The sequence below is a fragment of the Bufo gargarizans genome, chromosome 1 (genome assembly GCF_014858855.1).
Source record: "Bufo gargarizans isolate SCDJY-AF-19 chromosome 1, ASM1485885v1, whole genome shotgun sequence".
Classification (NCBI taxonomy): Eukaryota; Metazoa; Chordata; class Amphibia; order Anura; family Bufonidae; genus Bufo; species Bufo gargarizans.
The window spans coordinates 368,157,916-368,264,499 of NC_058080.1; the positions used below are offsets into that span (position 1 = coordinate 368,157,916).

Genomic DNA, 106,584 nt, shown 5'->3' on the forward strand with positions numbered 1-106,584 from the left:
GCTGCTGCTCGCCTGTCTGCGCTACAGCGTAACTTCGGCCTTCCCGCTCACCGCCTCATATGCGACGTGCCCACCAGGTGGAACTCCACCTTGCACATGCTGGACAGACTGTGCGAGCAGCAGCAGGCCATAGTGGAGTTTCAGCTGCAGCACGCACGGGTCAGTCGCACTACAGAACAGCACCACTTCACCACCAATGACTGGGCCTCCATGCGAGACCTGTGTGCCCTGTTGCGCTGTTTCGAGTACTCCACCAACATGGCCAGTGGCGATGACACCGTTATCAGCGTTACAATACCACTTCTATGTCTCCTTGAGAAAACACTTAGGGCGATGATGGAAGAGGAGGTGGCCCAGGAGGAGGAGGAGGAGGAGGAAGAGGGGTCATTTTTAGCACTTTCAGGCCAGTCTCTTCGAAGTGACTCAGAGGGAGGTTTTTGGCAACAGCAGAGGCCAGGTACAAATGTGGCCAGCCAGGGCCCACTACTGGAGGACGAGGAGGACGAGGATGAGGAGGAGGTGGAGGAGGATGAGGATGAAGCATGGTCACAGCGGGGTGGCACCCAACGCAGCTCGGGTCCATCACTGGTGCGTGGCTGGGGGGAAAGGCAGGACGATGACGATACGCCTCCCACAGAGGACAGCTTGTCCTTACCCCTGGGCAGCCTGGCACACATGAGCGACTACATGCTGCAGTGCCTGCGCAACGACAGCAGAGTTGCCCACATTTTAACCTGTGCGGACTACTGGGTTGCCACCCTGCTGGATCCACGCTACAAAGACAATGTGCCCACCTTACTTCCTGCACTGGAGCGTGATAGGAAGATGCGCGAGTACAAGCGCAAGTTGGTAGACGCGCTACTGAGAGCATTCCCAAATGTCACAGGGGAACAAGTGGAAGCCCAAGGCCAAGGCAGAGGAGGAGCAAGAGGTCGCCAAGGCAGCTGTGTCACGGCCAGCTCCTCTGAGGGCAGGGTTAGCATGGCAGAGATGTGGAAAACTTTTGTCAACACGCCACAGCTAACTGCACCACCACCTGATACGCAACGTGTTAGCAGGAGGCAACATTTCACTAACATGGTGGAACAGTACGTGTGCACACCCCTCCACGTACTGACTGATGGTTCGGCCCCATTCAACTTCTGGGTCTCTAAATTGTCCACGTGGCCAGAGCTAGCCTTTTATGCCTTGGAGGTGCTGGCCTGCCCGGCAGCCAGCGTTTTGTCTGAACGTGTATTCAGCACGGCAGGGGGCGTCATTACAGACAAACGCAGCCGCCTGTCTACAGCCAATGTGGACAAGCTGACGTTCATAAAAATGAACCAGGCATGGATCCCACAGGACCTGTCCGTCCCTTGTCCAGATTAGACATTAACTACCTCCCCATAACCATATATTATTGGACTCCAGGGCACTTCCTCATTCAATCCTATTTTTATTTTCATTTTACCATTATATTGCGAGGCTACCCAAAGTTGAATGAACCTCTCCTCTGCCTGTGTGCTAGGCCTAAATATATGCCAATGGACTGTTGCAGTGGTGGGTGACGTGAAGCCTCATTCTCTGCTATGACATGCAGACTAATTCTCTGCTGACATGAAGACAGATTCTCTGTTACGGGACCTCCCTCCTCTGCCTGGGTGCTGGGCCTAAATATATGCCAATGGACTGTTGCAGTGGTGGGTGACGTGAAGCCTGATTCTCTGCTATGACATGCAGACTAATTCTCTGCTGACATGAAGACAGATTCTCTGTTACGGGACCTCTCTCCTCTGCCTGTGTGTGTGCTGGGCCTAAATATATGCCAATGGACTGTTGCAGTGGTGGCTGACGTGAAGCCTCATTCTCTGCTATGACATGCAGACTAATTCTCTGCTGACATGAAGCCAGATTGTCTGTTACGGGACCTCTCTCCTCTGCCTGTGTGTGTGCTGGGCCTAAATATATGCCAATGGACTGTTGCAGTGGTGGCTGACGTGAAGCCTCATTCTCTGCTATGACATGCAGACTAATTCTCTGCTGACATGAAGACAGATTCTCTGTTACGGGACCTCCCTCCTCTGCCTGGGTGCTGGGCCTAAATATATGCCAATGGACTGTTGCAGTGGTGGCTGACGTGAAGCCTCATTCTCTGCTATGACATGCAGACTAATTCTCTGCTGACATGAAGACAGATTCTCTGTTACGGGACCTCCCTCCTCTGCCTGGGTGCTGGGCCTAAATATATGCCAATGGACTGTTGCAGTGGTGGGTGACGTGAAGCCTGATTCTCTGCTATGACATGCAGACTAATTCTCTGCTGACATGAAGACAGATTCTCTGTTACGGGACCTCTCTCCTCTGCCTGTGTGTGTGCTGGGCCTAAATATATGCCAATGGACTGTTGCAGTGGTGGCTGACGTGAAGCCTCATTCTCTGCTATGACATGCAGACTAATTCTCTGCTGACATGAAGCCAGATTGTCTGTTACGGGACCTCTCTCCTCTGCCTGTGTGTGTGCTGGGCCTAAATATATGCCAATGGACTGTTGCAGTGGTGGCTGACGTGAAGCCTCATTCTCTGCTATGACATGCAGACTAATTCTCTGCTGACATGAAGCCAGATTGTCTGTTACGGGACCTCTCTCCTCTGCCTGTGTGTGTGCTGGGCCTAAATATATGCCAATGGACTGTTGCAGTGGTGGCTGACGTGAAGCCTCATTCTCTGCTATGACATGCAGACTAATTCTCTGCTGACATGAAGACAGATTCTCTGTTACGGGACCTCCCTCCTCTGCCTGGGTGCTGGGCCTAAATATATGCCAATGGACTGTTGCAGTGGTGGCTGACGTGAAGCCTCATTCTCTGCTATGACATGCAGACTAATTCTCTGCTGACATGAAGACAGATTCTCTGTTACGGGACCTCCCTCCTCTGCCTGGGTGCTGGGCCTAAATATATGCCAATGGACTGTTGCAGTGGTGGGTGACGTGAAGCCTCATTCTCTGCTATGACATGCAGACTAATTCTCTGCTGACATGAAGACAGATTCTCTGTTACGGGACCTCCCTCCTCTGCCTGGGTGCTGGGCCTAAATATATGCCAATGGACTGTTGCAGTGGTGGGTGACGTGAAGCCTGATTCTCTGCTATGACATGCAGACTAATTCTCTGCTGACATGAAGACAGATTCTCTGTTACGGGACCTCTCTCCTCTGCCTGTGTGTGTGCTGGGCCTAAATATATGCCAATGGACTGTTGCAGTGGTGGGTGACGTGAAGCCTGATTCTCTGCTATGACATGCAGACTAATTCTCTGCTGACATGAAGACAGATTCTCTGTTACGGGACCTCCCTCCTCTGCCTGGGTGCTGGGCCTAAATATATGCCAATGGACTGTTGCAGTGGTGGCTGACGTGAAGCCTCATTCTCTGCTATGACATGCAGACTAATTCTCTGCTGACATGAAGACAGATTCTCTGTTACGGGACCTCTCTCCTCTGCCTGGGTGCCGGGGCCTAAATATCTGAGAATGGACTGTTCCAGTGGTGGGTGACGGGAAGCCAGATTCTCTGCTATGGAACCTCTCTCCAATTGATTTTGGTTAATTTTTATTTATTTAATTTTTATTTTAATTCATTTCCCTATCCACATTTGTTTGCAGGGGATTTACCTACATGTTGCTGCCTTTTGCAGCCCTCTAGCTCTTTCCTGGGCTGTTTTACAGCCTTTTTAGTGCCGAAAAGTTCGGGTCCCCATTGACTTCAATGGGGTTCGGGTTCGGGACGAAGTTCGGATCGGGTTCGGATCCCGAACCCGAACATTTCCGGGATGTTCGGCCGAACTTCTCGAACCCGAACATCCAGGTGTTCGCTCAACTCTACTGGTGACAGCTTCTCTTTAGGAAGATCAGAAACTTTGGGATAATATGTCAGCCGTAATGTTTAAGACCTAGGTCTATATCTAATATATAAAGCTGAGTGTATGTGTGTGTATGTATGTATGTCCACTTAAGGAATCCGCACCGTCGCATTTACAATCACGAAATTTGGCACACGGGTACATTAGGTGTCCGGGAAGGTTTTCGACTGGGTCTCAGTTCTCTAGGATGTACAGTTTCTGAGATATTCCCAAAAAAATGCAAATATGGCTCATCACATGACCTACATTAGCCAATAGAAGCCTGCAGGTCTTTCTCTTCATATCCCAACTGCCATACACATGGTCACATGTCCCTTATCAGCCAATAGAAGGTCTTTAGTTTCCACAAACACAGTTTTACATCAGGTTTCCATAAAAACCCAGCCATTTTTCTTCACTGCTGTAGGCCAGCTTTAAAGGAAATCTGTCACCAGGATAATCACTATTGAAGTAAAGTCATAGCCTAATAGCACTTAGTACCTTCATTCCAGATGTGCCTTTGTTCCAGCAATAGTTGTTTTTTATTCTCTGAAAATCCAGTTTATTTAGTATGCAAATGAGCCAGTAAGGGGTAGATTGCTGTAGAGGCCACTGTTAAGGGGGCGGGGTGTTGTGGAAATCACTGTTAAGGAGATGGGGTACTGTGGAGGTCACTAATAAAGGGTCGGGTGCTGTGGGGCAGGGAACGTTAGAGGTCACAGTTAAGGGGACGATCCGCTATGGAGGTTAGTGTTAAAGGGCGGGGTTCTGTAGAAGCCACTGTAAAGGTGGCGGGTAATTGTGGAAATCACTGTTAAGGAGACGGGGTACTGTGGAGGTCACTAATAAAGGGGGGAGCTGTGGAGGTCACTGTTAAAGGGGTGGGCAGTGTGGAGGTCACTGTTAAGGGAGGAGAGGACTGTAGAGGCCACTATTAAAGGGGCAGCGGGGTACTGTGAGGTCACTTAAGGGAACGGGGTACAGTGGCGGTTACTGTTAAGGTACTGTGGCAGTCACTGTTAAAGGGGCAGTCGCTGTGGAGGTCTCTGTTAAGGGGGCAGGGAATGGTGGAGGTCACAGTTAAGGGGACTGTAACCTATGGTCAGTGTTAAGGGACGGATGCTGTAGATGTCACTGTTAAGGGGACGGGCCCCTGTGGAGGTCACTGTCAAGGGGGTGGGGTGCTGTGGAACTCACTGTTAAAGGGGCAGGCTGCTGTGAAGGTTAAAGTTAAGGGGGTGGGCTGCCGTGGAGGTCCCATTTTAAGGAGACAGGGCACTGTGGGGGGGGGGGGGTCAGTGTTAAGGGGTGTGGGGCTGTGGAGGTCACCGTTATAGTGAATACTGTCGAAATCTTTTAATGACACACAGTCCAGGAGAAATGGGACTACTTAAAAGTGGCACTATTGAAGGCAACAGATAATTGCATTAGGCTTGTCAGTAAGAGCAAAAAAAAGGAAGAGACCTATGTGGTACTCTGCAGAAGTGGCCAAAATCATTAAAAACAAAAAGATAGCATTTAGTAATTATAAAAAAAAAAACGAGGATGACAGGGAAATTTATAAGATTAGGCAGAGAGAGGCCAAGCAAGTTATAAGAGCTTCTAAAGCACAGGCAGAAGAGAAATTAGCTCAGTCAGTGAAAAAAGGCGATAAGACTTTCTTCAGATATATAAATAAATAAAGGAAACTTAATTACCAAATTAAAAACAAAAGAAGGAAGGTATATGGAAGAAGATAAAGAACTAGCTGACCGCCTCAATTAATACTTCTGTTCAGTTTTTACAAAGGAAAATGAAGGAAAGGGACCTCAGTTAGGAAGGAAGTCTAATGAATCTTTTGATGCATGTGTCTTTACAGAGGAAGAGGTTCTAAGTCAGCTGTCTAAAATTAATACAAATAAGTCACAGGGGCCTGGTGGGATACACCCAAAGCTATTAAAAGAGCTCAGCGGTGAACTAGCAAAACCATTAACAGATTTATTTAACCAATCACTGGTAACAGGAGTCGTCCCAAAATATTGGAAATTAGCAAATGTTGTGCCCATTCACAAGAAAGGTAGTAGGGAGGAATCAGGCAACTATAGGCCAGTAAGCCTGACATCAATAGTGGGGAAATTAAAGGAAACCATACTTAAGGAGAGGATTGTGGAACATCTAAAATCCCATGGATTGAAAAATGAAAAACAGCATGGGTTTTCTTCAGGGAGATCATGTTAAACTAATCTTACAGATTTTTTTGATTGGGTGACTAAAATAATAGATGGCAGAGGTGCAGTAAACATAGCTTATCTAGACTTTAGTAAGGATTTTGATACTGTCCCGCATAGAAGGCTTATCAATAAATTACAGTCTTTGTGCTTGGACTCCCATATTGTTGAATGGATTAGGCTACTTTCACACTAGCGTTCGCTGGTCCGCTCGTGAGCTCCGTTTGAAGGGGCTCACGAGCGGACCCGAACGCAGCCGTCCAGCCCTGATGCAGTCTGAATGGAGCGGATCCGCTCAGACTGCATCAGTCTGGCGGCGTTCAGCCTCCGCTCCGCTCGCCTCCGCACGGACAGGCGGACAGCTGAACGCTGCTTGCAGCGTTCAGGTGTCCGCCTGGCCGTGCGGAGGCGTGCGGATCCGTGCGGATCCGTCCAGACTTACAATGTAAGTCAATGGGGACGGATCCGTTTGAAGATGTCACCCTGTGGCTCAATCTTCAGGCGGATCCGTCCCCCATTGACTTTACATTGAAAGTCTGGACGGATCCGTACGAGGCTATTTTCACACTTAGCTTTTATATGCTAAAATAATGCAGACGGATCCGTTCTGAACGGAGCCTCCGTCTGCATTATTATGATCGGATCCGTTCAGAACGGATCCGATCGAACGCTAGTGTGAAAGTAGCCTTAGGCAGTGGCTGAGGGACAGACAACAGAGGGTTGTAGTCAATGGAGTATATTCAGACCATGGTCTTGTTACCAGTTGGGTACCTCAGGGATCTGTTCTGGGACCCATATTGTTTAATATCTTTATCAGTGAAATTGCAGAAGGCCTCGATAGTAAGGTGTGTCTTTTTGCTGATGACACAAAGACTTGTAACAGGGTTGATGTTCCTGGAGGGATACACCAAATGGAAAAGGATTTAGGAAAACTAGAGGAATGGTCAAAAATCTGGCAACTAAAATTTAATGTTGATAAATGAACCTGGGGCGTAAAAACCCAAGAGCAGAATATAAAATCAGTGATACAGTTCTAACCTCAGTATCTGAGGAAAGGGATTTAGGGGTCATTATTTCAGAAGACTTAAAGGTAGGCAGACAATGTCATAGAGCAGCAGGAAATGCTAGCAGACTGCTTGGGTGTATAGGGAGAGGAATTACCAGTAGAAAGAGGGAGGTGCTCATGCTGCTCTACAGAGCACTAGTGAGACCCCATTTGGAGTATTGTGCTCAGTACTGGAGATCATATCTCCAGAAGGATATTGATACTTTGGAGAGAGTTCAGAGAAGAGCTACTAAACTGGTACATGGATTGCAGGATAAAACTTACCAGGAAAGATTAAAGGACCTTATATAGCTTGGAAGAAAGACGAGACAGAGGGGATATGATAAAAACTTTTGAATACATAATGGGAATCAACAAGATAAAAGAGGAGAGAATATTTAAAAGAAGAAAAACTGCTACAATAGGACATAGTTTTAAATTAGAGGGGCAAAGGTTTAAAAGTAATATCAGGAAGTATTACTTTACTGAGAGAGTAGTGGATGCATGGAATAGGCTTCCTACAGAAGTGGTAGCTGCAAATACAGTGGAGGAGTTTAAGCATGCATGGGATAGGCATAAGGCCATCCTTCATATAAGATAGGGCCAGGGGCTATTCATAGTATTCAGTATATTGGGCAGACTAGATGGACCAAATGGTTCTTATCTGCCGACACATTCTATGTTTCTACACAGAAACATTAAATTAAACAGATGAAATATACCTGTGCAAAGCCGGATCCTTCAGCTAGTTTCACTATAAAGTCAAACCTGGTAAAGAACAGATCCAGCTAGCCCATCTAAGGTTAAGTCTTTTAGCTGATCCCAAGTAGGTTAGATTTTTGTGATCAGTCAAGATTGTAATATGATGTCTAGTCCTTGAGTCAGATGGCTAGTCATGGCTTCCTCCAAGGACATGGCCTGCAGATAGCTTACTAGTGCAGCTGGCCACAGGGGCTGTGGAAAGTATGAGCGTGCTTGTACATGTGGTAGCGCTCACTCCTGTGCTCCCTGGGCCATGCAGTGATTGGAGGGCACCCCATTTCTTCCCTAGGGACACACTTGGACTAAGAGGCCATTTGCCTAGTGGAGGTGCCCTTGATGTAAGTGGTTTTGTGTGTGCAAGGCAGGGTTCCAATGGACAGGCTGGTAACACAGTGTGTTGGTGATGCAGATGGCAGAGTAGGCAGTTTTGTAGATGGTTTACACAGGCACTAAATATTTCAAGCACAGTCTTTTTTTTTATAATTGTATTTTTATTGAGATACAACATCATAAATCAGTTTCAACTGAATGCACCATTGTACAAATCAAAGTAAACAGGCATAATGTATAAAATATTCAGAAAAGAGAGACATAATATAACATCTGGTGATATGTGGAATGTAAACCAGACAAAAGCCAATAGACTATGTGAAAATCCAAAACCTTGTCTTATTGAGTTATTTAAAAGGAAAAGAAATGAAGAAAAAGAAACAGTTAGGTGATATCCCACCATGAGAAGAACATTCCTAAGGAGGAAGCTATATAAATCTACTATCAGAAGGACCCTGCGTCTCACGGGTATATTTCATCTATTTAATTTACTGTTTGTGTGTGTTGTTAAAAGATATAGACATTATCCCCCATAACAGTGACCTCTACAGCACCCCGCTCTTCCACATTCCACAGTCCCCCACCCCTTAACACTGACCCCCCCACAGTGCCCCGCCACTTTAAAATGGGACCTCCACAGCAGCCCATCCCCTTAACTTTGACCTTCACAGCAACTTGCTGTCACCGCCACTTCTGTGAGAAGGTCTGTTAGATGTTCTTCTCTACCTGCATGAAGTTCTTTGTTTTGGTTTCACTTTGTCATCCCCTTTCCTTCTCCCAGCTGTCACCTATTTACACTAATTGTCTCCCTTTATTTTCCCTCCCATACCGCCTCACTTTGCGGTTTATACTTCTTCCTGGATTGTGTTCACTGCTGGAGGCGGCATCCTCAGATAAGTCTGTTTCCTTTATTTGTTTCCTTGCTGGCTTGATTCTAGGTGACCCTGACTCCGTCCGTATTAAGTGCAGGGAGCCGGTGGTCGTGTCCCCTCACTATTATAGGGTTTTCAGGTGTCACATAGTATGAGGTACGTGGACATGCAATCGTCTACCATAAAGATCTTTGCATGGGCATAGCAGTCAGGGAGAGCTCTAGGGGTTTTATAGGGCTCACCCATATGCTCCTTAGTTTGGGTTCAAGCCAGTCGGATGTTTATTTATAAGTGCCAGCTTTCTGCAACACCATCCGTGACACCCGCCCCTTTAACAGTGAGTTTCACAGCACCCCACTCCCTTGACAGTGACCTCCACAGTACCCTGCTGCCTTAACAGTGACCTCCAGAGCAGTTGCCCCTTTAATAGTGGGCCCCTGCTCCCTTAACAGTGACCGCCCCTTTAACAGTGACCTTCCACAGCGACCTACCTCTTTAATGTTAGGGCTACACGACGACATGTGTCGCGCAACATTTTGTCTCAACAATTTTTATAATGATAGGCTATGGTGTCGCACTGCGACGTGTGACATGCTGAGACTGCGACACGACAGTTGCAAAAAATCCATCCAAGATTGTCATGCGATACATGCAGCAGTGTAGTTGTGCCCTATGTGTCCTGCAACTTATTGTCGTCGTGTAGCCCTAGCCTAAAGCTGACCTATAGCAGTGAAGAAAAATGTCTGGGTTGTTATGAAAACCTGGAGTAAAACTGTGTGTATGTGGAGACTAAGGGCCTGCAAGCTTCTATTGGCTGATAAGGGACATGTGACGATGTGTATGGCAGTTGGGATATGAAGAGAAAGACTTGCAGGCTTGCATTGACTAATGCAGGTCATTTTTTGAGAATATCTCAGGAACGGTACGTCCTAGAGAGCTGTGACCTCCACAAGATTTATTTCCAGGTAGCAAGGGATGTGTATACCAAGTTTCATTGAAATCAATGGTTGCGTTTTTGAGTGATCGAGGAACATACATACACACATTTGTACTTCCTTCTTCATATATATATATATATATATATATATTATTAGGATGGGTATCACTATTGTAAAGAATGTAACAACAGAAAAAATAGACATTTCGACAATACAGACACATCAGGGGGAGGGGGTAACATAGTCCTCTTGGGTGCATCTCAGGGTTGTCTATTAACCCAATAATTGTTCCACACATCCCAAATGGCATGGAATAGATCCACTTTATCCTGGAAGACAGCAGTCGTGTATTCCAGGGTCCGGATCTCTGTCACCTTAGCATATATAGGTCGGGGCTTTTGGGGGGTCAGATCGTTTCCAGAAGCGGGCAATAAGGCAACGGACTGCCGTCAGTACTAGCAGTAACAGCTTAAGCGAATGTTTTCTTATATATGGGGTGTAATATTAAGTAGAAAGGCAATGGGGTCGGGAGGTATATTGTAGCCCAAAAAAAACTCAATGGAGTGCTGACTCTGGACCAAAACGTGCATATCAAGGGGCAGTCCCAAAAAATGTGGTGCAGCGTTCCCCTAGCTGTCCCACTTTCCAACAAACCCCTGCGACTGCGGGATTCAATCTATGGAGGAGATCAGAAGTATGATACCAGTAAATTAGAATCTTATACTGTTTCTCCTGACAGATAACTGACATTGTGAACTTCACAGCTCTCCTGCATACAAGGCGCCACAGTGCATCTGGTAGAGATCTCCGTAAGTATTCCTCCCATCGGACCATATAGGAGTGTCTATGAATCCATTCTGGAGAAGGGGTCGACAGAATGGAGTAGATCTCAGATATTAACCCCTTCATATGCACCCCTCTCTGTCGGGAGAGAGATATTAGGCCCTGAAGTAACGGGGGGTAAGGTTCACACCCAAGTATTGTAAGGAATGTTCCTTCCAATGAAAAGGGAAGTTTGCCTGGAGGTAGCCAAGGGTCACCTGCGGTATATTGAGAGGAAGGGCCTCAGTTTTATGGGTGTTGACCTTATACCCCGACAGTCGTCCAAACTCTTGTAATATGGAGTGGAGGTTTGAGAGGGGGATATGGAGTTTAGTGAGGGTGAGGAGAACATGATCCGCATATATTGACAGTTTGAACTCCTTATCCCTGACTGTAATACCCTTGACATCATGGCAAGCCCTAATTTTTGCTGCTAGGGGTTCAATACACATTGTTCCGATGACTATGTGTATGGGTCGAGATGTAGAGTGTGGAAGCTTGATTGTCGCCGTGTCGGAAAAGTATAAGCCTCAAATGGCCTGAACAAACGGGTCAGAAAGACCGTTTGCCTTCAAGGTCGCAAACAGAAATGGCCAGCTTAGGCGATCAAACGCTTTTTCAGCGTCCAAACTAAGAAGCCATGCCTCCTCCCCCGAGCGGCTAATCACCTCCAGCAAGTTAATGTTTCGCCGTGTTTCATCACTACCCTAACGACACGGGATCAATGAGGGGAGAAAAGCATTCAGACGAGAGGCCAGTATTTTAGTAAAAATTTTCGAGAGGGTCTTTTCAGGATTAATGTGAGATACGAGTGGGACATGGCAGTGTGCACCACATCACCTGACAGGAATCGATTAAAGAGATTTATTATATGGGGGGTGAGTTCCGTTTTAAAAGTCTTGTAATATTTATAGGAAAAGCCGTCGGGACCTGGGGACTTGGCCTCCGGTAGGTGGTCAATTACCTCCTCTATCTCCTCCACAGTTTCAGGGCCATTAAGGGCATCAAGAGGCCAAGTATACTTGCAATAAGCGCTCTCTGATCGATTCATTTTTGGGGAGGTCACTAGGCAAATTAAAGAGGGAGGAATAGTAGGTCGAGAATTGCTCCGCGATTTCCTTGGGGTCATAAGAGACCGTCCCGTCTGCTCCCTTGACTGCACAGGGACCTGTTTGTGGGGGGCGATTTCTTAGTTGCTTGGCTAACAACGTATGAGGCTTTTTCCCCCATGCATAATACCGTTGTGTATAACATTAGTTTGTTGTCCCTCAACATAGTTATCCTTTGTAAGTCGGCTCGGGCGTCAACTATTTGCTTAAACATGCGGCGGGTAGGATGAGCAGACATTGCTGCCTCCAAGATACGCAGACGACATTGCAGGGACCGTACTGTAGCTGATGAGTCTTTTTTTAGTCGACACAATGCCCTCTTATTACCGCCTTATGGGCCACCCACAAGAAATGCACATTCCTCACCGACCCTTCATTGACCTCAAAGTAAGATTTAAGATGGCTGCGCAGCTCTTCTCTTAACAATGGTTTCTTAAGGAGGGTTTCATTAAGACGCCAATGGCATTGGCAGGCATATCCCGAACCAGGATCAATTCTGACCGTTACTGGGGCATGCTCGGACCAAGTGATTTAACCCATATTGGCTCCTTGCAGCACACGTAGGGTGGAGATGGTTCCGAAAAATAAATCAATACGAGTATGGGTACTATGAGGAGCAGAGTAGAAGGAAAATAAATCTGTGGGGTGGTTTATTTACGGAAATCCCTAGTTAATCACTGCTGCGATGAGTTAAAGGGTCTGCCTGGTAGGGCCAAACTATCCATAGAGTCTGAAAAAATTATGTTAAAATCTCCTCCCAAAAGGACTAGTGGGTCCAGATGTCCAAATGCCTTATGGAACACTCTGCTAAGGAAGTGGATCTGAGATGTTTTCGGGGCATACAGGTTACAAAGTGTGATAGACTGACCTGCGAGTTTACCTTTCAGTATAATGTAGAGTCCCTGTGGATCTACTATGGAAGAGTCTTTTCTGATAGGACATTGGCTGATATGAAAATTTTAAATCCTGCCTTCCTACGAGAATGGGTGGCTGAGTATGCAGTGGGATATAAGTTAGTGGCAAAGTGAAAGGAAGAATTTTCATCAAAATGGGTTTCCTGAAGAAACACTATGTCCGCTGTGAGACAGTGACAGGTCTCACGCAAGGTAAAGGCAAGAAAGAAGTGGATAGTTCGGTCCACATCCCTATTCCACCACAGGCGAGACCAGCTGGAAGTAATCAGTCTGGCACAAAGCACCTCCCAGGGTGTCAGCAAGGGGGGAGTGTGTTGCCTGTGTACAGAGGCCTGGAGGCTCTGTGTGGTCCAAGCCAGGTGGGCTGAGAGACCACTATTCCCCATGTGTGCTGAGACACTGGACTGGAGACAGTTGGCGTACTGTGCTCTGTACAGTCAGGAGGCTATGGCACATTGGCTCAGAAAGCCGCATGTGTACACAGGGTGTGAACAGGGACTTAGGTGAGTCAGGAATATTACAGTATGTTTAGTTAGAGCCTGGACAGGCGAGTGTTTATTATTTTGTATTATTGTTTATGTTTATGCGGATGTGCCGCAATAAAGCACCGTGTTTGGATCTTAAACTTGGTGTCCTGAAGATATCTGTGAGAATGACCCCCGAATAAGAGGCGATCCCTTACACCGCCTTGAGGGACTTCAACTCCAAAAGCAAAAGTCTCCTCCTGGAGTTGAGTCCCTGATATATGAGGGCTTGAAAGGCAGGGAGAATACTGCTCACCAATATTCACATGTTGTAGGTCTGCATATTCCTCGGTCAGAAGCTGATTAGCCTCAAGCCTGGTGCATTCTTGTCCAGTACTAGGTCCATGGTTCCGAAGGGTGTTGGCCCAAGATTGTGAGGCATCTAAGAAAGAGGATGGAAACAAGAGGGAGGGGTAGACAACACAAGACAAGACAAAACGAAAAAACATATAATTAGCAGTGAGTGGCGATTCCCAGGGAAATATATCCCTGCTAGAGGCAGCAACCAGAGCCTCGTCCGAGGTCGCGGTGTCAGAGGTCAACTAACAGATGCTCCTAAGGAGCAAGTACCAACTAACAAGGACGTATAAGGTCAGCCAAAGCTCAGTTAGGCCCACACCATAAAAGTAAGAACAGGATAACAGTAGGTAAGTAACTGGCTAAATGACAAATACGAACGGCAGAGAAGAACATAAGTATGCGGGATATCCGCAACAATAGAAACATTTCTGCTCATGTGGGTAGTGCAGAGACAGAATCAGGGTCGTTATCCCCGATTGAGGTTAGAGTGATCAGTCTGGTGACCAATGTCCTGGTGACGAGGGACCCCGCGAAGATAAAGATGGGCCCATGCTCGGTCCCGCCCTTCTCTTACTTGCCACCTGCAACCAGACCCAGGGTGGAGGAGGAACGGGGGATTGAATCTCCCAGTCTGTCATTGCTGGTACAGTAAGTCCCAACATCTCACAGAAAGGTTGCAGATCTGAGAAGGAGTGAAGGGTTGCTGACTTTCCCTGTTGGCGTGCTGGCGGTCTTGGAGCAGTGTAAGGAGAGGCTGTAGGTGTCTGGGGCACCATCAAATTCAAAATTGCGTAGGGCCCAGGCCTTCCCCATAATGGCCTCTTTAAGAGAGTAATCGTGGATACAATAAATTACGTCCCTTGGGTTTGAGCGCCCTGTGAGCTCTGTCCAGTTTAATCTTGTGCAAAGACGGCTCTCCAAGAATCATATTAAAAATAGCCTCCAAGGTGACAAAGGTCCTCGTCTCAAGTGGCTTCCGATAGACCCCAAACTCTGATATTATTTCTGTGGCCCCTGTTGTCAAGATCCTCCAGCTGTCGACCCATCTCCGTGAAAGCCGCCGTTTGAGCTGTAACAGACTCGTGTAAGGCTGAGATATACTGTCTGGTGTCATGTGCATTTTCTAGAGAGTCCACATGGTCGACAATGTGTTTAATATCAGTGCGAACAGCTGCGATCTCTGCCCTGCAGGCCCCTTTAACTTCAGATATGAGCATCCGAAAGTCCTCCTTTGTAGGAAATTGTCTTAGGTATGTTTCCCAGGGATGTTGGGGTTCCAGAGCAGCAGAGGGAGATATACCAGCCAGCAGAGGAGGGCTTGGTGAGCTAGCCCAGGTATCTGTATGGAATGGGGAGCTGCTGCGTTCAGTGGCAAGGACTGATGGGATATCCTGATGGGGCAGACCAGGGGTCTCTAGAAAGGGCCACTTGTGGTCTTCTAGGGGAGCATGAGGAGGCTGGGGTCTGAATAAAGTCCTCCGTCCTCTGCTTTTCACTGCCCTTCAGGGCCGCCATTTTGTCCCCGGAGTGCTTAGGAGTGGGAGGCATGTATTCCTTTGCAGTAGGAGAGAGCTCTGAACCGGTCCTCTGGTGTTCAGGTCCCTGTTGTGTAGCACGCATTGCAGGGAGGGCCGTCCTGGGAGCCCTCGTCACGCACTCTTCCAGCGTCCTGAGGGAGATTGGGGAGGAGAAGAGGACCTGCAGGGAGAGGTTTTTTTCCCCATGTGGCCGTTAGTGCTTGTGTCGTTAGCCAAATAGCGGAAGTGCAGATGGGACCCGAGCGCTTAGGCTGTCATCTTAGGCTACTTTCACATTTGCGTTCAGAGCGGATCCGTCTGAGACGGATCCGCTCACATAATGCAGACGATGGATCCGTTCAGAACGGATCTGTCTGCATTATATTGTAAAAAAAATTCTAAGTGTGAAAGTACCCGCAAACGGATCAGTCCAGACTTTACATTGAAAGTCAATGGGGGACGGATCCGTTTGAAAATTGAGCCATATTGTGTCAAATTCAAACGGATCCGTCCCCATTGACTTACATTGTAAGTCTGGACGGATCCGTTTGCCTCCGCACGGCCAGGCGGACACCCGAACGCTGCAAGCAGCGTTCGGGTGTCCGCCTGCTGAGCGAAGCGGAGCCCAAACGCTGCCAGACTGATGCATTCTGAGCGGATCCGCATCCACTCAGAATGCATTAGGGCTGGACGGGTCCGTTCGGGGCCGCTTGTGAGAGCCTTCAAACGGAACTCACAAGCGGAGCCCCGAACGCAAATGTGAAAGTAGCCTTAGCTGGCATCCGGACACGTGGGTTAGAGGAGTTTTCAGACTTTTTTACACAGATGACATATCCAGTGATATCTCCTCAGATATACATGTTCTCTTTCCTCTCTTTAACCTCTTCAGGACACATGACGTACCGGTACGTCATGATGCCCTGGTACTTAAGGACACATGACGTACCGGTACGTCATGTGTTGTTCCGATCACTGCCGCCCAGCTGGCAGTGATCGGAACAAGGTGCCTGCACAAATCATTGAGCAGGCACCTAGGCTAAATGCGCGGGGGGGTCCCGTGACCCCCCCATGTCGGCGATCGCAACAAACCGCAGGTCAATTCAGACCTGCGGTTTGATGCGCTTTTTGCCGTTTCTGATCCCTGCGGTCCCTGACCGCGGGGATCAGAAACTTTACAATGCCCAGAATATATATGTTCTTCCTCCCCCTGCACCCCTGAATGATATTTAGTGGGCGGGTGGTGCAGGGGGAGGGTTGCGGGCGGTGCGGGAGGCGGGCGGTGCGGCAGGCGGGATCGCGATCCCCCGCCCGCCTCCCATTGCGTAATCGTTGGTGTACAGTGGGTATACCAGGGTGCCAGCACATTGCTGGCACCCTGGTATAAACGGCTGACATCGTTGATGCGATGTCAGCCGTTTAACCCTTTCCATACAGCGGTCCGTACCGCTGTATGGAAAAGGTTAACAGCGCAGGGAGCTCCCTCCCTCTCCGATCGGGGGGCTGCTGTGCCTTTGCAGCCCCCCGATGGGAGAGGGAGAGAGCCCCCAGACAGCCCCCCGACACCCCAGTCCTCACCCTTCCCCGTCTGCGAAGTTGTGGCAGACGGGGAAGGTTCCCATGGCAACAGGACGCCTGCTCAGGCGTCCTGCTGTCCATGGTGCTGAACAGATCTGTGCTGAAAGCATAGATCTGTTCAGTGTAAGTAAAATACAGTGCAGTACCCTATATAGAGTACAGTACTGTATTATGCAGACATCAGACCCACTGGATCTTCAAGAACCAAGTGGGTCTGGGTAAAAAAAATATGTGAAAAAAGTGAAAAAAAAAGTAAAAATTAAAAAACACATTTATCACTGATTAAAAATGAAAAAAATTAAATTCCCTACACATGTTTGGTATCGCCGCGTCCATAACGACCTGATCTATAAAACGGTCATGTTACTCTACCCGAACGGTGAATGCCATAAAAATAAAAAATTAAAAACTATGATGAAATAGAAATTTTGCCCACCTTACTTCCCAAAAAAAGGTAATAAAAGTGATCAAAAAAGTCGCATGTACGCCAAAATTGTAACACTCAAACCGTCATCTCATCCCGCAAAAAATGAGACCCTACTTAAGATAATCGCCCAAAAACTGAAAAAACTATGGCTCTTAGACTATGAAAACACTAAAACATCATTTTTTTTGTTTCAAAAATGAAATCATTGTGTAAAACTTACATAAATTAAAAAAAGTATACATATTAGGTATTGCCGCGTCCATATGGACCGGCTCTATAAAAATATCACATGACCTAACCCCTCAGGTGACCACCGTAAAAAAATAAAAATAAAAACGGTGTAAAAAAAGCAATTTTTTGTCATCTTACATCACAAAAAGTGCAATAGCAAGCGATCAAAAAATCATATGCACCCCAAAATAGTGCCAATCAAACCGTCATCTCATCCCGCAAAAAATGAGACCCTACTCAAGATAATCGCCCAAAAACTGAAACAACTATGGCTCTTAGACTATGGAGACACTAAAACTTTTTTTGTTTTAAAAATGAAATCATTGTGTAAAACTTACATAAATAAAAAAAATTGTATACACATTATGTATCGCCGCGTCCGTGACAACCTGCTCTATAAAATTACCACATGATCTAACCTGTCAGATGAATGTTGTAAATAACAAAAAAAAAACTGTGCCAAAAAGGTATTTCTTGTTACCTTGCCGCACAAAAAGTGTAATATAGAGCAACCAAAAATCATATGTACCCTAAACTAGTACCAACAAAACTGCCACCCTATCCCGTAGTTTCTAAAATGGGGTCACTTTTTTGGAGTTTCTACTCTAGGGGTGCATCAGGGGGCTCCAAATGGGACATGGTGTCAAAAAAAACAGTCCAGCAAAATCCAGCCTTCCAAAAACCGTATGGCATTCCTTTCCTTCTGCGCCCTGCCGTGTGCCCGTACAGCAGTTTACGACCACATATGGGGTGTTTCTGTAAACTACAGAATTAGGGCCATGAATAATGAGTTTTGTTTGGCTGTTAACCCTTTCTTTGTAACTGGAAAAAAAATATTAAAATGGGAAATCTGCCAAAAAAGTGAAATTTGGAAATTGTATCTCTATTTTCCATTAAATCTTGTGCAACACCTAAAGGGTTAAAAATGTATGTAAAATCAGTTTTGAATACCTTGAGGGGTGTAGTTTCTTAGATGGGGTCACTTTTATGGAGTTTCTACTCTAGGGGTGCATCAGGGGGCTTCAAATGGGACATGGTGTCAAAAAAACCAGTCCAGCCGTATCAGGCTTCCAAAAACCAAATGGCGCACCTTTCACTCTACGCCCCGCTGTGTGGCCGTACAGTAGTTTACAGCCACATATGGGGTGTTTCTGTAAACGGCAGAGTCAGGGCAATAAAGATACAGTCTTGTTTGGCTGTTAACCCTTGCTTTGTTAGTGGAAAAAATGGGTTAAAATGGAAAATAAGGCAAAAAAATGAAATTTTCAAATTTCATCCCCATTTGCCAATAACTCTTGTGCAACACCTAAAGGGTTAACGACGTATGTAAAATCCGTTTTGAATACCTTGAGGGGTGTAGTTTCTTAGATGGGGTCACTTTTAGGGAGTTTCTACTCTAGGGGTGCATCAGGGGGCTTCAAATGGGACATGGTGTAAATAAACCAGTCCATAAAAATCAGCCTTCCAAAAACCAAACGGCGCACCTTTCACTCTACGCCCCGCTGTGTGGCCGTACAGTAGTTTACGGCCACATATTGGGTGTTTCTGTAAACGGAAGAGTCAGGGCAATAAAGATACAGTCTTGTTTGGCTGTTAACCCTTGCTTTGTTAGTGGAAAAAATGGGTTAAAATGGAAAATTAGACAAAAAAATGAAATTCTCAAATTTCATCCCCATTTGCCAATAACTCTTGTGCAACACCTAAAGGGTTAACGACGTATGTAAAATCAGTTTTGAATACCTTGAGGGGTGTAGTTTCTTAGATGGGGTCATTTTTGGGAGGTTTCTATTATCTAAGCCTCACAATATGACTTCAAACCTGAACTGGTCCATAAAAAGTGGGATTTTGAAGATTTCTGAAAATTTTCAAAATTTGCTTCTAAACTTCTAAGCCTTGTAACATCCCCAAAAAATAAAATATCATTCCCAAAATGCTACAAACATGAAGTAGACATATGGGGAATGTAAAATCATCACAATTTTTGGGGGTATTACTATGTACTACAGAAGTAGAGAAACTGAAACTTTGAAATTTGCAAATTTTTGAAATTTTTTGGGAAATTAGGTATTATTTTGTGCAAAAAAAATTATTTTTTTTACTTCATTTTACCAGTGTCATGAAGTACAATATGTGACGAAAAAACAATCTCAGAACGGCCTGGATAAGTCAAAGCGTTTTAAAGTTATCAGCACTTAAAGTGACACTGGTCAGATTTGCAAAGAATGGCCCGGTCCTAAGGTGTAAAAAGGCTGTGTCCCTAAGGGGTTAAACTTCTCTAGAAATGTCCAATCTTTGTCCACAATAGGAGATGTTCTATTTTTTTGCAGGGCCATGGAATGGATGTGCGGATGCGTTCCGCACACAGTGTGCTGTCCGCATCTTTTGAGGCACAGAACACGAGGCACAATATAAAGGAGGAACAGATCCTGGTACTACCTAAAATGGGCACAAAATCTGGTACCATATTATGGGGACACAGAGCAAAAGGTGCTACAGGGGTCACAGACCCTGGTACTATATATAAAGGGGGCACAGAACCAGACACTATGCACAGTGTGGCACTATATATTGTAGGGATCTGCCCCAATGGTAGCCTTCAGATAAGAACACAGCAGCCGCCTTTTAGCGGTGATAGCAAAGCAACGGTTGTCTTTTATTGTTGACAAAATAAGGCAGTAAACAGCAGTGACCAGCTTGCTCCAGCCAGCGTTAAAGAAACAATAAAGTCCCGTATCGATAGAATCACATAGGTATGGTTTTGCACAGTACCGTAACAGTCTTTATGGCATGGCAACTCCATCTCAGACTCTGATCCAACACAGCACTCCACAGAGCTCCACTGTCAGAGAGTTAATCACCCCCACCTGACACTGCCGGCTGTTTTTCATAGGCCAGTCAAGACTAATCCTGGAACGTGAGGAGTAGTCACCCACCCAGCACCATAATTACTCCTAGTAAGAGCCATCCCGGATCAGCTATACTAAATAAACGAAATGTCAACCACCTACTGCCGCTGACACACCTGAACTACTGGCTCTTACTTCACCGAGGCCAGGAACCTCGGTGACACGTACCTACCAACGATGGTCCCTTGTGCCTTCCTACAACATATATATATATATATATATATATACACGCATACATGAGGCTTAGTGTGCCACCTATATAAGGGGGTACAGAGCATTAGGCATCGCATGTCAAAGTCCCCTTGTAATAAATGGCAAAAATAAGAATTACATTATTTTTTTTATTACCAAAATAAGAAAGAAAAATTTCCATAAAAAATAGAAAAGAATAAAAAATAAACTAAAAAAAACTCCTCCACATATTTGGTATCGCCTCATCTGTAACAACCTGAAATATTATCACAATTTTTATCCCATCCAGTGAACACTGTAAAAAAAACTAAAAAACAATGGCAGAATTGCTATTTTTTGTTTATACACCACACACAAAAAATAAGTAAATGATAGGCACTCCTCTCTGGATTGTATGTAAACCAACAGATATTAAGATACAATGATGTTAATACACAATAAAATAACAGTAATAAAGTGCATATAGAATCAATAAACCATGATTAATTACTGTGTAAATCAATACAGTATAATAAAAATGATAATACATGTATGTAAATCAATATTGCATAATAAAATTATATAAAATATATCACACCTATTTCATAATCCTGATAGGGATACCCTGAAGAAGCGACAGCGAAACGCTCGTCGGGGTCAGGATTTTCTGGTCTGTATTCATTGAGCAGCTATTTTTCCCACGTTTATCCCCATTTTCATGCACTTTGCACTTTATTATTACCTATTGGCTTGATACCTAGGCATGGCTTGATACCCTAACAGGGACACACTCCCAACTGGTTAACACCCCTCTATACCCTGACTGCAGACTGCTAGCATTTCATTCATAACTTCTAGTAGAAATAATAGAGGAAAGGCAACGCATAGAGCCATAAGAATAGATGCTCCAGAATTGTAATTACATGAGGAATGCATGAAGCTATTAAAACAGGCATGTAGGAGTGGTGAAAGATCCTCTTTAAAATGTGAAGCATTTACGGAAATATGCAAGCACCTCGTAGACATTATCAAGTTCCAACTGCAATACCCTGCAATGCTTGAGTGATGGTGGGAGACTGTACTCATCTCTTTGAAGATCTAGTGATAGCAAAACATAATTTCTTCGCCTACTCCTTTATGTCCCTAAATAGTGGACAGATTGTTCCTTCTTAAAGGGTTTCTACCACTTCGTTGCACATATTTAGCTGTCAGACACTAGCGATCCGCTAGTGTCTGCTCTGCCCAACCATCCTAATATAATTGCTTTTGGGGCAGCCGTTTTGCTAAAAAAAGAACTTTTATTAATAAGCTAATGAGCCTCTAGGTGCTATGGGGGCCTCATTAGCACCTAGAGGCTCCGTCTACCTTCAGAAACTGCCGCCGCCCAGCGCGTCCCTCCAGCCCGCCCATCTCCTCCTGAATGCGATCCTCCTTGTGAGCGCCTGACAGCTTCCCTGCTCAGACATCTCCACTGCGCCTGTTTTCTTTATTTTCATGACTATGAAAATTGTAGATTCACACTGAAGGCATCAAAACTATGAATTAACACATGTGGAATTATATACATAACAAAAAAGTGTGAAACAACTGAAAATATGTCATATTCTAGGTTCTTCAAAGTAGCCACCTTTTGCTTTGATTACTGCTTTGCACACTCTTGGCATTCTCTTGATGAGCTTCAAGAGGTAGTCACCTGAAATGGTTTTCACTTCACAGGTGTTCCCTGTCAGGTTTAATAAGTGGGATTTCTTGCCTTATAAATGGGGTTGGGACCATCAGTTGCGTTGTGGAGAAGTCAGGTGGATACACAGCTGATAGTTCTACTGAATAGACTGTTAGAATTTGTATTGTGGCAAGACAAAAGCAGCTAAGTAAAGAAAAACGAGTGGCCATCATTACTTTAATAAATGAAGGTCAGTCAGTCCAAAAAATTGGGAAAACTTTGAAAGTGTCCCCAAGTGCAGTCACAAAAACCATCAAGCGCTACAAAGAAACTGGCTCACATGCGGACCGCCTCAGGAAAGGAAGACCAAGAGTCACCTCTGCCTGCGGAGGATAAGTTCATCCGACTCACCAGCCTCAGAAATCGCAGGTTAACAGCAGCTCAGATTAGAGACCAGGTCAATGCCACACAGAGTTCTAGCAGCAGACACATCTCTAGAACAACTGTTAAGAGGAGACTGTGTGAATCAGGCCTTCATGGTAGAATATCTGCTAGAAAACCACTGCTAAGGACAGGCAACAAGCAGAAGAGACTTGTTTGGGCTAAAGAACACAAGCAATGGACATTAGACCAGTGGAAATCTGTGCTTTGGTCTGATGAGATCTCTGGTCCCAACCACCGTGTCTTTGTGCGACGCAGAAAAGGTGAACGGATGGACTCTACATGCCTAGTTCCCACGGTGAAGCATGGAGGAGGAGGTGTGATGGTGTGGGGGTGCTTTGCTGGTGACACTGTTGGGGATTTATTCAAAATTGAAGGCATACTGAACCAGCATGGCTACCACAGCATCTTGCAGCGGCATGCTATTCCATCCGGTTTGCGTTTAGTTCGACCATCATTTATTTTTCAACAGGACAATGACCCCAAACACACCTCCAGGCTGTGTAAGGGCTATTTTTCCATGAAGGAGAGTAATGGGGTGCTGCGCCAGATGACCTGGCCGCCACAGTCACCGGACCTGAACCCAATCGAGATGGTTTGGGGTGAGCTGGACCGCAGAGTGAAGGCAAAAGAGCCAACAAGTGCTAAGCATCTCTGGGAACTCCTTCAAGACTGTTGGAAGACCATTTCAGGTGACTACCTCTTGAAGCTCATCAAGAGAATGTCAAGAGTGTGCAAAGCAGTAATCAAAGCAAAAGGTGGCTACTTTGAAGAACCTAGAATATGACATATTTTCTGTTGTTTCACACTTTTTGTTATGTATATAATTCCACATGTGTTAATTCATAGTTTTGATGCCTTCAGTGTGAATCTACAATTTTCATAGTAATGAAAATAAAGAAAACTCTTTAAATGAGAAGGTGTGTCCAAACTTTTGGTCTGTACTGTATATGTTTTTTATTATGTTTTGTATGTAACAATAAAGATTTGGTATGTTTTACATTTGAACACAGCTGTGTTGTACATTTATTGGTGTTTATTAATGAAAACTATAAGTTGTCACAAGAAGAAAGCCCACGCACAGCTCTATCCAAAGAAAAATAAAATCGTTATGGGTCTCAAGATGCGGCGATGCAAAAACTTTCTTTTTGTTTTTATTGCACAAAAGTAGTAATAAAAAAATAAAAAAAATAGCATATGTTTGGTATCACTGTTAACATAGTAACCCAGAGAATAACGTTTTCATGTTATTTATAAGTGAATGATGTAAAATTTTAAATGTAAAAAGTCTATGTGGTAAGTGCTGTTTGTTCCAGAAAGATTGTGTACCCCAAAATGTTGTTCTTAAACTATACAGCTACATCAACTGAAATGTGAATGAAAAAAAAAATTGGGGCCCAAAACAGGCAAGTCACTAAGGGGTTGAACAGTTGTTTTTAATTACAAAAAGAGAAAAAATTAAAAGGGTCCCTAGGTGACACCATGATTAGAATACCACATTTTCCAACTTACTTCCGTGAATAAATAATTTAAGGGGTTATCTGAGACTAAAAAATTTCCCCCATATGCCCAGGCCCCTCACACTCAATATACTTACCTGGCTCCCCGCTCCCTGCTCCGGTCCCCGCACTGCCGCTGATGCTTCTCTCCATCCGTTGTCAGGGAGTACAGCTAATGGCAGGCGGGGACGAGCCTCCCTAGCGCTGAGCCTGAAGCTTGTCTGCTGCTGCTCCACCATCTTGCCGGGCACGTGCAGGAATTCCTTGGCAGTGTAGCAGTACATGCCACCAACCCAGTCTATCCGCAGCACATACCCGGCATTCCTTTGCTGCCTGTCCAGGAGATCATTGTGACAGACCCCAAATTTCCTCCCCAGTGCTCTGTGGGACCTGCCTTCATCACCTCTTCTGCAGGGCTGCTGCTCCACCGCCACATCCTTGGCTTCATAGCTGCCATTACAGACTCTAACCCTTGTACTGTCCAGTTGGGTGGGTGAGTTTATTGGGCTACGCCCGACTCCTCTGTTTTTCTTATTCAGACTATTGGATACACCCTGTGGGACATTTTGTAGAGGTAAGACCTTTCAAACCTACATTACAGTAGTGGCCACATTTGTCCAGGCCTCAACTTATTTGCTGCCCCTGCCTCATAATCCCCACAGAGGCATCGGGTGATAGCTGTCAACCCAGGTCAAATTCAAGGCAGATTGGATTTTGCTGTGGCAGCCTAATTGTTTAATTACTGGCCTCCACCTTCTGGCCCCCTGGTACACCTTCTTCCTCACCCACCCACTTCTGAGACGAACAGTCCCACTGCAACAACTTTTCATAATGTAACTGACTTTCAGAATAAGGAGACACTCCAACTGCTCGTATCATGCAACGTTACCTATTGCGCCCTTTGCTATTGAAAAATACCTTAACTCTTTGCTTGGTTTTATAGTCAAAGGAACCACCAGGACCTCAGCTACTTTCGCACTGCCTGGCTCCCCATCCCACGGGAAAATGAACAAACAATCAAAAACTGGTCTTGGACCAACATCAGCAAGCCCACCGTCTCCAGCTACAGATTCTCAGTCTCCTGTTTCTGAAACTTCACCACCCTCATCTTCTTCACCTTCTGGGCATCTCGCCTTGATCATACCACTTTGGAGCCTCAGACCACTCTCAGGCGGCTACTGTAGCACAGGAGTCCTCCTGATTCCTACTACCTTTATTTGTCAAGCGGCTTGAAGCCTTACATACTTCTATCAACAACCCCTTATCCTCAATCACATCCAACACTTGGATTACTGAGGTGGAGCAGAGAATCAGTGAATGTGAAGACACATTGATCACACTCCAGAATATGACCTCTCAGCAAGAAACACAGACCAAAGTTCTCCTAGACCACATCGATAATCTGAAAAAGTGGATGAGGGGAGTACTTTTTTTCCCCCCTAAAACAAAACATTGCATCTAGGGGAGGGGACCCTGTGGCCAATGTCACCAATGATTTTAATACTGGGGGGGGTTGAGGGAGGGGGGCGCACAGTACCACCAATGATTTTAATACTGGGGAGGAGGGCGCACTGTACCAATGATTTAATACTGGGGAGGAGGATAATTAACGTTAAATACAGGAGGCTGGGTGCGGGCAACAGAATCACATAGCCGTCACCCCTGCGGTAAACTGCCGCTGATCACAGCTTCCCTTCATAGAGGCTGGGCGACGGCTATGTGATTCTGCACCCAGCCTCCTGTATTTGTATTAAATGTTAACTTTCATTGGTGGCGCAGTGCGTTCGCCCCTCTCTCTACTCATTGGTGGCAGCAGCGGCACAGGGGGAGGGAGAGAGTGATTCCTTCTTCCCTGTGCTGCTGAGGATAACACGGAGCACACTGATAGCAGCGCGCTAAATGCTCTTTGATACTAGACTGCGTAGTAGCGCATCCTAGTATCGAAAAATTTCAAATCCCGGTATCGATGTCGATAACGGACAAAAGTATTGAATGGGTATCGAAAATTCGATACCTAAAACAACCCTAACAGGGACACACTCCCAACTGGTTAACACCCCTCTATACCCTGACTGCAGACTGCTAGCATTTCATTCATAACTTCTAGTAGAAATAATAGAGGAAAGGCAACGCATAGAGCCATAAGAATAGATGCTCCAGAATTGTAATTACATGAGGAATGCATGAAGCTATTAAAACAGGCATGTAGGAGTGGTGAAAGATCCTCTTTAAAATGTGAAGCATTTACGGAAATATGCAAGCACCTCGTAGACATTATCAAGTTCCAACTGCAATACCCTGCAATGCTTGAGTGATGGTGGGAGACTGTACTCATCTCTTTGAAGATCTAGTGATAGCAAAACATAATTTCTTCGCCTACTCCTTTATGTCCCTAAATAGTGGACAGATTGTTCCTTCTTAAAGGGTTTCTACCACTTCGTTGCACATATTTAGCTGTCAGACACTAGCGATCCGCTAGTGTCTGCTCTGCCCAACCATCCTAATATAATTGCTTTTGGGGCAGCCGTTTTGCTAAAAAAAGAACTTTTATTAATAAGCTAATGAGCCTCTAGGTGCTATGGGGGCGTCATTAGCACCTAGAGGCTCCGTCTACCTTCAGAAACTGCCGCCGCCCAGCGCGTCCCTCCAGCCCGCCCATCTCCTCCTGAATGCGATCCTCCTTGTGAGCGCCTGACAGCTTCCCTGCTCAGACATCTCCACTGCGCCTGTTCCTCGGGGCACTATGGCGTCATCGCGCAGGCGCAGTGGAGATGTCTGAGCAAAGAAGCGGGCAGACATTCACTGCGCATGCGCAGAATACATACGCTCACAAGGAGGATCGCATTCAGGAGGAGATGGGCGGGCTGGAGGGACGCGCTGGGCGGCGGCAGTTTCTGAAGGTAGACGGAGCCTCTAGGTGCTAATGACGCCCCCATAGCACCTAGAGGCTCATTAGCATATTAATAAAAGTTCTTTTTTTAGCAAAACGGCTGCCCCAAAAGCAATTATATTAGGATGGTTGGGCAGAGCAGACACTAGCGGATCGCTAGTGTCTGACAGCTAAATATGTGCAGCGAAGTGATAGAAACCCTTTAACATGCTGTTAGTGGAGCCCATAGGGCTCGTTTATTATTTTCAATTGTTTCTTTACATACCTTGATCCTTTTGTTTGTTTCCCTAGGGCAGTGATGGTGAACCTTTTAGAGACTGAGTGCCCAAACTGCTACCCAAAACCCACTTATTTATCGCAAAGTCCATGTACTTTATCATTTAGCTATAACAGTCTGCCTACATTCAGTGCGCTGCCTGTGCCGTTCATAGTGCGCCCTGCGCTGATGAATGACAGGAATAGTCTAAGGCATATTGATACACCATAGACTTTTTCCATGGTGCGGGTACTCACATAGAGGCCTCTGAGTGCCGCTTCTGGCACCCGTGCCATAGGTTTGCCACCACTGCCCTAGGGGATCTCGCAGACCCTCCTTTTTCTCTCTCTGGCCTGGGGGCAAGCTGACTGGGACGAACACCCTGAGCCTATTATCTCTGATTATATCGACTTTTCGATTGCCCAGACAGGTATAGGATGATTACACCACACCAGCCCTCTACACCCACAACCACCATAAATCTCTGAAGGTTTTTTTATCCTGGGATATTTTAGAACTCAATTGCCCCATAAAATATAAAAGAGTCCTTTCACACCTCTATAAATTCAAACCACACCTAGTCCTCTTACAGGAGACCCACTGGAAGAAAGGTGACCCCTGTGTCTCTCGGGCACCATGAATAGCAGAATGCCTTTCTGCATCATAACACACTAATTCCAGGGAGGTGGCCATCTTACTTAACAAATCTATGGATTACCACATCCATGATTCTTATAGTGACCCTGATGCCCGATTCCTCTATTTGAACATCACAGTCAACAGTCGCCACTACTCCATAATTAATGTTTACGCTCCCAACACACCCAATGTGTATTTCTTTTCTAAAATGTACCAGTTCCTATTGACCAAAACATTACACACTGTAGTTGGGGGGGGGGGGGGGGAAGGGGGCTGATTATAACATGACAATGGATCCATCTCTAGACAGTTCGACTCCCTCTTTCCATGACGTGGCCTCTTCACGGATTCAGGGACGTCTTTAACAAGAGGCAAAAGGGGCAGCTGCCCCAGGCCCAGTTGCTCCTGGGGGGCCCGAGGCAGCTGCCTCTTGAGCCCTGCTAGCCACTGCCCCGGGTGTCAGGCTGTCAGCTACACAGGGGCTGCTGCCATGCCATGCCTGCCGACACTCCAGGCAGCGTACTGTGAGAGCTGTGATTCTCTAGGACCTTAGATGACATCATCACCGTGTGACCAGTAACCTAGCAATATTACTGGTCACATGGCTATGAGGTCATCAAGGTCCTACCAGGAGTGTTGCTGTAGAAGTTTGCCTTAACTGTGGAGCTTTTTTTGTGAAGATTAAATCAGAAAAAGGTTACAGGGGCTGTTATGCTAATATACTGTAAACTACTGTATAGTGGGGTGCTGTATAGTGTGGGGGCCTGTATATTGTGGGGGGCTGTATATTGTGAAGTGCTATACTGCTGTACTGTATAGTGTGGGGTCTGTATACTGTGGGTGCTGTATATTGTGGAGTGGTATACTGCTGTACTGTATACTGTGGGGGGCTGTATACTGTATGTGCTGTATATTGTGGAGTGCTATACTGCTGTACTGTATAGTGTGGGGGCTGTATAGTATGGGGGGCTGTATCGTGTATAGTTTGGGGTGCTGTATACGGTGAGGTGCTATACTGCTCTACTGTATACTGTGAGGTGTTGTATACTGTGGGGTGCTGTATACTGTGGGCTGCTATACTGCTCTACTATATACTGTGTGGTACTGTATAGTGTGGGGTGCTATACTGCATACTGTGTGGTGCTGTATACTATAGGGTGCTGTACTGAATACTGTGGGTTGCTGTATACTATAGGGTGCTATACTGCATACTGTGGGGTGCTGGGGAGCACTGTAACACTAGGGTGAGCCGAGCCCTGGTCTCCTTCCTGCAGAGCGGTGCCCACTTCCAGCCTGAGCCCAGCTGCCCAGAGCACTGATCCTGAGCCACTGGAGTCTTCAGAACTGGAATAATTTACAGTCATTCACTGTACCAGATGTGTGGATTTTTGTGTGTGTGTTGTGGTGGAGGGCGTGATTGCCTGCTAGGGTGTGGGAAGGCGGGATCCAGGGGGCTCAAGTAAATTTTTGCCCAGGGTCCAATCAATATTAAAGACGGCCCTGCACGGATTGCCTGGATAACTACAGATAAACAACTGTGTGACCCCTGGCGTTTGTTGAATCCACCACGCGTGATTACACTTTTTATTCTAATGTTCACGATTCCTACTCCAGGATTGATAATTTCCTGATCTTCTCCACCCTGATATTGCGGCTGTCACTATACACATTACTGTTTCTACTACTTCTGTCAATTTTTTATAACAACCTGGACAAAATTATGTGAATGATAACCTTCCTCATATAGAAGATGCCAGTATTTTCTGGAGCACTTCAAAAGGCAGGTCATGAGAGGCCATATTTTATCATATGTAGCACATAAAAAACCAGATACAATGATCCAAATACAACTCTCTCTACACCACCTTAACAGATGCACCTGCCTGTCATATCTTCGCCCCTACGTCAGCCACTAAAAAAACAATACCTGGAGGCTTGGCAATGGCTAGATACCTTCCTTTTCGGCCAGGCACAATGGCCCTGTGATTTAGTTAAAAATCAATATCCCTGATAGGGCAACAAACATGGCAAACTACTAGCCTCCCTGACCAAACCCCCAAAAGCCACTCACAGAATCCTAAAACTCAAACTACCCACAAGCGGAGACTATACTACCAACCCAACTTTAATCCAGCAAGAATTTACTCACTATTATAAGACATTCTACGATGCCCCTGTTCTTAATGCCCAGAGGATGTGGGACTTCCTTGACTGTTGTGGGGGGTTAGCTCTTATCCGGGGATCATTCACACAATGATCTTCATCCACCGCAGGATTAGGGGCCAAACATTGCATTTATTTTGAAATTCTTCCCATATAGGACAGCCCAGTTTTACACCACTGGGTAAGGTGAGGTTCCCACGTACACCAAAACAAAATATATACCTGCCGCCCTGACTAAACAGAGGTATTCCCTGACTCACCTCTAAGTACATGCGGCTTTTCCTACCTTGTAGTCCTCCAGCCCCTAGGCTGTGCAAATAAAATAAAAAGTCCCTTGGGGAAGCTGGGCTCTCTAGTCTGCCCGACTAGGACCCTGCGACCCATTCCCAGGCGTCGCTCTGTGCTCCCCAAGTCCTCCAGCCCCCAGGCTGTGAAACAACACAGTTCCAGGATCTCACTCTTCTTTGACTGACAGGCTGGGCTGTGTTGTTATCCCCAGACCGATTGTACACCTGGTGGAATAGGGGTGTGGACCACACTATCCACCACTTCCTTGCCAGTCACCTCTGTGAGATCTGTCACTATCTCACACTGTCTACACATTACCAAAACATTCCCTGGAACAGCAGACCCAACTATCTCAACCTATTTCTAGTGAATGAAGTCATTTCCTATCTATTGAATCAAAAGAGAACACTACAAATTATTAAAACCACATATCTTACCCACCTTATGATGCTTATACAGTCTCATTTATGTACAAGATATCTCCATTCCACTGTTTCACAAATCCCACACCATACTTATTCGGAAACCTGGCAAAGATTTAACTGTGGTGCCAATTTTTTTGCTCAACCAAGAATACAAAATTCTCACAAAGATTTCGGCAATCGTTTGCAGGCCCTTCGCCCCTCTATACTTATAACATCCCAAATTGAATTCTTACAAAACAGTTATTCCTACAAGGCCATCAGACAAGCAATCGATGCTTTAGGGTTTGCTCAAATTATAACAAGTTTCTTTTCACTGCTCCCTAGTCTAGACACTGAAAAAGCATTTGACACGGTACCGTGGACATTCTTAAATACACCCCTTACACACTGTGGATTTGGCTCACTTTTGTTAATTTCCTCCACCATATCCAATCGCAGACACAGACTTTGATTACCATCAATGGTTTGAATTCTCCAGCTTACATCGTGGAGCCAGACAGGGTTGGCCCTTGTCCCCTCTTTTATTTAACCTTTGTGTCTTATACATTCGGATTCTCACATCCTGTATTTTCTCTCTAATCCTCGCCAGATATTATGCCTGACACTAGATCTACTAGCTAAGTACAAACCCTCACTGAGATATAAGATTGAGCTGGATAAATCTGAAGCACTGCTGCTAAGAGGTCCTATACCTCTGTCCTGGGCCGGGATATTCCCATTAAATGGTCTCATACCTTCATAAAGGTGTTACAAATCCCAAAAACCCAAACAAACTATACTCTGTCAGGTAGGGGTGGGAAGAGTGCAGCCTTGATTTCCACCTGCACCTCTGTCCCTACCTACTTGCACGGCCTGTCCTAACTGACGGCGTACAACTTAGCGGCGGTCCCTAGCTTAGATACGAGCAGGGTCCTAAAGAGTACTAGAGTAACACGTAACAGATTCAGGCAAGCAAAGGTCAAAGCCAGGAGACGCAGGTACACAAGGGAAAACACAATAGCAAGGTCAACAAAAACCGAAGTCAGAAGCCAAGAGGTCACGTCAATTACAAAGAGGTAACAAGGTCGAGGTCAGAAACAAAGCCAAGGTCCAAACACAATAGCAAGGTAACAATAGGAATGCTGGTGAAGGTAGAAAGACTAATCACAGGCATCCTGTGGCCAGCAGGCTGCCTGTTTAAATAGCCCAGACTGGTGAATCACATAACGTGGCCAGCATCACGTGACTCCCATAACACAGCCCAACATAGCTGAGCGCTGATCATCATTATTGGCGGTGAGCTCTCCTGCTGCTTGTTGTCTAGGGGACGAAGGACGCCGGCCACGCAGAGGAGGCATGCGTGGCCGGATCCTCCCGCCCCCTGGAGACGAGGATGCCGCCCGCGTCCTCACTCCATTATGTGCGCGGAATGCCAGCGGCGTTGCAAAGGGAGAGCGCGCTGCCGGCTCCCTATGACATACTCCCTCAATATTAATACTTATGTTTCTCATTTGAAGGAATTGCTTTACTCGTGGCAATCATTCCCTCTATCCTTCTCAGGTAGGACCAACCTATTGAAACTTGTTGCATTCCCTAAAATGTTGTATGTTTTCCAATCGCTTCCTTCTTACCTTAAACCCTGGGATGAATTACTACTTCAGACCATGTTTAGGACATTTATATGGAAGCGATCTTGCCCCAAAATTGCCTTGAAGGTCCTCCAACAAACTAGGTACAATGGATATTTGCCTTTACAACCTAGCAACCTATGTCAGGACCCTCATTGATTGGGTACATAATAGCTCTACTTTAACCGACACTCTTTTGAATGCCCAGTTTACTAAACTGCACTCTCTTCTATCTCTTCCACCCCCCCCCCCCCCCCTGGAAGGACTCCCAGAGGAGATTCGAATCAATCCCCTCTTGTCCAGCGCAATCAAAACTTGGCACACTATTAGACGTCAAGCTTAGCTGCCGTCCCACACATGTACATTGTTGGCGTTTTTCGGTAACCCTCAATTTCAAGATGGAAGACCAGCAAACATTTTTGGAGGCTGGGCTTATGGGAGGGTGGTGGGTGGATTTGATTTGGTAAAGGCTGACGGTCTTACCCTGCTCACTTTTGGAGAATTCTTGGAAAAGTTTAACCTCCCCTCCCAGGTTATATTACCCTTCCTACAAGATTCTAGTTATGGTGTGTAAATTATTTGTGACACCAGGATAAACACAACTCAGAACTTAAGGCAAGGGCTACATGGTGACACTGGTCAGGCGACACCTGTCGCGGCCAGGATCGCTGAGCAGTGGTGATCCCATAGAAAGGTAAAACAATTTTCTCCAATTCTCACATGGATATATCCTCTTGGACGCAAAACTTCCACTCCACTATAAGGCATATATAAGCATCTTATTGGGACATGGCAGATAAAGCGGACATCTCACCATTTAGAATTTCCTTATCGGAAGAATCCCTAATTCTTTCCTTATCGGAAGAATCCTTAATTCTTAATGCCCCGGATGAGCACAACTGGAAACGGATCTATATGATTTTTTTTATTTTTTTTTTAAACATCTCTTTATTGAAGTGGAAGGAACCATACAATACGCACTCCAGTTTCTTATCACACATGATACAAGACAATATCTGCGGATTGTACAGACAAGTAACATTGCATAGTGCCCCACTCATTTTTCACTTTTTTCCCCCAATAAAGTCATCTCACCCTCCCCCCCCCCCTCATAAAGTAGGCCGGGCAGGCACGTGACGTCAGTCAGTCACGCTGCCGGTCGTCTGCCCGGCCGGCCTGCATTATGATATAACAGTAGCCCTGTGAGTAAGATATATTGAATGTTACACTACAGAGGGGGCAGCATGAATCATTATTAATTGAATTACACATTTTATAACTGTACTGGAGCGGTGGGGCCGGAGCACAGTGAACGCACCGGCCCCCAGCTCCTCCTCCCAGTCCCTCCCCGCTGATACATCGCAGCCTGCGATGCTGGAGCATGGCAGGCTGCGATGTCAAAAGGTGGCGGAACGCCGTTCCAGGGGCGTTCCGCCAGAAAAAAAGCCCTGTGTGACAAACTCCCCTCTTTTGAGGTTGCCACGAGTGCTTGGAGAGGACTACTTGCCAGCCTCTTACCATGTGATTATGGTCCCATGTTGTATGCACCGGTTTTATGCAATAGCGGCATAGTTATATAAGTTCATGTATTTTTCTGTATTTGGAATTTTATTGTATGTTATGTGAGGGTACCCAGATAGCTAATTTTAGTGTATTCGTGTAGTCTGAGTGCCATTCACCTAATAATATGCACTCAGACTTGAGCTATCTGGGGATATGTTAAATGTCTGTGTTTACTGTAAGGGTTGTGACATTGTATGTTTAAATGGTGATTTCTGTCCTGTTGTCCCCACATGTGTATTGGCGATTTCCCTTTGTCCTGAGAGATAATTGAATTGCTCCTCGGGTGTCTCCAGGGCAGAGAGGAGGAAACCAGGATGCATTGTGGGGATGTATTGTGTCTGTGTATCCTGAATTGCTGCATATCTGTCCTGTGTCACAGTCTTCCTTCTGGTCCCCTAGGGGCGTGTCCACCATAAATACGGGCTGGTAGCCCTCAATAAAGAGTTCCTGTTTTACCCTTTACCATGTTGAGGCTGGTGTTTGGGTAACTGATCGACACTGGGGGATTGCTTTACGCTGGAGATTTGCTATACTCCCCTGGCATAACTACTAGCTCTTGTAAGAGCTGTTCCTGTTCTCTGGATGTAGGAGAGGTTCACCCACTGGAGCCTGGAGCCTTGTCGTAGGTCCAGGGTGGGTAGGAGATGGGGAGACCTCAACCACGCTTCGGCGGTTCGTGGGGTCGGCAGCGCTTACGGTGTCAAGTGGAGTGCTTGGAGCCCTCGGGAAGCACTAGGAGCATCTATCGACGGAGGTACCCAGTCGGGTGCCAGGAGTTCCGTTACACCCTGCATACAGAGATAGCTGTCACTGACAACATCTCCCTCCTGTACTGATAGTTGTTAGAAAAAGTAAACATATAAATTACAGGTTTTACTCTTTCTACAAAACTACAGGTGAAACTCGAAAAATTTGAATATTGTGCAAAGTTCATTTATTTCAGTGATGCAACTTGAAAGGTGAAACTAACATATGAGAGAGACTCTTTACAAGCAAAGCGAGATATTTTAAGCCTTTATATGTTATAACTTGGATGATTATGGCTTACAGCTTATGAAAACCCCAAAGTCACAATTTTGAGGTTCCCTTTGCTCAGGTGTTATGGATTAATTAGCTGACTAGAGTGTGACACTTTGAGTCTAGAATATTGAACCTTTTCACAAAACTCAAATTTTAAGCTGCATTAATGCAATTTCTTTTTAATTTGCATTACTGAAATAAATGGACTTTTGCACAATATTCTAATTATTCGAGTTTCACCTGTATATATCAATCTGCTCAGCTCCTCCTGCTCTATAAGATGGTTCTTTCAGATAGCATTGTATTTTGTGGTGACAGGTCTTCTTAAAATAAAGTCATGTAACTATAGTCTTAATGAACATCCTAACTTTCATGTACCTCTGTTCATTTTTCATGAATATTTCTTTCTTTCTTTGTCTACTATTGCCTGGAAACATAATATAAACATATTTTTTTTAAACGCCAGTGGTTTTTTTTTTTTTTTTTTTTTAATCTAACCTTACTCTTGTTTTTCCAACTCAGCATTTTTCAAAACATCATATTCATACTAGTGTAATCTATGCACAACTCTCAGAGACAACATACACTTCATTGTTGCATTTCTTCCAAACAGTATTTTGGCATCAAGACTTCCTGGCATCGACTCCAGACACTTCACTGGATACTCTCGACAACAACTGTCACCAATGGCATAAGAAGACAGAAGGGCAAGTCATTGAGATGCAGAGCCAATTGCTAGAAAGTCTGCATCGGCAGCCTAGATTATGCATGCTGACAAATTAACAATACTGTCTACTATACTTGCTTTTGCAAGTCTTTTGTTGTTCCTACAAGAAAGGGAAACGTCCAAAATGATTGCTGCCTTCACTGACTTATTCACAGTTCACAAGTCTGCACAACATTTTGATTCATCTTAAGAATCCCAAGCAGATGGTTCAAGCATCTTGCATGAAAAGTTTTTGTTTGTTTTTTTAGTTACACGTTTACCTACTAGAATGTTTCTTTTTTTTTTTTTTTTATACAAACCACAACAACTCCTGGTTGAGTTAAATTGGTAAGCATAGTAAAAACAAACTATTTGCCAAGAATTCAGCATCCTCGTGGGTTTTCAGTAGTTGTTAAAGAACCACCACACACTGCTTTCTTATAAAAAGCAGGCAGTCTGTATTGTTCCGATTCTGGGAATTAAAAATTGCAATGTTGAAAGCTCTTATGAGCAGGGCCGATCCTAGGGTCACAGGCGCCTGGGTGCAGAAATATTTCTGGCGCCCCCACATGGGCGTGGTTATCTTACTAACTCCTCCCCTTTACAATGTTTCTATGGCAACAACTTCAGCCCCCAACTTCAGCCCCACCAATTTGCTTTGACAATAACTTAGTCAACGGCTTTGACAAGTCAAAATAAATGTTTTATTTATTGACAAATCTGTGTCAAGTGCATGTAAATCAAATAGTGCAAATAGTACAAATAGTGTACTTGGACTATAAATATGAACTGAACAATATAACATTTTTGAACAGAAAATGAGGTAGCAGAAAATCTATAATAACAGATGCAAAATATGCAAGATAGATTGATTCTGTACTTTTTACATTTTCAATAAATACAATAACTAAAGTGCAAATAACAGATTCATGCATACAATCAAGTGCAAATATCAATTAAATAAAGTTAAATAAACTTAAAGTGGCTTGCTTCCCGGCCTCCTTCTTAGCAACCAGCTATATACAGTGTGTTTAAAGAGGAAAAAAAAACACAAAATGCATAAAAACTGCATGCAAAAAGGAGGGTTTAAAAACACAAAAAGCACTGCAAAACATGCCTGAAAAACGCATCAAGGCAGCACAGCAGCCTAGATGTAAATCTAGTCTTAGAGTGCTCTGATTAACCCCAAATAAAGTTCAGCACTTCTAGTAGGTCTTTCCTAACATTTTCTTAGTCGCATCCTAGAACAAAATCCATGGTCCGCAGAGAGCTTTCAAAGCATCAGATGGATCTCATTGTTAGAAGGTATCAGTCAGGAGAAGGGTACAAAAGAATTTCCAAGGCATTAGATACACCATGGAACACAGTGAAGACAGTCATCATCAAGTGGAGAAAATATGTCACAATAGTGACATCGCCAAGTACTGGACATCCCTCCAAAATTTATGAAAAGATGAGAAGAAACTGGTCAGGGAGGCTGCCAAGAGGCCTACAGCAACATTAAAGGAGCTGCAGGAATATATGGCAAGTGCTGGCTGTAAGGTGGTACATGTGACAACAATCTCCAGTATTCTTCAAATGCCTGGGCTATGGGGTAGAGTGGCACGCCTTTTCTTAAGAAAAACATCCAAGCCCAACTAAATATTGAAAACACACATCTGCAGTCTCCCAAAAAATGTTGGTACATTATCTTCTAGTTGTGAGACACTAGGAAAGGATGCATGCAGTGTGTACACATTGATTATTTAATCAAACAAAACGAACTCTTCGAGCCTTGGCAACAGCAAAATTTCTAATCACATCATCTATATCCAAGTCTTCGCAGAAGGATTTTTCAATGGATATAATGGATAAGTTGGTAAGTTTTGCCGGAGATAATTTTTTATCAGCTTTAGTTTGGAAAATGAACGTTCCCCAGCAGCTACACTTACAGGAAGTGTCATCAATATTCTCAGTGAAACAGAAAGGTTTGGGAATGTGTTGGTCAAGTTATTCTCCACTAGATACTGCAAGATGTTGTCATCTCCTGGGTAGAAAAGGTCGAATGGTGTCCAGTTCATCACAAAGATCTATTCCATTAATGTCAGAGTGGGATAACTGGCTGTCAGTTAATTTGTTTTGCAGATCCATGGAACACTTCAATATATCCTTTTTGTCCATCCCAAGTTTTGGGATTTCATATAAAAATGCAAATGTGTCACAGTGGCTCTGAAGTAATGTGAATCTCTCATTTATGGACTGGATGGATGTGTCCAAAACGGCAAAGAAAAAATTCACTTTAAAATATTGTGTAGGGTCTGCAAGAGACTCATCTTCATGTTCATAGTCAAAAATCTTCTTTTTCCGTCGAGGTCTAATTGTAAATGCATCAGGAAATTTTGCTTCACAATCAAGCTTTTCAGCTATTCCTTTGGCATCAGCTAGCGCATTCTCAAAGCCTTCATCAGACCTGTATTCCACCAAGTGCTTGATCAACTTCTCCAGTTCCTGTACACAGCCTGATAGGTTTGATGTTGTTTGCTGCATTATTTTGCTGATCACATTCACCTTTGATAATAATTCATACCAAATGACAATGGAACAGATGAATTTGAATGATTTTATTTTCGTTGCCAAGGATTGAGCTTGATGTTTAGTGTTAATGTCCCTGTTGTCATCATCTGAGATGTCATACAGTGCATCAAATACCTCAGGTAGGAAATATCGCAAGGGTTTAATTGCTGCAACTCTGCTTTCCCATCTGGTTTCGGAGAGTGGTTTTAAAGTTAGATTTGTAACGTGCTCCTTGAGTACTTGCCACCGTTGGGTGGATGAGGCAAAGAACACATAAAGTTCTTGAACGATGCCAAAGAAATCTATTGTCAGGAATGAAATCTTTGCAGCGTCATTCACCACCAAGTTGAGAGTATGTGCACTGCATGGCACAAAAAAGGCTCTTGGATTGATATTGAGTATTCTTTGCTGCAAACCATTATGTTTTCCTTTCATGTTTGCGCCATTGTCATAGCCTTGGCCACGCATATTCTCAATTGCAATGTGATTGTTCTTTAGGTAGGCCAGTAAAAAGGATGTCAGTCCTTCAGATGTTGTATTGTTTACTGGACAAAAATCAAGGAAGTGTTCTCGAACTTCAATTTTTTTTGCACTTTGATCTAGAACAACAAATCGGACAACAATACTAATCTGCTCAGTGTGGCTCATATCAGGAGTACAATCCAGGATAATGGAGAAATATTTGGACTCATTTAGGCTTCGTATAATTTTTTCTCTTATTTTTGTGCCAACTATGGCAATTATCTCATTCTGAATCTTGTAACCGAGATAATGTGGCATTTGTGAATGCTGTGAAATGGAGCACTGAATTCTCTGAATATGTTCAGATATGATGGGATCAAATTTCCCTATCATTTCAACCAATTTCAGGAAGTTACCATTATTGTTTTGAAACAAACGGGCATCACAGCCACGAAGCGCCAGATTTTGTCCTGCTAAATATTGGATAATGTAGATTATTCGCTGTATGACAGAATACCAGCGTTTCTCTTCTTGTTTAATGATCTTTTGATTGATATGATCAATGGTTGTTCCCTTTTCCAGAGCTCTTGAAAGATCCATCCATTTCTTATAATTTGTGATATGGATTGTGGTTTTTTCATGTCGGCTTAGGCTGCTTTCACACTAGCGTTCGGGTTTCCGTTCGTGAGCTCCGTTTGAAGGAGCTCACGAGCGGACCCGAACGCAGCCGTCCAGCCCTGATGCAGTCTGAATGGAGGCGGATCCGCTCAGACTGCATCAGTCTGGCGGCGTTCAGCCTCCGCTCCGCTCGCCTCCGCACGGACAGGCGGACAGCTGAACGCTGCTTGCAGCGTTCGGGTGTCCGCCTGGCCGTGCGGAGGCGTGCGGATCCGTCCAGACTTACAATGTAAGTCAATGGGGACGGATCCGTTTGAAGATGCCACAATGTGGCTCAATCTTCAAGCGGATCCGTCCCCCATTGACTTTGCATTGAAAGTCTGGACGGATCCGTCCCAGGCTATTTTCACACTTAGCTTTTTTTAGCTAATATAATGCAGACGGATCCGTTCTGAACGGAGCCTCCGTCTGCATTATTATGGGCGGATCCGTTCAGAACGGATCCGCCCGAACGCTAGTGTGAAAGTAGCCTTAAATGTCTTGTCAGATGCTGCCAATCATTAAAGCCTTGTTTTGAGGCCAAAGCCATATTGTCACTGTTGAATATCCGGCAAGCAAAACACTGGACCGAATTATTAGCTGTAGAAAAGATCAACCAATTTCTTGGTATCTTCTCTCCATTATCCAGTACTCTTTGGTAGTAAGAGATAGAAAAGCTCCTGTTGGTATCATCTTTTGGAAAAGTAAAAGCCTTTTCTTGAACAGGACCAATTTTTATCAAAGTTAAGGGTCCATTCACACGTCCGTTTTTTCTTTCCTGATCTGTTCCGTTTTTTCAGGAACAGATCAGGACCAGATCTGGACCCATTCATTTTCAATGGGTCCTGGAAAAAATCGGACAGCACAATGTGTGCTGTCCGTTTCCGTTGTTCCGTTCCGCATGTCCGTTTAAATATAAAACATGTCCTATTCTTGTCCTGAAAAATCGGATCCTGGTACAATACAAAGTCAATGGATCCGCAAAAAACGGATGACATTCGGATGTCATTCCGTATGTCATCCGTTTTTTGCGGATTCCGTTCCTGGAAACACATAACAAATTTTTTTTTTTTTTTTTGTTTTTCATTTTTTTTTCAAAGAAATCCAAACAACTTTATTTGATTATTGAAATGTATACATGTTTCCGTTTTTTGCGGATCCGCAAAAAACGGATGACATACGGAAGCATTTTCAGGAACAACGGATCCGCAAAAAACGGACCGTTTTTCAGGATGAAAAAAAACAGGACGTGTGAATGGACCCTTATTCTGTGTTGGTCATCTATATTTTCAGGCCAGAAAGCAGGATCACTTGAGATTCCGTGTGATGCTGTTGATGGCTCTTCAAGTTCCATTTCAGTTTCATCATCCATAAGTACAATAGACTCAGTGTCTGACTCAGAGGAAACATCAGATATATCTTCCTCTTCAATGTCAAAATGCATCTCTGCTGCTGAAACAATGTAACCTGAAGTTACATCTCCAGTTGTTATTGGCTCAGTACAACACTCGGGATCCACGGGTACCAGATCATCATCACATTCTGATTCTTCCAATTGTTTATTTTTTTCTCCTTCTCCCCTATGTGAAATGTCTATGACACTGGACCTTAACTCTTTGCTTGATGTTGATGCATCAGTGCAAAGGGAATCTTGACCACTGCTTAATGAAGACTGTGGCTGTAAGAAGCTTGTAATAGAAGAAGTAATTTTTTTCAAAGCTTCTTCCTTTCTTTTTCGGCGTTGCTTGTATTGACATTCTGATAACTTTTTTTTTTTGCTAGACATCTAAGGGGAAAAGCAAATGTATACTACACTGATCAGCCACAACATTAAAACCACTGACAGGTGAAGTGAATAGCATTGATTATATTATTACAATGACACATGTCAAGGGGTGGGATATATTAGGCAACTACAATGGGGTCTAATGGATCCTGGAGGGGGGGCTCTCTAACAGAGGCCCTCTTTGTGACCTGAATTTTGATGGGCACAGTGGCTGCATTTTGATGGGCACAGTGGCTGCGTTTGGATGGGCACAGTGGCTGCGTTTGGATGGGCACAGTGGCTGCGTTTGGACGGGCACAGTGGCTGCGTTTGGACGGGCACAGTGGCTGCTTTGACGGGCACAGTGGCTGCGTTTGACGGGCACAGTGGCTGCGTTTGACGGGCACAGTGGCTGCGTTTGACAGGCACAGTGGCTGTGTTTTTATGGTCACAGTATGTGTTTTGATGGGCACAATAGCTGCATTTTGATGGGCACAGTAGCTGCATTTTGATGGGCACAGTGGCTGCATGTTGATGGGCACAGTGGCTGCAGTTTGATGGGCACAATGGTTGCATTTAATGGCACACAGTAACAGTATTACTTACACACAGGGTGCAGCCAGGGAAGCCAGCCAGGTCAGGTGCAGTCAGCACCCACTTCGCAAGGCACTGCAGCAGCCAGCAGGCAGATGATCAGATCGATGGCACGCCACTCAGTCTGTCTAGCCAGACCAGGCAGAAGGCATTCAAGGCACTGGGCAGGCTCAATCAGCTCAGCTGAATCAGGCAGCAGCAGCTTTAAAATGCTCCGCTGTCCGCTCGCTCCAGTCCCTCCTCTGCCTCCTAGCTACCACGCTGTCTGAAGATGGCAGAGGTGGGTGGAGCCGAGCGGAGCTATACATCCCGCTCGGCTCGCAGATCTCACTGACATCCCGCTCGGCTCGCAGATTCCTCGGCGAATCGGCGGCTCGGCTGCTCGGCTTAACCCACCTCAGCCCCCAGTGCTTAAACACCCTGAAAGACCAGGCCAAGACTCCACTCCAGCCTGCCAGCGAACGATCGCCGCTGGCAGGCTGGAGATCAACTCTCTTACCTTCCGTTCCTGTGAGCGCGCGCGCCTGTGTGCGCGTGTTCACAGGAAATCTCGCGTCTCGCGAGAGGACGCGCCGGCGCATCCAGGAGGAATGAATCAACCACCTCCAGGACGCGTCTGTGCGTACAGCAACAGCGGTCCGGAGGTGGTTAAAAAAAAAAAAAGTCCCGGCGGCTCGCTCGGCGCCTTTCGGGTGACAGCGCTGGGGTGCGGGGCACCCACTGCACCCCGTGTAGGATCGGCCCTGCTTATGAGCAACCTGAAGCTCCCTGTTGCTTCATGTTCACCTGCTTACTAATTATGTTTGGGTTGTTGCTATGCAACTGTCCATGCATCTGAATCTGGGTTTGGTAATTGTTTAGCTTTACCGGTTTGATTATAGTGAAGTTGTTGATTGTTTAGCCTTTATAGATCCAGGCTTTACTCCACTCTGGTTGTCGGATGTAGTGTTTATTGAGTGCATTCCTGTATAGCAAGGTATTTAGTGGTTATTTCCCCTTTAATTCCTTGTAATGTAGTTGGTTAGTAGTACCTGGTTGATGCATTCCAGAAGTAACTATACATATATACTGCACACTGCAGAGCTTTCGGATGGACGAGGGGCCAGGAGGCTAGAAAACATCTAGATAAGTAACAAAGAGGGAAGCTCCATTGAGGACATCATCAGGGTAAGATGTGTCTTGCTACCACTACCTCTTTGTATCATATGGGTGGTTGGCCAGGTGACATATTGTGAACTGGCCGATGAGGAGCTTGCTCATTTGTTCACGGCTTTATTCTGTATGTTATCTCTGTACATCTTTTATCTTAGTTTAATAAACTTTTATGCACTTAAGTAATGTTAAAGTCTATTTTTTTTTCCAGAATCTCAGAGCAATACAATTCCCTTCCAGGTGAGTTTGTTTTACAGTCTTGTTTTCTGGAAGTATTGATACGTGTTTCATATATGTTGTTCTTGCAACTGGCCTTTGTTGTGCAATTCAGCCCTAATGCAAGTTCAGTGGGTATTTGAGTACCAATAATCAATGTTAGGACTTGGGAAAGGTGACTGCTATAGCTGAAGTCCAGTTTTGCAGTCCTGCACAAAACTGGCATCATTATATTGGCTTGGATCGAAGTATAGTTTTGTATAGAAGAATAAAAGGAAACTGATAAACTGATAAATAGCTCATATTTACCGAACACTGCTATGAAATACAATAGAAGGTATGATTTTTTTTTCTCATAGGAGAGATAAAGGGTAACTATCATATTATTTTTTTATGTAATTGGATTGTTCTAAGTTTACCTTAGTTCCCTAGTTAATACTTTTGTATAGGTATTGAATTACCTAGTAATTGCTGCATGTTCTTTCCTCCCCCAGGAATTTCAGTGGTGCGGCTAAAACAGCGTTGCTAGGTGTCCTCCGTCTCCTAACTTCTATATACAGAAGACAGAGGACGTAGTAGTGGGCAGTCCCTAACGCTGCGTGCGCGCTCCCGTCGGACCGGGAAAGAGCCGATATTTGCAAAAAAAAATCACGATTACTCAGGAGGAAGAGGGCGTGTTTAAGTCTGGAGAAAGCTGACTGGTTGGGGTGAGGCTGCGCTTTCCCGAGATGAGCCAAATTAATTCTGGGTAGTTAGGGAGGGAAGTCTTAGCCTCAGGGTAAGGGCATCGGCGGCCATCTTGAGAACATAGTCAGAAAGAAGTCTTGTGAGGAGCGGACGGAATCTTATTAAACAAGTGGTATGTGAACACAATAATTAGTGATTATGGATTATCACCACAGCAGCAAAAACATATATGAAAATTGAATTTTGAGTGAAAATATGACAGTTATCTTAAAAAAAAAAAAAATTGCCAGAGCTTGTGAAAAATAACAATGTAGTTTTACTCACCTCCACACATTCCTTGCTGCTGCCATTCTGATACTGCGCCTATGGTTTGACACACTGGACTGCTAGTGCTTCCACTCAGTAACTCACAGGCTGAGGCAGGCCACCGCTAAGGCCAGTGTCCCTGTGTCCCTAGGTCACTGCTGCAGCTGGAAGTGAAATAGTGGAGAACCAGGCAGCCTTGAAACCAAGAAGAGCAGATTTGAACATAGTGGGGGCTATTTATCAAACAGAACATTTTTGAAATGTCAGGGAGAAGGCGAGTGTGGTATGTCTGTTGAGCCAATTTAAGCCAGAATTATCAACTGCAACTTTTTAAAACCTTACTCCAGTAACAGAGTGGCTAGACTGTGGAGCCTCCTCTGATGTAGACGTTCTTTCCTCATATTCTTCATTAGGACCATACTGTACTGATGACTTCTTTCAACCACATCCTGTCTCTGCAGAGTTTGTTACACAGACATCTTAGATTCCTCACTTTCATCATTCCCACCCTGCCACCCTCAATGTGCAAACTGCATTCCCCAATGCCCCAAATACTGCCAGTAATAATAATGCCCCCTATAGTGCCTCTAGTAATGTCACCCCACTGCCCTCAGTAATGTTGCCCATGGTCAAGCAACCAAGGAAAAAAATATATATAATACTCACCGGAGTCCTGGTCCCCGCCACAGTCCACTGTGATTCAGGCCCCTTCTAGTTTACTGAGTAAAAATCTCTGCAACCTGACACAGGTGGTTGTGATGACGTCACTTCAATGTTTTGGATTGGTCACAATTACATAATTGCTCCCCGACCTCCTACACTGATTCACTACCTCATAGGTCTCAGGCCTATGAAGGTGAACAGATGGGCAGTGAATCATCACCTCCTGTCCACCGTCACAACATTCAACAGCATCACCATCCTCAGGACAGTGATACAGTTGAATACAGGAGGGGGATCTCCGGCCGCTGACCAGGTGCATAAGTACTTGGCACTCCCAGTGTTAATTAATGCTGGGAGCACCAGATCATTATGTACCTGGCCGGTGGCCATAATGAGCACTCGGGTAGGCCCTGGGCATCAGCCCACCAGAAATCTTCCTGGTAGGATCTATGGCCAGTTCAACCCTGCTGACAAGCAACCTCAAACAATAAAAAGGTGTGCACCTCCACACTTCAGTTCAGGTTTCGTGTCCTCTAGATATGAGGCCCTGTGGCAACTCCTGCTCCTTTTAAGACCCATCTTAAGAGTTCACACTTAGATGCTGGAGAAGGTCAGGATTTACTAACCGTAAGAGGACCTATCCCTTTGGGGCATAAGTCTCTTGTTGGAGCTGCCTATCATTAAAGCTTATCTATCCACTCTCTTTTCCAATTCCCTCATCTGCTCTGGTTGAAGCTATTGTGGCCATCAAAGACAGCTTTGGTCTAGTCTAGCCTTTCATAGCCTTGGCTAAGGTTGGGTCTGTGGTTTCGAGTATCCAAGATGGCCGCCGGTGGTGAAGATATCTACTGGGAATGCACACACTCACAACTGGTAACATCCATCTGTACCTTCACTGAAAACTGCTGGCACATCACAGAGTCATAGGAATAGATGCAGCAGAATTAGTATTACAAAGGAAATGTAAGTAATTGCTAAAAGAGACATGTTTGGAGAGGTTACAGGTCTTATTTAACCATTTGACAACATGTACAGCACATGTTGTCTCTTTTAAGATGGCGCCTGCATACAGGAGACACCAGAGGCTAATTTCTGTGATCAACGATAATGCCAAACGCAGACATTTAACCCCTGAAATGTGGTGGTCAATTGCAACCATGGCATCTCAGAAGGCTTTCCCTGGGGATGCTGTGCTCCCAGGACCCGGGCAGCTTTCCAAAGCAGAGATCGGGAAAGCTGTTCATTGGTATATATTTTACAGGTATATTCCTTTGGAGTTCAGATATTTAGATCTGCGCTGCCGATATCCCGAACCAGAAATACAAAGCAGCTAAAAGACCAAGTTCCTCCTCTCCACACAAGCACACAATCACTGCAAGCTGCCAGCGTTGCCTCTCTCCTGGTTTCCTCCTCCTCCTCGTATCCCTCTCAGAAAGAAACCAGAGAAGATCCAAGATGGTGAAGTACTACAACACTAGGTTTAGTCAAGGATATTTATTATACTTACAGGATATTATGGAATACCAATGAGCAATAAAACACAAAACCGGAATAAGGTTGTACAACACAAATAGAATGCAAGTGTCAAAAATGAATAGTTCCTAGATGGGACAAACCCAGGCACTCAGAATATACACAGATATACTACAAAGATGTATATCCAAAAATGTATCTTTATTAAAATCAATAAAACTAATAAATAGATGCATAAATTGGCAAAGACAAACACAATCACATGGAGAGTGCCGAAAACACGTTGTCCCATCTAGGAGCTATTACAGGATATTATATAAAACATGCATGTAATAAAGCCAGATGTCCTGGCAAGCCTGACCCAGGTTTCGCAATGCTTTTTCAAGTGCCTTCTTACAGTTTGCAGTGATTGTGTGCTCGTGTGGAGAGGAAGAACTTGGTCTTCCAGCTGCTTTGGATTTCTGGTTCGGGGTATTGGCAGCGTGGATCTAAATATCTGAACTTGTTTGTGGTGAAGGTGGTCTACTTCTATAGATCCTGCAGCGCCAAAAAACAGTGGACTGTTGACAATAAGGTTTTTTATTCTTTGATATTCCTTTGGAGGCCTGTAGGTGGCAGTGCTGCATATAAATATTGTGACTTTTACATTAATCATTTTAATAAAGCACAGTAGTGTAAGAGAAAAGCAATCTAATGATTGCTTATTTAGGTTTCCCTGGGGGGGGGGGGGGGGGGGTCTTAAAAAGGGTAATAAACAAGGTTTTTTTTAGATCAAGTTATAAGAATAAAAAGTATAACAATTCAAATTACCCCCTTTTCCCAGTTTAAAAATAAATAAATATCACTTGTATGGCTGCGTCCCATACTATTAAAATATAACCGCATTCATCCCATAGGGTGAACGCCGTAATGAAAAAAAAAAAGCCCAATTTGCTGATTTTTCCTTGCTTCACCGCCCCCAAAAAATGAATAAAATCTGATTAAAAAGTCTCCAAAATGATATCAATAAAATCGACAGATCTCCCTGCAAAAAATGAGCTCTCAGAAACCTTCATAGACGTAAATATAAAAAAGTTATGGAGTATGCAAAGAAAAAAAATCCAAAGTTTTTAATTTTTTTTAAAGGAGTTATCCTTTAAAAAAAAAAGGAGTTTTTTTAAAGGAGTTATCCAATGATTAACATAAAAAAAATGATAACTCGGACATCGTATAGTACATGACAGTCTGTAACAAAGCTAGAACCAGCCCCACATGGATTCAGAGGTCCCCAGTCACTGCTCTCCGAGATTTCCGGCGGACGAAATGAAGATTCCAGGTGCGTAGCTTGAATGAATTAGTTGACGTAGCAGAGGGGGCAGTGCCGTTAAACTAGGCTGTGGGACGATACTGCATAACGAGGAGGCGTGCTTGGGCTCTAAATAAAGGCGGTCTAGGCACTGCAGGGGGCGTTACTGGGCTCAGAGGGTGAAGAATAACGTCCCCTCTGGGCATCTTGAGGTTCATTTGCATAATACAAAAATCGCAACATTTGTCACACCATTTTTAGAATGGCAGTCTATGGTGTCGCACTGCCACATACTGCGACGCAGCAGTCGCAGAAAAGTCCATCTCAAATGGATTTTAGATTGTGACTGTCACGTCGCAGTATGACACCATAGACAATCATTATAAAAATTGTCGTCGTGTAGACCTAGCCATAGAGAAATGAAAGCATGAATATAAGAAAGAAAACCACTGCAGGAGATAAGGTATTTTATAAAACATGGCAATGGTGAGAGCTTAATATGGTCAAACCAGGTGACAGATTCCCTTTAAGTACATTCTGTGTTATGTTTTTCTTGTATTTTACTCTTTCGTTTCTAATTACTCTTATTTTTGCTCCTGTAATTAATGTGATTGCTGCTGTTATGCCAAAATTTCCCTACTGAGGGACAATAAAGGGATTTTCTTTCTTTTCTTCTTCTTTAAGGTAACGACTCAGGTTTACTCCATAGTGAACACTGTAAAAACAAAACCCATAAAACTGCGGCACAATTGCATTTTTTCCCAATTCCACCCAATTTGATTTTTTTTTTCCAGCTTCCCACTACATTGCATACAATATTAAATGGTGCCATTACAAAGTACAACTTGTCCCTCAAAAAACAAGCTCTCATACAGCTATGTGAAGGGGGAATAAAAAAATAAAAAAAAGTTATGGCTCCAGGAAAGCAGAGAGTAAAAAATAAAAATGGAAAACCCCTGCATCATGAAGGGGTTAAGTGGCATGCACCATAGAAAATATTAGGCGCCTCTTACTCCAATGTAGTTGGCGGAACCTGATGCCATATGCTCAGCCATACTTCTTATGTAACGCTATACTTTGGGTTAAGTGTATGAAATCCCCCTGTGGTATTTGAAAACATGGCTGCACAAGGTGGGTTAGGGTGCCACAGGTTACCTCCTATTGGGCAGCAGTATAACCTCTAGCCCCTCTAACCCTGCCCTTTCACTGACCCCTTTACTAGCCGGCATTTTCTAGACCACGCAGTTTGACCCTTCTTGCTCGCCGTCCAGAGGTCGCAGCGTGTTGACGTAACTGTGCGTCATCTCCAGGGCAGCGGAAAATGGCGGAGGCTCTACCTGAGGCCGGGCGGTATTTCTGTCATAGCTGTTCAGCCGAGATTAGTCCTCGTCTGCCGGTAAGAAGGGAGGCGGAGAGCGGGAAACAAGAATCTTCAGACTGTGAACGATCTTGGGGGAAGCGAGCGGAGGTGGTAATGGCTCCTGTGCGGGAGGACAGGGCAGAGGGGAGCGCTGACTCCAGCTCCTCCACCGCGCCCCGTGTCACCCCGGATCGCACACGGACGCCGTACTAGTCTGCGGCATTACCGTGAGACGGCGCTTCGTCTCCTTTCTTGCTGTTTGTAGGTCCACATGTCTGTTAGGCAGGCACAGCTGTTTCCATGACTACAGCTATGTCTATAGGTAATTACAGGGCTCGTCCTCCTGGTTAGGGGTGAACCCTATGGAGCCTGCTTGTATTACTGCTTCCCCCCAACTTTTTAAAAGCCCATGGAGGAGTGGTGCACATGGGGGCACATTATTTTTTATAATAAGGCATGCTACTAACTCCTCCCAATCCCACCTAGTCCTCTTAGTGCTGCCACACAGTAGTGATGCCCCCAGTAGTGCCCCACACAGTAGTGATGCCCCCAGTAGTGCCCCCCTCAAAAGGGTTTTCCGAGGTTTTAATCCAGGCTGAACTAGATGGACAGATGTCTTTTTCCCAGCCTTATAAACAATGTTACTATCTGATCGTTGGGTGTCTGACACCCGGACCCCCGCTGATCAGCTGTTTTGAGAAGGCACTTTCACTCCTGTGAGCGTCGCTGCCTTCTCGCAGCCTACCAAGCACAGCTTTGTATAGCGGCTGTGCTTGTTATTGCACTCGGTCTCATTCACTTCTACAGGGCTGAGCTGCTCCTAGCCCACGTGTTGGCACTGGCCTTGGGAAAGCTGAGAGAAGGCCTTGGCACTACTGCGAGCACCACTGCCTTCTCGAACAGCTGATTGGTAGGGTTCCCGGGTGTCGGACCCCCACTGTTCAGATACAGATGACCTATCCAGAGGAAATGTCATCAGTATTAAAATTCCAGAAAACCCCATTAATACCCCCACACAGTAGTAATGCCCCTGTTGTGTTAATAAAGTAAAACAGTAGTCGTCACCCAGCCCTGTCCCCCTGATGAATGAAGCACATCTGGCTTCCCTAGCTGTAGACACTATGCCAGTGTTTCCCAACCAGTGTGCCTCCAGCTGTGGCAAAACTACAACTCCCAGCATGCCTGGACAGCCTTTGGGTGTGCGGGCATGCTGGGAGTTGTAGTTTTGCAACAGCTGGAGGCACACTGGTTGGGAAACACTGCACTATGCGACGGATCCCTGCCTTACCATTGTATTCAGCTGCACACAGTAGAAAGCAGGACGTACCTGAGCCACCCGGGACTGCAGGACCGCCTCTAAAATCCAGGACTCTCCTGCTGGATCCAGGATGGTTGGGCGATACGGTATTACCTCACATCCTCGAGGTGGACGTCTGAGAGGCCCCATTATAAGTCAGCGGAGGCTGTCAGCCATCCAGTACCACCTCTTGCATAGAGTAAAGCAAATCTGTCCATAAGAGAGTGTTTAGAGCCTCGGTTATACTATTATAGTACAAAGAACCAGGAAAAGCACTGCTCGCCGTCGACATCGCAGCGGTGATCAGGTGTAACTCGTTCACTTCTATAGGAAGGCTCTGTAGTATACACTTAAATTGGAAGGAGCCGTCCCATAGAGGTGAATGGGAAGGCTGAGATGTAGGTACACCTACTCGCCACTGTGATGTCGACAGTGAGCAGGTAAACAGTGAAGGGAAGGCTGCAAACGGAGCGTTCCCTTCAACTAGCTGATTGGCGGGGTTCAGCCCCCCCACAAACAGATATTGATGATCTATCCCGAAGATAGATCCCCCTTAAAGGGAACCTGTCACCTGGATTTTGTGTATAGAGCTGAGAACATGGGTTGCTAGATGGCCGCTAGCACATCCACAATATCCAGTCCCCATAGCTCTGTGTGCTTTTATTGTGGGAAAAAAACGATTTGATACATATGCAAATTAACCTGAGATGAGTCCTGTCCCTGACTCATCTCACATACAGGACTCATCTCAGGTTAATTTGCATATGTATCAAATCGTTTTTTTAAAGCAATAAAAGCACACAGAGCTATGGGGACTAGGTATTGCGGATGTGCTAGTGGCCATCTAGCAACCTATGTCCTCAGCTCTATACACAAAATCCCGGTGACAGGTTCCCTTTAAGCGATGGCTTAACCTCAGGATAGGCCATCACTAGCTTATTGGCAGGAGTCCAACTCCCGGCATCCGCTCCAATCCGCTGTTTTGTGTAACTCTGTCAACATTGTAGTGAACAGCGCTTTTCACTGCATTGCTGCTCCACCAACGAATCTGGCAGTCTAAGGCTAGGTCTACACGACGACATTTGTCGCACCAATGTCGCGCGACAATTTTTATAATGGCAGTCTATGGTGTCGCACTGCAACATGCGACATGCTGCGACTGCGACGCGACAGTCGCAGAAAATCCATTCAAGATGGATTTTTCTGCGACTGTCGCGTCGCAGTCGCAACATGTCGCATGTTGCAGTGCGACACCATAGACTGCCATTATAAAAATTGTCGCGCGACATTGATGCAACAAAATGTCGCGCGACAACTGTTGCGCCCTATCTGTCGCGCGACTTTTTGTAGCGCGACAAATGTCGTCGTGTAGACCTAGCCTAATGGATGAATCTGGATATGGAGAATGCAAGGAGAACGTTACCTGCCCGACTGCATTGTGCCAACTAGGGCTGCACGATATGGGAATTTTGTGCGATTGCGATTAGGGTCCTAAAAATTGCGATAACGGTATGCAATATTTTAGCGGAATTGTGCTTGTGGAAGTTATGCTTAAAGGGAACCTGTCACTGGGATTTTGTGTATAGAGCTGAGGACATAGGCTGCTAGATGGCCACTAGCACATCCGCAATACCCAGTCCCCATAGCTTTGTGTGCTTTTATTGTGGAAAAAACCCGATTTGATACATATACAAATTACCCTGAGATGAGTCCTGTATGTGAGATAAGTTAGGGACAGGACTCATCTCAGGTAATTTGCATATGTATAAAAATCGTTTTTTCCCCACAATAAAAGCACACAGAGCTATGGGGACCGGGTATTGCGGATATGCTAGCGGCCATCTAGCAACCCATGTCCTCAGCTCTATACACAAAATCCAGGTGACAGGTTCCCTTTAACTCAAGAACTGAAATGCACAGTGTTTTCCAAAATAAAACATCTTTTACTAAATTAAATAACATATTTGCATTGCTGCAAAAGTACAAAATACAAAACTTGCCATTTTCTTAATAGCACTGCACAGAACAGATAAATAAAATAGAATAAATAAAAGAACATTTGTTCATTAAAATAATGACTTGCCTCCAGCCCCTCCTCCCTCCCCATACTGTAACTGATGTATCGCCGGCCGCGCTGTGCAGCATAGCGGCCGGCGATACATCCGTGTCAACCACGTAAAAAGTCAACCATCGCTTTATAAGGCGCACTGCCATTTCCCCCCACTTTTGGGGGGGAAAAAGTTTCTTACAAAGCGAAAAATATGGTAATATAATTGCAGCATTTTTGGGTCGGCCAATTGGCAATTGCGATATGGCGATTAATTGCGATTGCTTTGGCGATATATTGTGCAGGCCTAGTGCCAATTGTAAAGTTTGGTGGAGGAGGAATAATGTAATGTGGTTGTATTAGGCACCTTAATTCCCCTGAAGGTAAACTTTAATTCTTCAGCATACCAAGACATTTTGGACAATTGCCTGCTTCCAACTTTTTGGGAACAGTTTGGGGAAGACCCCCTTTCTGTTCCAGCATTACTGTGCCCCATCTCTACAAAGCAGGGTCCATAAAGGCATGGTTGGATGAGTTTGGTGTGGAACAACTTGGCTGGCCTGCACATAGTGCTGACCTCAAGCCCATCAAACATTATTGGGATGAACTAGAATGGCATTTGTGAGCCAGACCCTCTTGTCCAACTTCATCGTCTGACCTCACAAACTGTCTTCTGGATGAATGGGCAAAAATTCCCACAGTCTCCAAAAGCTTGTAGAAAGCCTTCCGAGGAGAGTTGACAATGTTTTAGCTGCAAGGGGGGACAACTCTATATTAATGGCTATGGATTTAGAATGGGATGTCAGAAAAGCTGCTGTAGGTGTCCAAATACTTTTGTCTATATAGTGTATAATGCTAACATGTCAGCAATATTCTTGCAGTGTAATTTATTTCATCCCTGCTCAGTTTGAACACTTTCATTGTGAGCAACAGATTCACAATGACCGTCTGTACTATGTGTGTGCTGTTTGCAGAATCTCCAGTGTATCCTATAAGATGTAGCTTCACACTTCTAGCTTCTGCGTGAAGAGCTGTCAAGGAGAAGCCTATCACAAGCAGGAGACGGAGTGAAGCTTCATCACATAGGATACAAGAAGACTCTGCATTGAGTTAGGGGACAGCAGTTCTAGTGAACTCCATCCTCTCTGTTGAGTCAAATATCTGATGAGAAACGATGAGCTTCATTGTGGAAATAATAGCAGAAAGAAATAAGGAACCAAGGGGGGAACAATCCGTTCAGCCACTATACACATAAGAGAAAGGTTGGCTGAACCTGTAACTTTGGAGGGACCTATTGATTATCTTAAAGAGGACCTGTTCTGATGTAACTACTTGCATTCCCATGTAACCCTTCTAGAGCATCTACTGTAGTAGCCAAAAGTTTTGAGACTAAGGCCCCTTTCACACGGGTGAGAATTCCGCGTGGGTGCAATGTGTGAGGTGAAAGCATTGCACTCAGACTGAATCCGGACCCATTCATTTCTATGGGGCTGTGCACATGAGCGGTGATTTTTACGCATCACTCGTGCTGTGCGTGAAAATCGCAGCACGCTCTATATTGTGCGTTTTTCACGCCACGCAGGCCCCATAGAAGTGAATGGGGCTGCGTGAAAATCGCAAGCATCCGCAAGCAAGTGCGGATGCGGTGCGATTTTCATGCACGGTTGGCGACGATTGGGATGGGCACCCGATCTTTATTATTTTCCCCTATAACATAGGCACTTCTTCTTCATAGCAATTAAACCTCTGTCCTTGTGGTTCTTGATGATCTGATAAATGGGTTGATTTAGATGCAATCTTATGGTGAGTTTACATGTGCAGATATTTGGGCAGAATATTGGAGAGCGAATGTTCCTGCGAAGCACCCGTTCTTCAGGTGAAACGGTTAGTTCGTGAAAGTAAATTATGTCTTCTGAGCAGCAGATTGTGTGGTCTAAACAGCGATCTGCTTCCCAGGCCAAGCGATCGCAATAGAGATTCTTCATCCTCATCCCTTAGGTGATCACTGGATGTAAATGCAGGGCTTCACCCCGTGTAAACTCACCATTACAAACGGCGTCCTTGCTTGTGAAGCCCTTTTGATGCAAAGCAATGATAATGGCATGTGTTTTCTTGGAGGTAACCATGGTTAACAGAGGAAGATGATGGGTGATTTCAAGCATTTTAAAGCCACCAGTTAGGGCTGAAACGATTACTCGGTTGAATCAAGTAATTTGACGCAAAAAATCCTTAATGCAAATTTTTTTCATGGGATGGGGCAGCTAGTGGCATTGGGGGGCTGATGAATTTTTATAGAGAGAAAAAAACATTCTTTTAATTAGTTTGTCATTAGAGTACTCGATTAATAAAATAGTGGATAGCTGCAGCCCTATTCTTATTCAGTCAGCATAACAGAGTGATATCAGCTGCCTTATTAACACTTTCTCCTGAGCTAATAAGATGATCACTGAAATGATGTTAGCAGGTCATTTTGTGGCGGGGCTAAAATGCAGTGGAATTGTTTTTTTTGTGTGATTAAGTAAATTTTAGTGGCAAGGAATGACTTTGCAATTAATTTCAATTCAACACTCTTCATAACAACCTAGGGTTGGGCGATATACCGGTATCACGATATACCGCGGTATTAAAAAAACGGCGATATGGCGATATCGCCGTTTCCTAAATACCGCGGTATTTTCTGACATCATCAAAGCGGTCAGACCTCTTCTAAACGTGCGTCCGCCCGCCCCTGCACCTTGCATAGCGCTGGGTAATTACTTCCTCTCGCTCCTGGCCTGCCTCCTTCTTGCTCCGCCTCCCTTAGTCAAGTCTCCACCCACCATCTGACGTCGTCATCCACCAGTGCCGGCTCTGTGTGTGGCGAACTGGCGATCCCCTGTGTGAGTACTGGTGTCTCTGGAGAGACTTTTTCTGCGGCTGTCTCACTAGTGTGTGCTCTGTCTGATGACGAAATTATAAACCTACTACTTCCTGCAGCGGCCGCCCTGACTCTCCCTCCTCCTCGCTCCCATAAGACCTTATTATAACGCTCCTTGTGGCCCCCCATACAGTGTAACGCCTCCTTGTGGCCCCCCATACAGTGTAACGCCTCCTTGTGGCCCCCCATACAGTGTAACGCCTCCTTGTGGCCCCCCATACAGTGTAACGCCTCCTTGTGGCCCCCCATACAGTGTAGCGCCTCCTTGTGGCCCCCCATACAGTGTAACGCCTCCTTGTGGCCCCCCATACAGTGTAACGCCTCCTTGTGGCCCCCCATACAGTGTAACGCCTCCTTGTGGCCCCCCATACAGTGTGACGCCTCCTTGTGGCCCCCCATACAGTGTACGACGTCTCCCTGTGGCTGCCCCCATACAGTGTAACGACGTCTCCCTGTGGCTGCCCCCATACAGTGTAACGACGTCTCCCTGTGGCTGCCCCCATACAGTGTAACGACGTCTCCCTGTGGCTGCCCCCATACAGTGTAACGACGTCTCCCTGTGGCTGCCCCCATACAGTATAACGTCTCCCTGTGGCTGTCCCCATACAGTATAACGCCTTGTGTTTTTTTTTCTTTTAAATGGGCATTTATCGCGATATATATCGTTATCGCGATAACTTTTTTAATATCGTTATCGTCTGAATATTTTTGATATCGTCCAACCCTATAACAACCTAGATTAATGCAGATTGCCATGATAAAACCTGAAGCAGCAAACTCTGTGAAAACCAACGTTTGTGCCAGTCTCAAAACCTTTGTCCACGACTGTATTCCTATGAGCCGTGTGGTGCCATTCCTCTATTGTTCCTTCTAGAGGTGTGTGAGTGAATTGCCACCTGGCTGTTACCAGTTGGGGTGTGCCCCTGCCCAGTTTGACACCGGCATCGCTAATTGGATAGTATCAGACTGTGCAGACCCCCCCCCCCCCCCCAAACTGGTAACACCCAGGTGGACTTTTGCTGCAGACTGCTAATAATTCATAAACTTCTAGAAAAAATAAGTGGAATGGCAGAAAAATAAAATGTAAATGTTGAGGAGCTTGCCAGTTTAGCTAGGCTTTTGACAGTCTGACTAAACTGGCATATGCACGACATGTGCCTCTTTATGTATGCCACTGTGTAGTTATAGGGTACCACAGGGTGTACTATCAAATTTTTTTTTTTTACTGTGTAGAGTAACAGTCAGCTACACTATTCTGTAGAGAAAATAAAAAAGTATAGTGACCAATGGAGACCAAACAAAGCGTTCTTTTCCTATGGATACATTGGACGTGTCCGCCGGTGGCTTTCCCGGTGCATACGCCGAATGGGCACAGCAACCTTGGCGAGAGTGCGGCGTAATACTATGACATGAAAGTAAAAGACAGCATAAATATATAATTACTTCCACTGAGAATTGTTTACTTCACTTTTTTTCTTGTTTCATGCAGGAGTATACATGCCCAAGATGTGACTCCGGGTTCATTGAAGAACTTCCTGAAATAAGGTAACTCAATGCAGACAGACTTGGGTGGGGCTGCTGTAATTTAAAAAAAGGGGATGTGACATAGCGGGGGGAGGGGCTGATGTAATTTAAAGGGAACCCGTCACCGGGATTTTGTGTATAGAGCTGAGGATATGGGTTGCTAGATGGCCGCTACCACATCCGCAATATCCAGTCCCCATAGCTCTGTGTGCTTTCATTGTGTAAAAAAAAATAATCTGATTTTTATATATATATATGTAAATGACTACTAACGTTTCCGGAGCCCAGCCACGTCCACTGCGAAGGAGCCCAGCACTGTCCCGCATCCTCCGAATCTCCTCCTTGCTCCTTCACAGTGGGCATGGCTGGGCTCCGGAAACGTTAGTACCAGCTCCTTGTGCTTCTATCAAATCTGATTTTTTACACAATAAAAGCACACAGAGCTATGGGGACTGGGTATTGCGCATGTGCTAGCGGCCATCTAGCAACCCATATCCTCAGCTCTATACACAAAATCCCGGTGACAGGTTCCCTTGAATTTATATGAGACACTGGAGTAAATGATGGCACAGCTCAGAGCCTGGATTGGTAGATTTGATTTTCTGGCACACAGACTGCCATAACGTGTGAAATTTGTTAACCCCTTAGTGACCAGTCTGTTTTGGGCTTTACTGACCAAGAGTTTTTTCATCGTCGCGTTCCAAGAGCTATAACTTTTTTATTTTTCCGTCTATATAGCTTTATGAGGGCTTGTTTTTTTGTGGGACAAGTTGTAGTTTTTAATGGCGCCACTTTGGGGTACACATAACTTTCTGATTAACTTTTATTAGCTCTTTCTGGAAGGGAGATGGGAAAAACAGCAACACTGCCACTGCGGTTTTATATTCTACATTTTACAGCGTTCTTTTTCAGTATAAAAAACATAATAGCTCTATTCTCTGGGTCAGTGCGATTACAGTGATACCAAATATATATATATAAAATTAGTTTTTTTTTTAACGTTCTACAACCTTTTTGCAATAAACCCCCCCCCCCCTTTTTTTTTTTTTCTTTTAAAGAAAAAAATGTTTTTGCATTGCCGCTTCCCAAGCCCCTTAACTTTTTATTTATCTTTCTATGGGCTTGATTTTTTTGCGGTGTGCCGATGGGAGACAGAGGGAGTCCGCTCCCTCTGTCAGCATTTTACATGCTGCGGGCGCCATTGCCCGCAGCATGTAAAGTGTTAAACAGCCTGGATCGACACTGGATCCCGGATCCGGGCTGTTAGAGCAGGGCTGCAGCTCTCACGTGAGGGCCGGGTCCCTGCTCCCCGCTGCATGGGGGACCCAAGCAGTGCTTGGACTGGGCCGACGTAAGAAAACAGCGGCCTAGCCTAAGACCCCTTAGTGACCGCCGTAAAAAGGTGTTTGAGTGGTCACTAAGGGGTTAAGGGACTGACGAATGCAATGCTTTAGTAGAGGTATTAGAGTCTCTGTCAGCATGATCAACCCTATTAAACCAGACATATTTTCTGTTAGGGTTGATCATGCTGATTAAAGCAATACCTTAGTTATCTTCTCTCCCTTGTTTTAATGCTCCACTGACCCCAATGACTGCCAGCACCCCCATGTAATCCACAGCACACACTGCCACCAGTGAGTTTCAGCACTCCCATGGAATCCACAGCACACACTGCCACCAGTGAGTTTCAGCACTCCCATGGAATCCACAGCACACACTGCCACCAGTAAGTTTCAGCACCCCCATGGAATCCACAGCACACACTGCCACCAGTGAGTTTCAGCACTCCCATGGAATCCACAGCACACACTGCCACCAGTTAGTTTCAGCACCCCCATGGAATCCACAGCACACACTGCCACCAGTGAGTGCCAGCACCCCCATGGAATCCACAGCACACACTGCCACCAGTGAGTGCCAGCACCCCCATGGAATCCACAGCACACACTGCCACCAGTGAGTGCCAGCACCCCCATGGAATCCACAGCACACACTGCCACCAGTGAGTTTCAGCACCCCCATGGAATCCACAGCACACACTGCCACCAGTGAGTTTCAGCACACCCATGGAATCCACAGCACACACTGCCACCAGTGAATGCCAGCACACCCATGGAATCCACAGCACACACTGCCACCAGTGAGTGCCAGCACACCCATGGAATCCACAGCACACACTGCCACCAGTGAGTGCCAGCACACCCATGGAATCCACATCACACAGGGGCACAACGTGTCTAGTCCTGTCAATTAAAATGGAAGAGGCGTGAACCAAGGAGATGGGCGTTAGAATGGTGGTGTTCCAAGCCTTCTGCTCACCCCTTGGTGCGCAAAAGAGCTAATGGAAGTTATAGTGTCACATCTTGTTGTTCACATGACCGCTCAGCCAGTTACTTGCCCCAGTAGTCACATGTGCATGAATGGCAGCACTGAAAAGAAGGCATCTGTGTTGGTCCCATGTTCATATGTGCCTGTACTGCTGACTGGACAAATCAGTTGTAAAGGCCCTGCTGACTGGACAAATCAGTTGTAAAGGCCCTGCTGACTGGACAAATCAGTTGTAAAGGCCCTGCTGACTGGACAAATCAGTTGTAAAGGCCCTGCTGACTGGACAAATCAGTTGTAAAGGCCCTGCTGACTGGACAAATCAGTTGTAAAGGCCCTGCTGACTGGACAAATCAGTTGTAAAGGCCCTGCTGACTGGACAAATCAGTTGTAAAGGCCCTGCTGACTGGACAAATCAGTTGTAAAGGCCCTGCTGACTGGACAAATCAGTTGTAAAGGCCCTGCTGACTGGACAAATCAGTTGTAAAGGCCCTGCTGACTGGACAAATCAGTTGTAAAGGCCCTGCTGACTGGACAAATCAGTTGTAAAGGCCCTGCTGACTGGACAAATCAGTTGTAAAGGCCCTGCTGACTGGACAAATCAGTTGTAAAGGCCCTGCTGACTGGACAAATCAGTTGTAAAGGCCCTGCTGACTGGACAAATCAGTTGTAAAGGCCCTGCTGACTGGACAAATCAGTTGTAAAGGCCCTGCTGACTGGACAAATCAGTTGTAAAGGCCCTGCTGACTGGACAAATCAGTTGTAAAGGCCCTGCTGACTGGACAAATCAGTTGTAAAGGCCCTGCTGACTGGACAAATCAGTTGTAAAGGCCCTGCTGACTGGACACATTGATTCTGTAGAATCATTTTGTTCATCACTAATAGGAACCATAGGCACTTTAGTTTCCTAAGGACCTTAGAGAACTGGAATGATTGCTACGCCTCCAGTTGGTTCCAGCAGATCTCCATGTGTTGGCCACTTCCAGGCACTGAGGGCAGTTCTTTCATATGACTGTAGAAGTAATGGCTGCCTCTGTTTTTATATCTTGCTTTTCACAAGTGTAATCGCCCTCAGTCTGGTACTGAAGTGGTTTATATTTGACACAGATGATATGCTGCCAGCCAATATGACACGACTTTCCTACATAAGTTGGTTTGTTCTTTATCATTCATCATGTCTTCTGTAGGAGCGCTGAGAATAGTAGCAACACTTCTGGGACAGATCAGAACAGACATCCGTTTCCGGTAAGCAACCTTAAGAAGTTTGTCGTTTTCTCCCATCTATTTTTTTTTAACACTTGCTCCTAATCCCTTAATTTTATTTTTTTTATTTTTCCAAAAGGGCCTTGAACCAACGCAGTTCTCCTTGCCCCCTGGCTATGGGCAAGTCACTTTTGGAATTTTCAATGAGGGCCTGGATTTCCCCATCTTCGGCACAAGCGGACCAGGCGAAGAGAATCGTGAAGGAGAAAGTAGGAGAGAGCAACAGTCACGGCATAGATATAGTGCAAGGCAACCCCGTGCCAGGCTGAGCACAAGGCGATCTACAGGGAGGCATGAGGGTGTGCCTACATTAGAAGGGTGAGGAGCATCTGAACAGAGTTAGGTATGGGGATGGGGTAGCATTTTGCATAGTAATGTATAAAATATATATGTAATACAATAAAGCAGCTTTTAGATGTGTGCTACAGTCCCCTACAGTGTATGCATGGGAGTAATATTTACACAGACTGGGTGTTACATGTCTGATTGGGCTGTCTTCTCAGGATAAGGCCACATCTGAATTTGGGATATCCAGTAGTCTGTTCCAGCAGAGGAGTAGACTACCTAAATTACCGTACCTGGCATATCGCTATAATGGGATCCGTTAGGTTTCTGGAATACTACCTGGAAAAACCTGAGGGTTCCCATTAGAGCAAACTGGGATCCTGTGATATCCGGCTATTCCAGATGATATAATTTCAGTAGTCTGCTCCTGTGTGGAACAGATAACCAGAGTTTACAAACGCAGATGTGAACCTAGGCTAAGGGTGCATTCACATGACCGTAAGTGCTTTGAGTTCCGCAATTTGTGGACTGCACATGGCCAGTGCCAAATAGAGAATACCTAAGCTTGTCCGCTTGGTTGCGGACAAGAATAGGACATTCCCTATCTTTTTTGCTCGGCCACGGAATGAAACAACGGATGCGGACAGCACATGGTGTGCTGTCTGCATCTTTTGGGGCACCATTGAAATGAATGGGTCCGCAGCCGTTCCGCAAATTTGCGGAGAGGATGCGGATTCATTTATACGGTCGTGTGAATGCACCCTAAGTAACAAATATGTAACTAGCAGCTGAAAATCTCTTCTGCTTCAGGCAAGAGAGCATGTTAAAGGGGTTTTCTGGGAGTTTTATCTCTATGACGTATCCTCTGGATAGGTCATCAGTATCTAATCAGTGGGGGTCCGACACCTGGACTCCCACAGATCAGTTGTTTGAGAAGGCAGCGTAGCTTGCAGTAGCGCCGGTGCCTTTTCTCAGCTTTCCTTAAGCCATGTGAAGTCATGTTCATTGGTAACATGGCCTAGGCTCAGCCCCCATGACAAGATTAGAGCTGAGCTGCAATACCAATTACAGGCACTATGCAACGGACGGTGCTGTACTTGGTTTGCAGACAGAAAGCCGCGGTGCTACTGTGAGCGCCGGTGCTTTCTCAGACAGCTGATCGGTGGGGATTCCAGGTGTCAGACACCCACCGATCAGTTACTGATGACCTATCTAGAGGATACGTCATCGGTATAAAACTACCAGAAAACCCCTTTAGGGCTGTTTCACACGAGCGGATGCCGTGCGTGGCATCCGCTCCGTGAAAGAGTGCCAAGACCCGATGCGGACAGCAGAAGCACGGTGCAGTAACATGATTGATAATGCTCCGTGCCTCTCTGTGATCTCTTTACTACGAAATCACAATGAGATAAAGTTGTCACCGTGATTTCGTAGTGAAGAGATCACAGAGAGGCACAGAGCATTAACAGTCATGTTACTGCTCCGTGCCTCTGCAGTCTGCATCGGGTCTTGGCACTCTTTCACGGAGCGGATGCCACGCACGGCATCCGCTCGTGTGAAACAGCCCTAATAGGAAATTTACATTTTATGATCCACATCATGCCCGGTCTATTGCAGATTTCTGCTGCAGATCTCACACTTTGCAGTGGGAGAAAGCTGCATTGTAATCCAAGGCAAATTTAATATTTAACACAGGGCTTTCTGGTTAGTTCTCTAGCGTACTTTTTCTACTGGGTGTGAAGAGTTTTTTTTTATGTTTTATAGCTATAACCCATTAACATTTTTAGTTTTTATTTATTTTATGCCTGTCTTCCAAGAGCCCTAACGTTTTTTTCCATCAACAAATTGTGTTTTTTAATGGTACCATTTATTGTTCCATAAAATGTATTGTGAAACGAAACAGGGTTCGCTATGAGGTAAAAATGGTATACCTTTATACAGCAAATCAGTATGATTACGGCGAAACACAGCACCATGGGTATGGGCAAGGTCGCAATAACGCCTGTACAAGCGTCTCACGGACATCTCTCTCGCCAGGAGCAGCACCAGACTACATTGTGGTTACAGGACCTGTGGTGATGTCACAGTCATGTGATCAGCCATGTGTGTCAGAGGAGTTAGGGGCTCCATGTAGGACTGTGCTGGTGTAGAATGCAGAGGTAAGTACCTCTGCATTCTACACCAGGTTTGTATGGAAGGTGTGTATAAAGTAGGGCTATGTCAGTGTAACCAGTCTATTGTACAGTTTTCTGTGTGTAATTTGCACACAGTAGTTCTATCTGTGTAATGTAGCAGAGCTGTGTGCGCAATGTGTATATAGTAAACTATCTGTGTAATGGGCATATGGTAGAGTTGTGTATGTAATATGTATATAGTAGTGCCAGGTGGGCGCCGTGTTTAGTGTATAACATTTTTTATTACGTTTGATTAATCCAAAATCAAACATGATTTAAACAATAGGTAATTTTCTGATGACACATTCCCTTTAGAGCATGTTCAGACTTCAGACACTGGTTGGTATGTATGTTGTGGAGAAAGTGTTCGGTATGCTGCTAGACCAAGAGTCAGCACTGGAACTCCATTGTATAACGTTGGGTTACTCTCAGAGCCGGAAGGCTGTGGAGGATCAGCTTGGGAAGTAGCCCCAGGTGAGGAGGCAGATAAGAGATCGACATGATCTGCCGGCGTCGTTAGTATTTGGATAAAAGTCAGTCAGCCGTGTAGAGGTATCCTCCTTTTTTAGGTTTCCCATGTCTCCATAGATTAAGGCCTCATGCACACGACCGTTGTTTTGGTCCGTATCCGAACCGCAGTATTTGCGGCTTGGATGCGGACCCATTCACTTCCATGAGGCCGCAAAAGATGCGGACAGCACTCCGTGTGCTTTCCGCATCGGTTGCTCCGTTCCGTGGTCTGCAAAAAAATATATAACCTGTCCTATTCTTGTCCATTTTGCGGACAAGAATAGGCAGTTATATTAATGGCTGTCCGCGCCGTTCCGCAAATTGCGGAACACCCTTGGACGACATCCGTGTTTTGCAGATCCGCAGTTTGCGGACCGCGAAACACACTGGTCGTGTGCATGAGGCCTAAGGCAGACATCAGGAAGAGTTCAGCAGGCTAAGGTCACCACAAAACTGTTGCAATTAGCAGCTGTGTAGCATAGGAGAACGGCGCTAAACAGAGAATTGTATTCCTCCAAGCTCTGCAAGCCTTCAGCAAAGCCTTTTCCTCTCAATTTCCTCAGGAAGATCTTTGCAACCTGTCTATTTAGTTTCGCCATGCCTCCAAATTCCCCTATGGTCGTTTTTTTGGAGTCAGAGTGTTTTGCTGCCAATGCTGTTGCCACTCAACGTACCATCTGCCTTAGATCTTGAGTGGCTGATGCCACTTCCAAAATGTTGCTTATTGGTCTCCCTTTCTGTTGTGACAAGCTTTTTGTTAAGCATCTTCAAGAACTCATCTTGGAAGTCACAGGAGGAAGAGTTCTTTTCTTCCCCCAGGACCAGAAGGTTCCATTCCTTTTTTGATTTTTCTTGACGCTGAGCTGACAGAATCCTTATGTCCCATGGAGTCTAGGAGACCCTCCTTCAAGCTTAAACTTTCTTAGCAGCTTCTTATCAAGGACGCCAAGCCCTTCACTGCATGAAGATCTACCCCTGCTCAAGTCTCTTCCCTGGCTTGGGTGGACGGCTACTCATGTTCAAGGAGGGTCTGGCTTGGTCTTGTAGATAACACTTGATTTTGAGAAACCGTTTTGTGAGGTTACAATATTCAGTCTTCCTTCCAGAAGGGACTCTCTGGCAACCCCTCTCATAAATACCCATCCTGCATTTCTGCTTTTTTTCAAGCCATTAGCGCCTTCTGTCACCAAGGTGTGATTGTTCAGGTTCCCACCTCAGAGCACTTCCAGGGGTTTACAACAACCTGATTACAGTTCTGTAGAAGGACAGCTTGGTCTCAAATTCTGAATGGAATTGCTGCCTCATTCACTGTATGAAAGATCCTCTGTCTCCAGGGATAGGACCCACAAATGACTCTAGGTTTCTTCCCGCAGACCCAATTCCTCCTCAGTTTTTTTTTTTTCTAGCCATTTGCAGAATGGGGCCACCAGAGGTGGAACTTCTCCCCCCCCCCCCCTCCTTCCCAGATCAGTTTGCCTGATCTGGACACCAGACTGGCCTCTGGTTGGCACGGTCATACGCATTCTGGATCTCAAATTATAAATGGAATCCCTGCGTTCAGTCGTGGAGACACTTATACCCACATTACCATTGCCCAGTCCCACCAGCGATTCCTTTGATTCTTAGGCTACTTTCACACTGGCGTTTTGGCTTTCTGTTTGTGAGATCCGTTCAGGGCTCTCACAAGCGGTCCAAAACGGATCAGTTTGGCCCTAATGCATTCTGAATGGAAAAGGATCCGCTCAGAATGCATCAGTTTGCCTCCGTTCCGTCTCCATTCCGCTTTGGAGGCGGACACAAAAACGCTGCTTGCAGTGTTTTGGTGTCCATCTGATGAAACTGAGCCAAACAGATCCGTCCTGGCACAGAATGTAAGTCAATGGGGATAGATCCGTTTTCACTGACGCAATCTGGCACAATAGAAAACTGATACGTCCTCCATTGACTTTCAATGGTGTTCAATACGAATCCGTCTTGGCTATGTTAATGATAATAGAATGATAATACAAACGGATTTGTTCTGAACGGATGCAGACGGTTGTATTATTTGAACGGATCAGTCTGTGCAGATCCATGACTGATCCGCACACAAATGCGAGTGTGAAAGTAGCCTTATTTGCAGCATTTTCAGTTTGTCATCCTCCGTTGGCCACCACTCTCAAGGTCTTGGCAACTTTCATGGTCATCCCAACTCTTGCGGTCATCCCTTTTTTATTTATTTTTTGGGACGACACCTTGGTGAAGACAGTAAAGAACAAAAAGATTACTAGTACCCAGGGCTAAAAAAACCATCCATACATATAACATGGTTCAGTTCAGGGTACTGCACCTTCTATGCATGATACATAAACTTGATATTATAGTCCTATTTGTGCTAAACCTGCTATCTGATATCTTGGTAGGGCTCTCTTTAAGGAGGACAGCCTCCAGGTCACTGCAGACACTATCTACCAATTTGTTTGGATTGCCAACCGAGAGAAATCATCCTTGGTCCCAGAAGAATGGATGGAATTCTTGGGCATCCTCCTGAATACCCAGCTTGTCCTGATTCCACAAGGCAAGAGAGGCACTATCTATGCGGAGGCTTCCCTGCTTCCTGTAGCAGTCCTCATTCCATTTGGTTTTCCGTGAGGATTCTTGGCAGGATTTTTTCTGTCTGCCTTCTTTATGGACAAGCCGGGGGCTGCTGCAATCATCTGATCAATGGGGATGCAGGACCCCACTCCAATCTAATATTGATGACCTATTGATATTTTTTTGAATCTGAAGTAACCAAAACCAGCAACTTTTGGCATTGTACTTTCTCACTATGTGGGGTATACAACATGATATTGTAATATTTGGGATGTTTTAATACATTTAGGCAGATGGGTTTGGGGTATACCACCTAACCAACCAATGCTTCACATTCAACAGTATCTGCAAAAATTAAATACATAGGGGGAGATTTAGCATCTGCCATGCACCTGAAAAGTGGCTTTAAAAAGAAAAAAAAAATCGGAAGTGGCTCTTTTTATGCCGCCCTCGCCACTTTTCCAAAAGGGGACGTGGCCATCAGCCAAGACAAATTTATCTTCTTTTACACCAGCTTTCTGGTGCAAATGAAGCTAGAAATCTACGGCAACCCTGAGCTGTTGTAGATTTCTGTTCAGGGGCACGTACTGCCGGAGGATCTGCCTCATTTATGACAAGACATGCTCCTCATCATAAATTTGGCGCATCCTCTGGCGGCACAGTACTGGTCTTGATAAATCTGCCCCCATAGTGCTGTGAGATCGCCCTGTATATACTCTACAATTGGAAGTCTTTGCACCACTGCGCTTCATACAGTGCAAAGAGTGGCCCACAAGTGGAGCTCTCCTTTAAAATCAAACAGTAAGCATTTCACTGGAGCTGTGGACTGAGGCTCCTAAGATTTAGTACTGCCCGGATATAGTACACGAAGGTGAGCAAGAAAGTACTTTCTTTCCTGCAAGGGCTTGAAAGCACAATGGTGAGGTTTTATCAAATTTTTTATGTCTTAATGGCATTGTGGGAGGGGTGGGGATTGCCAGTTTTGATAAATCCCCCTAGTATGTATTTGCTTGCTCACATTATGCCTGGAAGCTTCCATCCTGGGGAATCGCAGGCTGCCTCAGTGTCATTCCACAGCTTTCTGACATGTAAGACATGAAGGATTTGTAATAATTCTGGCGTAATATATTAATGGTATGTTTTTGTTTGTAGGATCATTCAGCAACTGGTAAATGGGATCATCGCACCTACTGCAATGCCAAACTTAGGACTGGGACCATGGTGAGTTTTGTTACCAGCGAGCACTGGCCTTTTAGGAGATTTATAGTAAAGCCAGTATAGTATAGCTGCTATTATCTGTTTATATTCAGGTTGAATCACATTAAATTTGGAAAAACCCTACCGAAAAAAGGTCAATTTTTTTTTTTTTTTTTTATTGCAGATTTTGTATTTATGTCTGAAGAAAATATAGATTGCACACAACTCAGGTGACACAAGTGCATTTTTAACCCCTTTAGTGACATAACTAATTTAACTTGAAAGGGGTTGTCTCACTTCAGGAAATGGTATTTATTATGTAGAGAAAGTTAGTACAAGGCACTTACTAATGTATTGTTACTATCCATATTGTGTCCTTCGCTGGCTGGGTTTATTTATTATCACATTATACACTGCTTGTTTCCAGGGGTTGTGACCATCCTGCAATCCAGCAGTGGTGACCATGCTTGCACAGTATAGGAAAAAGTGCCGGCCTCTCTGGTGGCTGGAACCATTGGAAAGCTCATAGGCACGCATGGGCAACACCTTCTGTCTTGGCTACCTTGTGTCTGTGCTGCTGCAGTGGTCATAACTCCTGGAAACGAGAAGTATATAATGTGATGGAAAAAATGTATCAAGCCAGCAAAGGACGGAATATGGACAATCACAATACATTAGTAAGTGCATTGTATTAACTTTATCTACATGATAAATGCCATTTGCTGAAGGGAGACATCCCTTTTTAAGAAACAGTAAGGCCCCTTTCACACGAGCGCCCCTTTCTCACGCATTGCACCCGGACTAAATCCGGACTCATTCATTTCTTTGGGGCTGTGCACATGAGCAGTGATTTTTCACGCATCACTTATGCGTTGCGTGAAAATCGCAGCATGCTCCATATTGTTCATTTTTCATGCAACGCAGGAAAATTGCAAGCAAGTGCGGATGCGGTGCGATTTTTATAACATGGTTATAAGAGAAAATAGCATTCTTAATACAGAATTCTGAGTAAATTAGGGATGGAGGGGTTAAAAATAAATAAATAAATAAATAAAAAAAACATTAAACTCACCTCATCCACTTGTTTGCGAATCCCGGCTTGTCTTCATTCTTCTTCTTTGAGGACCTGGGAGGAAAAGGACCATGCAACGGACCATGTGATGAGCGTGGAGCCATCACCATGGTGATGGACCATGTGATGAGCACAGTGACGTCACCAAAGGTCCTTTTCCTCCCAAGTCCTCGAAGAAGAATGAAGACGAGCCAGGCTTCGTGAACAAGTGGATGAGGTGAGTTTAATGTGTTTAAAAAAAAAACTTCCATCCTTAAAGGGGTTGTCCAAGTTATATTTATTGATGACCTATCCCCTATCTTCCTATTGAAATGAATGGGACGGCTTGGGTGTAATTACACCTACTCACCACTGCAGATGCAACGGCTAGAAGGTAAACTGGTGAAGAGGAGGCAGCGCTGACACCGTGTGAGTTTCCTCTTCAAACAGCTGATCGGAGGGGGTGCCGGGTGTCGGACCCCTCCGATCTGATATTGATGACCTATCCTGGGGATAGGTCATCAATAAATATAACTTGGACAACCCTTTAACTTACTTTGCATTCTGTATTAAGAATGCTATTATTTTCCCTTTATAACAAGATAATAAAATTTGCACAACACCGATCCCAAACCCGAATTTCTGTGAAGAAGTCCGGGTTCGGGTCTGGGTACCAAACATGCTGATTTTTCTGACTCGCGTGCAAAACGCATTAGAACGTTTTGCACTCGTGGGGAAAAATCGCACATTTTCCCGCAACGCCCGTGGGAAAGAGGCCTAACATTTTCCCCCTCTGTTTAAGAGGACATAACTTCTTTTTTTTTATCTTCAGTTTAGTTATATGGGACCATGAATTTTGCTCGACAGGTTGTAGGTTTTTTTAGGAACAATTTTGGGCTTCATATAGTTTATAAAAAATAAATAAAAAATAAATAAATAAAACACTGAAAATAAAAGATAAGAAAAAAATCCTACATGATGTGCATGGCTACATTTAAAAAAAGATAAATCACTGTAAATAGTGCACAATAGATGCAAACCTTATATATGGACTCAGCCCTCACTCTGATATGATAAAATATAAGACTCTCAGCCAATATATTTTGATAAAAACACATCTGTGCCCACCTACCAGAGCCAAGGTGGTCTCAGTCAGGCAGGTGCTACTCTAAAACCTATCTCTATGCCATTGGCAGACCCTGCACAAAAACTGCATAGGTAGGTTTAGTGTAGGACCTTCTTGACTGAGACCACCTTGTCACTGGTAGGTGGGCACAGATGTGTTTTGATCAAAGTATATTGACTAAGAATCTCAGATTTTATGTCTGAATGAGGGATTAGTCTATAAATACTATTTGCATCTATTGTGTTAGCGTATTATTTTCATATAGTATATTAAATAGCTTATTTTATCTCTAGTGGGATTAAAGATAAACCGCAATTGTAATATTATTTTGTGGGATTTATTTTTATGGTGTTTACAATGTGGTATAAATAACATAACTTTATTCTCTGGGTCAGTGTGATTTTATAATGTTGCCAAATTTATATATAGAGTATAAAAGTAAAAGTTAGTTTTATTATTTATTCGGAAACTGGGCCACAGAGCAGTATTCCAACATAATGACCCCAAACACGCCTCCAAAACGACCTCTGACTTGCTAAAGAAACTGAGGGTAAAGCTGCTCACCTGGCCAAGCATGTCTCCAGACCTAAACCCTCTTGAGCAGCTGTGGGGCATCCTCAAACAGAAGGTGGAGGAGCGCAAGGTCTCTAACATCCACCAGCTCTGTGATGTCGTCATGGAGGAGTGGAAGAGGATTCCAGTGGCAACCTGTGAAGCTCTAGTGAACTCTATGCCCAAGAGCGTTAAGGCAGTGCTGGAAAATAATGGTGGCCACACACAATATTGACAATTTGGGCACAATTTGGCCATTTTTACTTGGGGTGTACTCACTTTTGTTGTCAGCGGTTTAGACCTTAATGGCTGTGTGTTATTTTGAGGGCACACCAAATTAACACTGTTATACAAGCTGTACACGACTACTTTATATAGCATCAAAAATGAGGGGTGTACTCACTTTTATGAGATACTGTGTATCTATATTTTTATATTTCTCTCCTCCCCTAGGCTGGCTGAGAGTACAGACACCTGATGGGGGGGGGGGGGGGGACTGCTTTAACTATTCATATCTTGGGCTGGGTAGCAGCTAGAGACATGGGCCTGGTCTGCCTTCACTTTCAGCTGCTGTCACTCCCAACCGAATTTCTAAAGGTGGATTTACAAAGGCAGATTCTCTGACAGATCATCGGGAACGAACGTTCCTATGCTCAATAATCTTCCCTGTAAAGGTGCCACAGATCATCCAGTGAACAAGCGAAACGCTTGCTTGTTGGGTGATCCTGTCATTCATGCTGGCACATAAATAATTGTTTCTGGGAAGCAGATTGTGTTGTCTAAACAGCGTTCTGCTGCCCAGAAACAATGCAGCTGTATTAGGATGAGCGATCACAATAGTGATCCCTTGTCCTCATACTGTGAAGGTAATCGCTGCATGTAAATACAGCAGTCTCCTCCACTGTAAGAGCAGCTGATTTCCGGGAAGGAATGATTTCTTCCCGACAATCTGCTGTTGTTTGGGGTGTGCTATATCTCCCGATGTAAGGGAGATGATCCTGTGATTTGATTTCAGCTTTCAAACAAGACCAGGCCCATATCTCTATCTGCTACCCAGCCCGTGATATAAAGGTTCAAAGCAGCACCCACCCTGCTGCTCGGGCTGAACTGTTACATCCTTTTCCCAAAGCTTCTAGGGGCTTAAATTATATATTTTTTTAAAAATTACTAGTGTTGGACGTTACAGGCCTGAAGCCTGCTGTGATGACCTTGTGCAGATCCAGATGTGTTAGGATTTTTTTCTCCTATTCAGTTTGGAGCATATGTTTTTGTGATTAGCTGTGGTGATTTTCAACTTCCAGGGGAGTTCTTCATTCCAATCCAATGGATTATGCGTGGGGAGCCAATGGCCTAGACACAATAATCACACAGGTAACGCTTTCCTGCTTGAAAATGTGTGAAGGTATGAGATACTTGTAAACCGTATTTAATGTTGTTCAAAAAAATATTAATATTTTAAATGTTTTAAACCAGTTACTTAACCAGTTTGAAAACACCGGACCTCCGCCTGCTGACAATGAGAAGATACAAGCCCTTCCTACAGTCCAAATAACAGATGAACACGTGGGTGAGTACAAGCTGATACCTTTATTACCCGATTGCACAAAAAGAATAACATAATTTTTTTTTATCTTAAAGGACAACTTCAAGAGCAATATTTTTTATGACTGCATTTTACTAATTGGTTGTTACTTGATTGGACAATGTAAAAGGCACAAAAATAAAACATTATTTTAGTTCAAAATGAGTAGAATGCAATCCTAAAAGGTGTTCATAGCCTTTAAGTGATTTTTAGATACCTTAAAATTCTGGTTGGTGGCAGTATTGGTGAATCTCGCACATTGCAGCATTTAGGGTGTGTTCCCATGTTGCAACAACACTGCGTATTTGTGGGCAAAAAATTCACAGCATATTACTAAAGCCTCAAAGTGGATGAGATTTTAAAAAGTCTTATAATGGGGGAAAAAAATCCACTTGGATATCAACCTGTGGTGCAGATTTTCACCACAGATTTCACCCCTTTTCAGTGCAGTGGGCTGAAATCGTGGCAATTCATGCAGATTTTCCTGCTGATTCGCTGTGAGATGTGCAGTGGAATTTTTGACATGTTGACAAACAAAGTTTCGCTGATGTAAAGATTTATCAAAATGGTATAAAGTAGAGCTGGGTTAGTTGTCCGTATCAACCAATCAAATTCCGCCGTTTATTTTTCAGAACTCGCTTGGAAAATGAAAGGTGGAATCTGATTGGTTGCTATGGGCAACTAAGCCAGATTTCCTCTACCCCAGTTTTGATAAATCTCCCCTATGCTCTTTTATCTTAACTTGTGTCCAGTTTTATCAAGTGTCTAAAAGCAAAGCGGTCTTTGCTATCCATCGCAACCAGCCACAGTGTAGCTTCCAGTTAATGAAATGAAAGCTGAGCTCTAAATTGGTCGCAGTAGGCAATAAAGACCGTTTTGCTTTTAGACAGGTTTGAGAAATGAGGCCCCGTATATTTCTGTACTCCACAGGTTCAGGACTGGAGTGTCCAGTATGTAAGGAGGATTACACAGTTGGTGAAAACGTGAGACAACTTCCTTGCAATCACTTATTTCACAATAACTGCATCATCCCCTGGTTAGAGCAGGTCAGTATGAAATGCATTTCCTTCTCCTTTCTTAGAGCTTCGTGGTTTCACAGACATAGCCGTGCAGATAAACTGGATGGGACAAAACTGAGAATATCTGTATATTGCCAGGACTTATCAGAGGTTTTTATAACCGCATCGCAAAAATTTCTGTAAAAGGACTCCGTTTGGAGCAGAAATTATTTGCTCAATATCCTTTTGATAAATTAATAATTATAAAGGTTGTCGGATTACACACAATTTGCTTTGGCAAGGCCTTCCTGATCTCAAAAGATGACATCCCACCTATAGCTGTAAGGCTCTGTTCACACTTCCATAAAGTGTTTTTACGCCCTTGAATGTGTGTGTGTGAATGAGACCTTACAGGCAAGTTCTGTTACTAGCTTAAAGGGGTTGTCCCATTACAAACGCTTAGGGGGAGATTTATCAAACTGGAGTAAAGTAGTCCATAGCAACCAGATTCCACCTTTCATTTTCCAAAGGCACTGGGAAAAATGAAAGGTGGAATCTGGTTGCTATGGGAAACTAAGCCAGTTCTACTTTACACCAGTTTGATAAATCTCCCATTATTCATTATCCAAAGGATAGATGTTAGGTGTCTGATTAGGGCTGAGCTGCTATACCCAGCACAGTCAATGTACGCCGTTGTGCTTGGTGAGCTATTGCGAGCGTCGGAGCCTTCTCAAATAGCTGATCGGTGGCGGTCCTGGGTGTCGGACCCCCACCGATCAGATACTGATGACCTATCCAGGGTCATCAGTATAAAAGTCTCAGAAAACCCCTTTAAATACTATTTTTAGGGTTGAGCCTGAAGAGTCGGTTTATTAGTTTTTAAGCAATTCTTGTTTTCATGTTTTGTCTACATTGTTATTGTATTATGGGCCTCATTTAACAAAACTGCATAACAGGAAAAAAAAACCTACAGCCTATCAGAGCTCCAATTTACGTATTAATCTGCCTTGGTGAAATGAAAACTCCATGGACATTGGTTACTGTGGGCAACATAACAGTTTTGATAAATATGGCCCATATAGATTAAAGTGGTTTTTCCATTTTCCATGTCAATATCTATATTAAACCCCTTCCAGACTAGCTCCGTACTAATATGGCTTTGGACGGATCCTTAAAGATGGCGCCCGCTCCTGAGTAGAGCAGGCACCATAGCCACGAGGTGCCTGCTGTTTCACACCGTAACCACGGTATCTGAGCTCGTGCAAACCCGGAAGCGCCTGCTTTCGGGTATGCCTCGGTTTCCTCCAGCGGCGATCGGAGGATCCGGAGCTTGTATGCAGCCGCCCCTGTCACAGAGAATGACCGGAGGCTGCTGCACAGTGTTTGCTATGGAGCCCTTGTCTGTATCGGGGCTCCGTAGGAAGCTAGTAAGTTTCTCATAGACTCCTATGCTAACGCATTGGGGCCTATGAGAATAGCAATCTAATGATTGCTTGTTAGTTTCCTATGGGAACTATAAAAAATAAATAAAATAAAAAAATGTAAACAATTTAAAACTTTTTTTTTATATACATATAAAAAATGTAATAAAAAAAATACACATCACGGATATTTCCACATGTAAAAACGACCATACTATGAAAATATACAAATATTTTCCCCATACGGCAAAACAGAAAAAAAGTCAAAATGGCCGATTCATCATTTTTGGTTGCTTCTAATGTTGATCGAGCACCAAAGTGCTCAGGTGCTCGAGTAGAACACCAGGGGATGCTCTGGTGCTCTACCAAGCACAATGGAAGTCAATGGGAGAACCAGAGCATTAAACCAGACACCCCCTGCTCTGAAGAGGAGAGGGTGCCTGGTTCATAGTAAAAGGTCAGAAATTGATGGAAACACCACTGAAATGGTTCTGGAACAGCATGGGGAGGATGTCTAGATGCATCTTGGACTCCCAGCTCGCTGCTGGGAACGATGTTGTCCGAGTAGTACTCCACTTTTACAGGCTGACAATAATACGCACAAAACCGAAGATAAAATAGATTTTAGAGGAAAAATTGTTGGGAAACATTCTTTCCTGTATATTTACTTGTATATAAAGTGCAAGTGCTGCCAAAAATTGCAAGGAAGAGGCACTCCGATACAACCTGTATATCCCATAAAGGAAGGCCTCATTCACATTGTGGCATAATTGTTCAGGTAGTGGGACTCCTACACTCATAAAGCCTATGCACTAAGGTAAAGGGCTGCCAAAAATTACAAGGAACCGGCACTCCAATATACCCTTTGTTACACATAAAGGAGGGCATCATACACACCCTTGAAAAATTATGATTGATGGCCTGCTGGTGACCCTCAAAAACATTAGGAGCAAGGCCTGCTGGTGACCCTCTAAAATATTATGGGCGAGTGCGTGATGCTGATCTGACCATCTAAAACATTAGGGGCGAGTGGCTGCTGCTGATCTGACCATGGAAAAAATTATGGGCGAGGGCCTGTTGCTGAGCTGACCCTCTAAAACATTATGGGCGAAGGCCTGCTGGTGACCCTCTAAAACATTAGGGGTGAGGGTCTGCTGCTGAGCTGACCCTCTAAATCATTAGGAGCGAGGGCAGCCTAATAAGCATGTTGATATGATGGAAGAGGAGGACGAGAAAAGGAAGTTTGAACCATATAACCTTTTTTGTGGTGGAAGGAGTGCATGGGAATACAGTGTATTTAATACACCATAAAAGCCACATTTAAAGTGCCTTTAAGTTCAGCTGCTTTCCTCTGATGGAGTAGAGAAGTCAGGGGCAATCCAGGCCTTGTTCATTTTGATAAGTCAACCTGTCAGCATTTTCAGTTGACAGGCTGATACGCCTATCAGTTATTATGCCCCCAGCAGCACTAAATACCTGGCGGCCTGATAAAACGCTGGCACCACCTCCAAGGCGTGCCACATGTCCAGCTTGGACACCCAATAGTTGTAGGGCACAAAGGGATTACTGAGGACGCTGACAGTCTCCTTCACCATCTTCCAAAACTTTTCTCTCCTTGACACTAGGCTGCGCATCAGGGTGAAGGTGCTGGCGGGGTGTCATGAAACTGTCCCAGGCCTTGGAGAGTGTTGCTTGTCTCTGTTGGAACTGTTGTGTGTTCCCCTTGTCTCCCCTCCTCGGTTGCCCAAGGAACTATGTACTCTGCTGCCAGTGTTGTCAGCTGAAAATTTTTGGAGCAGTTTTTCCACAAGGACTTTCTGATATTGCACCATTTTGCTAGTCCTCTCCACCACAGCAATGAGAGATAAGTTCTTTGTGGCGGGGGTCGAGAAGGGTGAACAACCAGTAATCGGTGTTGGCCAAAATGCGTATAACGTGAGGGTCACGGGAAAGGCAGCATAACATAAAGTCAGCCATGTGTGCCAGAGTCCCAACAGACAAGATTTCGCTGTCCTCATCAGGAGGATGACTCTCAATCCTCTTCCTCCTCTTTGGCTTATCCACACTGAACAGATGGAATAAACCTGCTGTGGGTACTACCCTCTGTAGCGGAGGCAACAGTCTCCTGCTCCTCATCATCCAATTCACGCTGAGAAGACTAACGGAGGGTGGTCTGGCTATCACCCTGTGTACTGTCTTCCCACATTTCCACCTCTTCCACATGCAAAGCGTCCGCCTTCATTGTGAGCAGCGAGTGTTTCAGTAGACACGGAAGTGGGATGGTTACTCTGATAATAGTGGCATCACCACTTCAGGTCAGACATCCATGCCCACTCGTCGCTTGTGAAGAGCGGATGCTGACTGTAAACACGACAACCATGTTGCAGCTGGTATTCCACTACTGCCCTCTGCTGCTCACAAAGCCTGGCCAACATGTGGAACGTGGAGTTCCAACGCGTGCTCACGTCGCACAACAGTTGGTGAGCTGGTAATTGCGAGCACTGCTGTAGCATTGGCATACCGACGGCAGTTGTAGATGAATTTCGGAAATGGGCACACACGCGGCGCACCTTTACCAGTAGCTCAGGCAAATTGGGGTAGGTGTTGAGAAACCGCTGAACCACTAAGTTGAACACGTGGATTAGGCAGTGTATGTGTGTGAGCTTGCCGAGCTCCAAAGCTGCCAACAAGTTTCGGCCATTATCGGACACAACCAACTGGTTGTAGGTTGAGTGGTGAGAGCCACAGCTCAGTCTGGTTCCTTATCCCCTGCCACAGCTCTGCGGCGGTGTGCTGTTTGTCACCTAAGCAAGTTAGTTTTAGCACAGCCTTTTGCCGCTTCGCCAATGCCAGGCATGTCCAAACTGCAGGGGGCTGCAGTTTGGACATGCCTGCCCAATGCAGTGCTACACTGCTTCCAGCTAGTGACTGATGGATGACTGGTGTTGCAAGATGAGAATTCAGAGGTGGAGGAGGAGAAGGGGGGGTTGCAGAAACGAATGTAGTTGGTGGCAGAAATCCTGATGGAAGTAGGGCCCGCAATCCTTGGCGTCGGTGTAGCACCTGTGCCATCCCTGGGTACGACTCTCTTCCGGCCTCCACAACGTTCACCCAGTGTGCCGTCGGGGAAATGTAGCGTCCCTGGCCAAAAGCACTTGTCCATGTGTCAGTCGTTAAGTGGACCTTCCCAATAACTGTGTTGGTCAGTGCACGGGTGATGTTACTGGACACATGCTGGTGTAAGGCGGGGACAAGAGAAAGAAAGTATGAGGGTCAGACAGATCTATTGGAGGGGATTCCACTAGAACTGAAGGACTTGAGGCGCCTCGGGTTTATAGGAGTGGGGTGGAAAAGAAAGTTGTGTGCTAGGTACTAGAGGCTGCTCCGGGTTTAGTCAGGTCGACAAGAGTGTCTGCCTGTATAGAATATGGTAGTATGCCAAAATAGGGGACTGGTGGGTGGAGGACCCTCCAGGTCTCGCCTATTTCTGAATAAAACCCTTTTGGGCGCCAGTAGTGGTTGAATGATAATGGTGGTTTAGCAAGTTGTGTGTAGTAGGTTTTTGCATCAGCGTTATAATTGAAAACAGGGGAGTGAAGGTAAAGGGATTTGTATAAAGATATAAATGTGTAGGATAAGTGTGTGTGTGTGTGTATGTGTATATAAATAAATAAAATATATATATATTTATTGTGTGTGTGTATGTATATGTGTGTGTGTGTGTGTGTATATATATATATATATATATATATATATATATATATATACACACACACATATATGTAAAAAATCAGCATAAACGATCAAATGCTTGTGTACAAATAAATATATAAATTCTGCTGATAGGATAAAAAATTGTACCCGTAGGTGGGATCACTGCATACCGTCTCGGGTGCCTGAGAGACAGTGTTCTGCAGTATCGTACACAGTGTAGTGTGGTACAGTTTAGGCGAATCAAATAGGTAAAAACAATAATTTAATTATTGTTTTTACCCATTTAATTCGCCTAAACTGTACCACACTACACTGTGTACGATACTGCAGAACACTGTCTCTCAGGCACCCGAGACGGTATGCAGTGATCCCACCTACGGGTACAATTTTTTATCCTATCAGCAGAATTTATATATATGTACACAAGCATTTGATTGTTTATGCAGATTTTTAACGTGTGTGTGTGTGTGTGTGTGTGTGTATATATATATATATATATATATATATATATATATATATACATACATACATACATACATACATACATACATACACTTTTATCCTACACATTTATATCTTTATACACATCCCTTTTACCTTCACTCCCATGTTTTCAATTAGAACGCTGATGCAAAAACCTACTACACACTCAACTTGCTAAACCACCATTATCATTCAACCACTACTGGCGTCCAAAAGGGTTTTATTCAGAAATAGGCGAGACCTGGAGGGTCCTCCACACACCAGTCCCCCTATTTTGGCATACTACCGTAAGGCGGGGACGGCACACCGGGAAAAATAGTGGCGGCTGGGGACTGAGTAACGAGAGACGGCCGCCGCCATCAGGCTGCGGAATGCCTCAGTTGTCCACAAGCCTAAATGGCAACATTTCCAGGGCCAGCAATTTGGAAAGGTGCACATTTAGCGCTATGGCCTGTGGGTGGGTGGCTGGGTATTTGCACTTTCATTCAAAGGCCTGGGGGTATGAACATCTGTACGCTGCGCTGAGACACAGAAGTGGATATGCTAGCTGATGGTGCTTATGAAGGTCCAGGTGCAGGGCGGAAGGCATCCGGGCCTGTGTTTTGGACAGGGGATTGGCCAGCACGTAACACAGGGGAAGAAGAGGCAGTGGTGTGACCCGCAGACACTGATTGTGGACCCAGGCGTTCGGCCCACCTATTAGGGTGCTTTGATGCCATGTGGCGGATCATGCTAGTGGTGGTGAGGTTGATATGTTCACGCCCCTGCTCATTTTGGTACGGCACAGGTTGCAAATGACAATTCTTTTATTGTCCGCACTTTCCTCAAAAAAGCGCCAGACTGCGGAACACCTACCCCTTGGCAAGGGAGATTGGTGCAAGGAGGTACTTCGGGGAACAGTTCTGGGCCTTCCCAGTTTGGGTCAGTGATTTCAATGTCCACCACCTCCTCTTCCACTTCCTCACTCTGGTCATCCTCCTGACTTGTTGACCTAACAACAACCTCACTTATTGGCAACTGTGTCTCATCATCATCATCCACCTCGTGAAACACTAATTGCCGTTCCCCACTGTCATCTTGTAACTGTGGATGCTCAAGAGTTTGGGCATCAGTGCACACTATCTCCTTATGTCCCTCTTCAAGCGGGCTTGGCGAGAGGCCCAACTCAAGGAATGGCGATGAAAACAGCTCCTCGAAATATCAGAGTGTGGGATCACTTGTTTGGCAAGACTCTCCATCGTGGGAGGAAGGAGGATCAGGGTGAGGATTCTGTTGACCAGACTCTTGGCTACTGAGGCTAGACTTTGTGGAAGACAGGGTGGTGCTTAACCGACTGGAAGCATTATCTGCTGCAATCCAACCGACCACCTGGTCGCACTGGTGTGACTGTGAGAGTGGTGTCTTGGGCCGCCCTGCAAACTGGGACATGAAGCTAGGTATCGTGGATGAGTGTGTGTCTTGTGCTCTGGCAGCAGGCACAGTTTCACCGGCCACTTCCCCGTCCCTTACTGCTCGCCTTCTGCATATTAAATGGTATATGCTTGCAAGTATGTCACGTGTACAGTAATGCAAGTTTTGTAAGTGTATGCGCAAATAAATTAAACTGAATGTCACTGATATTTAGGATGTGCAAACGTTATCCAGGAGATGTAGCTAAGGTAATGTCGCTGCTGTCACAAGCAGCTAACGTTATCCAGGAGATGTAGCACAGGTAATGTCGCTGCTGTCACAAGCAGCTAACGTTATACAGGAGATGTAGCGCAGGTAATGTCGCTGCTGTCACAAGCAGCTAACGTTATACAGGAGATGTAGCACAGGTAATGTCGCTGCTGTCACAAGCAGCTAACGTTATACAGGAGATGTAGCGCAGGTAATGTAACTGTCTGCAGCGGACACAGTCTATGGAAAAAGTACACTGGATGTCAGATATTTTTAGGATGTTATACAGGAGATGTAGCACAGGTAATGTCGCTGCTGTCACAAGCAGCTAACGTTATACAGGAGATGTAGCACAGGTAATGTCGCTGCTGTCACAAGCAGCTAACGTTATACAGGAGATGTAGCGCAGGTAATGTCGCTGCTGTCACAAGCAGCTAACGTTATACAGGAGATGTAGCACAGGTAATGTCGCTGCTGTCACAAGCAGCTAACGTTATACAGGAGATGTAGCGCAGGTAATGTAACTGTCTGCAGCGGACACAGTCTATGGAAAAAGTACACTGGATGTCAGATATTTTTAGGATGTTATACAGGAGATGTAGCGCAGATAATGTCGCTGTCTGCAGCGGCCAAACAATTGCAAGCAGGTTGCGCAAAAAATATATATTGCTGCCCCACACAATAGTCCTTAAAAGGACTTTTGGGTCTTTAACACCAACCCTGCCTAACAATTTTTTATTTATTATTCAATTCCCTTCACTATCTGTCCCTTCTACAGCACAGCTCTTCCTGACTAAGACTGAGCCGAACCACGTGTCATCGGCGTTCCGGCCAGCCAATCACTTAAATGCCAGTAACCAACATGGCTACGGCATTACAGTGAGTGGCAGTACTTACCTGCACGTAAATTTATTGGCTGCGTCATACACACCCCAGAATGGTATCAATGAAAAGTACAGATCGCTGCGCAAAAAATAAACACACAACTTTATACATACAAAACTACAAAATAGTTATAGGGGTCAGAATATAGAGACAAAAAAAAATATATTTTTTTCCCCAAGATTTTTACTATTTTATCAGTATCAAAACGCAAGAAAAAATGTACATATAAAGTATCACAGGATTCATACTGACCTGTAGAATGAAAGTAACGTTGTAAATAAAAAAAAACTGCAAAACTTGGGGAAAAAAAACTATTCTGCCAAATTCCACCCCATTTGGAATTTTTTACTACATTTATATGCAATATTAAATGGTGGCGTTGGAAAGTACAACTTGTCCTACAAAAAACAAGCCCTGATGTGAATGGAAAGATTAAAGAAGTTATGGCTCTGGGAAGGCAGGGAGTGCAAAACGAAAACGCAAAAACCTCCAGGGTAGAAAGAGTTGAACAAAAATACTAAAATCCAGTGTTTTTGGCAACTAGGCCTAATATTAGGCGCCATTTCTTGGTCTGTATGGATTCCTTTACTGCAGTGATATATTATTTTAAACCTGCCTGTAATAAGGAGATATCATGTCTGTGTATAGCTACCATTCACAATAGATGATTGTCAGGGCCTATCTGTTCTTTCCTTATACAATGACCTCTGCAAAGGTCACAGAGTCCCCTCCTGACCATTGTGTCTATGGCCCATGGGGCTTCCGTGAAGCTATTTTCTTAATGTTTTTTAAATGCTCTTAACAGCTCAGTGAAGATGGCCGCCCCATAATCATGTTCAGGAAATAGAATTAAAACGATCAGAAAATAAAATCGGATTAGAAAAAAAAATGTCACTATCTGGTTTTAACTGGCAGAAAACCTTTTTGGTGGCGCATCTCTTTTAACCTTATGAGACTGATGAGATGGCCACACACTGTACTCAAGAGAAGTGAATGCCACATGTGAGACCACTGCTCCCTTCACACAGGTGACTCGGGGGACCATCGTTCTTGTGATCAGTGGGGGCTCCTGCGGTTACATCTCCATAGAATCCCTTGAAATATTTACTTTAAGATACTTTCCAGGAGGGAAACAATGAGCTACGCTGGTACATCCACTTCATAACAACTATTGTTTTCTTCCCCACAGCACGACACGTGTCCTGTATGTAGGAAAAGCCTGAGTGGTCAGAACACAGCTACTAATCCCCCAGGACTTACAGACATGAATTTCTCTGCTTCCTCCGCTTCATCCTCATCCTCCACTTCCCCTACTGATGACCATAATTCTGCCAATAACTCCTGAGCACCAGAGATAGGGAGGGGGAGCAGCTGCTGGGCACCACCTCCTTACACCATCCTCATCTGCTGCTTTCTTAACATTGCATTCAGAGCCGAAGAAGGAACCCTGCCCAGGAGGAGTTCCTGAACAGGACATTTTAAGACTAAGGGGGGGTTACGTCTGTGTCTCTTTCTCCTTCCCAAAGTGGAACAGCTGGGAGCCAAACTGTTCATCATGAATCCTCCATCCCCTCCCTGGAACATCTGGCATGGAAGAGACTGTGTGGGTGTGACTTTTTTTTTTTCCCCCCTTCCCAAAATGGTTTGGGTTTCCTCTTTTAAAATATAGAGGTGCGGTAACTCATGTTTACTATTTTTTTATTTTTTAATGTTTTGAGGTTTTTAATCTTTAGATTAAACATGGATGATTAATACTGCTCTTGGCATGAGCAGTTACTGCACAAAGTTTACAGAACGTTTTTGTTTCTTGGAGATATTACCTGCAGAATGTGCCATCTTAAGTTAGCCGGATGGGATTAAAGGGGTATTCCAGTTATTTCAAGGAAAGGGGAAAAGTATTAGATTAATGGGCATCCGACCACTGGGACTCCCACTTATCACGAGAATGGGGGCTTTGTACCCTGCAGAAACCCCAAGATGGCAGTCTATTTTTGGCAATCCTATAAAGAAGAACGGAGCAGCAGTACATATGCTCAACATGCCGCTTTCTTTAGTTATGCTGGGCCTCCGTTCTCGTGATATCTTTTCGATAGGGGATAACTTGAGAACCAGAATAACCCTTTAGCTGAGCTGAGATCACACACATCGATTGCTCTTCATAACATTTGGGCGGTAATACAGTAATGGTTTGTGTCACCTTGCATCGTTCAGAGTGCCAATTCGATTCCATTAGGAAACATTCTTCAATAATGTCCCTCTCAGGAGTCTTACTTGTTCCTTCCAGGATAAAGGCAAATTCACAACACTCTAGAATTTTTTTTATTTTCCAGTATTATGGATTGGTTTCTGTATAAAATTTTATGTATGCATTCCTTTTTATTCTGGCTTGCACTCAGACTGCATTGGGAATTAACATGGATCTCTCAGTGCATTTCTGTCTTTTAAAGCCATGGCTTTGGATCCCATGCATGTAGAGGACACGTCCTCCAACAAAATTATAGTAATAAGGGTAAGAAATGTGTAGAGTGATGTGTGTGACGAGTCCTGCTGCCCAGTCTTGCAAGTCCATTCCCTCTTAATGCCAGGTACATGAAATGTCCATTGTGACGCCATCTTACAGAAGAATAGGTATTGTAACCGTTTTCCTCGATTCGCTCCTGAAACTCACAGTTGGGGCCATATTCCTTCTGTAAAATCAGCAAAGAGAAGATTGTTAGATATAAGTCTTTTATAGTTCTACCTCATGCATGATGACCTATAACCATTGGCAACATGCGGTTTTACCCCATTGATCTTAGCTAATGGGTGTGCAGTTTGTATATGGCTGATGTCGTATTGTGACATGTTTTTATATATACCTTTTTTTTTTTTTTTAATACACACACACATAGTGGATATAAAGTCTACACACCCCTCTTTAAAAAGTCAGGTTTCTGGGATGTAAAAAAAAACGATTTCAGAACTTTTTCCACCTTTTTAATGTGACCTATAAACTGTACGACTCAGTGGAGGGAAGAAAACAAACAAAAAAAAAACTAAAATAATGTGGTTGCATAAGTGTGCACACCCTCTTATAACTGGGGATGGAGCTGTGTTCAGAATTAAGCAATCAAATTCAAAATAATGTTAAATAGGAGTCAGCATACACCTGCCATCATTTAAAGTGCCTGATTAACCCCAAATAAAGTTCAGCTGCTCCAGTTGGTTTTTCCAGAAATTTTCTTAGTCGCATCCCACTGCAAAAGCCATGGTCCACGGAGAGCTTCCAAAGCATCAGAGGGAGCTTATTGTTAAAAGGTATCGGTCAGGAGAAGGGTACAAAAGAATTTCCAAGGCATTAGATATACCATGGAACACAGTGAAGACAGTCATCATCAAGTGGAGAAAATATGGCACAACAGTGACATTACCAAGAACTGGACGTCCCCCCCCAAAATTGATGAAACGACGAGAAGAAAACTGGTCTGGGAGGCTACCAAGAGGCCTACAGCAACATTAAAGGAGCTGCAGGAATATCTGGCAAGTACTGGCTGTGTGGTACACGTGACAACAATGTCCTGTATTCTTCATATGTCTGGGCTATGGGGTAGAGTGGCAAGACGAAAGCCTTTTCTTGCAAAGAAAAACATCCAAGCCAGGCTACATTTTGCAAAAACACATCTGAAGTCTCCCAAAAGCATGTGGAAAAGGTGTTATGGTCTGATGAAACCAACGTTGAACTTTTTGGCCAGAATTCCAAAAGATATGTTTGACCCAAAAACACTGCACATCACCAAAAGAACACCATACCCACAGTGAAGCATGGTGGTGGCAGCATCATGTCAAGGGGCTGTTTTTCTTAGCTGGAACTGGGGCCTTAGTTAAGCTAGAGGGAAATATGAACAGTTTCAAATACCAGTCAATATTGGCACAAAACCTTCAGGCTTCTGCTAGAAAGCTGAACTTCATCTTTCAGCATGACAACGACCCAAATCAACAAAGGAATGGCTTCACCAGAAGAAGATTAAAGTTTTGGAATTGCCCAGCCAGAGCCCAGACCTGAATCTGATTAAAAATCTGTGGGGTGATCTAAAGAGGGCTGTGCATAGGAGATGCCCTTGCAATCTGACAGATTTGGAGTGTTTTTGCAAAGAAGAGTGGATAAATCTTGCCAAGTCAAAATGTGCCATGCTGATAGACTCATACCCAAAAAGACTGAGTGCTGTAATAAAATCAAAAGGTGCTTCAACAAAGTATTAGTTTAAGGGTGTGCACACTTATGCAACCATATTATTTTATTTTTATATTTTCTCTTCCCTGTACCTAAAAGATTTCAGTTTGTTTTTCAATTGAGTTGTACAGTTTATAGATCACATTAAAGAATGTGTCGTCAGATAAGAACCATTTGGCCCATCTAGTCTGCCCAATATACTAAATGCTATGGATAGCCCCTGGCCCTATCTTATATGAAGGATGGCCTTATGCCTATCCCATGCATGCTTAAACTCCTCCACTGTATTTAGAGCTACCACTTCTGCAGGAAGGCTATTCCATGCATCCACTACTCTCTCAGTAAAGTAATACTTCCTGATATTACTTTTAAACCTTTGCCCCTCTAATTTAAAACTATGTCCGCTTGTCGCAGTTTTTCTTCTTTTAAATATTCTCTCCTCTTTTACCTTGTTGATTCCCTTTTATGCATTGAAAAGTTTCTATCATATCCCCTCTGTCTTGTCTTTCTTCCAAGCTATACATGTTAAGGTCCTTTAATCTTTCCTGGTAAGTTTTATCCTGCAATCCATGTACTAGTTTAGTAGCTCTTCTCTGAACTCTCTCCAAAGTATCAATATCCTTCTGGAGATATGGTCTCCAGTAATGCGCACAATACTCCAAATGAGGTCTCACTAGTGCTCTGTAGAGCGGCATGAGCACCTCCCTCTTTCTACTGGTAATTCCTCTCCCTATACACCCAAGCATTCTGCTAGCATTTCCTGCTGCTCTATGACATTGTCTGCCTACCTTTAAGTCTTCTGAAATAATGATCCCTAAATCCCTTTCCTCAGATACTGAGGTTAGGACTGTATCATTGATTTTATATTCTGCTCTTGGGTTTTTACGCCCCAGGTGCATTATCTTGCACTTATCAACATTACATTTTAGTTGCCAGATTTTTGACCATTCCTCTAGTTTTCCTAAGTCCTTTTCCATTTGGTGTATCCCTCCAGGAACATCAACCCTGTTACAAATCTTTGTGTCATCAGCAAAAAGACACACCTTACTATCGAGGCCTTCTGCAATTTCGCTGATAGATATTAAACAATATGGGTTCCAGAACAGATCCCTGAGGTACCCCACTGGTAACAAGACCTTGGTCTGAATATACTCCATTGACTACAACCCTCTGTTGTCTGTCCCTCAGCCGCTGCCTAATCCATTTAACAATATGGGAGTCCAAGCCCAAAGACTGCACTTTATTGATAAGCCTTCTATGTGGGATAGTATCAAATACCTTACTAAAGTCTAGATGATCGATGTCTACTGCACCTCCGCAAACTATTATTTTAGTCGCCCAATCAAAAAAAATCTATAAGATTAGTTTGACAGGGGGAAAAAGTTCTAAAATTATTTATTTACATCACAGAAACCTGACATTTTAACAGGGGTGTATAGACTTTTTATATCCACTGTATATAATATATACTTCACATACAGTATGTACATAAAATATATATATATCAATTTTTTTATTTATATTTTTTAGTTTCAGGAGCTTGGGTGATGAACAGGTTTTGTGGTCACGGTACCCAGTTGAAATGTTTATATGCAACCAGTTATAATACTGTAAAATTATGGTGCTATGTTCAAAAGAGATCTGCTTAGGTTGCTGTAGAACAGGCATCCTTAAACTGCGGCCCTCCAGCTGTTGCAAAACTACAACTCCCAGCATGCCCGAACAGCCTACAGCAGGGCATTGTGGGAGTTGTAGTTTTACAACAGCTGGAGGGCCGCAGTTTGAGGATGCCTGCTGTAGAAGATATGCCTAACTAGGAACAGGCTATAGATCTATAGCAAAGTCGTAAGGTGGGATTTACACTGAGATCATCGGGAATGAACATTAGTACAAGGGCTCGTTCCCTATAATCGGCCTGTGTAAATGTGCCGCCGATGAACGAGAAAAGGACTCATTTATCAGCTGAAATGATCATTCATATGGACATCTATATCATTTGTGGGCAGGGATCTGCTGCCCAGAATGTAAATGCAGCTCTTTCCTCCACTAATGAGCAGGCAGTTATCAGGAAGGAACGGTCCCTTCCCAATAATTATCTATTCGGTTGGCGCAGGTAAATGCCCCTTTAAAACAAGTTAGATTTGATTATGTGCAGACTTTGAGGGGTTGTCACTTTACATTGATGGCCTATCCTCAGGATTTGTGGGACTCCTACACCCCGCAACTTCACAGATGAGCTCTTTGGTGCCGGAACAACACACACATCTATCTATTGTCTAGTGGATGAAGTTAGATTTTTTTGTAGCGCTACATCCTTTCACTTCAATGAGAGCAGCTGTGTTCACTAGACAATAGACAGAGCTGTATAGTTCGGGTGCCTATTTCTGACTTCCAAGCTTCCGATCAGTGGGTTGTCATGCCATGACTATCCTGAGCACATATGAGGATCCATACACCACAAACACGCAAAGCTGATTAAAGTTACCCTTTAAATGTGATTGACCCGCAAATGACAATTATCACCTCTCCTTAAAGATGGTAAGTATGATTGCTGAGGGTCTCCACAATCTGGAGTATGAATGGTCCAGAATCCCCCATTTGAATGGCGTGGTAGTGAACATGTTCACTACTGCTCTATTCACTGTGTGACTGAGATAACCGAGTACAGTGCTCAACTTGATCAGTCAGTCCCATTGACAGTGAGTTGAATGGTAGTGTGTATTCATGACCACTGCTCCATTCAAACAGAGAACTCAAGACCCATATCCTCATCAGTGGTTGGACCCATAGCGAGTGCTGTACCATTTGGTTATGTCTGGTTTTGCTCTGCCCTCTCTTGAAGAGTACAGATCTGTAGAAAATCTTCATCATAACATACTTGTAAGGTAAGATTTAGTGGGGATTTATGGGATGTCAAAGGGGTCATCTGGGCTACAGATATTAATGATCTATCCTCAGGATAGCTCCTTTAATATAGGACCCGCTGTGACAGCCATGTGAGCACTTTGTTCTCTTCAGTGTTTACCTGTGCTCCGTCTGTATTGTAGTAGTGGTGCAGTGCAATTACAGCTGTAGTGAATGAGGGAGGAAGCTGCAATTACAGCTGTGAGACAGTGCAGGAACTGTCACAGCCATTTCAAACTGCTGATTGGTGGGGGTGCGGAGAGTTGGACTCCGCCATCTGATATTTATGACCTATCCTAAGGATGTCATCAATGTCTCTAGCCCAGACGAGCCCTTTACGGCTCATTCAGACGACCGTATGTCCTTTGCTGTCTGCAAATTGCGGATCCACAAAAAAAAAAGAATACCGGCCGTGTGCGTTCCTCAAAATGCTATAAAATAGCATAAAATGCTCCATTTCTATTATAGAAATGTCTATTAATTGTCTACAATTGCGGACAAGAATAGACTATGCTTTATCTTTTTTGTGGGGCTGTGGAATGAATGGGTCCGCATCCGTTCCACAAAATTGCAGAATGGATGCGGGCTCATAAACATGGTCATCTGAATCAGTCCTTAACGTCACAACTGTTTGTGCAAGTGGCTTTTTTTTTCTTTTTTTTTGTTCATTTTTTTAACATTTAATTTATGATGCTTATGCATGGGCTTTATTGGGCAGGTGGGGCCTTTCACGGTCCTACAGATTTACTATCCTTTACACTAGAAGCTGATGTAAGTTGTAGTACAAAATTTGCTTTTCTGGCACAAAAATTAAGAGGCCTGCGCTTCTTATTAAGAATAGCGGAATAATAATCCCCCTTATGTCTTGAAGATATTTACAGTTTTGGTCATTTGTAAGCAGGATCTGATCCTGTTTACGGCTCCTTCATGAAGCTATCTGAATGCAGCGTTACTGAAGGATTTGTCTTTGCCAAGAACAAATATAAATAAAAATGTAGAAGAGATTATAAATCTGACGTACAGTTGTGTAAGTAAGACTCTTCAGTTTATCAGATCCTGATACAAGGGATTAGAAATATTCCCCGGGAATGTAAATCTTCATGCATATCTGTGTTTTAATACTCGACAACGTACGGAGTCTATAATACAAGCCCTACTGACTGCTATGGGCCCATACTATGCCTCCAGTTATGTATGGAGACACAAAAAGTGGTATGCGCCAGCAAGTCTGAAACCAAATCGGTAGGGCAGAGTTTGACTACTCTAATAGGTGATGTAAATGTAGACAAGCCGCCTCAACCTGCACTTTATTTATCACCGTGACTGGGGCTGGATGATAAATCTTGTGCACGGCGAGGTACTTTTGTCTAACTTTACCAACTATTGGTTGGCTAACTTTGAGGCAGAACTTTACACCAAAATTGTGGCACAGTTTTGGTTCAAAGGGTTGTATCATAGGCCATGCCTTCTTCCCTGAAAGGCCACATTAATCCAGCAATGAGTGTGAGTCCACTTTTACACTGATGACCCACAAACTTGCCTCTCTGTTCCACATGCAAGTTTTTATGTTGTGGAGAGGTTCCACGTTGTACCCCCTCCCCCATCATGGGCGTGAAGCAGTCTGCCTCCATTGTAAGTACACCACTTCTGCCTCTACAAAACCATCTAAGCAGGTTCTATCTCTTTCCCCCCTTTCCTTTCCAAATGTGATGTGAAAGGGGTTTTAGCTTGAGGCTAGAAACTGATATTCTCGTCCACTATACGGACAAGATTAGGATGGGTTCTATGATTAGCTTAACGGCCACCGATCCCCTAAAAATACAAGTGTGTAAAAATTTATGGGTCGGTGTCCTACCTGCAAAAAATGTGGATAGTGCATGGATAAAAATATGGTAGTGTGCATGAGGCCTAAAGCATACCCCAAATGAAACGGAAAAACCTCACAGTATTTCTGGATCCTCATGTACAGTACCATTATGAAGCCCTCTTTCAGAATAACAAGAAGTGGATATTGTCTTCTAGTGGAGCATGATCACTCTACAAACTGTCCAGCTCACAATACACGCTGCTTCTCACACTGGACGATTTAACAGGCAATTATCGGGAAAGGACCAAACGTTCCAGACAATTGCCTGATCGCCGGTGGTGATAAATGTATATATGCAGCAATCTTCTCCTCCTCTGTATGGCAATGAGTAATCGCTACTATAATTGGTGGTCCCAATAAAGATTCATTTTTCCTGGGCAGCAGATCCCTCTTTACAGAGGACAGTCTGCTGCCCAGAAACTATTTTAGGTGCTGATCAAACAACATTACCCTACTCTTTCATTGGGTGGTCGCTTGCCCCATTACACAGGCCAGTTTCTACAAATACTAATCCCTGGTAATTGACCTAGCACTCGGTCTATATAAAAGGATCTTAGGTGAATTAATGTTGTGCTGCTGGAATCACAGGACTACTAGCAGACAAATAGTTTATACCCCCCCTTTGGGTAAGATATTTAGCATATTTTAGCTGTATCATTCAGCAAGGAGAAAATAAATTGTGCAGCCTGCAAGTGATTAAGCAAGCAAATGCTATAGAGCACCCTATTTTAATTCTAAATTGGAAACTTTTATTTATTTATTTAATTTCCTTACTATATAGTGCTGACATATTCTGCAGCGCTTTACAGCCATTAGCATCAAGCTGTCCCCAATGGGGCTCACAGTCTAAGGTCCCTATCAGTCTGTCTTTGGAGTGTAGAAGGAAACCTGCACAAACACGGGGAGAACATACAATCTCCATGCAGATGTTGTACTTGGTCGGATTCAAATTTTATTAATCCTATTGCATGAGATGGTAGGTGTCCTGAGATAACAGTATACAAAACACCTTACCCACTGAGATATGGCATTGTGTTTCAGACATGCAGGTGGAAGTTAACACGCCAACCACGATATTCCTTGTGCTTAATTTATGGCAAGGGGCAGCCCTCATCAAATACTGTATTGGGTGCCTCTTCCAGCAGTCTGTGTGCCTAAACAGAAGATGGATGTGCCAGGCCAGCTTGCCCTGCCCCCGTTTTGGGAAAGTGTTGAGGGCAGTGTAGAAACACCACTTGCGACCAAAGTTTTGTCACAGTGGCCTAAAAAATTTACAAACGCAGAGTTTACAACTTTTTTACACCAGAAAGGTGGCATAAGGGAATGATAAAGTCCTGATACAGTCTGTGGGACTTTGGCCCCTTTCACACGGGCGAGTATTCCGCACGGGTGCAATGAGTGACGTGAACGCATTGCACCCGCACTGAAGCCTGACCCATTCGTTTCAATGGGGCTGTGTACATGAGCGTGAAAATTGCAGCAGGTTCTATATTTTGCGTTTTTCACGCAACGCAGGCCCCATAGAAATGAATGGGGCTGTGTGAAAATCACATAGCATCCGCAAGCAAGTGCGGATGCGGTGCGATTTTCACGCATGGTTGCTAGGACATGATGTTAGTAAATAGGGATGAGCAACCCTGGACCCCATTAAAGTCAATTCACTGTATTATTTTTCCTTCTAACATAGTTATAAGGGAAAATAATGGCATTCTTAATACAGAATGCTAACTAAAATGTCCATTGACGCGGTGACGTCAGCACAGGTCCTGCTGAATGAAGATAGAAGGTCCTTCTATCTTCATTCTGCAGGACCTGTGATGACGTCATCGAAGGTCCTTTTGCAGGTCCTGAAAGAAGAAGAAAGAAGACTATACCGGCTGAGCGATCAAGTGGATGAGGTGAGTTTATTTATTTTTAACCCATCAATGAACATTTTAGTAAGCATTCTGTATTAAGAATGCTATTATTTTCCCTTATAACCATGTTAATAATAAATCAGCAGAACACCTAACCCAAACCCAAACTTCAGTGAAGAAGTCCGGGTTCGGGTCTGGGTACCACATTCAGTTTTTTATCATGCGCGTGTAAAAAGCATTGCACTTGCTCGGAAAAAAACGGAATGGAACGCAATCTCAGACAAAACTGACTGCAATTGCGTGCCTACTCGCGCGGGTTTGCCGCAATGCACCCGCAGCGCATCCGGGCAAAATCCGTGACGCCCGTGTGAAAGGCCTTTAGATTTGTTCTGTTAAGGCCCCTTTACACTGCTCGATGGAGCGGACAATTGTTGGGAAGGAAGCGTTTCCTTACCTATAATCTTCTGCTTGTCAGTGGAGGAGACTACTGCATTTACATATAAACCCTCGTTACTGATTAATATGCCTGAATATGGACAGTGTAAAGGGTGTTCTCAGCATGTACAATATACCCTTCAATTTTGTTTTATGAAAGTATGCAACAGAAATAAATGTATTTAATACGACAATGTAAGCTGTTTAGACAATTCACTCACAAAGTGCTACATATGCTCCCAAATAAGTACTTTCCTTCTGTGCCTTTTTTTCCTTATAGCATAGTAAGGATGGAAGCCTGACACCACCACCGCCTACTGTACAAAGTATTAAAGGGGTTGTCTGGGTACACAGCTGAACCCGGAAATAACCTCATCTTCACTCATTTAGCATGTATGAGTGGAGCATCGGAGCATTTGTTTGCGAGGGCAAGGTCTGTTTTGTGTACTTCCTTACCATACTAGGTGGAGGCTTCCACCTAGCAGTGATCCCGGTGATGTCACCGGCACAAATTGGCTCTAAAACAGCCTTGGGCAGCACTATAAGACCGCCCATTTGTGCTGGTGACGTCACCGGGATCACTGCTAGGCAGAAGACTCCGCCTAGCATACTCTTGTGAAGCGCGGTACGTCATCAGTAGTAAAGAAAAAGCCCTTGCCCTGCGAGATGCAGCACAAGGCAAGGGGGAGCATCGGCGCAGCTCCACTCATACATGATACCTCATCTTCACTCATTTATGTCCGGGCTTAGCTCTGAATGCGGACAACCTGTTTAAAAACTGTTATGATGCTCATGAAGTTACTCGAACAAGGTTCAATATATATACACTAGTAAAGTGACAAGTTAACCTGACTGGACTGTACGATGGCAGCCTCCAAAATATTTCATGATCCGAATGTTTTCTCTGCATTCTTAGGGTTCTTGAATAAGTTGGCGCCTAAGGCTACGGCAATGTATGCAATGAACTTGAAAGTTTTCTTTAGCAGAATGTATGAACTCTGACTATTAAACGGTTAAATTGCATCAAGCTATGTATTGTTTGTTCCAAAGCCTTCATTACCGATTGACTCTAGCTATAAAGGGTATAATTGTGATCTACTGAATGGATATATACGTACAGCACCATATACTTTTCCCTTTCTGTCCATGGCAACATACAGTCCAGCTCCAGGTGAATGCATTGCAATCACGCCAACGTTCACAGAGTAAACTTGGAATATACCTAGCAAAGAAAAAGAATCTGGTTTAATGTAATAGATGCAATGTTACAAGGAGAAAAGAAAAAGATCACCATTCTGATTAGACGACAACATATCCTATTGACTTCGAGCAGGTTTCCGATTCTTCTGCTTGGTAGGCATACACGGAGAACATATAGAACAACATTGTCAAAGTTCAGCTGTCCATTATTGCATATTAGTCATGCTGAATGAATTCTAATCTTCAAGTAAAGCTACTTTCACACTAGCGTTTCTATTTTCCTGTATTAAGATCCGTCATAGGGTCTCAATACCAGATAAAAATGCTTCTGTTTTGTCCCCATTCATTGTCAATGGGGACAAAACGTAACTGAATAGAACGGAATGTTCCAAAATGCATTCCATTCCGTTTTTGGTTGCGTTCCCATACTGGAGAGCAAACCACAGCAGACTAGTTTTCTTTCCGTCATGGGATGCGGGGCAAGACGGATCCGTCATGACCCACAATGTAACTCTGACACTATCTGACACAATAGAAAACAGTTCCGTCCCCCATTGATTTTCGATGGATCGGTTTTGGCTATGTTAAAGATAATACAACTGGATCCGTTCATAACGGATGCAGATGGTTGTATTATCAGTAACTGTTTTTGCTGAGCCCTGCCGGATCCTAAAAAAACACTAGTGTGAAAGTAGCCTTAAATGGGTGCTCCATAAAGCAGTGTGTGGCAATATATGGGCAAAGTAAGAAATGGTCATGGTGTACCCACATTCTTGAAGGCTATGTACACCTTTTAGGGGCAACTTTTTTTTAACGTTATTGCATTGTACTCATTTTAAGCTAAAAAATTTTTTTTTAATTGGTCTATTAAAACTATTAAAAAATATGGCATGCATTTTCACTTTCTAATGCCATCATTTAATATTGCATATGATGTAGTGAGAAAGTGGGAAAAAAATGGCAATTCCACCATAGTTTTATGGGTTTTGTTTATATGGCGTTCCCTATACAGTAAAACTGACCTGTTACCATCAGTCTCCAGGTCAGTACGATTACAGTGATACCACATTTATATTGTTTTTCTTGTGAACCTTGGGGAAAAATTTTTTTTTCTGCATCACCATATTCTGAACCTCTTTATGGTTACAGCTGTGTGAGGACTCACTTTAGGTGTGGGATGATCTGTAGTTTTTAATGATACCAAGTGTGTAAGACTTTTTGATGACTTTTTAGTCAATTTATTACTTCCTGGTCTCCTTCTGCCTTGTTTACACTGCATCCCTTAGTTACCAACTGTCTGCTCTCTCCTGCTGCTGTCAATCATGCTCAGTTTCTCTGCTCTGTGTCCCAGCTCTGTGAATGAGCATTCTCTTGCACCTGGGAGTAGCTCTTGTCTGGGCTTCTTTGCTTTAAACTTCCTGTCTGCTGAGAGTGGGATCTGTCAACTGATTCCACCAGGCATGTAAGGGAGCTGTGCTCTACATCAGTGTTTCCCAACCAGTGAGCCTTCAGCTGTTGCAAAACTACAACTCCCAGCATGCCCGGACAGCCTTTGGTTGTGCGGGCATGCTGGGAGTTGTAGTTTTGCAACAGCTGGAGGCTCACTGGTTGGGAAACACTGCTCTACATCACCTGAAGCTGAATAATCCTGACAGGTAGCAGTAAGCTTAAGGTTTTGTTGTAGTTTTTTCAGCTTCTTTTCTCTCTCTACCCCAGCCCCTGCCTCTCTATATGTGTCCCTGCCTATCTGACTTGCCACCAGTGCTAGCCACTGGCAGCTTTGTACATGTCTTGCTTCCCTGCACTTCTGTCTTCGTTACTGGAAAGACAGGAAGAGGAGCAGGGCTGCAGCATCCTTTGCTTACAGAAATTGTGTTAGGCTACTGTGTACTTACCGTCAGCTCGTAGCACTGGAATCCTCATTCTCCAGTCTCTTCCCTGCGTTTGGTAGCTAAGAAAGAAGTGCAGAGAGGGCACATATAGGCAGGCAGGGGCTAGAATAGTGATCTAAGTGGAAGACTAAGGAGCCTGACTCTGTATGGTCCACTTAGTCACCATCAGAGGAGAATACTGGAGATGGACTGTCCTCAGTGTTGTTGAGGAGACTTCTTACACCCTGTTTATGAGACTTCTTACACCCTAGTATAAAGAAACATTTTTCCCTAATAAAGTATATTACAAAAATGTCTAACATCCCCATCCCTGCATAATATTAAAAATACACTGAAACGAGAGCTGCACTTTGTCAAGACATCACAGCGCCCTACCACAGCATCTAATAGGTTCAAGACAGACATTCTTGCTGTACATTCTGACACAAACATACTAGAAACTCCCTTTTCAAAAGGTTTCCCTGTAGACTCCTCTATCCATAGCACAATATCTTTAAACGGGTTGGCCCATCTCAGACATTAAGGCCTCATGCACACGACCGTTGTGTGCATCCGTGGCCGTTGTGCCGTTTTCCGTTTTTTTTCGCGGACCCATTGACTTTCAATGGGTCCGTGGAAAAATCGGAAAATGCACCGTTTTGCAGCCGAGGCCGTGATCCGTGTATCCTGTCCGTCAAAAAAATATGACCTGTCCTATTTTTTTGACGGACAACGGTTCACGGACCCATTCAAGTCAATGGGTCCGTGAAAGAACACGGATGCACACAAGATTGGCATCCGTGTCCGTGATCCGTGGCCGTAGGTTGCTTTCATACAGACGGATCCGAAGATCCGTCTGCATAAAAGCTTTTTCTGATCTAAGTTTTCACTTCGTGAAAACTCATTTCCGACAGTATATTCTAACACAGAAGCGTTCCCATGGTGATGGGGACGCTTCTAGTTAGAATACACTGCAAACTTTGTACAAGACTGCCCCCTGCTGCCTGGCAGCACCCGATCTCTTACAGGGGGATATGATAGCACAATTAACCCCTTCAGGTGCGGCACCTAAAGGGGTTAATTGTACTATCATATTCCCCTGTAAGAGATCAGGGCTGCCAGGCAGCAGGGGGCAGACCCTCCCTCCTCCCCAGTTTGAATATCGTTGGTGGCACAGTGTGCCTCCACCATCGCCCCCCCTCCCTCCCTCTATTGTATTAAATCGTTGGTGGCACAGTGTGCCAACCACCATCGGCCCCCCTCCCTCCCTCTATTGTATTAAATCGTTGGTGGCACAGTGTGCCAACCCATCGGCCCCCCTCCCTCCCTCTATTGTATTAAATCATTGGTGGCACAGTGTGCCAACCACCATCGCCCCCCCCCCCTCCCTCTATAGCAGTAACATTGGTGGCAGTGTGCGGTCTCAACATTAGAAGATTCATACTTACCTGCTTGCTGCTGCGATGTCTGTGTCCGGCCGGGAGCTCCTCCTACTGGTAAGTGACAGTTCTTTAGCAATGCGCCGCACAGACCTTTCACTTACCAGTAGGAGGAGCTCCCGGCCGGACACAGACATCGCAGCAGCAAGCAGGTAAGTATGAATCTTCTACTGTTGAGACCGCACACTGCCACCAATGTTACTGCTATAGAGGGAGGGGGGGGGGGCGATGGTGGTTGGCACACTGTGCCACCAACGATTTAATACAATAGAGGGAGGGGGGCCGATGGTGGTTGGCACACTGTGCCACCAACGATTTAATACAATAGAGGGAGGGAGGGGGGCCGATGGTGGTTGGCACACTGTGCCACCAACGATTTAATACAATAGAGGGAGGGGGGGCGATGGTGGGGGCACACTGTGCCACCAACGAAAACTCCAATCCGATGGTATAAAAGAACTCCAGACTTTACATTGAAAGTCAATGGGGACGGATCCGTTTGAAATGGCACCATATTGTGTCAACATCAAACGGATCCGTCCCCATTGACTTGCATTGTAATTCAGGACGGATCCGTTTGGCTCCGCACGGCCAGGCGGACACCAAAACGACTTTTTTTTCATGTCCGTGGATCCTCCAAAAATCAAGGAAGACCCACGGACGAAAAAACGGTCACGGATCACGGACCCCATTTTTGCGGACCGTGAAAAAAAACTGTCGTGTGCATGAGGCCTAAGGGTGTATCGCTAGGATATTCCATTAATGTCAGGTGCGGGGGCCCGTTCTGAAGCTAGGAGCAGGTCCCACATGAACTGGCACCCTGAAATGAACAGAGAGCAGCCGCCATCAGTTCACTGTTATGGTAGCTCCAAAAATAGCTGTGGGCCTTCATACAGAGGCCTTTTAAAATCCGCCCAAAAATAAAATAAAAATTGAGGTAAGCTCCATTGGATTCCATATACTGTAAATGGAAGCATAGTCCTATAAAAGCACTGCTTCTAGGGAGAATATCTCCATGTGTATGGCACCCAATGGGCCCTGTATGCCAACACGCAGTTGCAATCCAGTTTCTTGCACATGCTGCACTGTTGCTCCATTCTTTCTCTATGGCACTGAGAGTATAGCCAGAGTGGATTCAAGTACGATGCTCTGCTATTTCCAGAGGTCCTATAGAGCGGCATGGCGACCAGCAGCTCCATTAGGATGGGGAAAGAAAGTCCTGCATATGGGACTATGCTGTGTACAGTTCATTCACATCTCCATTTTGTAAATCCTGTAGTCTGTTCTGGCAGAGGAACAGACTACTGGAGTTACAGTATCCAGCATAGCAGAGCACGGCTGGATCCCCATTCACTATAATGGGATCTGATGGGTCTCTGCCACAGCAGTATTTTTCCAGTAGATAGCCAGGATTTCTGCCAGAAACCTGCCGGATCCCATTATAGTGAATGGGGATCAGGCGGTGTGTGGCTATGCCAGATACAGTAACTCTGATTACTGTACACCGATATACAGAAATGTTCTCTTTTAGCTACTATATAACTAGGGACGTCTATACTCTGAGCTGGTCCTTCATCTGCAAAAACTGGTTACTGGGTAATTGGAACAAACAATTGTACTTTGACTAATCCTATTAAAATACCACGCAAAATGTCATTTAAACCTTCAAAGGGCTATTTTAACCCTTAGGGTGCCAGGAAGGACCATAGAAACAAGTATCTCATGGCCTGCACCATTGAGGGGCTTTTTCCACCTTCAATTAGTAAGATTCTCAGTAGATGTCAAGTCCTTGGTGGACACACATTTTGCCTAACAATATGTAGGCCTTGTGTTGGGATTATGCTTGGTAGTTTTTATGGATGATCTATTACTAGCAATATCTCTAAATACACAATTAAAATGCCCATATATACTTTCAACAAACACTGTATACAATACAGTAGTGTTTGTTAACGTATACTTCAGTTTTTCCATATTACACAGAAGCAAAAGACCCAGTGGGAGAAATGTATCAAAACTGGTATAAGGAAAACTTACTCACAGCAACCAATCAAATTCCACCTTTCTTTTTCCAAAGGAGCTCCGAAAAAGAGAATGTGAATTCTGATTGGTTGCTATGGACAACTAAACCAGTTTTCCTTTACACCAGTTTTGATAAATGTTCCCCACAGTGTCCGTAGCTCTGTGAAGAACTAAGGAGATATAAAGTAAAACTGACTTAGTTGCTCCTAGCAACCAATCTGGGAAATTAAAGACATCTGATTGGTTGCTATATGTGCCCTAGTTTTATATAGATCTCCTAAAGTGTAACATTTCCGGTAAAATGTGTATTCTTGTGGGGTTCGTTTTTGGACAATGTGTCCATAGCATTTTGAAAATGGCAAGCTTTAGAAATCTAGCATTTACTCACTGTTTGAGTTGAACCTTCGTGTTCCTCTCACTTGGCCTGATTGTTCAATGGTTAGAAAGTAGTGAGTTGCGGAGAAGAATCGTCGCCATCGTACATCTCCCTCCAAATGTTTGTAGCTGTGAATCAGACGATTCCCATTCTTATAGGGGGATAATGATGAAACAACAAGGAGTAGCAAAATCCATAATGTCAAGTAGAGAGAGGTTCTTGCTGGATCAAGGGCCTTGTGCATTCCAAATCAATACCTTTTTAATGAGAAACCAGATTACATTGTTATGTTCCTAGGATAATTTTGGCCTCTGTATGTAGGGGCCTTTTATAGGTTAGCCACTGATTGGCTACTGTTAACCAATATTTATATAAGATGATTATAGGTGAAACTCGAAAAATTTGAATATCGTGCAAAAGTTCATTTATTTCAGTAATGCAACTTAAAAGGAGTTGCATTAATGCAACTTTGAGCCTAGAATATTGAACCTTTTCACAATATTCTAATTTTAAGTATCACACTAGTCAGCTAATTAATCCATACCCCCTGAGCAAAGGGTACCTGAGATTTGTGACTTTGGGGTTTCCTAAGCTGTAAGCCATAATCATCCAAATTATAACAAATAAAGGCTTGAAATATCTCGCTTTGCATGTAATGAGTCTCTCTCGCATAGTTTCACCTTTTAAGTCGCATTACTAAAATAAATTAACTTTGCACAATATTCAAATTTTTCAAGTTTCACCTGTATATGGCACTTGCTAATAGAACCTTTGTTGATTTTCTCTGTTTGCTATATTTCATAGGCCATGTCCCTTTGTTGGGCAAATCTTGTGTTGTCCTCAGAGAGGTCTACTGCGGCCACTGCTCTGCTTAACTTTCCTGGCAGCCTAGAGAACCTGCCTCCCACTGTCTGCTTTTTGGCAGGTCCACCTGCCAGGCATAATCTGACCCTACAGGCAGAATGAGGCATGCTTGCTGGAAAGGCCTCCACCTCTGCCTGTGGAGCGCACGCGCTCCCTCCGGCTCTTCAAGGGCCAGCATGCATGCACCTAATCTTCACTATCCAGTGGCTGGCAACCGTAGGGTACCTAAGGCACCTTCCTCTGTGCAAAGGTGCCTGAGGAATATTGTTCTTTGTCCGCTAGTTCCTGCTAAGGTGTGCTATATCTCACTGTCTGCCTATGTACTAACCTCTTCCTGTTTACTGGATTCTGACCCTTTGCAACCTGACCTGACTCATGTCTGGTCATTTTATTGACCCTCTGCTGCCTGCCCTGACCTCGAACCAATTACGGTACAGCATGTACTTTGCCTGCCCTGACCACAGTTGTGTCTATGAACCCCATGGGTTGACCTTGGACTGTTTACTGTACAGCATGTACTCTGCCTGCCCTGACTACGATTTTGCCACACTAGTGTCCCTAGCCCCTGTAAGTCAGCTGTTAATCACACAGAGACAAGTCCAGCAGGTAGCATCCTTGTGGTTCTCTTGCAGTGAAGCCAGATCCCTATACAGGGGTTAATGAGTGAAAACCAGGGAACTGCCAGGATAACACCCTTAGGAGTAGCCCTATGTCAAATCTTTTGGTGTAGCAACTCCTACAGTACCTGCATACTATCTCAGTCTGCTTGGATGCATTGTCTACTGATGCTCAGGCACTGCACTTCCAGCCACAATTTCTGCACCATCGCCTCTGCCTGTCACAGCTCCAGTCTGCATCTACTGCCTTCCCCATGCTATGAAGAAAATCCCAAGTTATGGCGTGGATTCCTGAACCAGTGTACCGTTCACCTTGATCTCCAGGCCCACCAGTTTCCTACTGTCCAAGATGGCTTTCTCGGTTTCACTCCTGGCCGGAGAAGCATAAGCTTGGTCCACTCCTCTGTGGGGTGACCCAATGACCCAGCAATCTCCAGGAGTTCTTGACTACCTTCTGCAAGGTCTTTGAGGAGCCTGGCTGTATCTCTTCTGCGCCTCTGCCAAGGGACCTCACGGTTGGGTAATATACAATACATTTCTACACCCTGGCATCTGAATGGTTGTGAAACAATGAGGCCCTGTGTTACTTTGCTCCATTGGGCAGAGTTTTCCCTAAAATAACCACCTCGTAGTGTATGAGCACCAGTTATAGATTCCTCTTCCTGTGACTGTCTCCCCAGAGTCCAAGGAGCTGGCAAGAAACTAAAGCTTCTCTTCTACAGGCATCTTATTGTCTGAAGAAGTTAACTAATCGTGATCACAGGACTGCACCTCAATTTTCTCCTGGGTCTGGCTTTCCTCAAAGAACATCAGATCCTCATTGAGCCCCTGAACAAGTTGGCACCCCACTTCATTGGTCCTTTTGAGCTGTTGTGACAGTTGAATCTGGTTAGTTATAAGTTGCGCCTTCTTTCCTTTCTTACATATTCCTAATATCGTTCAGGTTTCCTCCTCAAGCCAGTTATGTTTGATCATTATTCTAGAGGTTCTGCTTCTACTCCTGTCAGAACTGATGATACATACAAATTCAAGAATATTCTGAACATGAACAAAATCGGAGGTAAAACCTTTTTTTTTTTTTTTTTTTTTTTTTTTTGGATTAGAAGGGTCAGAAGAAAGATCTTGGGAGCTGGCTGAAAACATTAACGCCCCTGTTCTTCTAAGAAAATTACTGCAGCAATCTGGATCAAGAAGGAGAGAGAGTGTAAAGGGGGGCACTGTTACAGCAGCAGAAGCTCAAGACTGCTGCTGCCTCCTCCCCTTTCTCGGCATCCCGGACCCATTTCCTGCTGTCTCCTTTTTCTCACCAGGTCCAACCTCCACGCAGCAAAGCCTGTACTTCTCTGTCTCTATGGTGCATGCACCCCCTGGCTCTTAGAGGTCCAGCACATGCACCCAGATCTTACCAGCCAATAGATATCAACCTTGGGGTACTTAAAGTACCTTCCTCTATGGGTGCCTGAGCAATAAGGTTCTTTGTCCGTTAGTTCCTGCTAAGGTGTGTTATATATTGCTATCTGTCTCAGTTCTGACTTGTGCCTGTTTACTGGATTAATTTCTGACCCTTTGCTACCTGACCTGACTCATGTCTGGTCACTTTATTGACCCTCTGCTGCCTGCCCTGACCTCGAACCAATTACGGTACAGCATGTACTTTGCCTGCCCTGACCACAGTGGTGTCTATGAACCCCATGGGTCAGCTGTCCATCACAAAGAGACAAGTCCAGGAAGTAGCGGCCTGGTGGTTCTCCTGCAGTCAATTCCATATCCCTGTACAGGGGTTAAAGGCTAAAAACTAGGGGACTGCCAGGATAAAGCCCTTAGCAGTAGCCCCAAGTCAAATCTATTAGTTGACACAGTGGTTCCACAGCCATAGCCATATCAACCTGTCTATAAGATAGCCACTGATGGAGGGTCACATAACCGAACATCACTACGCCTCCTCCACGCGTGAGATTTACATGGCAGATGGGGCCAGCAGGAGAACCAACGCTGGCCTAGCCCTGTCAATCAAGACAGAAGAGCGTGGAAATGAGGTGGGCGAAAGGAGCCTCTAGGAGCAGGTTCAACCCCCCCCCCCCCCTACTCCTATCGGCTAATTTGCATATAATAAAAGTTAAAATTACACAAAAACGGGGGCATACATAAATAAATAAAAGAAATGCAGAGTTAAATTCAGGTGACATTTTCACATCTATAATGTCAGCCTGTTTAATAGCGAAAATTGGGGTGACAGAAACCCTTTAAAGCCACCCCTGACCTGGCCCCATAAACATTAGATCCAAAATCAGCACCTTTCATCAGCAAAAAGCTGATGTCTATGATCCTCTTTAGTTACTTACCAAATATAGCTGTTTTTAATCTTTTTGTCTGCATAATAAGGGTCATGATTATTATTTTTTGTTTGTTTCTGGACGCCATAAAATAGTCATTGCCATGTGAATAACACCACCATGAGCTTATATGTTTCACGACTCACAGGCCAACAGGTATCAGTCAGTCTTGTAAAACGTGCATTTTATATTGGAAAGGTTTTCATTTGAAAAATACTTCAAGGGCAGATACAGTTGGTGACTTTAAATTAGTTAATAAGTTATATCAATTTACATATAAAGTTTTATTATTAATATTATTGGAATGTCTTTATGTGCAGGAAAATAAATCAAGTGGTTAGCTATATCATTGTAGGGGTGAGGACATCCCTCCTTGTCAGTACAAAGCAGCTACTGCTTTGGCTGACCCAAAATGGCCATCTATTAAATCAGTGGTCTCCAACCATTGGCTCGGGAGCAAATGTGGCTTGTGACTCCCTGCGGTGTGGCCAAGTGAACTGGTTAAAATACAGCATCCACTCTTACAATATTTCAGACTTATCTTAACCTCTGAACCGTGCCAGCGTGACTGGTATAATACCAGTATTACAACTCTCACATTAAAAAAAAATCTGTAAATGTTTACAATTCATATTAAAAATGTCTTTTTTGTTTTGTTTTTTCAATTGAATGTGACTCATGTCTACCACCCAAAGCTGAGTATTGCTGATAAGATACAAAAGGTTGGGGACCGCCATATTAGATGGTTCCCCAGTTATTTGAATGGGCTCTGTGTATTACTGTATTTTTCCTGTAGCATCTGCTGATAATAACTGATCGCTGAGGATCACAGTAGCTGGATCTGAATCAATCAGCTGATCAGGAACCAATCGGAGAAGGGTTGTCCAGCTGGACAGCCATAGATGTCAAAATGTCAATGGGTACATTATATTGTCGGATAAAGACGTGGCCCATAAAAAGTTTGTTTGAAGCACCTCACCGTGAAATATTCTTAACAACCCAATTCAAAAAGAAAAAATATTCATAATTAAATGAAACAATGAATAAAGCTAGACAAAAAAAGGTCAATTTTGTAGGTGAATTTGCTTAGTACCATAGATGTAATAGTTATCTACTACAACCATTGCTACAGAAAAAAAGTTACATCTGTGGCTATTTTACATTTCAGACACTGGGAGAATATTGCTAGGATATGCCTCCAATGTCTGAAAGGTGTGGGTGCCAACTTTGGGACATGCACCTATGCTTATAAAGGAGTCTGCAAAGTCCAGGAGGGTGCACCGCGCATGCGTGTCTGCCCTCTATTCATTCCTAAGAGAGCAATGAAAATAGCTGTGCCTCCGTGGTGCGCCTCCCATTCAATGGCACTTCCAAAAATAGCCTAGTGTGCTGCTCGGTGCGCCTACAGGAATAAATGCAGGGCGGCAGCCCATGCGTGGTGCGCCCTCTAGGACTTTGTGGGCTCCGTTCTAAGTATAGGTGCGGGTCTCAGAGGTGGGCCCCACACCTATCAGACATTGGAGGCATATCCTAGTGATATGCCCTCAATGTCTCAGATGGGAATACCCCTTTAAGGAAAATACAGTAAAATAAGTGCAAGAGGCTTACATGTAGGTCTTCCCTAGTAAGACTTTTGGTGTCCACAACTCCAAGCTCTTCTGTTTCTCCATCATACAGTTGGGATTACTCCATATTGTAGATAGTACTTTTGCCATAGGATAAGTAAGTTCTCCCCTTGTGTTATCTGTATGTAGCTCTCTACAGACTGTAACATTTTCTAAACTGAATAGCCAGGTCACGTAGGCATCTATGTAGTGAAGATCTAAAGTATGATGCACAGTTTATCCTGACACGCAGCATTCCTGCTTTCCTACACTGGGTGTCATCTGAGCTCATGTCATACTTATGTCATGAGCAGTCTCGTTCCCTGAAGATCAGAGTTTGGCCATAGCCGAAACTGCATGCTGAAGATCAACTTGCATAAACCTCTTTACAAGGTCTAGGACTATGAGTGTGTTAATGAGTGGGTGTGATCATATAATTGCTTTGATTCAGACTTGCCATGCATATGAATGTCCCAATTACCCATAATGCTCTGTTTTTACACATTAAAGCGAAGCATATCATCAATCTGTTTGGTAATGGTCAACTAACGTGTGCGCCAGTACTTTATAGTCAACACAGACATCTTCAGTGAAGGCTTACGAAGCAGAGAACATCCATTACCCAATGTCACAGTTAACCATTAAAGGGGGCATTTCTTTTTATTATTGCGTTCTACTCATTTTGGGCTAAAATTCTTTTTTTTTTCAATTGGTCTTTCTTACTTACATTAACATCCATTTCATAAAATAGTTTACTAAGCAATTCACAAGGGGCACATTTACCGCGTTTCATACACCAGTATTGGTAAAAGAAATGCTGCAGTATGATGCACCGAATTGAGGACTGAAATCTGCACCAGCTATGTAACTGTATTGGCCCATGATGCCCCTTCACCTCCTTTAAAAAAAAAAATAAGTGGTAAGAGCATGGGAGAATAATAAAAAAAAAGTTGAAGTTGGATGTGTTTGTGCAAAATGCTATTTGTGCAAAAATATTACTTTATATGGACAACTTTTGTAAATGGGTCATCACCTCTTCTCAGCTGTATAGGATTGTCAGGCAGCACATAAACCCTGTTTTGTGAGGGAGGGGGTTGTACGTTACTATTATAAATAGTGACTGCCTGGAATGTAAGTATAAAAAGATAGGTAGGTGGAACCTGGGCAGGGTGAGTAGTTGAAGCACCAAGGTAGGTGTCTTTTGTGTCCTTCTAATAACCTGGTCCGCTCATTGGGAGAACAGGGCTAGGTATTACTGATTTTTATTTTATTTACACCACTGGGGGCCTTCACATATTAGGGGGAGCACTACTATGAGGAGGACTAAAGAGGCAGAACTACTAAGAAGGAGACGCCCATTGAGAAACCCTGGCGGCGTCTCCTCTCTGTACCGATGCTCAGTTTTAGCATACTGAGCGAGAAAACTGCAGGGGGGGCACAGCGGGGCGTACGAGCAGTATTTGAAAAAAACAGGCAGGGTGGCAGCATCGAGGAGGGGGGGTATACGCCGCAAGGAAAGGCATTTAATTATTTAATTAAACTGAAAAAAAAAAAAAAAATACACGAAATATCCTCTTTAAGTGGATACCTAATATGTATATGTTTGTGTTTTATGACTTTTTAATGAAATTGTTTTTTTTTATGTTACTAATTAAAAAAAAAAATTGCACAGACATATCCGTATCTCCCATACAGTAGAGCAAGGTTGACCTATGCGGGAGGCATGGTGTTTCCTCTTTAAATCTGCTGTGGGTAATCACGCTATGGGGTCCAGTCACACACTTCTTTAATACAGCAACAAACACGACCCAAAAAGATTCTAAAGGAGATAGTTATTACCATTATTAATATAATGTTTCAACCTATAGATGCAGACAGCCCTTTCTCAAGACATGCTGTCCAAAGTCATTGCCTTGGTGGCATCACTGCTAATACTGTCCTCTGGGGGTTGTCAGTAACATTGTTTTGGCCATGAAATATAAAAAAATGATTATGGTGAATATATCAATTCTGAGGAATGTGAACATTTTGCTGTTCACTACAAACCTCATTTTGGAGTCCTATATCTATACCTGAGCAAGCCCTTATAAGAACAGCACTGTACCATGGACACCCGTAATCTGGACCTGAGAACCCCCACTGATTTAATGTTTGCCCCAGATGCCCATTTTGGTGATTACTTAGGTGCCCCACCTTCAGAGTCTGCATTGATTGAGGCCAATATTCCTGAAAATACTTACAATCTCTGGACACTGGAAGAATAAAGCTAAGAGCAGAGGACATTGCTTTTTTTCTTCTTCTTCAAGAGATGCACATCCTGACAGAATGCCAGGTTTATGGCCAATAAACATAAAAGCCTCACCATTCAGGGAGTGCAATTTAGGAGAACTGATGAGAGTGACGACAATCTCTGTACAGCATTGCCAAATATGTAAGCAAATGAAATGAGTAAACTTGGTTATAAACAGAGCACGAGAGGAACGTGGCCAGGAGCCTCCATGTCTGTGGACCTAGGAGGGCTCTACCACCCAATGTGCATATGT

The 106,584-nt window shown here is 44.4% G+C and overlaps 2 protein-coding genes across 2 annotated transcripts; one reads left to right on the forward strand and one right to left on the reverse strand.

The window, feature by feature from the left end:
* Positions 1 to 48,788: 48,788 nt before the first annotated feature.
* Positions 48,789 to 82,176, forward strand: LOC122920268 (E3 ubiquitin-protein ligase RNF126). Its single transcript, XM_044269651.1, has 9 exons — positions 48,789 to 48,895; positions 56,610 to 56,665; positions 60,157 to 60,214; positions 60,312 to 60,550; positions 66,928 to 66,996; positions 71,003 to 71,072; positions 71,175 to 71,268; positions 72,214 to 72,329; positions 81,633 to 82,176. The coding sequence occupies exons 1-9, from the start codon at positions 48,821 to 48,823 to the stop codon at positions 81,786 to 81,788; spliced, it is 933 nt and encodes a 310-aa protein (XP_044125586.1). The 5' UTR covers positions 48,789 to 48,820; the 3' UTR covers positions 81,789 to 82,176.
* Positions 82,177 to 82,368: 192 nt separating this feature from the next.
* FGF22 (fibroblast growth factor 22) lies at positions 82,369 to 104,222 on the reverse strand. Its single transcript, XM_044269662.1, has 4 exons — positions 104,046 to 104,222; positions 98,636 to 98,880; positions 92,834 to 92,937; positions 82,369 to 83,130 (listed from the first exon to the last, which is right to left on the reverse strand). The coding sequence occupies exons 2-4, from the start codon at positions 98,865 to 98,867 to the stop codon at positions 82,939 to 82,941; spliced, it is 528 nt and encodes a 175-aa protein (XP_044125597.1). The 5' UTR covers positions 98,868 to 98,880; positions 104,046 to 104,222; the 3' UTR covers positions 82,369 to 82,938.
* Between the last annotated feature and the right edge of the window lie 2,362 nt (positions 104,223 to 106,584).

Excerpts from the sequence above, each read along its gene's own strand:
- FGF22 (XM_044269662.1), bottom strand. The coding sequence starts at position 98,867 with ATGCACAAGGCCCTTGATCCAGCAAGAACCTCTCTCTACTTGACATTA. Across the intron at positions 92,938-98,635 it reads ACGAAGGTTCAACTCAAACA|GTATATTCCAAGTTTACTCT; the intron begins GTGAGTAAATGC and ends TTTCTTTGCTAG. Across the intron at positions 83,131-92,833 it reads AGGGAAAAGTATATGGTGCT|AAGGAATATGGCCCCAACTG; the intron begins GTACGTATATAT and ends CTGATTTTACAG.
- LOC122920268 (XM_044269651.1), top strand. The coding sequence starts at position 48,821 with ATGGCGGAGGCTCTACCTGAGGCCGGGCGGTATTTCTGTCATAGCTGT. Across the intron at positions 56,666-60,156 it reads GAAGAACTTCCTGAAATAAG|GAGCGCTGAGAATAGTAGCA; the intron begins GTAACTCAATGC and ends TGTCTTCTGTAG. Across the intron at positions 71,073-71,174 it reads TAGACACAATAATCACACAG|TTACTTAACCAGTTTGAAAA; the intron begins GTAACGCTTTCC and ends GTTTTAAACCAG.